At 32.6% G+C, this 144179-nt stretch overlaps 1 protein-coding gene across 1 annotated transcript; it reads left to right on the top strand.

Moving 5' to 3' along the window:
- Positions 1-37265: 37265 nt before the first annotated feature.
- On the top strand, positions 37266-123418 carry LOC118199463 (uncharacterized). Its single transcript, XM_085823104.1, has 11 exons — positions 37266-38173; positions 44922-44993; positions 55221-55292; positions 68789-68860; positions 69007-69078; positions 72795-72866; positions 78983-79202; positions 86836-87029; positions 91972-92396; positions 97499-97749; positions 122591-123418. The coding sequence occupies exons 1-11, from the start codon at positions 37266-37268 to the stop codon at positions 122702-122704; spliced, it is 2472 nt and encodes an 823-aa protein (XP_085679230.1). The 3' UTR covers positions 122705-123418.
- The last annotated feature ends 20761 nt before the right edge of the window (positions 123419-144179 follow it).

Genomic DNA, 144179 nt, shown 5'->3' with positions numbered 1-144179 from the left:
AATGTGCTTCTAAGGGCTAGAAGGTACTGTTGATAATATTTTATTCGTGAATTTAGTATTTTAATTTAGTATTTTGATTATAATGGTAAATTTGTTTCTTTTTACGTGTGCTAGCATAATGCATGCTATTAGCAAGCGGTATCGTGAACCGAAAGCAAGACGTTCTAAAAAAACTCGTTCATGCTCGAAGAATATTCGTTGTAGATGGTCATCTGTAGATGTTGTTACGGCAGAAAAAATTGCTGACACTGAAATAGAGGATATGAGAAGTGGTGAAATTCTAAAGCCAAACTCAATTGTAAATACAACTGCGAGTGTAAGTGCAACTAAGCTGAAAACAACTATTCAATCTTCAGCAAATTCTAGTAAAAATGGTAGTGAAAAGAGTTCGTATATTTTAATGAAGAGCGAAATGTGGTCATCCTTGTTGCATAATGTTAAATGTGATGAATGCAATAATAATTCTTTAGATGTAATTTCAAAGGGAATGTTTGGCTATTCAACTAAGATTGAACTCATTTGCAAATTGGGTAACAATGTGTTTAGTTCAATATTTTCTAGCCCACGTGCAAAGGTATCTAAATGCTTTGATGCAAATAAAAAACTTGTAAATGCATTTCTAAAACTTGGGAATGGTCACGCAGCATTGGAAGTATTTTTTATGGCTATTGGTATCCATTCAATGGACAAGAAAACGTTTTCAAAATGCTTGCACAGTTTATATGAAGAGAAGAAAAACTTTAAAGACGACATTCTTCAAATTTCTCGAAATATAGTGCGTAAGAAGCATGAAGAATTAAATGTCGATCTTTTCATAAATCAATTATTGACATAACTGTTTCATACGATGGGACATGGCATAAGCGTGGTCATACGTCACTGTACGGTATTGGAGTTGTTGTAGATGTTTTGACGGGACTTGTAATCGATTTCGAAATACTATCAAAGTATTGTGCCGATTGTGTCAATACTAAAAGGGATCTTTTCACAGATACTGCTAAATTTAGTATTTGGTTTGAAAGTCATATTCCTGAATGTTGTGAAAACTTCAAAGGATCGTCTAATTCAATGGAAATGGCTGCAGCGGAAATTATTGTGGAAGCGATCCGAAAGTTGCGGCTTTAGATATGTCAATATGCTTTCTGATGGTGATGCAAAAACTTTTCAGCATTTATCAGAACTAAATATTTATGGCTAGGATACAAAACTGTCAAAGGAAGAATGAGTAGGCAACAATTATTATTGGTAATAATAACTACAACTACTTCTACTAGATAATGACTACTACTTTCACTTCACCTTTAGTTTTAGTTTCAGAAGGTTGTCATGCCATAAAATCAGTAAGGAGTTAGTGAGGGCTACAAAGAATAATAATGATGTTATATATGGAAAATATTGATTCTTGCTTTTTGATTTTTGCTATTTAAATTATTATAAAAAGAACTTAGCAAGCAACCACATACTTTTCTTTTTATAATAATTTAAATAGCAAAAATCAAAAAGCAAGAATCAATATTTTCCATATATAACATCTTTATTATTCTTTGTAGCCCTCACTAACTCCTTATTGATTTTATGGCATGACAACCTTCTGAAACTAAAACTAAAGGTGAAGTGAAAGTAGTAGTCATTATCTAGTAGAAGTAGTTGTAGTTATTATGACCAATAAAAATTGTTGCCTTCAAATGTATTAATCACGTATCAAAACGATTAGGGACTGGTTTTCTAAATAACGTCAAAAAGTGGCGTGCTTAAAGGTGTGACTATCGGTGGTCGTAAACAAGGTAGTCTCAAAGAAGAAACAATTCTTAAATTAACGAATTTTTATAGGAAAGCAATAAAGGATAACATACCTAATGTTTAAGATATGAAGACTGCAATTTATGCGACTCTCTTTCACTGTTCTTCCACAGACGACTTGCCCAGACATAATAAATGCCCAATAGGTGTCGAATCATGGTGTTTTTTTTCAACGTAGTATTGCCAAAAATGAGAAACCTAAATTTCATTCAATGATGAAAACTAAACTAACAGCAGATGTGTTATCCAAAATTCTTCCAGTGTATCAAAGACTAGCTAGCAATGAACTTTTAGCAAGATGTATATCTGGGAAAACACAAAACACTAACGAGAGTTTACACAGTGTTATTTGAAAAACTGCCCGAAAGAAACATTTGTATCAAAGAAAAGAATTGAAATGGCTGTTATTACAGAAGTTAGTGACTTTAATTTTGGATGTTTAAATACATTAAGTATAGAACAGGAATATATAAATTCATGTTCAATATCTATTGCATAGAGGCGAGATAAACGTCGTATAGACGAAAGTGAAAAGAGGTGTTTGAATGGATATAAGAAAAGGCGAATTACCAAAAAAATATGTAAAACAATTAAGTATAATGAAAATGTAAATAAGGAAATGAAAACGTATGGTGCAGGAAGTTTATAAAGTGATTAATAGTTTAAAAATGTGTTTAGTTGATTTTACCGAACGTGTTCGAGAAAATTTCTAAAGGAATTAATTAAAATTATTTCTTAGCATTCTACAAGTTTATTAGTTGAAAAAATATTTATGCATACATAAAACAATATTAAAATATTGTATGTTAAATAAAATCATGTATTAGGATACACTGAGAAGTAAGTATTAAAGGTAAGGGCAAAAATATTCTTAAATTGTATTTTTCTCATAATGAAATTTTCGTCATTATTACATCTTCAAAATGCTCCATGCGCTTTAGTTTATGTTCAAAATGATTGTAATTTGTAATTTAGATTCGTATTTATACATGTAACAAAAGTTGGTATGTATTTTTTAATCCAAATTTATAAAAGAGGATAAAAGTCCAATTAAAGTGTATTAAAGTGCGAAATTTTGTCTAAAATTTAGGTATATGTAAATAAAATATTAATTAAAAATCAACATTTTATTCAATTAACTAATTAATACCAAAATGAGTTTTTAATGCATTTTTCAATGAAAATAAAGCAAAAGTAAAAAGAAATAGAAAAATTAAGACGCATGGAGCATTTCGAAAAACATTTAAAAATTAACAAGAAATTTTTAAAAATTTTAATTTAATAAGCCAGAAATTTTTTTTCAAGGGTATTTGATATAATAATGTTAAAATAGGCATGCATTCAAAATTTCATATCTCTATGACAATAATTAAAAAAAAAAATTTTTAATGTCCACTGTCCCCTTAAGCCAAAACATTGAAACGGAGCAGTCTGTGTTTGCGGGTTAGTTGATAAGGTTGATCTTTGGATTATGGTAACTTGGCGATTTTTTGGCGAAAATTTGGCGACCAACTCTGCTACAGCAACCCTCTATTTTTTTTTTTTTTTTCGCGCCGCCATTTTGTCTTCACGAAGTACAGACATGTTTCTTTTCTTTTTATTTACTGAACACTTTTTCCAACAATCTACTAGCCGAATTACACTTATGCTTGAAATTTTATGTAACAAAACTGCTTAATCATGACAAATATTAACTGCAAAATTGGGAAAAAATGCACAATCGCAAACTCCTTGCGCGTTTTTCAGAATAGCACATACACATAAACCAGTTACACGTCGACTTATTTTTACTTAAAAAAAATCCCAGAATTGCACAAAAATGGCATTGGACACACTCTTAACTTTATCCATCTACACTGCTATTTTCTCATAAATTACAAAAATTTGCACGAAAATGCAGGAAAATTTTCTTAATCTTTAAACTAGGTAAAAAGCACATATATGAAATTACCTGATCGCGAAAAAGTATATACCCTTTCCAACAATGAACATTTTCACGTATAGAATAAATAAAATATCCAAAAGGTTTTACCTCTAAATTATCTATTATATTATAAACGTCACCAACGAATTTATACGCAAACATTAAAAATAGTTACAAATACTTAGTATCAAATATTTAAATTATTTCCATACACGTTTACTTCAACTGAAACGTATACCAAATTCCTACAAACATAAAATTCACAAAATAACTATCATTTAATTAAAATATAACTAAACCATGTACACGTCGACTTATTTTTACTTAAAAAAACATCTCAAAATTGCACAAAAATGGCATTGCGCACACTCTTCACTATATCCATGTACACTGCTTTTTTCTCATAAATTAGAAAAATTTCACAAAAATGCATGAAAATTTTGTGAATCTTTAAATTCGGTAAAAAAGACATATATGAAATTACCTGATCGCGAAAACGTATATAGCCTTTCCAAGGATGGAAATTTGCACGTATAAAATAAATAAAATATCCAAAAACTTTTACCTCTAAATTATCTATTATAAACGTCACCAACGAATTTATAACAAAACATTAAAAATTATTACAAATACTTAGTGTCAAATACTTAAATTCTTTCCATGCACATTTACTTCTACTCAAACGTATTCCAAAATACTACAAACATATAACTCTCAAAATCACGATCATTAAATTAAAATATAATTAAATTAAAAAACACTACTTAAAATATAAATAAGCACATACATTAAATTAATAAAAATTAGCTTACAATCCTAATTACTTTAAACTAAATCATTGCTAATAACAATTTTCCAATAATACCATATTAATTTATTTACTCCTTACATTTAGAACAATGCATAAAAATAATATCCTCAAATAATTAAAAATACTAACTTACCTAATCTTCCACAGAATCTTGAGTGCATGGCGGATCACAAAATGTCCATTTTCACCAGGTTTCTTGCATCGCCATTCAAACTATCTGTAATATCCTTCCTTTCGCCCAATCTCATTTTCATTCCCACATATTGGACATTCATACTTATCCGCGATTAAGCAATTCTTTTCTACTACACATAAACGTAATAAAAATTTCGGATTTACTTTATATACGGCCATGGGATCCAAATATTAAACAACACTATTTCACAGAACATAGAATAAAACTACTCCTATAAAGTACAGCAGATATTTTTACAAATATACCCCCTTTTCCGATTAAAGAACAGTGATTCGTCCATTAATGTCACATGACATATCTCATGATCTCTCATTTCCCTCACACAAAATAATGCGTAATCGGAACTGAAAACTTCTCACATTATTCCCAAAGTCCTAGGTAGTAACCTTTATCGCCTCCAAAATGTCGCCAAATTACCTATTACCATATTCCAAAGATCAGCCGTTGATACCAATAAATTTGCAGGCGCACCTTCAAGACAGATTTTTGCCTCCAATTGTTTACATAAAGATTCATCAGGAGTGGGATTAATGGTTGTTTGGGCGACGCTATGCGTCGAGGGTGAACTTTGCAGCAACGCTTCTTCTTCAAGGTCTCTGTGGTCAGCGGAATGGGATTTTAATAATGAGACGTGAGCAAGATTTGTAAGAACGGTGTCAGCACACTTTTCAATGTCGGTGTAAAATTCTAAATACAGTAAGTTACATATGGCAATTAAATCTGTGAGAGAAAATTCTTGTATAATTTATTGTTTCGTATCTTCAAAGTTAAATGGTTTGGGAAAACCAGAAAAATTGCATAACCTAGCACGATTCTGCCGATCACCATCTGAGCCAAAACCTAAACGATGTATATATAAGCTTGATATGCTTTAATGACTTGCAGTCTTGGGATAATCGTTAAGTGCAGCCATTATTTATCAGTTTCGTTTTTAGAAATTATCATAACAAAGTATATTTTTAATAATTAAGACACAATAACACGCCGAATAAATACTAATTCAGAAGCCAAACAACAAAAACCAACAGATGGGTTTCACCAACAGATGGCGCCACTTGCTTATTCTTGTTCAGGCTTTCTTATCTCATCTAATCATTATTTCCTATCTTGTCCATTTGCGGTTTTGCAGCTGAGGATGGTGGTTCGGTAAAACCATTGAAACTAGTCCTGTGAAGATTTTGTAAATATAACGCTGATTTTTGTTGTTTGGCTTCTGAATTAGTATATTTTTAATGTTTCGTAATCTTCACAATAATATTAATTCTTAATATAATACACAATAACTAACAGTCAAAAATCATAAATGAAATTTTGAATTTACGATTCAAACAAATTGTAAAATATATCTACAATATGATTAAACTTCATGAATACTTCTAATCATCAATACTTGTAATCTTCATCGATATCAAATGCCGTCAGGTTATGCAATTAAACTACATCAAATATGCATAATAATATCATAGCGTTTGGTTAAAGAACATTACTTTGTTTATTTACTGCTTCATTATTAGTATTATTTCATCAAACTTTAATTAATAGTCAACTTGAAGTAATTGAAACATAGTACTTACGGTTTCGATGCATCACAACAACTGGGATCTTGAGGTATTTCATTAATTCCACAGCGTTCCATCACTTATAGTTATATAGTGGTGTCTAGGGGGTTTAGTTCAAAAGGTGGAAGAGTTCCAGAGGCCGAGCCTCCATGTGGGGTGTATTTCTACTTTACTTTAAGAATGACACCAATGGTAAGATTTAGTATTTTAATGAAAAAAAAAAAAAAAAGAAAAGAAAAGAAACATAGAAAGGTGAAAAGAAGTAAGATAAAAATTTAGCTCCATAGCATAGGGTGGCATCACAATAGTGGTACCTCACACCAAATGGGAAAGTTTTAAAGCCTCTAGCTAGTACGTAATAGTTTTTAGGATCCGTTCACCACGTTGCCGTGGCAGCATCTCTCACGCTCAGAAGTGAAGGAGTCAACTCATCACACAGCTTCGAGAATCATCTAGATGCTGATGCGGTTGCCAGGTGCAGGAAGCAGAAAGGTCGATGAGTTGTAAGATCGAATGACCACATAAAGGTAACCCACAAAACGTTAATAAACGTCCTTTTGGGTGTAATTGTAAATTCTGAAGGCTTTCAGAATTTTTTAAGTATCTTCTTTTTTGCTCTCCTGCTTCAGCTGCGTGTTTGTTTGTAACCTGTATGTTAGGTCACTTTTAACAGTAAGATAGCAATGCGACAGGGTAACTAATATTTTTTTGACTTAAATTCACTAATCATATTTTAGAAAATTCTATTTTGATATGATATATACATGTCGCAACTGCTTTAATATATGACAATTTTAGTACTTAATATTACTTAGAGCTATTTTATACTTAAATATTGTATACTCTCGATTACCCAGATAATTTAAGCACGTTAAATTTCGCGAATTCGGTAACAATTCGCAACCGATGCTTTGCGTCGAACATTTTTACCAGCAATAAGCAAATTACGATCCTTGCTATAAAGAAAGAAGGAATATTTTATGTTAGAATTTCAGTATTCACGGTCGTCATGTTGAGATGCACGATGTGTGGACTGGAATTCATAATTTCACCTTTTGATTGAACGTTTTTTCCTGATGACTTCCGTAACATTTGTCAAAAAGTTCCCTAATATTCAATGCATGGCACACAAAACTGACATGTCGGTGTCTCCAATTAGATTTCGTTACATTCCTGAAAATTTAAAATGGAGTTCCCGACACTGAAAATTAAGAAATTTTTAACATATCACTAAATTAATCATTTAAGTTTCTGCCGACCTGCGTAGATTGCAGAGGAAAATTAAAAATTACAAATATCTAATATTTTTAACTCCCTTCTTAAACCTCACAACATGCAAGGCGTAAAACATGTGAAGGCAGTTTTATGTTAAGTGAATTCTGTGCTTCTACAGCAGCTTTAAATTGCAAAATTTACATCAGAAACCTTTTTTGAAAATATTCTTGGAAGTAAATAAATGTAAAATCCTTAAAATGACCGTGGTTACGCAGAGTATCATTTTCTTCTTATCTTTTTCCTCCTTTGTTCTAAAGTTGTTAATAAGAAAGAAAAGATTAGATCCTTTTCCGTCTTTGAATTTTTGATCATGGTATTTTCACTCACTTTTCAATTTTCTCATCTTATTCAGTTAAATGGAATCATAGAGGTAAGAGCATCTTTTTTTTTCTCTGTTTTTTGTATTTCATTACTATCCCAACGGGAGACCAAGATCACTCGCTTTTCTGTGTGATGTTGCCTTCGGCATTCATCGACCACTGAATCAAAGATATCTGGTTGCATTCGCAACAAAAAACGAAATTTAAACGTAGGGACAGGAAATACTTTGTTTCACTTTGAAGAATAAAATACTCCTTTTTACCTATTGGAATGCATGAATTTATTCGATGGTTTGCATTTTAATTTATATCAATCCAAGGTTGAACTTAGGCTACTGCTGCAGTTAAATTGACATGCACCTCTTACGTATTTCGAATTTATTGGAAAGTATGTATATTTCAGCAAAATGTTTTCTATTAAAAGTAAAACACTATATGATTTCCTTCAGGACAGGACGTTTTTATTATTCTGCTTTCTTAAAACCTAAAACTATTTGACCAATCTAACTAAAGTTTACTTTTAAAAATACGCTTGTATCTTTTATTCTCGTGTATTTCCTTCAATTAATGGAATATGGCATTTCACTGCAAGCACTTTTCAATAAGGAAATATCTTAGAAACGGCCTTCTATATAATCTTTCGAAATGTAGAAATTTCCAAGTCACATGTCTTAAATCAAAGAATATTCTTAAATTACTTTATATCAAAATCTTTCAATGTACACTTTTGGCATTTTAAAATAGATGTGAATTAAATTCAGCCAATTAGAAAACTACTGAATAAGCGGTACTTTTTATTATGCACATAGTAAAGATATTACACTGACTTTAATTCGTGTAAGTTTGAATTGGACACTTTTAACATCGTTCAAATCCTTTTAAGAGGAGATAGATTCCGAACAAATGGAATTAATAACTTGAACATATAATATATTCATCATTTTCATAGTCCTTAGTTCTTGTATGTCTTTATTCTATCGAATGTGATATCTTTACTTAAAAAAATGAAGTCATCTGAAAATGTATTTTAATTACGCATAATTAGACTGAAAAGTTTTGATTTTAAAGGAAATATCTTACTGTGTGTCGGTGCTGGAAAATTGTAATTTAAAATATTTTCGAAGAAATATATATAAACATATTTACTCCTATGCTTCATTAAACTAAACAGTAAACATCTACTTGTCACAAGTTTTCAAATATGAGACAGTTATTAATTTAAATTGGAATACCTGAAGCTAAACGTTCAAACTAACAAAATATAAAATTTTCTTCTAACTGTTGGAGTAGCAAACATCCTGTATTAAAAAAGTCCAAGAGAAAAAATGGGCGCACTCAACTCTTCAATGTTTACGTTTACAGAGTGTTAAGTGTTAAATGTGCATTTTATTTTGTATTTCCTATGCTATTTACTTTTGAAATGTAAATTTATGGAGATATACGGATGATGAAGATATCCGGGTTTGGTCCAGATATTTTCCCATGCAAAAATTGTTAGAGCTGAACAACAAACAAGGTTCAAATGTTTTAATTTTTGTTTCCTTTTTTGGTATCCGCAAAATGTATACGAACTGTTAGAGCGAAAAGATCACAATTCAATATTTGAAAACACAGTAAGTAATACAGTGTTTGAAAATATCAAAAGGTTTAATTTAATTATTCTTTGTTTTGATGCTGAAGATGGCAACGATTAGTAAATAAATTTAAAATGGAATCCTAAGACCTTTTGTTTTGCAAAGCAGATAAGATGTTATTTTCTAATTGTAAGGTATCATGAGATGAATGAGCTTTAAGGCATGAGTTGCCTATTGTAGTTACTGTTTGTTTTAGTTATCTTATTGTTATTTTAGTTATTTTCTCAGCATTAAGAATGGCATCAGCATCTTGGTTAATATAGTTCAGAAAACCGAAAAAATGAGGGAGAAAAAAGAAAGGTGAGGAGGAAAAAAAATGTGAATGGCGTGGACGCTCTCAGCTGACAAGTGCATATGACTACCAGTAATGCTTTTGAAAATGAGAATGATCGAAAACAATCTGATAGAGATCATTGACCAGTCAAAAAACTCCAGTTCTCTCAGTGCACTCGACAAGTTAACATCAATATTAAGACATCAAAAATATTATTCGAGATAGATCATTTAGGGTGAAAACAAGGGCTGAACACAGGAAAAAAGTAACAACATTCAATTTTGTAAAGGGCCCACCAGCGGCCGAGCGGTAAAGACGCTGAACCCTGGTAGCTCGGTCCGAATTCTGCGAACGGGCTGGCTGCATGGGCGTTTTCGTGGTTTTCTCCATGTGTAAGGTGTATACGAGCCAGTGGCCTTAGAAAAGCGTCCACGAAGGCATCCCTTCCCGTAGGCAGATGCCCTTGTGTGCTTTTCCATAACTGAATAATCCAATCCAATCCAATCGATTTGGTAAAGAATCGGGAGCTTACTATGTCAACAAAAATCTTTAACTCTCAATAAATTAAGAGAACCACAATATGATCGATTCGTTAAACGAAATCTATACAAGATAATTCATACAGCTGCAACAACTTCAGTACGCAATCTTCATCACAATCCCTTGCTTAAGTGAACTCCGTACCCCAAAATCAATGAAATTACCGATTTTTCAATTGTTTGCTGGAGAAGTAACTTAATACACTTCCTACACTGAAGAGAAATTTTGAAATGATCTGACGATCATAAATGCTATAAAAGAGTTTTTAAAAATTTTGACACCCCTTTAAATGCCACACCCCCTCAGTGTTTATTTTTTTTTTTTTACTTCTAAATTTTTTCAGAAACTTACCTAATGTCAGCGTAAATGAAAAGGAGTATAACTAAATATCACTCCAACTATTAAAAAACTCTCTTTATGTGTATAAACTGATTTATTTAAATATAAATTGAAGTTGGAAAAAAATCAGCTTTGAACTGGCAAGTTTATATATTTAGACTGATCTCAGCAATTATTTTTATGTGTATTATTAGTCAGCTTTGCTATCCTTATTCAAAAATTGAAATTATCTGTGATTGGATACGAACAGAAAGAGGTGGTGTAATGAAAGTAATCAAGTTTCTGACTGTAACATTATTGAAATAGTGCAGAAACAAACATTAAACTCTTTAAATAATTAAAATGCACATAAATTAATTTAAAATGCAATTTATATATGAGAACAAATGGCTAAAATAAGAGAAGAAATCACATAAGCTGCTGATTGTTTTTAAATAAAATGTTTTATGTCAGTTAAAAATTACAATTTTACTTTTCAAAAAAATGAATAAAACGGCAAATTAATAATATTAACTATAAGCATTTTAGAAAATATATTATAATTAATTCATGCATCAAAATTGTTTTGAGCGTGTTTTAAAAAACAAAAAACAGAAAAGAAAAATTCTACTTGCATTTTATGATTTTTTTTGCAATATTTCTAGTCAGATAAAGTTTTAAACAAAAGCTTGCAATTTATGTTCATATTAATCAATTGAGCAGTACTAAGTTTTATTTTTTATATATATATGTATTGAAATTCAGTAATAAAATGTTTAAGAAATTTGAAATGATTTAATGACTATTCAGACAGTTTACATTCTTTAAATTGCATTTTCTCAGTTTGCAATTTTTCAATATATCTTTTTACTTAATGTCCTAACATTTATACAGATATAGACCAAATTATTTAATAATTTTACTTTTTATTTAAAATTATATACTTAATAGAATCAAGAATGGGTTTTGAAAAATTGTGAAAAGAAAAATTAGTGAAAACGTTATTGAAATCATATCTTTTTAAAGTTTTTATATAAAAATGTGCTTTTTATTTTCTTCTCAGAAACTAATTCATTAATTACAAAATTGACCCGTTAAGTTATTAAGAACACTATTATAAATACAGTAAAAAATTTGAAGCTTTAATTGTTGAATTTTTTAAAAAAACGATTTAAATCAAACAAATATTACTAGCAATAATTTTTTTTCAGATTAAAATCATTTTGTCTCATAAAACCACTTAATATTTTTCATAAAAAGTTAGATGAAAGTTCTTAAATAAAAAAAATCATTCAAAAGGTACCGAGTCCCCTTAAAGGAAAGGTTTGATTGAGGCAAAGCTCCGAGGGCTGTCTGCCTAAGTAGAGGGATGCTTTCAGGGAGGACTTTCTAAGGGAAACTGGCTCGTATACACGTTAGACATAGGTAAACCACAAAAATAACGATGCACACAGACCGTTCCGTACGATTCGAACCCCGAACCAAATTACCAGTGTTCAGCAACTTTAATGCTCGGCCACTGGTTGGCCCCTTATTTAAAGAAATCGTTTTTTTTTAGAATGCCAGTAAATTGGCGAGATGCTTTCGTTTCCCAATTAGAACATTTTGCAAGTTTTCGCTTTATGTCATTTCTCTCGCTACTAATAATAAATAACCAGAACCTAGATTTAAATAAATTAACTCCTGTTAAAATGTAAGTTACACTTCTTCCCCAGAGCAAATAAGTAATGAAATGTGATAAAGATAATGTTTCGTATTTACTCATTCTAGTAGATAAAAGCACATTGGTAAGAAGGTTAGAAAATTATTCTTTGAATCTTTGCTTTAAATGAAGATTTTAATTCACAAACATGATTTTAATTTCTAATACTATTATTAAAGACGTTTTAAGAGAAATTAATGTAAGTCTAAATTTTGTATCATGCATATTTATAAACCGCAGATCAGTTAAAATTTTTAGATCCGTCTCGTTTATTGTGTTTTAAACTAGGATTAATCCGTTGGTTTCATTTCCCTTTACTGAGAAACACATGCATTATTATGTTGAGCAAGTAGCTGTAATGCCACATGAGTACTTCAAATAGACTGCTTTTAGTAATATTAACTTATTTCATAATTCTTGCCAAGACATAATTTTGCAAAGACAGGACACAGGTACGCTGGTTGGTCATTTAAATTTAAATCATTATTCGATTCGTTAGATAACCAGGGATTTACATATGCTAATAGAAAATTCTAGCAGAGAATAGAAGACTTATAAACTAAGAGACTAATTTAAATTATCATTAGAATTTTTATACGCTACTTTGAACAAAAAATGATGAAGCTACAGCGCAAACTCATAATAATATTAAAATAAAAAGACTGTTTTATTCGGTGCTTAGTATGAGACATTCGGATCACAAAGATTTTAATTTTCATTAACCAAGCTCTAATTTATCGTTCCGTTGCATTTTAACCTGATGTTAATATAAGAATCAAAGGACGGTTGTTGCTGAATTATATTTTGTTTCTTTTACTCTAACTAATAATTTTTAATATGATTAATAAACCTGAAGGCATTTATCAACAACAAGATTTGCTGAGAATATCGTAAATTTGTTTAGAGTTTCTAACCATAGACGGATATTCGTTCATTCAAATTAATCACGTACGCGGATTTTATTCTGTAGAATACAAATTAAATCCTAATTTTGCTTCCAATCCTAAACAATCTGCACTAATTTACCCTAAACCTATTCCAGCTTTGGTAGATCATTTAGTTGGAATGGAAAAGTTACAGGTTTAAAAAATCCCCGTACCACCTTAAATATACCTTAAATAATAATAAGCTATTTTTTCTGAGACTTATATGAACGTGTGGAAAGTTTAATTAAATTCCAGAGGAATTTTAAATGCTAGACATCTATTTAAATAAACAGTATTTATTTAATGCTAGTTGAGACTCGAATTCCGCAGCCTGGAAAGCTATAGTCCTATACATAAAAATAAAATTCAAATAATGCGTCCATGAGAATAACTTGAATGAAAATTATTCAAGCCACTTTATTTAATATATCTAGTCTATCTTATATTAAGATTCTTAAGATCCGTTTTAATGACGTTTAACAGAAATAGTAAAAGCTGAAAATGTGATGTAATAGTTTCCATATGATCAAAATCGTAAAAAACAACCTTATATTTAGCGTAGGTATAATGAAACACTCAATCGATTTCGAGGGCAGCTAAAGGTCCCTCCTCATCAGGAGAAAGAAATACATAGAAAGAAGAAAATAGGAATCACAGAAACACGTGGTGCTTATCAGCACTGCACGTGGTTATAACTAGATTTTTAATCAGAGTTGCACAGGCCGCCTACTTTTACTGAGCCAGGCTGTCTGATCAAGCATAAAGAAATATTAGCGAAGTTAAAATAGGGAGCGAGGGGCAAATGCACATTACGCTCAAAATCTGAACTTCAAATAATGGAAAGCAACCACTGAACGGATTTTTATACCCTCTGGTAGTACCAAATGCGAGGAGGTAACGCCATCTATCGGCAAAAATAATTGAATTAAGACAGTAGAATTTTAAAGGCATTAGGAAAGACTGGATTGGACTTCAAATCATTAACTAAACTTTCTAAATCTTTGTGAATGTGAAAAGCCTCAAGAAAATCCAATTCGCCTATGGAAGAAGCCTTTTGGATGATTTTTGCAGACCCAAAATCAAAATTATGGTTAAAAGTCCAGCTATGATACGCTATTGAAGACTTGTTAATTTCCCCTTTTTTGACATAAGATTCATGTTCCTTGATACGAAACTTCAACGCTCTTTTTGTTTGGCCAATATATCTTAAACCACACTGACATGATATACTATAAATTCCCCAAGAATTCAAGACAGAAACGCAATCTTTAAGAATCGAAGGGTGAATTTTATTAATAGGGGAGAAACCGACTTGAAAATTGAATTTCTGGAGAATCCGTGCAATTTTATAGCTAACAGAAGGATAAAATGGAAGCACGACAAGGTCATTGATATTATTTCTAACAGTGGAATGTCTTCTTTGATGGGAATCTGAAAATTTTTTGACGGCTTTATCAATAATCACGGGAGAAAATCCACGGTCAATCGTAACTGCTCTCAAATAATTAAGTTCATTGGTAAGCAAAGATTCAGAGGAACAAACTTTTAGCGCGCGGAAAACATAATAGTAAAAAGAAGCCATTTTTTGCTTAACAGGGTGGCATGACTTGGCATGGGGTGGTAAACAAACTGCAAAGGGTTTACGGTACACAGTGGTGCTAAAATCGGTTTCATTGCGGATTATAAGAAGATCGAGGAAGGGGAGGGAATTGTTGGATTCAATTTCAAGAGTGAATTGGATGGCTGGATCAATTGAATTCATAATAGATAGAATCTCGGATAAATCCTCTTTATAACCGTCAAAAAGTGCGAAAGTGTCGTCAACATACCGAATCCAAAGACGAAAAGATAATTTATCAAATAATTTCATCTCAAAATAGTGCATATAAATGTCAGCAAGTACCGGACTGAGAGGATTACCCATAGCCAATCCTTCAACTTGACGAAAATATGCATTTTGGAAAACAAAGTGGGTTTGACTTAGAGAAACTTTAGTAAGAGAAACCAACTCATTAATTTCAGTATGTGTGAAGTGAAATTCCCGAAGCCTAGTTTCAAGACAATTTAGTGCTCCTTCGACCGGAACATTAGTAAACAATGATTTGACATCAAATGAAACCATAATGGAACGAAGTGCGGAAATATTTTTAAGTTTATCAATGACTTCAACAGAATTTTTTACAGTGTGAATATTGTTATCAAGTAGAGGAGAAAATCTGGAAACTAAATAATTGGCCAAAGGATATGAAGCAGTACCTATGTTGGAAACAATTGGTCGAAAAGGAATACCGGTTTTGTGGACTTTTGGAAGAGCATAAAGTCTAGCGCAATTAGTAATAGGCGGAATAAGTGATTTCTTCAACTGAGTTGGCAGAATGTGGGAAGATTTAATAGCACTTTTTACTTTCATGAGGTCCGAAGTTGAAGGATCTTTAGGGATCGAGCAGTATGGGCCTTCATTTATCAATTTAGAGACTCCAGTAATATATGTGTGTTTGTCCATAACAACGATCTGTCCGCCCTTATCAGCTTTAGAGATAATGATATTAGTATCAGAATGAATTTCACGTAAGATCTCATTTTCCTTTTTGCTAAGATTAAAACCCAAAGATTTATTGTTAAAATTAACGTTATGAGTAATTAGGTGGCGGATTGTATCCTTCTGCGTTTCCGAAATTTTGGAGAATTTAAAGGCTTTCTCTATAGGGGCGATGATTTGAGGAATTGAAGGTTTAGATGTCTTTGAAAAGTTGAAACTATATTTTAATACTTTTAACTGATCCTCCGAAAGATTCCTATTGGAGATATTAACGATGGAGTTAACGTTTACAGTGGGAAGATCAGCTAGATAATTGGGACTGTCCGACTGGTGTGTGAGTTTTTGGAATTTAAAAATGAGCACATTTTTATGCCGTTGACAAACAGTATCGGTTCTAGACCAGGATGTATGTTCAAATGAGGAAAAATTTTCAGTGGAATTAGCAATTTTTAAATGGAGTTAATATAATTCAAATTCAATTTTAGATAAACGTTTGCGTGTGTCCCTTATAATGTGACGAAGAAGTGCCAATTTGAATTTATGCAAAATTTTTGAAACGTGAACGGAAGCTTTAAGGCTACATTTCACATGTATAAATTTGGGAATGAAATTTTGATGTTTGCATTTAAGTAGAAACTGTAGATGATTCAAGAATTTCGTACGCTTAAGGCGTAACTTACAAAATCGGTTCCTGTCAGTGGACATATTGTGAAAAGGGCACAAGCAAGAAACAAGTGAACAAAAGAAATGTAATTCCGAAAGTCCAAACAAGTAATTACTTATAACATGAAAAAAACACCAATAAATAATGAAGACAATTTTCATCAACAAATGACAAAAATATTCCAAAAGGAGAGAAACATCCAATACTGAAAACCAATAGCCACGTGGAAAGAAGCAACGAAAGTCAAAATCGTGCACGTGGTAAACCGAAAAAATATAGAATTACCTCGAAAATGCCGGTTGATAGCATAAACCAAATCCGAAAAAATGATGGCCACGTGGAAAGAAGTAAATAAAATGGTGCACGTGGTAAAACAATAAACAGTAAAATATTCTCGAAAATGCCGGTTGATAGCACAAACTAGACTAGAAGGGAAACACGCTAATGTGACAATCAAAATCGTAAAAAACAACCTTATATTTAGCGTAGGTATAATGAAACATTCAATCGATTTCGAGGGCAGCTAAAGGTCCCTCCTCATCAGGAGAAAGAAATACATAGAAAGAAGAAAATAGGAATCACAGAAACACGTGGTGCTTATCAACACTGCACGTGGTTATAACTAGATTTTTAATCAGAGTTGCACTGGACGCCTACTTTTACTGAGCCAGGCTGTCTGATCAAGCATAAAGAAATATTAGCGAAGTTAAAATAGGGAGCGAGGGGCAAATGCACATTACGCTCAAAATCTGAACTTCAAATAATGGAAAGCAACCACTAAACGGATTTTTATACCCTCTGGTAGTACCAAGTGCGAGGAGGTAACGCCATCTATCGGCAAAAATAATTGAATTAAGACAGTAGAATTTTAAAGGCATTAGGAAGGACTGGATTGGACTTCAAATCATTAACTAAACTTTCTAAATCTTTGTGAATGTGAAAAGCCTCAAGAAAATCCAATTCGCCTATGGAAGAAGCCTTTTGGATGATTTTTGCAGACCCAAAATCAAAATTATGGTTAAAAGTCCAGCTATGATACGCTATTGAAGACTTGTTAATTTCCCCTTTTTTGACATAAGATTCATGTTCCTTGATACGAAACTTCAACGCTCTTTTTGTTTGGCCAATATATCTTAAACCACACTGACATGATATACTATAAATTCCCCAAGAATTCAAGACAGAAACGCAATCTTTAAGAATCGAAGGGTGAATTTTATTAATAGGGGAGAAACCGACTTGAAAATTGAATTTCTGGAGAATCCGTGCAATTTTATAGCTAACAGAAGGATAAAATGGAAGCACGACAAGGTCATTGATATTATTTCTAACAGTGGAATGTCTTCTTTGATGGGAATCTGAAAATTTTTTGACGGCTTTATCAATAATCACGGGAGAAAATCCACGGTCAATCGTAACTGCTCTCAAATAATTAAGTTCATTGGTAAGCAAAGATTCAGAGGAACAAACTTTTAGCGCGCGGAAAACATAATAGTAAAAAGAAGCCATTTTTTGCTTAACAGGGTGGCATGACTTGGCATGGGGTGGTAAACAAACTGCAAAGGGTTTACGGTACACAGTGGTGCTAAAATCGGTTTCATTGCGGATTATAAGAAGATCGAGGAAGGGGAGGGAATTGTTGGATTCAATTTCAAGAGTGAATTGGATGGCTGGATCAATTGAATTCATAATAGATAGAATCTCGGATAAATCCTCTTTATAACCGTCAAAAAGTGCGAAAGTGTCGTCAACATACCGAATCCAAAGACGAAAAGATAATTTATCAAATAATTTCATCTCAAAATAGTGCATATAAATGTCAGCAAGTACCGGACTGAGAGGATTACCCATAGCCAATCCTTCAACTTGACGAAAATATGCATTTTGGAAAACAAAGTGGGTTTGACTTAGAGAAACTTTAGTAAGAGAAACCAACTCATTAATTTCAGTATGTGTGAAGTGAAATTCCCGAAGCCTAGTTTCAAGACAATTTAGTGCTCCTTCGACCGGAACATTAGTAAACAATGATTTGACATCAAATGAAACCATAATGGAACGAAGTGCGGAAATATTTTTAAGTTTATCAATGACTTCAACAGAATTTTTTACAGTGTGAATATTGTTATCAAGTAGAGGAGAAAATCTGGAAACTAAATAATTGGCCAAAGGATATGAAGCAGTACCTATGTTGGAAACAATTGGTCGAAAAGGAATACCGGTTTTGTGGACTTTTGGAAGAGCATAAAGTCTAGCGCAATTAGTAATAGGCGGAATAAGTGATTTCTTCAACTGAGTTGGCAGAATGTGGGAAGATTTAATAGCACTTTTTACTTTCATGAGGTCCGAAGTTGAAGGATCTTTAGGGATCGAGCAGTATGGGCCTTCATTTATCAATTTAGAGACTCCAGTAATATATGTGTGTTTGTCCATAACAACGATCTGTCCGCCCTTATCAGCATTAGAGATAATGATATTAGTATCAGAATGAATTTCACGTAAGATCTCATTTTCCTTTTTGCTAAGATTAGAACCCAAAGATTTATTGTTAAAATTAACGTTATGAGTAATTAGGTGGCGGATTGTATCCTTCTGCGTTTCCGAAATTTTGGAGAATTTAAAGGCTTTCTCTATAGGGGCGATGATTTGAGGAATTGAAGGTTTAGATGTCTTTGAAAAGTTGAAACTATATTTTAATACTTTTAACTGATCCTCCGAAAGATTCCTATTGGAGATATTAACGATGGAGTTAACGTTTACAGTGGGAAGATCAGCTAGATAATTGGGACTGTCCGACTGGTGTGTGAGTTTTTGGAATTTAAAAATGAGCACATTTTTATGCCGTTGACAAACAGTATCGGTTCTAGACCAGGATGTATGTTCAAATGAGGAAAAATTTTCAGTGGAATTAGCAATTTTTAAATGGAGTTAATATAATTCAAATTCAATTTTAGATAAACGTTTGCGTGTGTCCCTTATAATGTGACGAAGAAGTGCCAATTTGAATTTATGCAAAATTTTTGAAACGTGAACGGAAGCTTTAAGGCTACATTTCACATGTATAAATTTGGGAATGAAATTTTGATGTTTGCATTTAAGTAGAAACTGTAGATGATTCAAGAATTTCGTACGCTTAAGGCGTAACTTACAAAATCGGTTCCTGTCAGTGGACATATTGTGAAAAGGGCACAAGCAAGAAACAAGTGAACAAAAGAAATGTAATTCCGAAAGTCCAAACAAGTAATTACTTATAACATGAAAAAAACACCAATAAATAATGAAGACAATTTTCATCAACAAATGACAAAAATATTCCAAAAGGAGAGAAACATCCAATACTGAAAACCAATAGCCACGTGGAAAGAAGCAACGAAAGTCAAAATCGTGCACGTGGTAAACCGAAAAAATATAGAATTACCTCGAAAATGCCGGTTGATAGCATAAACCAAATCCGAAAAAATGATGGCCACGTGGAAAGAAGTAAATAAAATGGTGCACGTGGTAAAACAATAAACAGTAAAATATTCTCGAAAATGCCGGTTGATAGCACAAACTAGACTAGAAGGGAAACACGCTAATGTGACAATCAAAATCGTAAAAAACAACCTTATATTTAGCGTAGGTATAATGAAACATTCAATCGATTTCGAGGGCAGCTAAAGGTCCCTCCTCATCAGGAGAAAGAAATACATAGAAAGAAGAAAATAGGAATCACAGAAACACGTGGTGCTTATCAACACTGCACGTGGTTATAACTAGATTTTTAATCAGAGTTGCACTGGACGCCTACTTTTACTGAGCCAGGCTGTCTGATCAAGCATAAAGAAATATTAGCGAAGTTAAAATAGGGAGCGAGGGGCAAATGCACATTACGCTCAAAATCTGAACTTCAAATAATGGAAAGCAACCACTAAACGGATTTTTATACCCTCTGGTAGTACCAAGTGCGAGGAGGTAACGCCATCTATCGGCAAAAATAATTGAATTAAGACAGTAGAATTTTAAAGGCATTAGGAAGGACTGGATTGGACTTCAAATCATTAACTAAACTTTCTAAATCTTTGTGAATGTGAAAAGCCTCAAGAAAATCCAATTCGCCTATGGAAGAAGCCTTTTGGATGATTTTTGCAGACCCAAAATCAAAATTATGGTTAAAAGTCCAGCTATGATACGCTATTGAAGACTTGTTAATTTCCCCTTTTTTGACATAAGATTCATGTTCCTCGATACGAAACTTCAACGCTCTTTTTGTTTGGCCAATATATCTTAAACCACACTGACATGATATACTATAAATTCCCCAAGAATTCAAGACAGAAACGCAATCTTTTAGAATCGAAGGGTGAATTTTATTAATAGGGGAGAAATCGACTTGAAAATTGAATTTCTGGAGATTCCGTGCAATTTTATAGCTAACAGAAGGATAAAATGGAAGCACGACAAGGTCATTGATATTATTTCTAACAGTGGAATGTCTTCTTTGATGGGAATCTGAAAATTTTTTGACGGCTTTATCAATAATCACGGGAGAAAATCCACGGTCAATCGCAATTGCTCTCAAATAATTAAGTTCATTGGTAAGCAAAGATTCAGAGGAACAAACTTTTAGCGCGCGGAAAATATAATAGTAAAAAGAAGCCATTTTTTGCTTAACAGGGTGGCATGACTTGGCATGGGGTGGTAAACAAACTGCAAAGGGTTTACGGTACACAGTGGTGCTAAAATCGGTTTCATTGCGGATTATAAGAACATCGAGGAAGGGGTGGGAATTGTTGGATTCAATTTCAAGAGTGAATTGGATGGCTGGATCAATTGAATTCATAATAGATAGAATCTCGGATAAATCCTCTTTATAACCGTCAAAAAGTGCGAAAGTGTCGTCAACATACCGAATCCAAAGACGAAAAGATAATTTATCAAATAATTTCATCTCAAAATAGTGCATATAAATGTCAGCAAGTACCGGACTGAGAGGATTACCCATAGCCAATCCTTCAACTTGACGAAAATATGCATTTTGGAAAACAAAGTGGGTTTGACTTAGAGAAACTTTAGTAAGCGAAACCAACTCATTAATTTCAGTATGTGTGAAGTGAAATTCCCGAAGCCTAGTTTCAAGACAATTTAGTGCTCCTTCGACCGGAACATTAGTAAACAATGATTTGACATCAAATGAAATCATAATGGAACGAAGTGGGGAAATATTTTTAAGTTTATCAATGACTTCAACAGAATTTTTTACAGTGTGAATATTGTTATCAAGTAGAGGAGAAAATCTGGAAACTAAATAATTGGCCAAAGGATATGAAGCAGTACCTATGTTGGAAACAATTGGTCGAAAAGGAACACCGGTTTTGTGGACTTTTGGAAGAGCATAAAGTCTAGCGCAATTAGTAATAGGCGGAATAAGTGATTTCTTCAACTGAGTTGGCAGAATGTGGGAAGATTTAATAGCACTTTTTACTTTCATGAGGTCCGAAGTTGAAGGATCTTTAGGGATCGAGCAGTATGGGCCTTCATTTATCAATTTAGAGACTCCAGTAATATATGTGTGTTTGTCCATAACAACGATCTGTCCGCCCTTATCAGCTTTAGAGATAATGATATTAGTATCAGAATGAATTTCACGTAAGATCTCATTTTCCTTTTTGCTAAGATTAGAACCCAAAGATTTATTGTTAAAATTAACGTTATGAGTAATTAGGTGGCGGATTGTATCCTTCTGCGTTTCCGAAATTTTGGAGAATTTAAAGGCTTTCTCTATAGGGGCGATGATTTGAGGAATTGAAGGTTTAGATGTCTTTGAAAAGTTGAAACTATATTTTAATACTTTTAACTGATCCTCCGAAAGATTCCTATTGGAGATATTAACGATGGAGTTAACGTTTACAGTGGGAAGATCAGCTAGATAATTGGGACTGTCCGACTGGTGTGTGAGTTTTTGGAATTTAAAAATGAGCACATTTTTATGCCGTTGACAAACAGTATCGGTTCTAGACCAGGATGTAAGTTCAAATGAGGAAAAGTTTCAGTGGAATTAGCAATTTTTAAATGGAGTTAATATAATTCAAATTCAATTTTAGATAAACGTTTGCGTGTGTCCCTTATAATGTGACGAAGAAGTGCCAATTTGAATTTATGCAAAATTTTTGAAACGTGAACGGAAGCTTTAAGGCTACATTTCACATGTATAAATTTGGGAATGAAATTTTGATGTTTGCATTTAAGTAGAAACTGTAGATGATTCAAGAATTTCGTACGCTTAAGGCGTAACTTACAAAATCGGTTCCTGTCAGTGGACATATTGTGAAAAGGGCACAAGCAAGAAACAAGTGAACAAAAGAAATGTAATTCCGAAAGTCCAAACAAGTAATTACTTATAACATGAAAAAAACACCAATAAATAATGAAGACAATTTTCATCAACAAATGACAAAAATATTCCAAAAGGAGAGAAACATCCAATACTGAAAACCAATAGCCACGTGGAAAGAAGCAACGAAAGTCAAAATCGTGCACGTGGTAAACCGAAAAAATATAGAATTACCTCGAAAATGCCGGTTGATAGCATAAACCAAATCCGAAAAAATGATGGCCACGTGGAAAGAAGTAAATAAAATGGTGCACGTGGTAAAACAATAAACAGTAAAATATTCTCGAAAATGCCGGTTGATAGCACAAACTAGACTAGAAGGGAAACACGCTAATGTGACAATCAAAATCGTAAAAAACAACCTTATATTTAGCGTAGGTATAATGAAACATTCAATCGATTTCGAGGGCAGCTAAAGGTCCCTCCTCATCAGGAGAAAGAAATACATAGAAAGAAGAAAATAGGAATCACAGAAACACGTGGTGCTTATCAACACTGCACGTGGTTATAACTAGATTTTTAATCAGAGTTGCACTGGACGCCTACTTTTACTGAGCCAGGCTGTCTGATCAAGCATAAAGAAATATTAGCGAAGTTAAAATAGGGAGCGAGGGGCAAATGCACATTACGCTCAAAATCTGAACTTCAAATAATGGAAAGCAACCACTAAACGGATTTTTATACCCTCTGGTAGTACCAAGTGCGAGGAGGTAACGCCATCTATCGGCAAAAATAATTGAATTAAGACAGTAGAATTTTAAAGGCATTAGGAAGGACTGGATTGGACTTCAAATCATTAACTAAACTTTCTAAATCTTTGTGAATGTGAAAAGCCTCAAGAAAATCCAATTCGCCTATGGAAGAAGCCTTTTGGATGATTTTTGCAGACCCAAAATCAAAATTATGGTTAAAAGTCCAGCTATGATACGCTATTGAAGACTTGTTAATTTCCCCTTTTTTGACATAAGATTCATGTTCCTCGATACGAAACTTCAACGCTCTTTTTGTTTGGCCAATATATCTTAAACCACACTGACATGATATACTATAAATTCCCCAAGAATTCAAGACAGAAACGCAATCTTTTAGAATCGAAGGGTGAATTTTATTAATAGGGGAGAAATCGACTTGAAAATTGAATTTCTGGAGATTCCGTGCAATTTTATAGCTAACAGAAGGATAAAATGGAAGCACGACAAGGTCATTGATATTATTTCTAACAGTGGAATGTCTTCTTTGATGGGAATCTGAAACTTTTTTGACGGCTTTATCAATAATCACGGGAGAAAATCCACGGTCAATCGCAATTGCTCTCAAATAATTAAGTTCATTGGTAAGCAAAGATTCAGAGGAACAAACTTTTAGCGCGCGGAAAATATAATAGTAAAAAGAAGCCATTTTTTGCTTAACAGGGTGGCATGACTTGGCATGGGGTGGTAAACAAACTGCAAAGGGTTTACGGTACACAGTGGTGCTAAAATCGGTTTCATTGCGGATTATAAGAACATCGAGGAAGGGGAGGGAATTGTTGGATTCAATTTCAAGAGTGAATTGGATGGCTGGATCAATTGAATTCATAATAGATAGAATCTCGGATAAATCCTCTTTATAACCGTCAAAAAGTGCGAAAGTGTCGTCAACATACCGAATCCAAAGACGAAAAGATAATTTATCAAATAATTTCATCTCAAAATAGTGCATATAAATGTCAGCAAGTACCGGACTGAGAGGATTACCCATAGCCAATCCTTCAACTTGACGAAAATATGCATTTTGGAAAACAAAGTGGGTTTGACTTAGAGAAACTTTAGTAAGCGAAACCAACTCATTAATTTCAGTATGTGTGAAGTGAAATTCCCGAAGCCTAGTTTCAAGACAATTTAGTGCTCCTTCGACCGGAACATTAGTAAACAATGATTTGACATCAAATGAAATCATAATGGAACGAAGTGGGGAAATATTTTTAAGTTTATCAATGACTTCAACAGAATTTTTTACAGTGTGAATATTGTTATCAAGTAGAGGAGAAAATCTGGAAACTAAATAATTGGCCAAAGGATATGAAGCAGTACCTATGTTGGAAACAATTGGTCGAAAAGGAACACCGGTTTTGTGGACTTTTGGAAGAGCATAAAGTCTAGCGCAATTAGTAATAGGCGGAATAAGTGATTTCTTCAACTGAGTTGGCAGAATGTGGGAAGATTTAATAGCACTTTTTACTTTCATGAGGTCCGAAGTTGAAGGATCTTTAGGGATCGAGCAGTATGGGCCTTCATTTATCAATTTAGAGACTCCAGTAATATATGTGTGTTTGTCCATAACAACGATCTGTCCGCCCTTATCAGCTTTAGAGATAATGATATTAGTATCAGAATGAATTTCACGTAAGATCTCATTTTCCTTTTTGCTAAGATTAGAACCCAAAGATTTATTGTTAAAATTAACGTTATGAGTAATTAGGTGGCGGATTGTATCCTTCTGCGTTTCCGAAATTTTGGAGAATTTAAAGGCTTTCTCTATAGGGGCGATGATTTGAGGAATTGAAGGTTTAGATGTCTTTGAAAAGTTGAAACTATATTTTAATACTTTTAACTGATCCTCCGAAAGATTCCTATTGGAGATATTAACGATGGAGTTAACGTTTACAGTGGGAAGATCAGCTAGATAATTGGGACTGTCCGACTGGTGTGTGAGTTTTTGGAATTTAAAAATGAGCACATTTTTATGCCGTTGACAAACAGTATCGGTTCTAGACCAGGATGTATGTTCAAATGAGGAAAAATTTTCAGTGGAATTAGCAATTTTTAAATGGAGTTAATATAATTCAAATTCAATTTTAGATAAACGTTTGCGTGTGTCCCTTATAATGTGACGAAGAAGTGCCAATTTGAATTTATGCAAAATTTTTGAAACGTGAACGGAAGCTTTAAGGCTACATTTCACATGTATAAATTTGGGAATGAAATTTTGATGTTTGCATTTAAGTAGAAACTGTAGATGATTCAAGAATTTCGTACGCTTAAGGCGTAACTTACAAAATCGGTTCCTGTCAGTGGACATATTGTGAAAAGGGCACAAGCAAGAAACAAGTGAACAAAAGAAATGTAATTCCGAAAGTCCAAACAAGTAATTACTTATAACATGAAAAAAACACCAATAAATAATGAAGACAATTTTCATCAACAAATGACAAAAATATTCCAAAAGGAGAGAAACATCCAATACTGAAAACCAATAGCCACGTGGAAAGAAGCAACGAAAGTCAAAATCGTGCACGTGGTAAACCGAAAAAATATAGAATTACCTCGAAAATGCCGGTTGATAGCATAAACCAAATCCGAAAAAATGATGGCCACGTGGAAAGAAGTAAATAAAATGGTGCACGTGGTAAAACAATAAACAGTAAAATATTCTCGAAAATGCCGGTTGATAGCACAAACTAGACTAGAAGGGAAACACGCTAATGTGACAATCAAAATCGTAAAAAACAACCTTATATTTAGCGTAGGTATAATGAAACATTCAATCGATTTCGAGGGCAGCTAAAGGTCCCTCCTCATCAGGAGAAAGAAATACATAGAAAGAAGAAAATAGGAATCACAGAAACACGTGGTGCTTATCAACACTGCACGTGGTTATAACTAGATTTTTAATCAGAGTTGCACTGGACGCCTACTTTTACTGAGCCAGGCTGTCTGATCAAGCATAAAGAAATATTAGCGAAGTTAAAATAGGGAGCGAGGGGCAAATGCACATTACGCTCAAAATCTGAACTTCAAATAATGGAAAGCAACCACTAAACGGATTTTTATACCCTCTGGTAGTACCAAGTGCGAGGAGGTAACGCCATCTATCGGCAAAAATAATTGAATTAAGACAGTAGAATTTTAAAGGCATTAGGAAGGACTGGATTGGACTTCAAATCATTAACTAAACTTTCTAAATCTTTGTGAATGTGAAAAGCCTCAAGAAAATCCAATTCGCCTATGGAAGAAGCCTTTTGGATGATTTTTGCAGACCCAAAATCAAAATTATGGTTAAAAGTCCAGCTATGATACGCTATTGAAGACTTGTTAATTTCCCCTTTTTTGACATAAGATTCATGTTCCTCGATACGAAACTTCAACGCTCTTTTTGTTTGGCCAATATATCTTAAACCACACTGACATGATATACTATAAATTCCCCAAGAATTCAAGACAGAAACGCAATCTTTTAGAATCGAAGGGTGAATTTTATTAATAGGGGAGAAATCGACTTGAAAATTGAATTTCTGGAGATTCCGTGCAATTTTATAGCTAACAGAAGGATAAAATGGAAGCACGACAAGGTCATTGATATTATTTCTAACAGTGGAATGTCTTCTTTGATGGGAATCTGAAACTTTTTTGACGGCTTTATCAATAATCACGGGAGAAAATCCACGGTCAATCGCAATTGCTCTCAAATAATTAAGTTCATTGGTAAGCAAAGATTCAGAGGAACAAACTTTTAGCGCGCGGAAAATATAATAGTAAAAAGAAGCCATTTTTTGCTTAACAGGGTGGCATGACTTGGCATGGGGTGGTAAACAAACTGCAAAGGGTTTACGGTACACAGTGGTGCTAAAATCGGTTTCATTGCGGATTATAAGAACATCGAGGAAGGGGAGGGAATTGTTGGATTCAATTTCAAGAGTGAATTGGATGGCTGGATCAATTGAATTCATAATAGATAGAATCTCGGATAAATCCTCTTTATAACCGTCAAAAAGTGCGAAAGTGTCGTCAACATACCGAATCCAAAGACGAAAAGATAATTTATCAAATAATTTCATCTCAAAATAGTGCATATAAATGTCAGCAAGTACCGGACTGAGAGGATTACCCATAGCCAATCCTTCAACTTGACGAAAATATGCATTTTGGAAAACAAAGTGGGTTTGACTTAGAGAAACTTTAGTAAGCGAAACCAACTCATTAATTTCAGTATGTGTGAAGTGAAATTCCCGAAGCCTAGTTTCAAGACAATTTAGTGCTCCTTCGACCGGAACATTAGTAAACAATGATTTGACATCAAATGAAATCATAATGGAACGAAGTGGGGGAAATATTTTTAAGTTTATCAATGACTTCAACAGAATTTTTTACAGTGTGAATATTGTTATCAAGTAGAGGAGAAAATCTGGAAACTAAATAATTGGCCAAAGGATATGAAGCAGTACCTATGTTGGAAACAATTGGTCGAAAAGGAACACCGGTTTTGTGGACTTTTGGAAGAGCATAAAGTCTAGCGCAATTAGTAATAGGCGGAATAAGTGATTTCTTCAACTGAGTTGGCAGAATGTGGGAAGATTTAATAGCACTTTTTACTTTCATGAGGTCCGAAGTTGAAGGATCTTTAGGGATCGAGCAGTATGGGCCTTCATTTATCAATTTAGAGACTCCAGTAATATATGTGTGTTTGTCCATAACAACGATCTGTCCGCCCTTATCAGCTTTAGAGATAATGATATTAGTATCAGAATGAATTTCACGTAAGATCTCATTTTCCTTTTTGCTAAGATTAGAACCCAAAGATTTATTGTTAAAATTAACGTTATGAGTAATTAGGTGGCGGATTGTATCCTTCTGCGTTTCCGAAATTTTGGAGAATTTAAAGGCTTTCTCTATAGGGGCGATGATTTGAGGAATTGAAGGTTTAGATGTCTTTGAAAAGTTGAAACTATATTTTAATACTTTTAACTGATCCTCCGAAAGATTCCTATTGGAGATATTAACGATGGAGTTAACGTTTACAGTGGGAAGATCAGCTAGATAATTGGGACTGTCCGACTGGTGTGTGAGTTTTTGGAATTTAAAAATGAGCACATTTTTATGCCGTTGACAAACAGTATCGGTTCTAGACCAGGATGTATGTTCAAATGAGGAAAAATTTTCAGTGGAATTAGCAATTTTTAAATGGAGTTAATATAATTCAAATTCAATTTTAGATAAACGTTTGCGTGTGTCCCTTATAATGTGACGAAGAAGTGCCAATTTGAATTTATGCAAAATTTTTGAAACGTGAACGGAAGCTTTAAGGCTACATTTCACATGTATAAATTTGGGAATGAAATTTTGATGTTTGCATTTAAGTAGAAACTGTAGATGATTCAAGAATTTCGTACGCTTAAGGGCGTAACTTACAAAATCGGTTCCTGTCAGTGGACATATTGTGAAAAGGGCACAAGCAAGAAACAAGTGAACAAAAGAAATGTAATTCCGAAAGTCCAAACAAGTAATTACTTATAACATGAAAAAAACACCAATAAATAATGAAGACAATTTTCATCAACAAATGACAAAAATATTCCAAAAGGAGAGAAACATCCAATACTGAAAACCAATAGCCACGTGGAAAGAAGCAACGAAAGTCAAAATCGTGCACGTGGTAAACCGAAAAAATATAGAATTACCTCGAAAATGCCGGTTGATAGCATAAACCAAATCCGAAAAAATGATGGCCACGTGGAAAGAAGTAAATAAAATGGTGCACGTGGTAAAACAATAAACAGTAAAATATTCTCGAAAATGCCGGTTGATAGCACAAACTAGACTAGAAGGGAAACACGCTAATGTGACAATCAAAATCGTAAAAAACAACCTTATATTTAGCGTAGGTATAATGAAACATTCAATCGATTTCGAGGGCAGCTAAAGGTCCCTCCTCATCAGGAGAAAGAAATACATAGAAAGAAGAAAATAGGAATCACAGAAACACGTGGTGCTTATCAACACTGCACGTGGTTATAACTAGATTTTTAATCAGAGTTGCACTGGACGCCTACTTTTACTGAGCCAGGCTGTCTGATCAAGCATAAAGAAATATTAGCGAAGTTAAAATAGGGAGCGAGGGGCAAATGCACATTACGCTCAAAATCTGAACTTCAAATAATGGAAAGCAACCACTAAACGGATTTTTATACCCTCTGGTAGTACCAAGTGCGAGGAGGTAACGCCATCTATCGGCAAAAATAATTGAATTAAGACAGTAGAATTTTAAAGGCATTAGGAAGGACTGGATTGGACTTCAAATCATTAACTAAACTTTCTAAATCTTTGTGAATGTGAAAAGCCTCAAGAAAATCCAATTCGCCTATGGAAGAAGCCTTTTGGATGATTTTTGCAGACCCAAAATCAAAATTATGGTTAAAAGTCCAGCTATGATACGCTATTGAAGACTTGTTAATTTCCCCTTTTTTGACATAAGATTCATGTTCCTCGATACGAAACTTCAACGCTCTTTTTGTTTGGCCAATATATCTTAAACCACACTGACATGATATACTATAAATTCCCCAAGAATTCAAGACAGAAACGCAATCTTTTAGAATCGAAGGGTGAATTTTATTAATAGGGGAGAAATCGACTTGAAAATTGAATTTCCGGAGATTCCGTGCAATTTTATAGCTAACAGAAGGATAAAATGGAAGCACGACAAGGTCATTGATATTATTTCTAACAGTGGAATGTCTTCTTTGATGGGAATCTGAAACTTTTTTGACGGCTTTATCAATAATCACGGGAGAAAATCCACGGTCAATCGCAATTGCTCTCAAATAATTAAGTTCATTGGTAAGCAAAGATTCAGAGGAACAAACTTTTAGCGCGCGGAAAATATAATAGTAAAAAGAAGCCATTTTTTGCTTAACAGGGTGGCATGACTTGGCATGGGGTGGTAAACAAACTGCAAAGGGTTTACGGTACACAGTGGTGCTAAAATCGGTTTCATTGCGGATTATAAGAACATCGAGGAAGGGGAGGGAATTGTTGGATTCAATTTCAAGAGTGAATTGGATGGCTGGATCAATTGAATTCATAATAGATAGAATCTCGGATAAATCCTCTTTATAACCGTCAAAAAGTGCGAAAGTGTCGTCAACATACCGAATCCAAAGACGAAAAGATAATTTATCAAATAATTTCATCTCAAAATAGTGCATATAAATGTCAGCAAGTACCGGACTGAGAGGATTACCCATAGCCAATCCTTCAACTTGACGAAAATATGCATTTTGGAAAACAAAGTGGGTTTGACTTAGAGAAACTTTAGTAAGCGAAACCAACTCATTAATTTCAGTATGTGTGAAGTGAAATTCCCGAAGCCTAGTTTCAAGACAATTTAGTGCTCCTTCGACCGGAACATTAGTAAACAATGATTTGACATCAAATGAAATCATAATGGAACGAAGTGGGGAAATATTTTTAAGTTTATCAATGACTTCAACAGAATTTTTTACAGTGTGAATATTGTTATCAAGTAGAGGAGAAAATCTGGAAACTAAATAATTGGCCAAAGGATATGAAGCAGTACCTATGTTGGAAACAATTGGTCGAAAAGGAACACCGGTTTTGTGGACTTTTGGAAGAGCATAAAGTCTAGCGCAATTAGTAATAGGCGGAATAAGTGATTTCTTCAACTGAGTTGGCAGAATGTGGGAAGATTTAATAGCACTTTTTACTTTCATGAGGTCCGAAGTTGAAGGATCTTTAGGGATCGAGCAGTATGGGCCTTCATTTATCAATTTAGAGACTCCAGTAATATATGTGTGTTTGTCCATAACAACGATCTGTCCGCCCTTATCAGCTTTAGAGATAATGATATTAGTATCAGAATGAATTTCACGTAAGATCTCATTTTCCTTTTTGCTAAGATTAGAACCCAAAGATTTATTGTTAAAATTAACGTTATGAGTAATTAGGTGGCGGATTGTATCCTTCTGCGTTTCCGAAATTTTGGAGAATTTAAAGGCTTTCTCTATAGGGGCGATGATTTGAGGAATTGAAGGTTTAGATGTCTTTGAAAAGTTGAAACTATATTTTAATACTTTTAACTGATCCTCCGAAAGATTCCTATTGGAGATATTAACGATGGAGTTAACGTTTACAGTGGGAAGATCAGCTAGATAATTGGGACTGTCCGACTGGTGTGTGAGTTTTTGGAATTTAAAAATGAGCACATTTTTATGCCGTTGACAAACAGTATCGGTTCTAGACCAGGATGTAAGTTCAAATGAGGAAAAGTTTCAGTGGAATTAGCAATTTTTAAATGGAGTTAATATAATTCAAATTCAATTTTAGATAAACGTTTGCGTGTGTCCCTTATAATGTGACGAAGAAGTGCCAATTTGAATTTATGCAAAATTTTTGAAACGTGAACGGAAGCTTTAAGGCTACATTTCACATGTATAAATTTGGGAATGAAATTTTGATGTTTGCATTTAAGTAGAAACTGTAGATGATTCAAGAATTTCGTACGCTTAAGGCGTAACTTACAAAATCGGTTCCTGTCAGTGGACATATTGTGAAAAGGGCACAAGCAAGAAACAAGTGAACAAAAGAAATGTAATTCCGAAAGTCCAAACAAGTAATTACTTATAACATGAAAAAAACACCAATAAATAATGAAGACAATTTTCATCAACAAATGACAAAAATATTCCAAAAGGAGAGAAACATCCAATACTGAAAACCAATAGCCACGTGGAAAGAAGCAACGAAAGTCAAAATCGTGCACGTGGTAAACCGAAAAAATATAGAATTACCTCGAAAATGCCGGTTGATAGCATAAACCAAATCCGAAAAAATGATGGCCACGTGGAAAGAAGTAAATAAAATGGTGCACGTGGTAAAACAATAAACAGTAAAATATTCTCGAAAATGCCGGTTGATAGCACAAACTAGACTAGAAGGGAAACACGCTAATGTGACAATCAAAATCGTAAAAAACAACCTTATATTTAGCGTAGGTATAATGAAACATTCAATCGATTTCGAGGGCAGCTAAAGGTCCCTCCTCATCAGGAGAAAGAAATACATAGAAAGAAGAAAATAGGAATCACAGAAACACGTGGTGCTTATCAACACTGCACGTGGTTATAACTAGATTTTTAATCAGAGTTGCACTGGACGCCTACTTTTACTGAGCCAGGCTGTCTGATCAAGCATAAAGAAATATTAGCGAAGTTAAAATAGGGAGCGAGGGGCAAATGCACATTACGCTCAAAATCTGAACTTCAAATAATGGAAAGCAACCACTAAACGGATTTTTATACCCTCTGGTAGTACCAAGTGCGAGGAGGTAACGCCATCTATCGGCAAAAATAATTGAATTAAGACAGTAGAATTTTAAAGGCATTAGGAAGGACTGGATTGGACTTCAAATCATTAACTAAACTTTCTAAATCTTTGTGAATGTGAAAAGCCTCAAGAAAATCCAATTCGCCTATGGAAGAAGCCTTTTGGATGATTTTTGCAGACCCAAAATCAAAATTATGGTTAAAAGTCCAGCTATGATACGCTATTGAAGACTTGTTAATTTCCCCTTTTTTGACATAAGATTCATGTTCCTCGATACGAAACTTCAACGCTCTTTTTGTTTGGCCAATATATCTTAAACCACACTGACATGATATACTATAAATTCCCCAAGAATTCAAGACAGAAACGCAATCTTTTAGAATCGAAGGGTGAATTTTATTAATAGGGGAGAAATCGACTTGAAAATTGAATTTCTGGAGATTCCGTGCAATTTTATAGCTAACAGAAGGATAAAATGGAAGCACGACAAGGTCATTGATATTATTTCTAACAGTGGAATGTCTTCTTTGATGGGAATCTGAAACTTTTTTGACGGCTTTATCAATAATCACGGGAGAAAATCCACGGTCAATCGCAATTGCTCTCAAATAATTAAGTTCATTGGTAAGCAAAGATTCAGAGGAACAAACTTTTAGCGCGCGGAAAATATAATAGTAAAAAGAAGCCATTTTTTGCTTAACAGGGTGGCATGACTTGGCAATGGGGTGGTAAACAAACTGCAAAGGGTTTACGGTACACAGTGGTGCTAAAATCGGTTTCATTGCGGATTATAAGAACATCGAGGAAGGGGAGGGAATTGTTGGATTCAATTTCAAGAGTGAATTGGATGGCTGGATCAATTGAATTCATAATAGATAGAATCTCGGATAAATCCTCTTTATAACCGTCAAAAAGTGCGAAAGTGTCGTCAACATACCGAATCCAAAGACGAAAAGATAATTTATCAAATAATTTCATCTCAAAATAGTGCATATAAATGTCAGCAAGTACCGGACTGAGAGGATTACCCATAGCCAATCCTTCAACTTGACGAAAATATGCATTTTGGAAAACAAAGTGGGTTTGACTTAGAGAAACTTTAGTAAGCGAAACCAACTCATTAATTTCAGTATGTGTGAAGTGAAATTCCCGAAGCCTAGTTTCAAGACAATTTAGTGCTCCTTCGACCGGAACATTAGTAAACAATGATTTGACATCAAATGAAATCATAATGGAACGAAGTGGGGAAATATTTTTAAGTTTATCAATGACTTCAACAGAATTTTTTACAGTGTGAATATTGTTATCAAGTAGAGGAGAAAATCTGGAAACTAAATATCAACCGGCATTTTCGAGAATATTTTACTGTTTATTGTTTTACCACGTGCACCATTTTATTTACTTCTTTCCACGTGGCCATCATTTTTTCGGATTTGGTTTATGCTATCAACCGGCATTTTCGAGGTAATTCTATATTTTTTTGGTTTACCACGTGCACGATTTTGACTTTCGTTGGTTCTTTCCACGTGGCTATTGGTTTTCAGTATTGGATGTTTCTCTCCTTTTGGAATGTTTTTGTCATTTGTTGATGAAAATTGTCTTCATTATTTATTGGTGTTTTTTTCATGTTATAAGTAATTACTTGTTTGGACTTTCGGAATTATATTTCTTTTGTTCACTTGTTTCTTGCTTGTGCCCTTTTCACAATATGTCCACTGACAGGAACCGATTTTGTAAGTTACGCCTTAAGCGTACGAAATTCTTGAATCATCTACAGTTTCTACTTAAATGCAAACATCAAAATTTCATTCCCAAATTTATACATGTGAAATGTAGCCTTAAAGCTTCCGTTCACGTTTCAAAAATTTTGCATAAATTCAAATTGGCACTTCTTCGTCACATTATAAGGGACACACGCAAACGTTTATCTAAAACTGAATTTGAATTATATTACCTCCATTTAAAAATTGCTAATTCCACTGAAAATTTTTCGTCATTTGAACATACATCCTGGTCTAGAACCGATACCGTTTGTCAACGGCATAAAAATGTGCTCATTTCTAAATTCCAAAAACTCACACACCAGTCGGATAGTCCCAATTATCTAGCTGATCTTCCCACTGTAAACGTTAACTCCATCGTTAATATCTCCAATAGGAATCTTTTGGAGGATCAGTTAAAAGTATTAAAATATAATTTCAACTTTTCAAAGACATCTAAACCTTCAATTCCTCAAATCATCGCCCCTATAGAGAAAGCCTTTAATTTCTCCAAAATTTCGGAAACGCAGAAGGATACAATCCGCCACCTAATTACTCATAACGTTAATTTTAACAATAAATCTTTGGGTTCTAATCTTAGCAAAAAGGAAAATGAGATCTTACGTGAAATTCATTCTGATACTAATATCATTATCTCTAAAGCTGATAAGGGCGGACAGATCGTTGTTATGGACAAACACACATATATTACTGGAGTCTCTAAATTGATAAATGAAGGCCCATACTGCTCGATCCCTAAAGATCCTTCAACTTCGGACCTCATGAAAGTAAAAAGTGCTATTAAATCTTCCCACATTCTGCCAACTCAGTTGAAGAAATCACTTATTCCGCCTATTACTAATTGCGCTAGACTTTATGCTCTTCCAAAAGTCCACAAAACCGGTATTCCTTTTCGACCAATTGTTTCCAACATAGGTACTGCTTCATATCCTTTGGCCAATTATTTAGTTTCCAGATTTTCTCCTCTACTTGATAACAATATTCACACTGTAAAAAATTCTGTTGAAGTCATTGATAAACTTAAAAATATTTCCGCACTTCGTTCCATTATGGTTTCATTTGATGTCAAATCATTGTTTACTAATGTTCCGGTCGAAGGAGCACTAAATTTTCTTGAAACTAGGCTTCGGGAATTTCACTTCACACATACTGAAATTAATGAGTTGGTTTCTCTTACTAAAGTTTCTCTAAGTCAAACCCACTTTGTTTTCCAAAATGCATATTTTCGTCAAGTTGAAGGATTGGCTATGGGTAATCCTCTCAGTCCGGTACTTGCTGACATTTATATGCACTATTTTGAGATGAAATTATTTGATAAATTATCTTTTCGTCTTTGGATTCGGTATGTTGACGACACTTTCGCACTTTTTGACGGTTATAAAGAGGATTTATCCGAGATTCTATCTATTATGAATTCAATTGATCCAGCCATCCAATTCACTCTTGAAATTGAATCCAACAATTCCCTCCCCTTCCTCGATATTCTTATAATCCGCAATGAAACCGATTTTAGCACCCCATGCCAAGTCATGCCAGCCTGTTAAGCAAAAAATGGCTTCTTTTTACTATTATGTTTTCCGCGCGCTAAAAGTTTGTTCATCTGAATCTTTGCTTACCAATGAACTTAATTATTTGAGAGCAGTTGCGATTGACCGTGGATTTTCTCCCGTGATTATTGATAAAGCCGTCAAAAAATTTTCATATTCCCATCAAAGAAGACATTCCACTGTTAGAAATAATATCAATGACCTTGTCGTGCTTCCATTTTATCCTTCTGTTAGCTATAAAATTGCACGGATTCTCCAGAAATTCAATTTTCAAGTCGGTTTCTCCCCTATTAATAAAATTCACCCTTCGATTCTAAAAGATTGCGTTTCTGTCTTGAATTCTTGGGGAATTTATAGTATATCATGTCAGTGTGGTTTAAGATATATTGGCCAAACAAAAAGAGCGTTGAAGTTTCGTATCGAGGAACATGAATCTTATGTCAAAAAAGGGGAAATTAACAAGTCTTCAATAGCGTATCATAGCTGGACTTTTAACCATAATTTTGATTTTGGGTCTGCAAAAATCATCCAAAAGGCTTCTTCCATAGGCGAATTGGATTTTCTTGAGGCTTTTCACATTCACAAAGATTTAGAAAGTTTAGTTAATGATTTGAAGTCCAATCCAGTCCTTCCTAATGCCTTTAAAATTCTACTGTCTTAATTCAATTATTTTTGCCGATAGATGGCGTTACCTCCTCGCACTTGGTACTACCAGAGGGTATAAAAATCTGTTCAGTGGTTGCTTTCTATTAGGAGTCAGAGTGTTTCGAAGGACCAGGGTGTCGCACGTGAATGTTGTCTTAGCACGGCTCTCGGTTTTACGAAGTCGATTTGATTTTTCCTCTGCGATCAGTTGTTAGCACATAAAAGGTTGCTCACCGGTCTTAAGTGACCAAAGAGTTGTAAAAAGGCCTTAGTGCGATTTTACTGATTCTTTGCATCTATTTTTCCCTGATGACTGAACTGGTTTAAGGACTTGATCAACATGTCACTGGTCAGACTAATTTTCGCTCGATATGCGGAATTAACTTCCAAAGAGAAGGATTTACCTTTGACTGAGGATGAAAGAATTGATCTCGATTTTCTATTAAAGCTTCTCCCTAACCTATCGGATAAAGTACGTGCAAGTCTGAACTCTGCACGTGGCTCTGAACTAGGCTTAACGCAAGTCGGTTCTAACCGGTTAGCGTCTAATGAAATTGATTCCCATCATGCTGATGTCTCACAACACGATATGCATTGGACTGCTGTTACCAAAAGTACGAAACGTACTCTGAGTGATACTGAATCGGACCCTCCTGAGGTGCAAAACAAATTTGATGTTCTTGCGAACATAGCTGATGATGACTCCGCACTTACTGTCGAACAGTACACGCACAGTACCAGACATGAAGGTGATGTTAGCTTGAAACGAAATCCCAAACCGAAGGCTCCCAAAAGTTTAAAAATCTCGCCTAGTCAGGATATAGGTAGTAAAATTACACAAACACTGAGTTCTGAGTTTGCGGTCAGCAGCCACAGTAATGTGGCGCCATCTCGTGAAGGAACTGAGAAACAGGCTGCAGCGAGTAGGTCTGGAACCGAAAACGCAGCGCGACCACTCAGTTATCCAGATGAGGTCACGTGCCCGACTGGGCGAACTGACGCTCATATTCCCCAGGCTGGCGCAACTCAAATGAACACTATGGAGGAGAGACTTAGTGAAAATGCCACTAATGGTGAGGATAACAATAGTATGGACACGGACGCTAGTACGTCTAAACAAAATACAAGCTCAGATGAAAACATAGAAACGGAATTTGTGAAAAAGTCACGGATACCACCCATAACTATTAAAGTAGATTACCCTACTTGGAAAAACATAGCTAGGGCACTTAAACAGAGAAACATTGAGTTTAATAAGAATAATAAAGGGATTAAAATTTTCATCAGAAACCCTGAACATTACAGGCAGACTGTTACTTATTTAAAAGACACGAAAGTGGAACATCACTCTTTCACGCTTCCTGAGGATAAAGACATAAAAGTTGTGATAAGAGGTCTTTTAAGAGATACAGATACGGTAGAAATACAAGAGGAGTTAGAGGATTTAGGATACAAAGTTGAATCAGTTAAACAACTTACGCGCAGAAGAAATGGGGAGGTTATTAAACTTCCGCTATTTTTAGTTACTCTGCCTAAGAAACCCAAATCCAAAGATATACACAACGAAACTCACTTATGTGACCTAGGAATTAAAGTCGAAAATTATAAAGGTAGATCGGGCACGCTACAATGCTATAGGTGCCAAGGATTTCATCATACGCAAACTGGCTGTAACTATGCACCCAAGTGCGTGAGATGCGGAGACGGACATTTGTCCTTTGAATGCCCTAATAAAAACTCTGACTTGCCACCATGTTGTTCGAACTGTAAACAATCTCACACCTCGAACTTTAGGGGTTGTGAGATGTTCCCTAAAAAGAAACAAGATAAGCCAAAAGTCTATACTAGTAGGGTTATAGAAAATAAATCATTTGCACAAGCCCTGTCTACTGGTTTGTATGCAGACACGATCAAGGAAGCAAAAACTGTTTTTGCACACCTGGCCGAGCTTGTATCGGTCATTAAGAGCTCCGGCTTTCTTTTAACACAGCAAATAGGACAAAATGCACCTACTCCTAAGGACAAAACTACCATAAATCAAGATCTTAATGGATAGGTACACCACACAAGGAGATCCCATAAAATTAGCATTCTGGAATGCTCATGCCATTCAGAACAAATTGACGGAATTTTTAAACTTCCTTAACAATCACAATATTGATATTGCCCTTGTAACAGAGACTTTTGCCACGCCATGCGTGCGTATAAATTTGCCTAATTACCGCACATATAGGTGCGATCGTTTGAGTCACCATGGTGGGGGGGCCGCAATTTATGTGCGAAACTCGCTACAGTCCTGTTTGATTAGCCAAGATAGAAACGACGGACATGAGATGGTCGCAGTCTCAGTGTACTTACCGCAATATGGTAATTTGAATTTCATTTCATTTTATAATCCGCCCAGGAAACTACTGACGGAAAGTGTTCTTTCCAAACTTCTCTCTGACACTAATAAGTATATACTAACGGGTGATCTCAACGCAAAGCACTCCGAGTGGGGGTGCCGTAAAACTAACCAAAATGGTAAGGTCCTCTATGAATTTATAAATAATCACCCAGTTGCCTTGCATGTTACTGAGGAGTATACGTATAGACCACAGAACCCAAGAAATGCAGACCTTCTTGATATTCTTCTGACAAATACCTCAATCCCTATTTATACTGAAGTAAAGCACGAATTGAGCTCTGACCATATACCGGTCATTGCTTACCTAGGCACTACTAAAGAGGCAGAAAATGAAATGATCCGCACGACTGATTGGAATAAGTTCCAGAAGTTTCTCAGTCAGAATCCGCCCATCATTGATACTCTGAACTCGCGGAAAGATATAGATGATGCAGTTGATACCCTCACTGATTCAATCAATAATGCTATTGAAAATGCCTCTAGACACGTGAGAAGAAATAATAACGCTGGCATTCTGCCACAGGAAATTAGAGAGATGATTAAGGACCGGAATAGGATGAGGAAAGTGTGGCACCTTACATGGAGCCCGCACGTTAAAAGAGATATGAACAAATTAAATAAATTAATTAAAAAGAAAATAGATGAGCATAAGAGAGATGTATGGGAAGAAAAAATTCAGAATCTTAGTCCGAATGATGGCAGTCTCTGGACGTTCATGCGTAACTTGAAAAGGCAGCGTACGTGCAATAAGCCGATTTATACTGAAAACTCTATTGCTCTCAACAATAAAGACAAATCGACGGTCCTTGCGGACCATTTAGAAGAGCAGTTCAGACCTAACATGACGCCCATGGACATTAATTTTGTCAATGAGGCATGCTACTTTGTTAGGGATTGGCTTAATGCCCACACTGCTAAGAGGTACATGGCCACTGCTACCCCCAGTGAGATCAAAGAAATCACAAAGAAGCTTAAAGTCAAAACGGCCCCTGGCATAGACGGTATTAATAATCACGCACTTAGAAATCTGCCCTGCAATGTTGTGACAAAATTCACGAGTATTATCAATGCGTGTCTTAGTCAATGCTATTTTCCCACAAAATGGAAAATCGCAAAAGTTATTTTATTGCCTAAGCCCGGCAAGGATAACACTAAGCCAGATGGGTACAGGCCCATTAGCTTGCTTCCGGGACTAGGAAAGGTCTTTGAGAGATTAATCTACAGCAGATTGAAAAACTATATTGAATTACTGCCTCCGGAACAATTTCGTTTCCGGAGAAAGCTTTCAACAACGAAGCAGCTGGTTCGGCTCGTCGAGTTTTGTGGGGATGCGCTTTACAAGAAACAAAATGTCGCCTTACTCATGCTAGACGTGGCGAAGGCATTCGACCGCGTCTGGCACGAGGGGCTTATTTATAAACTTATAAATCTCCCTATGGATAGAGAGCTGATTCAGCTAATTATGTCTTTCATCACTAATAGGAAATTCACTGTGGCTATTGGAAAGGACATCTCCAGTTTACGCACCATGAATGCAGGCGTCCCACAGGGGTCCGTTTTAGGGCCCGTCCTGTATTTATTTTATGTTCATGACTTCCCTAGGGCTCACATTGGCAGAAATTACTTTCTTGGGTGCTATGCGGACGATACGGCATTAGCCGTAAAGTCCGCAAACGCACACCATGCAATCAAGAAATTACAGGAGCTTCTACCAGTGGTAGAAAAGTGGTGTAAGACTTGGAGAATTGCTATTAATGCCAGCAAGTCGCAATTATTATTGATAAGGAGGAAAAATACACAGTTGACTATTAACAGTAAGCTCTTCTTATTCTCTGAAGATATTCCTAGAGTTAGTAAGGCGAAATATTTAGGAGTAATGCTAAATGAAAAATTAAAATGGGGAGATCATATAACAGAGGTCAGAAAAAAAATTTTCACTGTTGTAAATAGTCTCATCCCTATATTGGGTAATTATTCTAGCTTAGACCTCAGGAAAAAGAGGCTAGTTTATATCACGGCAATTAGGCCATTGATGACTTATGCGTCGCCGGCCTGGTGCACGGCTACCAAGGAGGATATAAAAAGACTTCAAATCATGCAAAACAAAGTCTTAAGGCTTATCACCCATGCTCACTTTTTTGTGAGCAATGCTACACTGCACTGTGACTTAAAACTGGACACTCTAGAAGAGCACCTGAATAAGATCAACAGGAAATTCTTCACGAAAGCTCTGAACTGTGACCATATGAGAAATTTTGATATCTTTACCTACGAAATATTGAATGAGGACGCCAAACTGCGCCCACTTGCGGCCCACCTTATCAGGGACCCGAACTTTCCCACCTAGTGCCCACCTGTAAATGATGTACCCAATGTGTTTATTAGCATTCTTAATTTTGTATTTTGCTCATTTATTGTACTGTGTATTTCTTAAATTCTCTAGTTTTATTCACATTCTACACTCATTTTATGACTCCCACTTAGTCATGCCTTTACCGGGCCGGTTACTTGCTTGTGAGCTCTTGCGTTGCTGGTCTTCCTATTCTTTATCCGTCTTTCTCCTCCTTACTGCGGACATTATGTGAAGATAGTTCTATGTTATTGTGCCCATCCGGCATAAATTTGATTGAGCCAGATAAACTACTGATCTCAGTGGTATTCTGGCTATAAGTTATCAGTCAGTCAGTCAGCTTTCCATTATTTGAAGTTCAGATTTTGAGCGTAATGTGTATTTGCCCCTCGCTCCCTATTTTAACTTCGCTAATATTTCTTTATGCTTGATCAGACAGCCTGGCTCAGTAAAAGTAGGCGGCCTGTGCAACTCTGATTAAAAATCTAGTTATAACCACGTGCAGTGTTGATAAGCCCCACGTGTTTCTGTGATTCCTATTTTCTTCTTTCTATGTATTTCTTTCTCCTGATGAGGAGGGACCTTTAGCTGCCCTCGAAATCGATTGAGTGTTTCATTATACCTCCGCTAAATATAAGGTTGTTTTTTACGATTTTGATTGTCACATTAGCGTGTTTATCTTCTAGTCTAGTTTCCATATGGTTTGTAATATTTTCCGTGAATTTAAATTTATACATTTTTTTCTAATATAAGTATTTGAAAGAAGCTCGACAAATTAGTCTTAAACTATAAGAATTCAGAAGGCAGTATTCCTTTTCCAATAATTGTTATTGTTCAGGCGGATAGAAAAGTATTTCCTATTTTTTTTTTCTTTCTTGAAAATGCATAGGTAATATTTTTGGAAATTTAAAGAAAAAAAAAAAAAAAAAAAAAAAAAAAACAATTAAAAAAAAGTAACTTCTGATATTGCTTTTTCTCTCATCATTTAAATGGTCACAATATATTAAGTGGTTATCCAGAGTTGCCTCTTGATTTAAAAGGTTTTCAAGTCGGTACTGAGAGTAATAAACTGTTTCGTATCTAGTATATACACTGCTGAAAAAAAAAATGGGACAGTTCTACATATCTGCCGTTCAACTGGGCCGATTGACGAAATTCAGACGGCGTTTTTCATGTCTCGAAAGCGCAACTTGAGATATGTGTTAGATTTATATATAGTATTCTTCTAATATAGGTATTTTGACACAAAATTGGATTTTTTCTGAATTAACATGCCAGTTTTAGTCCATATTTTGATTCTACAACTCAAATTATGCCAAACTGCCAAGTTTTGTAAAAATTACTTGTAGGTTTTAAAATATTAGCTCTCAAAATTTTAGCTCCTCAATGTTAATTGAACTTGATACATATTTATTATTATTTCTTTTTTTATTATACTTGCTAGATTCCTTCTTCCAGAATACTAAATTTAGGCTTAATCCAAATATAATTCGCACATTTTTTATGATTTAGCTTTAAAATTTGTATTTTTAAATATTCTTTATAATTTTTTCGGAAAAACATTTCATTATAACCTATAAAATTTTTAACCTCTTCTTAAAGTAGATGTATTTCGAGGCATATCTGCAAAAAATTAGAGTTTTTTATTAAAAATTTTCTAAAATGTACGTGAATTTACATATTGGAGCGTTTTGAAATTTGACATCTTTTTTTTTTTTTTTGACTGATAATAAAGCCAAACGATAATACGCACTTTGTTAAAATTTTTTGAAAGTATGAACGATGACTTTTTTCCGTTCGCCTACAATGAAAAAATAAAATAAAAATAGATTGCAATAAATTAAGAAGTTCGCCAAGTAAATTATTCTTGGCGAAAAATGAAAAAAAATAAGTCAAGATAAATTTTTGAATTTCTCTGTAAATTTTGTACCATATTTTAGAAAATTTAATACATAGGCATAATTTGAGTCGTAGAACCAAAATATCCAAAACCATTGGCATGCCATTTCAGAAAAGTCCGGTTTTGTCAAAATACCTATGCTAGAATGATGCTATATATAAATCTAATATATATCCTAAGCCGCGCTTTCGAGGCATGAAAAACGCAATTTGAATTTCGTCAATTGGCCCGCCAGAACTGGAGGTATAGAACTGTCCCATATTTCCGCAGTTTACGTAATATGCGGCAAAAACAATTTATGATTTTAATTTGGAAGAGGAAAAGATATTTTCTTGTAACGAATGATATAAATCTCCAGCCGACAAGTCCTTTGACCTTTGAAACAGATCGTCATGAGCTGGCTTCCTCTCCATTTCCGCATTTAATGTTCAAATCTTAATTATTAAATAAAAAGATATTTTTACAACGAAATTCTATTTATTCGATAGCCAATAAAAATACCTTTCTAGCAGTGCCACATTTCCTTTGCGTAAATAAAGTGATAAGGGCATTTCTATTATAAAAATGACACTTAGAACTATATGAAACTATGCAAACACTGAAATGTTTCACTCTGCATTAAGTATGAACAGACAGAATCTACACTATTTTCACTGTTTCTAAAAATCATGGACAAATCTCATTACAGAAAAACTTACATATTTCAAAAATTAGACAATTCATAGAACGCATGGTAATATGTAAAATGACAAAGAAAAAGATTTAAAAAGGGGTATTTTCCGTATTAATATATGAATGACAACAACCAATTTGAGAAATTACTTAGGAATAGGAAATATATCTAATAACCTCCAAATAGCAATACATACCTGGCCATTCCGTGTACGTTACTGTTTCCTGTTGAAGATATTCTTCCACTATACAAGCTCTGGGTGGTTTAATTAATTACAGTCCAAAAACTTCGCGGACGAAACTTTGCGGAGAAAACAACGCAAGGCGTAAACGTCGTGGTACAAAACATTTTGGGAGAAAAGAAAGCAAAGAGAAAACATCGTGGTACAAAATATCGTGGTCGAAAACAAAGCGGTTCAAAAACTTCGCAGTTTAAAAACCTGTTCTCTGTAAAATATAATCTTTTTACAGAAGTCTTTTTACAGTGAATTTATTAAATAGATTCGAATACGTCACTCATGCTATAAATTGTTCTTAATTTATGAAAAACTAAATTATTTTAGGTAATATCCAATCTCATGCTTTATGTTAATGCATTACAAATATATTTCAAAGATGAGAAGAAAATGTTATACGCTTTTTATTTTTCCTCTCTCTTCTTCTGTAGGTGGCTAGATGAAAATGAACTTCTAACCATACCTGAAGGAGTCTTCCGAGAGCTCAGCAATCTGGAGACGTTGTAAGTGTTTCAGAATGTGTATCATTTTAAAACACCACAGTTGTAAACAAAGATTTTGCATAATGTACTGCATTTTGAAATACACTAACAATAGCTTCATGGTCTAGTATTTGTTCATGATGAATGTGAAAAGTATCTATGCTTAAATACTGACTCAAAGTTCTTTCAAAAATTAGCACTTATTAACTTTGAGACATTTTTTGTTCCCCAAAATTCCAGTACTGCTGTAAAATGTGTTTCATCTGAAATATTATTCAGTGCCTTATTTCGTATTAGATCCGCCTTCAGCTCAGAGATTAGATTCCATAAACACTGTTTTTTCCCATGGGGTTCAATTTTACTGTCGTTTTGAGACTATTCCTCATTTCGCATGTGATTATGCAGTGAATATGTATAATATATATGTTGTTAAACCAGAGCAGCTGCAGGACCTTAAGACTTACCTTAACGGTCATAAGCATAGCATAGAGATTAATTTAGATCTGATAATTAACGAAAGATAAAATTATTTTGTTCATCCTGTTTGAAAACGGTCAGATTCATTTTAGTGGAGTTGACTGCTTAATCTCAAGATTCGTTTTAAAATCAAATGCACCTCATATAAATTACGTTTCAGAGAACGACATCAATCGAAATTAATTTAAAATTGCATCAGTCTCATATTACAAACAACTGATTAATTCGTTAATGAAACTCCGCGAACAAAATGATGTAAACAATGGAGAATATGAGGCATTGATTGCAGTTTTATTAGAAGGAGGACATATTACAGGAAATATCAACTAGATTTCAAAGCATTTATAGCTACATCATACGTAGTTAAATAAAAATTTCTTAAAAACTTACAAATGAAGTGTAAATATGGAGGATAATATATACAGTATAATGTACACATTTTATGAATTTGTAAAATTTAATGTTTCATATGAACTTATTCATTGTTTATTCATATTTTAAACTATAACATTATCAAGATTTTCATATGAACTGCATTTACACTTACGAATATTTTGTGGTAATGTTTGTCATAAATAATGATGAGAAACGAAAATATGAGAGGTTCACTATTTCTGAAGGAAAAGGATTTCTTGATTGCGGGTGTAATGGCACATAACTTCACAGGGTTATAATGCAGCAAATTTGGTAATTAAGAGTCCAACCTAATAAAATAAAATTTAAAGAAAAAGATACAATACAATATTCTGATAAAAATTCAGCGATATGGTGATGAAAGGATGAACAGAGTGAAAACAGTCACATTATATACTAAATGCTTATAAAGATAATTGCTGTTTGTAAAGTTAAATTTATAAAGAATCAAAGAATGGAAAATTTGGTAAAAATACGGATGATCAACACAGAGTTTGAAATGAAAGGGGTTAGTAGTTGTTGTTGTCATCAGATAAAAGACTTTTCCTTTTTTAATACTTAAAGCCTCAGAAACTTCGAAATTATTTGACGTGCTAAAATTTAGAGTCATATTTCTCAATTTATCTTACAATGAACGTTTATTATAACGTAGATCATTTTCGAATCTTAGCAAGGCCATTCGGGAAAATGCGACATGAAAGGAAATATGCATTTCACTTTTACAAATGACAAACAGTATTCGTTTTTTAATTAAAAGAAAAAAAATAATAAAAAGTTTTTCACCGAAATATATCCTTATAGAACATTGTATCTTCACACAGAAACAGATAGAAAATAATTTTCATTTTATTTAATTTCAAAATGTTCATTATTTATTTATTTTTACATATTTTTTATTTTGCAAAATATATTTTTCTATCAACACGATTCAATAAATGTTTTTTTTTTTTTTTTTGAACATTCAGGAGAAAATATTTTTCGCTCTTTAACTGGCCTTGCAAAGAATACCTGAAGCCTCTAGTTCAAATTACAGAAGTTCATGAATTAAATTATGATTCTAAAAATCCTTCATAAATTAAATGTAGTCTTTTGTATGTCTTCCATTTAACGCTAAAAAATTGGTAAAATATGCGTAAAAAGATTTAATTGAATATCTTCCCTTTTTTTCCTATCTGTATATCATGTTTGTGAATTACATTGAAAACAAGGTTGTAGGATTTTCCACTGTGTAATTCTAAGTTAACGTTGAAAGTGAAGAATCTTAAGAACTGATAAGCCAATAATCGTTTGAGTTCATGTAACAGGAAACAACAAGACGGAAGGGTAAAATAACCCTTTATTATTCAAATAAGATTTAACAGAACTCCGTCTTGGAGTTGTACAATAAAGCCGACACTTGGACTTGAACCTAAGAAACTAAGAATTAAACTAAACTAATCTTAACCAAAGAGATGTAGCCAGAGCTGTCAAAATTCTAACAGAGTTGGCCCCTTAACGCTAATTGACTGCGAAGCTATCAAGGGCCTAAAGTACAACCGAGCGTAATAATAACTTACGAGAGAGTAGACTTAAAAGGCGGACGCATGCAGCCAGAATATCAGGTATCTCTCTCTCTCTCAGACAGTAGATCTTCGCAGTTACATACTTATCTTCTTCATTAGCATTCAGACGTGATTCTAAAACAACGTTCTGGCCGGAAGTGGTAAGCTGAAGTTAAGAAGCGATAGGAAAGGAAGTTTAACTCAAAATGTAACTATTAATAAAATTAACGTAATTCTTACAAGGTTATGAGAAACAAAAGTCTTTTTCTTCCAAGTAGGGTTTATGGGTGTAATCTTATTTGAAATCTGATTTAAAGGTTCCTTGTTCCTTTTATTTTTAGAAAGGCTGCTTTAATTGGTAAATGTGGTTCAGTTGCGTTTAAATATGATGACATGTTCATTTGTGTTGTTGAATTATGTTTAGACATGATTGAATTTCAGTTCATTGTTAACTGCAGATAGTTCGCAAGCATATTTTTTATACAGGTGCATTGCAAAAACTATTATAACCAAAACTACTATAAACAAAAGACTCACTTGGTCTTTAAAAATAGTTTTAATTGACAAAACACAATTAAGATAAAACATTACAATTAAAAGCGTTATAATTACACATTTAAGTTACAAAAAAAAATCTCGGAGAAACAGCATGCTTAATTCATGACTCAAGTGCACCGACTGAAGGCTATTATCTTTTTAGGCCGATGTTTCTTCCGGAAGCCGCTAGGTGTCGTTCATTGAGCTGTGGGGTTACATCGTAACATTTTTAAAAATATAATTGACTGCTTGGTTATTTTTGCGGAAATTTCTTCAGGATCTGAAGGTCTAAAATAATTATTGTGTAAGATGCATCTAAGCACATTATAATATGTGATTAACATATCTGATGGATATTTATGAACACTACACTGTTTTCCCCTCTCTGTTGAAGAAAGAGTAAATAATTAGGCAACAAATTAAAATTTTCCCTTGATTTTGATTAGTATACTGTAATACTGTTTTGTAACCGTTTTTCTATAAACGCAAAGGCCGGCAAGTTCTAAAAGTGTATGATTTTAAAAGAGTTCAGGAATAGTTACAAAGAAAATATAAACCAAAACAGAACATACACCAAAGCTGAACACCTAACATTTAGATTTAATGTTCGAGTCACGGAAACATATACAGGCGGGAGAGGACAGATAAGATCGAGGTGTACATGATCAAAACTCTGCGACTGGTCTGAAAATTTTCCTTTTGGATATTTTGTATGAAGAGTAATTTTTGCGTTCTGGTATGGTGTGCAGTTTCTAGACCAGATGGTGCAATCTTTACGGATGGAGGACTGAATAAATTAACATTGAATTAACTTTCATGTTCTACGATTCAAAGATGGTATATATTATATAACAATGCAAAGATTTTTCTTGTGAAATTCTCAGGGATATAGACTGGAGGAGTACCCGTTGATAGATCACAATAAATAGGTATTTCACTTTCTGGTATATGATTTTCTTAAATTACAAAAACCTTGGAATTATTTATTAAATATTTTTATCTCTTAATCGGTTGGTTGAGCTTGAGAAACTTCATTGTAACCTATGGGGACTGGTATGGCTATATTACTTAGACTTTAAAGTGCATTCTGTTGTTATATATTCTGATCCATTTATGTAATGAGTGCAGGTGGTAAATTCGAAACAAACTCTAATTACTTAGCCTGTCTTAGGGAACATTTATCCGAACATTTCCGGAAAGCATATGTAAGTGGCTTGTTTAAACATTTTGGCTTAAGGGTAATTTAAAATAGGTTACTAACTTACTTCTAACGGCATACTTCTAACGGCAAGGATTTGGTTCCATCCCTAGTAAATAAGTGCCCTAAGAAAGGAATATCTGATGCAGCAAAAAACCACAGAGAGACATTTTTGGTTAAGCCATATGTATTTAGCTTTTACAGCACGATTCGTAAATGAGCTTTACCTTCTTCTTCGATATTACTAAATATTAAAATGCCATATAAGTAGAAAATACAACAGAATTAGAGATCACCGGGGATTTTATTCGTAAGCCTTTGGAACGTCTGCACAACTCCACATAACTAAAAAATTTAGGTACGGGAATTAGTACAACCTAGATAGAACGCAATCCGTTTTTTTTTTTTTTAACTGGTAAATAAAAATTTGCTCGAACAATGTCTAATTTTGAAAAAAAAAAAAAAAATTAATGGTGTTATTGAGGAGAGTACTGGAAATATCTTGGATGTGGGTATAGGGTAACGTGTCCGGTACTGTATAGACATTTAATCTTTTATAGTCCACAACAGGACGAATTCTCCCTGAACGTTTTGAGACCCGCGAGGACTGTGGGGATTTAGACGGTCTGTATATGCCTTGGTAGGACATAAACTGGAATCCTTTTTTAAGTGTTTTGTAGAATTCTTGATTCAGTTACCTAGGATTACTATGAATTGAAGCACCAATTGTCTCAACTTGGTTTACAGTGTAATGTTTGACTGTTTTACCCAGGTGTTAAATCTCAGAATGCTGTTAAATCTTATAAGAATTTTTTTACTCCAGAAATTTTTTTTAATTCTAGAAATTTTTTAATATTCTGTAAAGTAGTAAAGCGCCGGATATATGTTTCATAGGAAAATAGTTTAGAGATTTGGAAATGGGCCTATGGGTAAACTTAATGATTTTATCGATACGTCTGCGTCGTTTAAGATATATTAAGAGATTAAAATGCTGTAAAAACAGTTGATATTATAGGAACAAGAAAAGTAGCAATAAAAAATTTCCAAGTAAAATTTCAGCTATATCCACATTCATTAATTTTGATCCATAAGTTGAAATTTTGAATTTTTGAGATTGAAGAGAATCGTGTTTTTGACTTTTTCGGGGTGGTGTAATGCAAGGAAGGAAATAAATACCAGATTCAGAATAAAATAAATATTTCCAATTACCTTTCTTGTCATAAACATGCAAACGACATGATTGTTCGATTGTCGATATATTTTGTGCGGCAGACACTATTGCGAGTTTCCCTGATCAGTGCTTTTAAAATAGGAACAGTGTTTATGGTATTTTCGTGATTTTTTTTCCAAACCACGTGTGATAATAACAATGATATCCCCTGCGATTCCGCGAGAAAATGCGCCGCGCATGGAAGTTTCGTTGAAAATTACCTCGGCTCCTGGAATAGGAATTTCATTCCACTTTATTTAGTTGGAGCAGCAAGCTTAGATCTAAATGCGTCGATTTCGCCTAGTAGAATGAGGTATCCGTTATTTTCAGCAGTAATAGCCGAAGGCACAAACGTTATTGCTTATCGTAGCAATGCAGACTTCTGAAATCTTGTCTATCGTTTTCGTTAAGTTATCTACCATTTCCAAGCTCTTAGACAAAATAGCACGCATTTCCTCTGAAAGTTTTGGAGCCACGAAGTTTTGAGAAAATCGACGGTAATGCACTTTTTTCCCAGTTCTTTGTTTTTTTCTCAATAAAAAGGTCGTTTTATCTTCATATGAATATAACTGAATTAATCGAATCAGAAAATTCTTCTATGATTCTAGGTTTTAATGTGGGGCATCTTCTTATCGGGCGGCGTGAGTAAAATATCAGATACCTCAAAAATGTCTCAGATTCATTTGAAGCAATAAGAGTGGAATATAGCGATATCAGGATTAACTTTAGAACAGCGGGAAATTTCTTTCAACTTCTGTAAACTACAATTCGATTTTATTGCTCGAAAATGGTGGAATTTTCAACGCGAGGTGAGATACTTACGAATCGGTAATCGGGGAAGAATTTTCACTGCTAGTTCAATAAAAGCATTTCATATACAATATAAAGCGCTGGGAAGTAAGTAATGCAGGAATACCAAAGAATAAATAATCTCTACATATAATAAAAGAAAGAGTCTGCTGTCTGTGTGTGTCTTTCGTTCGCGCCGAGCGTAAGCTAATAGACCCACGGCTACGAAATTTGGTACATAGGTGCATCTAGACAAGAGCCAGTGCACCTCGAAGCGATTTTTTCGAAATTCAAATTAGAATTTTTTTAATTTTATGTTTTGTTACGAAATCGTGTAATTTTGAGACATAATGGGCTATAGGAAATCAAGATTTTACTCTACACACTCCATTTTCATATCGTCATGAAACGTAGGCACTTAGCTATTTTACGAACTTAAAATAAAATTCCTGTTTCAATAAATCGATTTAATACGAATTTATTTAACAAAGGGAGCATAACACCTTTTCAACGGGATTTTTTCTAAAAAGGTTTATTTTTTAAAATGTGCAGTTTACTTTTCTTTGATTTTTGGACACGTTAAACTTTTATCCTTTATTTTTCCTTGATTTTTGGACACGTTAAACTTTCATCCTTGCGACTGCTTTTACAAAAAGAATTTTCGAAAAATTATAAAATTTTGTATTTTTAAAAATTTTCTTAAATGAAGCTTCCGAGTACACTTTTCACATTTCACATCTTTAAAAATGTGATTTTGGCAACAGTTTTCCTGTCTTATTGTTGTTGATAGATTTTTGATGAAATCGTATCATTTTGAATAGTTTCATTCTTTTAGAAATATAGGTTTGGCAACAATTTTTCATCGTATTTCTTATGTCACTGTTTTTAAGAGATTGGCATATTTCATTGTCATTTTTATATATATAAATATGACTATATATTTATTGATGTTTTTTTCTTTTTTTTTCTTTTTTTTTTTTTGATAACGTTGTTCTGCAGAGTAAATTCTGCTCGGAATTTTATGTTTTTTTAGTTGCTTTCATGTTATTGTTTTCTTATTTCACTCTTTGTAAGATATTGAAAAGTTTTGCACGATTTTGTTCCTCCAACGGAAGATTGGTTAATTTTTTTATTAGGATAATTAATATTTGTCTTAAGGGATATAGCTTATTTCATTGTAATTTTTTTCTCTTGAAAATAAGATAAAATATCATTAATTATACTTTGCTTTTCAGAATTTTTTGTATTCTTTTATGTTATTTATTGCTCATTTCACTGTTTGTAAGATTTTGAAAAGTTTTGAGTGATAATGATTTTTTAGGAAGCAAAGTTCTTAACCTCCTTTATACCATTTGAGTTGTTAAGATTTTGCAAAGGGAAGTTGGTTAATTTATTTATTAAGATAATTAATATTTGTGTTAAAGGATATTGCTTATTTCATTGTAATTTTGTCATACGTAATAACTTTTTTTATGAAGTTGTTCTGCAGAGTAAAATTCTACGCAGTTTTTAAATTTAACGTTTGGTGTCCGCTTCAGCCATTTTTCTGGTACATTTAAAAGCCAGACGAAGGCTGGCAGCGAAGCTGCTAGTTAAGATTATAAAAATATGTTAACATACAGATACACTAAGAAAAGAGACATGTAAATATTTTAGCAATTTATATCTCTTTACAGAGAGAAAAAGAAAAGAAAAATCCTTGTCATAGATCCTTGTCGTTGAGAGTCCTTCTATAAGTAATCCAGAATGCTTCTACCACATGTTCAGACATATTCATTCCTATTATTAGTTTTTTAAATAATCAAACGTTTAAGTATATTTTAGTAGACAGGAGAATTTTTCGGTGCATTTCGGCTAGACTTTGCGTATCTCGAAAAGATTAAGACAGATTTCACTAGTCGCCAGAGTAGCCAGTGCAAAAATAAGTAAGGTTAAATACGTAACTTTATCAAGTAAAAATTATCAAGAAGTAAATTTACCAAATCCGTTAACTGATGCCAGCCATAAAGTTAACAATTAATTCTTGACAGTTTGAATTGTTGAAGTCGTCCCGAGAATAGATCTACAAGGTTGTTGTGATAATGGTTTTTCGCGAAATGGGGAAAGTTGTTCAACTGGGAAAAATTATTTATTCCCGAGTTGTCTATGTGCTGCCGCCGCACACAGCAGAAAACAAACTTGGTAATCAAAATGCCCAAGTTTGTAACTGGCTGCGTTTGCATTCAATTTAGATATAGAGCAGTCTCTCGTGTCACTGGCATGGAACAGGGAACGGCGTCTATGATTATTCTAAAACCACGATTAATCATTAGCATTTAAAAAAGGAAAGAAGAATAATGCATATTATAATTAACCGAAAATACTATTATCAATTTGCTTGTATTTCCAAGCAGTTTGATCTGGAAATTAAGTCCATTTGATAATGTAAATCAAGTCAGCATTCAAAACAAGAGCACACTTCAAAATAGAAATAACAATACTAATTCAGAAGTCAAACAACAAATCAGCGTTATATTTACAAAATTTTCACAGGACTAGATGGTTTTACCGAACCACCATCTTCAGCTGCAAAACTGCAAATGAACCAGATAGGAAATAATGATTAGATAAGATAAGAAAGCCTGGACAAGAATAAGCAAGTGGCGCCATCTGTTGGTGAAAACAGAACTAAAACATAATTTCTTTAAAGGCCGAAGGCAAATTCGGATGGGAATTAGGATCGTTAACTAGAACAGAAAGATTTTTATGAATGTGAAATGCCTCTAGAAAATCCAGTTCTCCAATGGAAGATGTTTTTTGAATAATTTTGGCAGCAGAAAAACTGAAAATGTGGTTTTCGGACCAACAATGTTGAGCAACAGAAGACTTCTCTGTTTCCTTTTTTCTAACATATGCTTCATGTTCCTTGACGCCACTTGCTTATTCTTGTCCAGGCTTTCTTATCTTATATAATCATTATTTCCTATCTGGTTCATTTGCGGTTTTGCAGCTGAAGATGATGGTTCGGTAAAACCATCGAAACTAGTCCTGTGAAAATTTTGTAAATATAACGCTGATTTTTGTTGTTTGACTTCTGAATTAGTATTTATTCGGCGTGTTATTGTGTCTTAATTAGAAATAACAATGTTTTTGTTTACATTAGTCTGGTATATCAGTTCGAATCAATGGGGGAAAAAGATTTATTGCTATATCTTTACAATGTAATTTGCCTCACCTGCGTCCGAATGATTAAGACTGCTGAATGCTAGTAGTTGGACACACGTTCGATTTCAAGCAAAAGGTGTGGGGCTCCATGGTTGATTTCCAACACAATCCGCATGTGCTGTATGAATACAGCCAGTTTTCCTTAGAAAGTCATCAACGAAGGCAAGATTTCTTTTCCAAAAGAATTATTTTTACACTTAATTTAGTTTTAATGCAAAATTTGCCTTGAGTAATCATAAAATCTTTAATAATTCTGCAGCAAATAAGTCAAACAAATTTCTTCTGCATTAGGACCAATAAGAAAATCCATTTCCTTTAAAAATAGATTTCTTTACTTATTCATTTGGTTTAAAGGTAAGTAAAATATGTTAAATAATTACTGTAATTTTACAATCATACCCAAAATTAAAAGAAAATGCTTACCTAGCACCAACGTTACACTCACAAATAAAAAAAAATAAAAGTTATATTTATATTTACATGAACTCGGATAATATCAATAAGAATTGTAAAGAATGTAAATATTATGAAAAAATTAAATGCAATTTAAGATTGGATATAGAAACGAAAAATAATTAAATTACCTTAGTGCACTTTCCTTACATGGAAGAGAAACACATCAAATAAAAATGCAAAGTAGACTCTTCTACAGAAGTTTTCCTACGTTAGAAAGTTTCCTCTCGAAATCCACCACAACAATCTAATGTTGCATTTCAGTGGTAATTTTGCAATTTCTTCACTTAGGCAATTTTTAAAGCGAATTTAAGAGAAAGACGAATACTGAAATGTTATTCTATCAGTATCTTACTTTATTTATTGAGTAATAGACAATTTTTAGAATGAAAACTATTATTAAAATCGTTAATATTTTATTTTAGGTCAATGAATAGAAATCATTTGATCGCTGTAGATGCGAAAACCTTAGAAGGTCTTTCAAAGCTTACCACTTTGTAAGTATAAATATTTTGTGTCTAGAAAGAAACAAAATACATCTTCTTATTTCTCTACAGATTTTCCTTCAAGAAAAATTACTTGCATGATTTTAAGAGCTGCTAGAGCATAGAAATACATAAAGCATATGGTTTGGATCTTTAATTTTCTACTTGAGTTTAGGCAAATATTTCTATTTAAAAATAAACTAAAAGTTTTTAGTAAACAGGGAACATGTTTTCATGTATTAAATCTAGTACATTTTCCCTAAAGTCCGAGTTTCTTGTAATGTGAATCATTTTTAGTTACGGAACAAAATATGTATTCTATTTATTACAAATATGTGTTCTGTTTGCATTTTTTTAGATCACGGGACAAATACTAAGGCTTAATAGAGTGCTCTTTGCGTCTTATATTTTTTATTGAATTATATATCTAAAAAATTTTTATGTATGAAATCTCTCCTTATTTTGGTTTGTTTAAAAAGCGAGTTCCATTCAAACGTACATCATTTATTTGTTTTTATCTTTCCAGTGATGATTACCAAAAAAAAAAAAAAAAAATAAGGGAAACACGCCGGAAAAATTTACCAATTTTTTAAAACAAAATAATAAATGCATTTCAAAAAACATTTTTGTCATTAAATTTAAGAAGTGTATTTAAAAATTTGTTTTGTTAGTATTTTAAAGACATTTTTACTTAATGGCAACAACCAATCCTGTCATCCCTTAGATTTTTTCACCAAACTGTGCTTTAAGCCAATTTCTGCTCACCGCAGGACAATATCCAGCTTTCTTCTATATTTATTATTTAATTTTCTTCTACAATATATTGTAAACCTTCCCACACGTGTTTTAAAAATATAAATTTTACCGTGCATCATTTAATAGACGTAAAAGCATGGAATTCAGCCATCATTCTGGTCTCTAATAAAAGAACTTTTAAGTCAAAATTTTCTAGAATTTATAGTCCAAGTTTATATCTATTCTTCTCTTAAGTACTAGTTCTTCTTCAGCCTGATTTTGTATTCATATCATTCACTACAATAACTAACTGAACCAAAAAACAAGCAATCTACATTTTAGGAAACATTTAGTTACTAGTACCGAAGTTTATTGTCTCACAATGTGATCTTCCCATATAGAAGTCATGTCGTTGAATTAACGCCTACTTGGGCAGCAAATGAAACTCTGAAAAATTCTTCGCGTTGTAAAAAATTAAATAAATTAATTAAACCTAGTACCTGTTCCCTGAAGCCCTAGTTTCTTGTAATGTAAATCATTTTTATTTATGCATTATTGAGTTGTTATTACTAATTTAGTAAAACTGTATATAACAGAAATTCACTCAAGTATCTGAAATCGAAAAGTAATATTTATGTATTTCAAATAGTTTTTTTCTCGTTTCAAAAAGCTGGAAACGTTGTATTTCGTAAACTTGCTATACCTCATTTTTAATTCTAGCTACTGTAGCTGCTAACAGGTAACTAATATTTTAATCAAAAGTACTTTGTGGATTGCGTTCATTTGAAATGCCAGTTTTAGTAGTTGTAGTCATCGATAAGTAGGTTAGGCTGAGCTTGTTACTACTTCAAATCACTGAAGAAAATTTGAAACGACAAAATAAGTAAATAACTGATTAAATACTTATATTACTTTAACGAAATAACTTGTAAATCTGAAAAAACAGATGATGAATGGAATGTTTGAAGACAGGAAGAAAGTATTTAGCGATGGAAGCAGTATTTTATTAGTTGTGTTCATGCATCAGGAAGCAGATAAAATCATGAAAATAAATCCAAACCTAGGAAAAAAAAAATTAAGACTTCCACGGGGCATCCCTCCCTTTCGGTGCCTAAGGGCGGAGCATGTAATAAGTAAAAAAAAAAAACTAAAAATTACTCCGTATAGAAAGAAAACATTTCTGAATAGCAGATTATTCGACATTGTGTTAACACGAATAGATGACGAATGATCTTATTAACTATCTCTCATGAATCTTTATGCTTCAAAATATTACACCGTAAATTTATAATTAACGGTTAGTAATTAGTTTTACTATTTACATTGGTCACATATCCGTGTTGTGCACGTGCTTTACCCATTAATTTAAAATTTCATTTCATATTCATTCTAGTAATAGTTAAATTTGTCAACAGAATTCTTAAAAGTGCTATTCTTTGCGAGCTCAATAATTGATTTCAGAGTTTCACTTTATTATCCTCCTTGGATGTCTGAAGCACTAAAATTTCAATAATTCACCAGATAGATTTCAAACGAGATGTCTTCTGTAGTGAATGTTTAGCTTAATTGTTAACCTTACCGATAATTAGTTACTGAGGGAAAAGAGTTTCTGAGAACTCCACAAATAATACCCCTGAAGTTTATTTCTTTTATAAAATTATTGAAATATCAATCGAATTATTTATTTGAATAAGTGTAAAGTGTGTCCAAACTCTTCTTCAGTTTTGCATCTGCAATATAGCATTTCCACTAGATACGGATCTTTCATATTTCTGCTTTCTCTAATACAAGCAATATTATCATTAATCGATTTACCTTTCCCAACATCTCTCTGTAAATTTTATTTAAATACATTTTTTAGGTCAGTCTCCTTTAAAACTATAAAAGTTCGTCCATGAAATAGTTCAGACTTCTGCAGTAATATATCAATTACTTACCTACTTTTATTTAATAGCATCTTCTTCCTCATCTTTTACTGGTAAATAGCTCGTTTCGGTTTTAGCGTCAATCACAAAGAAATGTAATGCATTTTTAATAACGGAAAATGTTTCTTTTTAAATTTTGGAATATTAGCAGCATGTGCTTTTAATGATTCACAAACGTAAGTTTCAATTGTCTCAAATTTTGGTAAACGAAGAGACTCTATTATGCTTTTTCTTCTCGAGTTAAAATTTTGGCCGTAAGCTGAAAATTTCTTAGGTGTTTTTAAATACATATAAAGGAGAAATATTTTTAAATTATATTTATATTTTATTGTATAGCAAAATCGTTGTAACTAGGCAAACAGTTTTTTATTACATAGCAAGTGAATGTATAATTTTATTTCAATTTGCTTTCCTTGCTGAATTATGAAATTTATCATATTGGAAAATAACATTTATTGAAGAAAATCTGAGTTTTGCTCTTAGCAGTTACGAAGACTTATTGGACATTTTAACATTGCGCTGTTGCAATCAAGTTTATCTCCCATTTACGATTTGATGCTTATAATGAAAATTGTCTAGAGCAGCCAACTTCAATCGGTGGTATGCGTACCACTTATGCAAAGAAACAGAGTATTTTTAACTATTAAATTCAAAAATTGAATTGAGTTTTTTCTAACACTCGTAAATTTATGTGATCTGAACTTACTTCAAGGTCAATAGCCGCTCATAGATTTTAGCAAAATGATCCGTTGTTATTTTCACAAATATTCTCTTAGCCATATACATATCAAAATTTGTCATAAATGATTATTTTGAAAGGAGCATTAGAAATGGATGTCGTATTTAACAGGAAATAAAGATAAGCTCCTTTAAAAAGATCATAGTATCTCATTAATTCATTCATTGATCGATTTATTAACATGCCTATACATTATCTCGCCACCATTTCTAGACTCATAGTGCTCTATTTTCAGTTACTCGTAGAATAATTTTTTTACATAGATTTGCTGTCTCTAACAGCAGGTATTTTGTCTTCTTGCTGCTTTGTATTCCTTACTTTTCTACGGGATTTGAGAATATCGTCTTTTGTTTTTGAAGAACTCGTAATATATTGAGCATTTAAATATTTGTGAAAATAATGAAAAGAAACAAGGTTTTCAAAATGGAAAAATGTCTAAGATTGACTAAGCAGAAAAGCGATGATTCACAGATAATGGATTCAGGACAATCTACTAGCGCTAAGCATATTGAAAAGAAGAGAAAAATTGTTCGTAGAAAATATAATGAAAGTTATTCATCATTTGGGTTTACTTGGAATGGGGATGGATTGTACCCTAAAACTCAACGTGTTGTTTACGGTGGGCTATTTATTATTCAATATATGAAACCATCGTTTCTTAAAAGACATCTTGTTGTTGTTGTTGCTTATGCTCACTTGTCTGACGTAATCAGCCCAAGCCCACAAAATACCTCGTGGCAAGGAGCGCTCGATTACGCCTGCCGTTGGCGACAGCCTTGAGCACCATTCAGGTTACAGTGCAATTTGGCTCAGTTCCGTCCCCCCCCCCCCAATTTTGATGGAAAGCATCACTGGGAGGACGGGACAGAGGGTCTCCCCCCTTTTCCCTTCCAACAAACCACATGAGATGGCATATTTAAAGTGCCGCCATGTTGCACCGACACTATACATTTACAAACATCCATGCCTTCTCCGGGATTCGAACCCGGGCGCTTCGGCACAGCAATCAGCGACGCTAAGCACTATACCGGCAGGGTGGCTAAAAGAAATCGTAAATCTAAGTATGCTAATCTAAAAGACAAATCTGAAGAGTGTTTTAAAAGGAAATTATCGGAGCTCAAAAATAGTAAACAAGTAATGAAAGGTTTTCATTATTTCAAGTGAAAAAGCTTTGGAAGCTAGTTACCTAGTAAGCCTGAGAATTCTCAAGACTGGTCAGGCTCATACTATTGCAAAAAACCTTATATTACCAGCAGCTAAAGTTATCGTTTTAACATACTCATCCAAAAAGCGGCTAATGAATTTAATAATATTTTGTTATCAAATAATAAAGTATAAGTCGACGAATTCATGAAATGGCAGAATCCATAGATGAGACATTTATTCAAAAAATAAAAAACAGTGAATATTTCGCATTGCAATTGGATGAAAGTACTGATAGAACGAACTTTAATCAATTTATTAGTTTATATACGTTTCGAAGAAGATAAACGAACTGCCGAAGAGAATTTATTTTGTGAATTTCTTCGTGATAGAGCAACTGCAAGCGAAATGTTCAAAGTAATTGACAATTTTATGTCTGAGAATGATATTCCTTGGAATAATTGAGAATAATATTCCTTGGAGCAACTGCAAGCAAAATGTTCAAAGTAATTGACAATTTTATGTCTGAGAATGATATTCCTTGGAATAATTGCATTGTCATATGCAGTTACAGAGGTTGGGTTTTAATATGAAAATATTCCGGTGTTATTTCTCAAAGAAAGAAAGTCGCACTTGAAACTAAATTTATTCACTGTTCCATTCATCGTGAAGCTACAGTTACCAAAACGATCTCCAAAAACCTAAAATTCGTTTTCAATTAAGCTGTGAAAATTGTTAATTTTAAAAAAGGGCCAAGATTTAAATTCAAGAATATTTATAATTTTATGCCAAGAGATGGGTAGTGACCCAAAAAGGCTTTTTTTATATCCCAATGTAAAGTGGTTATCCAAAGGCAAAGTCTTTTTGAGCTTCGATCAGAAATTAAAATTTTCCTCTGTCATTGAACATTTGAATTTCAAAATTCTTTATTTAGTTAATTATGGTTGGCGCGTTTAGGATAGCTGATATTTTTGGAAAATTAAATTAATTAAATTAAGGATTACAAGGACAAAGTGTTAATTTGTATACCATTAGAGATAAAATAAATGCAATGATAAAAAAAAAACTTGAGCTAATTATCAAAGATTTGGATAATAAAATATTTTTTTTCTTTTTACCACTTTAGAAAGTTCTCTAACTGAAACTAATTTGAAAATAAAAGAAGAATTAGAATCCGACATTAACAATCCTTGTTTTTCATTGATAAATAATTTCATCATATATTTTCCCTAGGATTACAGCAAAGAAAATTGGATAAAATCCATTTTGTTGAAATGTACCTGAAATTTTATCTCGTGAAAATTTCCTGTGTTCGAGGCTGAACCGAAAAAAAGAATTTAAAGGCATTTAAAATAAAGCTATAAATAAAGCTTGCCGTTCTACATAATGTTTTGTGTGAAGAAAGCTTTTCTTTTATGTTATATCTGAAAATAAATACAGAACAAAATTAAAAATGGATCCTAATTTTCGGCCTAATTAAATAAGGTCAGGCATAACGAAAATGATCTCTTTTAAACAGGCCCAAATTTCACACTAAATTTTAGCATTGAAGTATTATAACTTAAATTTTGCTAATTAAAATGGTAACCCATTTTTAATATATCTTTATGTGTGCATATTTAATACAAATAGACAATAGGTTCTGCATTTGAATTTATATCTATATTTTTTAATATTTCTATCGAGAAACTTAAAAATACCCATTGTAAGATGTTCTGATGGTATTGAAGTTTTTCAAATTTTGCGTAGATGGTAAAAGGTTGAGAATCGGTGGTCTAGAGTCATTAAATGAAGTATTTTTCATTAAAGTATTAGATAATATTACTTTAATCTTTACATTACATTTTTTTAGCTTGTTTAAGACTTTCATAGAGACAATGATTTTTTAATTGTTATAAACGATATCATATTTATGAAAATCTTTTCCGTTAATAATAATGACAACTTAACTGAAGTCTGTTCGTACTAAATACACTTTGATACTCATTTAAATTAGCAAATCCTTTCAGAGACGTAAAATTAGCCAAAACAATTCGCCATTTCCAATTTCTTACATCGGAAGACTATAGGAAAAAAGCGCTTTCTGTATGTTCATATCGCTGTATCCTTCTATACATGCAATTAAATACGTGTCATGAATAATTCATGATCTATTGGGGCATTTAAAAATTCAATTAAGAGTTTTTAATCAAACTGTTTAAAAGTACAGTTCAGAACTTATAATATATCTTGATACAGAAATAATTAACAAATCAATATCAGAGAAATTGTCAAATGCATTTAATTAAATGGACCAAATTTGATTGATCACTGTGATAAGTCAAGAAAATTAAATAGTGGATTTTGAACTTTTGCTTGAAATAGGTTTGCTCTGAAAAACTGCTTTTTAGTAGTTATTGCATCTGTAATTTTTTACAATTTTTTATGTTGCCTTTATTTTGGTAATTAAATTTCCAAATTATATTTCGTTTTTTCGTTTAGAAAAGTATGCACATATGAAGGCTTTTAGTAATTATTTCTGTAGCATTTTTTAATGTTTTTATTTAGTATTCTGGTTTTAGACATTTTCAATCATAAGTAAAATTTCAGAATATCATATTAGAGTGAATTAGTATTTGAGGAATTGGAAACTTTGAAAGTAATAATTTTTCCGAGCTACTTTGCTGTCTTAATAAAGCGCGCATCAGGAAACTATATTGATAGCTCGATTGTATTATATTTTGAAATGAAATAATATTTTATATCTTGCACACTTCTACACTGACGTTCGGAATTTTCTAAATGGAAATTAGCGGGTGTTAGATAGTGGATTTTCAAAATTATATTTATAGTAACTCCCTACTAATGTAAAAAACATCAATTCCATCAGGAAATATGCTTATGTTTGTGCGAAAAATACAAAATTGCATAAACACATTCAACGAAATTCCTTGCATAACAGTATGAATGAACTTTATCAAGTGATATCTCTTGGGCACCACATTTATTACTTTAGTAACGCTGAAAGGTAAAGAGTAACGGGCACGATTCTGAAATTTAGAGGCTTTCCTAATTAAGAAATTCCGAAGTTTCTCCAATTTATCCTTACATCCTTGTCGTATCCAACTTTGCTTAGATTTAACTCGCTATTTTCCTCCAGCCATTATCTATGGAGTCACACATTTTGCAGATAGTTTAGTTTCAGTTTAGTGTTTGAATTAGTTGCAAACAACCATTTACAATGGTTGAAATATTTTCCTTTTATTTTACACTTGTGCGTGCAGATAAACATGAGATTTTAAAATGGTTTAGAATTCAACTGCCCATAATAGTATACTGAACTCGTCAAAATAAAAGGATAATTTGAAAAAAAAAAAAAAAAAAGGTATGCATCTGTAATAATAATAAAAAAAAATAAATAATAATAAAAAAAAAACTTTCAACAAATGGTCCAGCGACGTGATTAATTATTTCTACATATTATTTGCAGCAAAACTAGTTTCTGCACGTAGGTTCACGCACGGAAAATTTAAATTATACTGCCAACCAGTGGCGGCACGTGGCTAAAATTAACGGGGGTGCTGTTCCAAAAAAATTTAACCTTTGTTTTAAAATTGTATAAAAGGAAACAAAAATTTATAAAAAGAAAATTTATTTTGAAACTTCATGAAATCTTACAAGAAAAAAAAATAACATTTCTTAATTATTTAACCAAAATTGTTACTGTTCAATGTTTGTCTATTCATTTAAAAATGAAATGCATTCTTCTTGTTTTAATTTCCGCGAAAAAGATCAATAATTTTCTCCTTGATCTCTGGATGACAACTGAGGGAATTTTTCTTATTGAAAGCCATGCAAGCGCTTTTAGTCTTTTCGAATTTCTATTACTTCTTAGAAAAGTTTTCATTCTTTTCAATGTTGAAAAACAATGTTCTGCCTCTGATGTAGTCATGGGAACTCTCAAGAGAATTTTTATCAGTTTCGTAATTTCCCTAAGAACATCTAGATTATTTTCGATGATAAATTTCAGTACCTGAATTAATTTGCAATATTCATGGGTATCAGACCTACAAGAGAATACTTTTCAAGTATTCTCAGTTTCAAGCTTTTTTTGTCAATCATTGGATATGCTTCAGTGGTCAGTATATAGAATGTTCATTCTTAAAACTAACGAAGCATTTCTTGTTTAACAATTTAGCAGCTGCTAAATGTTTAGTGGAAGAATATCTGTGCATTATATCAATACATAGTATAATATCACATATTTCCTTAGCTTCTGCCATCAGTTTCTGTCAAAACTTCTCACAGTACTTTGAGTTTCATAATTCTAAAATAGCAGTTTTGAAATTTGTTATATATTCGTTAACTTTAAACACACTAATTTCTCTGGATTGCATTTAGTTGTATATTATTTCAACACGAGCCATCTGATAAAAATGCTCTAACTAAAACTTGAAATTATCACCATTTAGATATTTTAAAATTCCTGTTGCTTTTGCAATAGGAACAATTGTTTCATTTGTTGTCGTTGTTTTGCATTTGATGTTGATTGAATTTCAGTAAGGCAATTTTTTAAAGGTGCCAAATTTTCATGAACTCCGTTTATGGTCAGTATGATGAAGTTCCACCTTGTGGAGGAATACCACACGCGTGGAGTAAAAAGAAATCGCGTTTCCGACAACATGCCAGAATTTCGGCACTGCAAGAGCGACAGTGCTATTCTCTCTGCCCGGCTCGCTTGCTGCTTTCTGTGTGCGCATGCTCAGAACAGCCAAACACCACGTTGCTGGAACTGTGAAGTGCGCAGTTCCAAAGACTTTTGTACCTTTCTCACAAAGTGGGGGATGGTTACTGAGATTAAGCTTGAATATTATGTATTGTAAAAGTATAAAGAAAGAATTAGACTAAAGGGCACACTATATTAAACATTAAAAATAATTATAACTGGAAATAGGGGGTGCTGCAGTTCCACAGTGCTTATTACGAGCCACCACTTGCTCAGTGATACATACTGGAATTCAGCTGCATAGGTTTTTTTAAAGCTAATACACTTCTCTAGGAATGATCAGTACTCTTTCGGTCTAACTCAAAACTATCATTTAAGTGAGGGGCAAAAGTAGCGGTTAACTACAAGACTAGAGGAATTAAAAAAAGCGTATATATGTCACTCAAGGTCTGAATATCCTTCAAAGTGTCACATCAAGAATCATTTTTTAAGCAGTGAAATCATTTAGTGGACAGCCTAGTCAAAGGCGACCAAGAACAGCAACTGAGTTCAGAGATCGTTTTCTGTCATTGTAGGTTCGAAGAAGCCATAAACAATAAGCGGATTGGTTTTAGATATTCAATCTACCACCAAAACTCGAACCACCCGTTGTAATATTTTGCATAGGCTTTTCGATGTTGAACTTTATGGAGAAAAAGGCCAATGATTTGTATCCCACTAACTTCCATTTCCAGAGGGAAGTCGTTTAATGTAGTATTGTCGTCATGTTCAACGGACCCAAAAAGAATGAGATTGTGTACTGTTTACGTCATACCTTTGATGGAGTACCAGATATGACAATGCTCGTCTGCATCGAACATCTCTGTTGTCAGAATACATGGAAGAAGGAAAGCTTACTTAAGCCCAGCTTACTCAACAGACTTGAAATCGATTCAGCATGTCTAGGATGCCTTATTCCGCAGAGTTGCAACCCACCAGATGCCTGCCCTGGCCCTACAGGCTAAAAAATTCGCACTTTCGGGAAAGCGGCGTGCAGCTGTAGAAGACATGATCAACAGTTTCATGAATTCCATTAAAAAAAAAAAAAAAAAAAAAAAAAGTTTACATTTTGGTTGGAGCTGACCAATACCACATTAAAGAAAGATTTGTTGCATAATACGTAAGATTATTTTACCATCATGTTTAAATTTTCTTCAGTTTGACTTTACATTCAATATTTGAGATTAATAATTTAATAATGATATAGAGTCTCGTTCTCTTAGGCAGTATAAAATAAAAGCTCGCAAAACATTGTTCTGAGAAATTATCCTCAGGTCTTAACACAACTGAAAAGTCAGAAGAACTGTGAAAAAAAAACTCTTTATTCAATCAAATATAGTTAAGCAAATGGCTCCCACTTGGGCTTATATAAAGTCAACACTTCTGGGTTAACTCAAACAGGTAATGTTGAACTTAAAATGTATTTAAATTAGCTAATGGCTCACATGAAAATTTAATCGCGCCGGAAGGCTCTGGCTCGTAGAAGCCGGCGGAACAAGTTTAGTGGCTAGAAGCACTGAATGCCATAGAATCAAACTGCTATTAAGGTAACAATGTGGTCCTTAAGCAGGCATAACACGCTCTGAAATCAACTTCCGAAATCTTTGCTTAAATAGCACCTCCCTCTTCCTTAATTTGAATAAACACGTGCTAACTGTTTAACATTCTGACAGAAAAGCGTGGGTAAAAAGGAGAGTGAAGAAAAGTAGCTTTAGCTAAAAATTTTAAAAAACAATTACAAAAAGACACAAAAATTAGTGTTGTAAAACTTGCAGTAGATCTAGAAGAATATTTTGCAATAAAAAATCAACACTAAAACTGTCAGAAGAGTCACTAGGGCATAAGGATACATCAGCGATCAGCAAAAAGGATATTCCTCCGCAACACGAAAATAAGTATTCCTGGCGTCGCAAAATCCAGGATAAGAATAAGATTTATTATATTGGAATAACCTTATAACTGCGAACGAATAAAAATTTAATATATTTGGGTCCGATGCACTTAGTGCTGTGTGATGAATGTCGTATGAAGAATTGAATCAGAAAATCCTGTTGCCCACAAATAAGTACAGGAGTAGAGGCATCATGGTATGGGGATATTTTACTGTTCCTAGGATGGGATATTTACTTTTTATAGAAAGTAATATGGGTCAGTATATATGTTTAAGTATTCTTAGTAAAAACTTGAAAGCACCTACAAGAAAGTTTTGAAAGAAAAATAAATTGAAGTTTTTTCTATATGATGATGCTAAACATAAAACCTTAAAAGTTTGCTTCTATAGCAGTGAAGCTATAAAAACTCTTGCATATCCTTCTGACATAATTCATGTCAAATATATATGGAAGGAGTTGGAGCATTCTTATTGAATATATATGGAGCAGTTAGAGTTGGAATTAATGCGCAGGAAGGCTCTAACTCGCAGAAGTTGGCAGAAACAAGCCTAAAGGCTAGAAGCACTCAATGTCACAATTAAATCGCTAGTAATTCAAAGTAACAACCTGGTCTTCAAGCAGGCATAACACATTCTAAAATAACCTTCCGAAACCTTCGTTTAAATATTAGAACTTCTTTCTCCCTCAGTTTGAATACACGTGCGCTATCTCTTTAGCCCACCAGTGGCCGAGCGGTAAAGTCGCTGAAGACTGGTAGTTCGGTCCGAGGTTCGAATCCCGCGAACGGGCTGGCTGCATGGGCGTTTTCGTAGTTTTCCTCATGTTTAACGTCTATACGAGGCAGTTCCCTTAGAAAGTCCTCCACGAAGGCATCTCTCACCTTAGGCAGATAGCCCTCGTGTGCTTTGCCATAATTAAATACACACATACACGTGCGCTATCTCATTTGAATTCTGGCAGGAAAGCGTGGGTGAAAACGAGACTGAAGTTGCTTTACCTAAAAATTTAGTGTTAGCCAAACTAAATAAATCTCTACAATAGTTTTTCATAAATTAGTTTGAATTATTTTTATCAGTTAAGCTTTATTTTTTTCGTAACTTTTAATTTTGAAGAGCAGTGTGTATCATTACGAATTAAATCTGTAGCAAAGAGGTACTTTAAGAAGTTAAAAACATTGCTAAATATTTCATTCGTTATCTCTTAGGTACTTTAAGAAGTTAAAATACTGCTAAATATCACATTTGTTTTCTGTTATTATTTTACATTTTTTTCAAGCAAGCCATTTTTAGTTTACCATACCCTGTTTATTAAATTATAGAATTAAATTTTCATTGTTATTCATTACTAGACGTTATTGTTAAGATAACTTTCTTCAATATAGTTCCTCTTAAACTATACTTTTTGAAAGGGTGTGATTAAGCAAGTTGAAAAATCTAAAACTTACAAAAAGGAAACGCTATGTTACGAAGAATTTTTAGTCATTTTAGCCATTTGTTTCTTAAATATCGCAGTACAATAAGACAGAAAATAAGCATTAATTTACATGCTATGGGGTTCAAAATTTGTTGACCTGATTCATGAATCGTTTTGCCAGCCATAAATGCATTAGATGAGAAAGTAATTATTTTGATACTTATACAGGGAATTTATTCAAATACTAATTAACTATGTTATACCGTATACAGTAATGCAGTAATAAAGTATCATAAGTACTTATAATATAGCAAAACTACTAAGATTCAATAGTTAATTTTGTAATGAAATAAATGTTTAATTTTACATTATTATTTAATATAAACTTTAAAGATATTTATAAAGATATTTAATTTTTTAGAAATATAGTAAAGCTTGTAGAAACTAAAATGGAATGTCATAATCTAAGCAGCCCTATATACTAAATTAAGATTTAGATTTTATTTTTTTAAAGTATTCATTATCTTTCTTGACTTTTTTAAACGACCATATTTTAATGTATCTTGTAAGAAATATTTACTGAGAATAATCATAAAATTAATATCTTCTTTCCCAGGATAATCACTGCGAATAATAATAATAATAATAAAAGACGCAAGAAAGGTTGCACTATTGTTTTATACTCAGATTGTAATTACATATATTTTCAACATCTTAACTATTCAAGAGCATTATATTTAGCGCAACTTTCAGTAAAAGGGTAAAGCCTTTTTCATTTTCCTCATTTCTTTTCATAGCAGAAATTACATTAAAATAAATATAGGTTCCAAAGTTATACTTTCATATACAGATACAAGATCTTCATATCATGAAAGTACGCGATTAATTTCAATATTTGTTTACTTTTATATTTTTAGATATTTGACTTCAAACTCTTTAACACATTTGAGAAATCATCACTTTGGAAACATGACTTCACTTCTCACACTGTAAGTAAGATCTTCCGTTATAGTAAGCAATATATATATACCCTATATATTCCATTTAGGTATAATATATTTTAAGTGATTACAATATATTTTAAGTGAAGTTTGTACAACTATTTTAAACTCATTAATTATTGTTTTATTTACAGAGACTTGCAAGATAATGATATCTACACGATTGAAATAAGAGCATTTGAACTTCTGAAGCGACTGAATTCACTGTAAGTCTATCAAAAGCATGTTTGTGAAAAAAAATTTAAACATATATAGTCTTTCCTCCCGTATAATGAATTTTACTCATTATTTATTAACATGTTTAACACGTTAAGAGTTTGTCTTTCTCAGCAAGTAAATGAATATTTACAATACGAAATTGGTAACAAAGAATTCTGATATGTAAAAATCCCTTATTAAAAGATACTGGAGTGTAATCAAAATCTTAATTCTTATTGCTCATGCTCAGCAAATACAGTTTAAAATTCTTAATGTAACGATTTACACATCGTCTTATATTAGCTCAGAGGTTTAGGTAAACAATAATGAGACAAAAATTAAATGATGAACGTAATTGTTTTTCTTTCTTAGATGTATATTTAGCTCCATTTATAGTAATTTTGATCTAAGTTTAGATCTTTCCTTAGGAATATTCTTTATTTTAAGAAAACACGCTAAAAATTAGTAAGTTTCAAATACAATTTTTCCGAAATACCAGAACGCCAGCGTGAATTCGTTATGATCAACAAACTCCATGTTCTCTTCTAGAGTTTACGATCGCTTTTTCGGATCTTCCTGAATTTTCATCAAATGATTGCTTATTTTGCTTATTTACTTTATTTGATGTCTGCTTTTCATTTTATATATGCAGAGAAAATATTAAATAAAAATATATTTAAAGTTAATATTTAATGAAATTTTATTAAAAAGTTACAACACAGAATAAATATTAATTATTAGAAACCTCTCCTATAAAGTATGATCTTTAAGGTTAATACGTATGTTTCAACAAATAGCGTGGAAACACGCCTTCTACTTTTTAACAGAAATAGGAGGAATACATTTGTAAAGGAAATTATAGAAAGTTCTACATTTAGGTGCAACACTAGTACACACTTGAAAATATAATGTAATGTATGTACTGCGTTTCTATAGCAATGCAATTGGTACAGAAAGGGTACAGAAAGAGGCGCAGCCCCCCATCCACCTAATCGATTTGATTTTATGACTTTTCCAGGGGGGCGCCAAGTTAAAATCCACATAATAAAATACGCCCATTAGGATACAACCTAATGGACCTTAACGGCACAATAATAATTAAAATAAATAGAATGGTTAGAAACTAACTAAACAAAAGGACAAAACACAAGACACAGACCATGCTCTATCATAAAAACACTAAACACATGTTAAATCAAAATTCCGACATTAACACGATTATTATTAATAAAATTCATTAATTCCCTAGCAAATTCAAATTCAGTGTTTTTTCCAGTAAATGTATTAATATGTCCAAACTTTTGTCTTATATCATAAGTTAAATCACATTCATTTACAAAATGTTTAACTGAACCCGTAACTCCACAATTATAACATAACTCATTTTCTTGTAGACCGAATCTCTTTAGGTACTCAGGGAAGCGTCCATGTCGTGTGATGAGCAATGCAATTGGTATCTTGTCAGAGTTATCAATGACTGAAAGCTCTCTTAACTTCAAGTGGCCAAGTGGCACTACTGAGAGAAAAGACTTGCGTATTCGGCGAATGACTGTGGCGCACCATTGCATTTGCAGCAGAAATTCCAGCTGCAGTTGGTACCACAAGGGCATAACGAACTGTTACAAATCGGTTACTTGAAAGACAGCTCTAGGCCAAGCATCCTGTAGCATATATTCCGCTGACTCCAATCCACTGCCGTTTGCGACGTCAGCGGTGTCAAGCTAGAGCTTACTGGAGGACGGGGTAGAGATCTGTTGCGTTTTCTGATGAAAGTCGATTCTGCCTCGGTGCCAGTAATAGCCGTATGTTGGTTAGAAGGAAGCCAAGTGAACCAGCCTGTCTGGGCCTAGAAACACTGGAACTACAGCTGGGGTTATCATCTGGGTACCAGTTTCTCATGACAATAGAAACACTCTCGTTGTTATCCCAAGCACCCTGGCTGATAATTTTTATGTTAATCTCGTGATTCAACTTGTTCTGCTGACATTTGTGAACAGCATTCAAGAGGGTGTTTTTACACAGGATAAATCCGCCCTTTTACCGCTGTTGTAAACCCAACATGCTCTACAGAGTGTAAACATGTAGCCTTGGCCTGCTAGATCACCAGATCTTACTCCAATCGAGCAGGTATAGGAACACTGGACGACAACTCCAGCGTCATCCACAACCAGCATTAACAGTCCCTGCATTGACCAAGTCAACAGGCATTTGTGGAACACCATCCCATAAAGTGGCAGCCGGCACCTCTACGATATAATGCATGTACTTCTGCATTCTTACATTCAAAATTCTGGCGGTTACATCGGCTACTAATGTACCAATATTTCACATTTTAAATTCCTCTTCTCGTGTTTCCATTACCTGTAATCTTGAAAGTTTTTCTTCGTCAGTATATGTAAAATTTGAGAAAGATGCAGATAAATATTAAAAAACAAAATAGTAGAAGCTTGCAGTCATGATAGCTATTGAATATTTAGTTTCATTAAAAAAAATATTTTGCAGCTATAAAACACTTGTCACACTATTCGAGCCTGTTTCCAAAACGTAACATGTTTTATATTTTTGCGACAGGAAAAAACAATGCAATATGTCTTAGAAGCAATACAAACAGAAGCAAAGTTCGGGGTGAAATTTTAATTCAGAAAGCTTCAGTTTCGGTTGTAGAGACATTAGGATTTTTTTTTGGGGGGGAAGCAAGAGAGATTGAAAAATGAGCAATCGCCTTCGCCGGGAATCGAACCACAGACCTCTGGAATACCGGCCCAGCGTGCAGAACCACTACACCACAAAGGCACGCTAGGAAGGTGGGAGATATAGCTTATACGGTTTTAATACATTTAAATAGATAATTAATAAAACTTTAAAATTGGTATTCACTTTTTCAATTTTAATTCCGTTTATGTCACCAGTGTTATATTAAAGTCATATCATATGTATTAAGCTAGAAATGACGCAGTTTAGAAAAGGTATTATAAACAACTGCTATTTTCAGAATAAATAGGGGAAATGCTCCAACTGAAAGAACGAATTAAGGAGCTATTGCTAATTTAAGTTATAATTTTGGTTTACATATTTTTTATCTTACATATATATTACTTTCTATTAGTTGTGAGAAAAAGCAACGAAGACTTTTAAGTCTGCCAGCAAAATGTTTAGCAAACGTTAGTATTGCTTCAATACGCAAATATGCTTCACAATGTTGGATTAATTAATTTCATACTTTTTGCAGTATATTAAATGCAACATGAAGATGGTTCTACATCATGAATGTGAATCAAACAAGGCTTTAGCTATCTGTAAGGAATATATTCTATCTGCCAAAGATCAGTTAAGGGTGGGTCTACAGTTTAGATGATATTTTTCTTATCTAAATTGCAAAGATTTTTATTTGAACAAACGTTGCTGTTATCGAGTACACAGTAGATGAAATTGTTGTTTCGAACTTATACTGATAAGTATAATTATGGAAGGTTATACATATTACATAGTTATATATCATTATATAATTATAAATATTATATAGTTATATATGTGTATTATATAGTTAATATATTTATTGAAGTATCTAATAACTCTTGGTTAGTTTTTTAAAACACAGAACATAAAATATTTCTAAAATACCAATGAAGAATTTTTATCTTTTGATGATTTCTTTTTAATGTAAAATGAAAATAATTCATACATTATAGCTACTTTAAAGAATTTACTTTTTTTATTATTGCAGAAATTTGAAAGATAACCCATTACGTCATATTCACGCCAATTGTTTTACACCCTTGACATCACTTCAATATATGTGAGTATTTCTGCAGTTTTTTCCCTTATAAATATAATTATACATCGATAATTACTCCTGTATAATTAAAATGTTTTGAAAATTATAGCGAATGTAATTTAAACAGAGGAATCAGTTTTCTTTGAAACACGCTTACATGAATGAAAAATATGAAAGATATAAATACGAAAATTTGTAAACTGGTTGAATGAATTATGTAAAAGGAATAAAATTCTTTGCGTAGATTAATGTAACAGAAATAATAAATTTATAGAAGTATGCATAAATGTCTACTACTTTTCACTCTGTAAATTTAAGCTTGCTTATTATTTATATTATTAATTCGAATCTAATTAAAAAGAAATTCACCATTTACTTTCAGAATGCAAAGATTGAACAAATTATACATATAGTTACATAATTAATATCCAAGAATATTTATATATTATTATTCCAAAGAATAATTTAGTTAATTAGTATACTTTTCTTAATAGCATGAAAAAAGTCTGCTTTGAAACCACGTTATTTTTATTTTCCCAGATATTAGGCAATTCTCCCATTTGTACAAAATTTTAGAACTTCCACTTAAGCTCACGGCATAGTGCAACTTATAATAGTTTTTAATGTTCAAATGGAGCTTACTAGGGCTGGCTTCAAGCATAGACGACGTAAAGGCAATCGCCTACGACACCGAATTCCAGAAGGGCACCAGGTAATATTTTCTTGCCAGTGGCTAATAACTAAAGGTATAATTCAATATGAACACTTATACAAAGCATCAACATTCTGCTTGCCTAGGATGCCAAAAATGCTGCAGTCAAGCCTGTATCTTTCACTCAGTTTCCAAAATATGGCCCGGATTTCATTTGTTTTTAATCTATACGATATTCATTAATTTTAAATTGCGTGTATTCATTAAATTCATAATAACTGAAAAAAGCAAATAAGCTTGTGAGAATCGCGCAGTAATAGTAGCGAGCTGCATGTTTTTTATGGCTGTTCAGTAACCGGTCTCAGATATGTGGACAAGGTTCACAAACCACATTTGAGAGTGTTTAGGAGTATTTTGCTTCCTATGTTTTGCTAACGTATGACTATAGCCATCCACATCGAACATCTGTGGTGTCAGAACACTTGAAAACAGAAGATATCTCAGGAATGGATTTGCATCTTACTCATCATACTTAAACTCGACTGAGCATGTATGGAATGCCTTTTTTTCTTTCGAATTACAGAGCGCCGAATGCTTCCCAGACCCTCCAAAACTTGAAATGTATAATTTAAGAAGTGTGGAATGAAATTCTTTAAGACTTGATCAATAATGTAATAAATTATATGAAGTAAAGACATGAAACTTGTATTTCTATCAGATGTGACCATACAGCATGTTAAAGAAAGATTTGGTGCAAAATGGGGGAGTTAATTTATTCCATAAGTTTTAATTTAAGGTCAGTCTTTTAAGGTAATCAACTGGATAACATGGTAATTTATAATTAAAATTCAGCCTGAATACTGATTCTTGGCGTACTTTTACCTTGAGAGAGCCTAGAACATGATATCACTCCTCGCTTCTCAAGAAAAAAGTTAATTTCTGATGTAAAGATGTAATGGTTTGTGTAGGCATTACATTTGACGGTCGCACACTCCTGTATATGTTTAACAAAGGCTCCCTGATAGCTCTCAGGTATAGAGAGGAGGTCTTCGTTCAGTTTTTCAGGAGCGCAATTGGTCTAGGGCTCCTATTAATGGACGACAACGCTCGTGCACACACAACTCAGTTGGTCGACGATTAACTGCAAAGTTAGGATATTTGCCGCATGGGTTGGAAGTTAGATTTCCTGACCTTAACCCCATACCGCATGTCTGAGGGACTCTTGGAAGAGCAATTTCACAAGGAAGCCTTACTAGCCTCCTGTCCAGTATACCGTCGCGTTACGCGACCTATTCGGCTATGAGAGGGAACCATACCCTGTATTAGAGTTATTTTCAGTTCGATATCATAGCGTGGTTTTTGGACATACCTTCACTATGAGCTTTACTGATAATCATGCTTTAGTGATAATAAAATGATTTTTTAATGTTACATCTCTTTCTCTGTTGTAAATGTATATTCATACCAAACTGCATTTAAATCTGTTCATTAGCTTTTCAGAAATTCGCAATAAGGCGAAAATTCCTTTTATTCTGCAAACGAGCGTATTTGAATTGTATATTAATATCGAATTTGGCATCAGCTTAATGAAATGTGCAAATGAATTATTAACTTAGTTTCTTACACAAATAAGAATAATTAAAAACTCTCTTCAGAAAGAGTATTTGCTTCAAACTAGCAGATTATCAAACCTGACTAACTGTAAACTTCACATGATGAATAAGTTATTTCTTAAGTGTTATAAGAGAAGGATCTTTTACCACTTCAGAGATTTAATAAAATAGCTAACATTGATTGCGTTATTTTCTAATCACTTAAGAATCTGGGAAAGACAAGCAAGCTGAAATGTCTTTTGTAATAGTTAAAGAAAAGGTCCTCGTTAGTGTGTTACGTTGAATAACTTATGGTAATAGTTAATGTTCACACAGAGATAGCAAATATCGTCTTATGTTACAGCATATACTATATTCAAGCAGTTTAATAAATTTAAAGGCATTGCTAACCATAACTTAATGCCAGCTCTGCTAGATATATATAAAGATCATTTTCATCTTTTATAACATTCTTAAAACTTATGAAAATATTTTGCATTAAAAATTCAGCTTTATGAATCTTTTATTTGTAATTTTATTTGTAGCTAAAAAAGAAGAACTAGCAAGTATTTCTTACAGCCTGCCACTTAAAAAAGGAAGTGAAAGATTTTATTAGTCTGTCTTACTAAACATACTGAATACGTCTAAAGGTTTATACACTGACAATTAAAGATAAAATTCAAAATCGCAAAAATACAGGGAATTGAAATTCAGAATCATTTTTATTAGATGATTTTACTAAATTAACAACAGTCAACTTTGTTAAATTAAACGAAATCGCGTCACAAAAACATCTGATAATAAAAAGGTTTAATGGCCTCAAATTAGAGATATATGAAAATACCAGATTTTGCATTTTGTGGAATACATCGTTTTCTTTATTCAAAAATTCAAGAAAATGTAACAAGCGATTGAAAGAATATTGCAATATTTGTCTTCTATGAAAGTATTGCTTCTATGGACATGCGGCGGACCACACAGAGATAAGTAAATTGTGTGTACGGTCCCCGCAAGTCACCGCTTCTAAGCTTTAACGATGTATCACACGACATATTTCTATTATCACAGACACAATAATGCGTTTCAGTTGGCAGTGCAAGAGACATAACTTCACGACTAGTGTCAGGAGCTTATAGCGTTCTGCACCGTGTCTCTCGTCAAAGCCTCTCGATTTCAGGAAGGGTGACGAACCAATGACCTGATTTTTCTTCTGAGATCGTTCCAGATATAAGAATGATGATAAATGTAAAATACAGAAAAATTAAGGAGGTGTGGCTAATTCAGTTTGAAGATTTTTTCCGTCGGAGTAACACAGAGAAGGCTCCGGAACTCTCGACTAGGGACCTAGATGGCTCCTGAGCTCTAGAGAGACCAGAGACACCCTCATTCGCAGACTCCTCAGACTACGAGGACTATAATTCATTTCAATAACTGTCTACGCTTGAATTCAATAATGCAGTAAGTATTACTCAACCTCACAAAGGTACCAATCATAACAAGGAGTGAGATGCAGTACCTGCCGCCACACAACACAGTGGTAACCTGAAAGTCACTACCACAGTAGTGATCGCCCCCCAGACATATCAAAGATATACATGATGTTAGTCATCAAAAGGTTAAATAGTGACAGTTCTTTGGATATACATATGCTCCAAATATCTTTCAATATTTTATACTTATTTCAATGTAAATTCTAATTTCTCATTGCTAATTCAATATCTTATATTCATTGTCTAGTTATATAGTGGGCAAAAGACACATTAGCTCTGAATGCGACATTTTACCTCACCCAGTTTCAGGTATTATTATACATTTATTGCACAGAACAATATTTACAAATGTAAAAGGTCAGGCAAGTCAATGTTTTGGATTTCCAAAATAGGCCTCAGTTTTCCAATACAATATTTTGCAAATATTCTCTGATAGTCAAGGCATTGCTGCTATCTTCCAGATCCCCTTGCTACGACATGAAGTAGAGGGTTTTGCCTAACTTTGCAATTTTCCGACAAACTGCATTTTTAAGGCTATTTAATATCAGGAAAGACGTAAGTGAAAATACGATTTTAAGAAAGTGTTTCCTTCTAGTGCATTCTCCGAGAGACTTTCTCGAATTTTTTTAAAATTTTCCTCACACCATACTTGACATTTAAAACTTTCAAGATGTAATTCGTCTAAAAGCAGATAATGTTACGTAACATACAGCTCTACTTCGCGTCACTGCAAGAGTACCTGGGAGAAGGGAGGCATATAAGCATTCTGTATGGCGCCACGCATATAGGAAAAAATCCGTGCTTGTGTTTGGACCTACTTTTCGATGGCATCATTTTCTCTTGGCATACTGAAGTTTAGAAGGGATTCTTACGGTTTAGTTTTCATTGAATGGCAGCCATAAGTGACATGGAAATGTTAAAATTATCGTTTGTCTTCTTTTAACAATAATGCCAGAAGAAAAGATTTACTTGCAGCGTTCTGCAGATGTCTTCCTGTTTCATGGAATAATAAAATTATAAAAATCCTTTAAATATGATGTTACTACCAGACGCAAACTTAAGCGCTTAGATTATATAAACAGCAAATTATTGAATTTCGTACAAAAACCAACACACATTGGATTACCCGACGATTTCGACCTAACTGTAAAGGCACTGTGTGCTCGTAAGTATGCAATTTTATTGAGTTCGTTTCCTTTCACATTACAGAAAATATTTCCTTTCCAACTGCATATGTTATTTCCATGTTAGCGTCCATGTTTTTCCCATTTCTAATATTCGGTTGCCTTAAGAAAGAAAGAAGTGCATTTAGGATTGTTGCTGAATTTAATACACGTGTATAAGGAAAAAAGCTTCCCTTTCTGATTAAACACTAATTTTACACAAAGGTACGAAAGATATTACACATTAAAAATGGGCAATATTCATAAAGTAATATTATTTCAATTTAAACATACGTATCTTTATTTCTCTAATCCAAATCTATAGTAGTCTAACTTCAAAAATAAATTTTACTCTTCCTAACTAACTGCAAATATAGAGAATTTACTGTGTATTATGCTGGCTCACAATATTTTTATTTGCGAAAACTGACTTGTCTCATATTTTCGAAGATTACATATGCAGAGAATGAGTATATAATGAACATGAAATAATAAATTAATAATTACCACATTTTTACTACGGTTTTAAATTAAGAATACATTTATTAAAAATCTCTGCACCTAATATTAATACACATTTACGGATTTAGCACACTAGAAGCAATAACGCTTTTTCTCTCTAGTGAAAATAATTCACTACAATTTTTAAATTTAATTTACCACACTACAGTGCCGTAAGAAGTGTCATCTCCACCAAAAATACAACGTACGTCATTAACAATAATAATCTTTTCGACATTGTTATCAAATTGTAAACAAACGCTATGGAGGTGTACTCTCGAGGTCTAAGAAAGGACTTCCTAAGGGTAGAGAAAATGATCTCATCGGAAGCCCTACCCAATCCCGAAGATGTATTTTTCCTTATGCGTGTGGTGCGGTACAGAAGGCTTATATGCAAGGGAGAAGTGCTTTTATTGCCGTGGTGGGTTTCTCCAAAAATGTTCCGTTAAAGAAATGAAACTGTTTTGTGAGTACAGGACCATGGCTTTCTTTATCTTGCTGAGTTGTATTTATTGCTATGTGCAGTAAAAGTGTTATCCAACTTTAAAAATAAATGACGTTAAATGTCGCACAGAGTTTTATTTAAATAAGAATATTATTGTAGTATATATATCAAAGTAGGCTGGAAAACATCATCATCTTCTAATTTGTATGAATTTATAAGTGTATATTTATTCCCAAAGCATTTTCAGAGGATGTTCTCCCAAGTTTCCTTAATCTGACTCTGTATTTAATACAGCTATTTTTCGAATTTCTACTCTTGTTCCTACGCTCGTCTTGTAAGGGTGTGTGAACCAAACAGCGATGGCATCAGCTCTTTCAGTCATCTTCTAGACAGCATCGTACTGAGGATTTGCGTGTGGCTTGTTGCTGGAATGGCATGTATTGGAAATGCAAGTGTTATGGTTGGACGGGCTCTGGTAAAAGAAACGAACGGAATTCATTCGTTTTACATCAAGGTAAAATAGAATTTTACTATATAAATTATTATAAAATACATTCGCATAGTTTTATATTTCTTTATCTAATTTTGTCGACAATATTGTTCGATGTTATGCAAATTGCATTTCTTTCTTTGTACCGAGGAGCGGCGCAGGCGCAAATTTGTTAGGTTTTTAAAGCTCGCGTTTAGAGCTTTCAGGTTGCTGTGAATTACTGGAGTTTCAACTAAGCAGAGGTTCTTCTGAGTTTGTGTTGGTAAGCCGCTACTGAGTTCGGAGTTGGCAGTGTGGTCTTCGCCGTTCCTCAACTAACTTACTCTTTGAAAGTCAATAAAGAAGTTTCGGTCAACGTTATGAGTCTGAGGTTTTTTGGGTTCTATACTGAAGTAATATCAAGTCAATTTACAGTCCACTATTTTTAACAACGGAACGTACATGTTTTATGGTCCGTCGAGCCGGAGTCGCAGTAAATTTGGTGAGTCAGTGTGTTTTTTTATCCTTTTTATTAGATAATGGAATTTACAACGCTTAAGACTAAAAAGCGTGTTGCTAAAGCTAAGTTAAGTAAACTGAAAGAGAAAATTACAGTGACTTACGATTCTGCTGATGTTGATCAGTTAGAACTTTTTAAATCTGGATTAAATAATTTAATGACCGAACTTTCGGATATTTTTAGTAAGATATTTGTAGTGTGTGAAGAAAAAGATATTGATGTATTTATAAAAGAACAACAGGTCATACAAGATACTGTTGATGAATTAATTTTAATGCTAACCAGAGTTAAGAATGTTAAAGACATTAGTGTGGAAACTAAATCTTGTGAAATAGCGAGTATACGCTTACCTAAGCTAACTCTTCCTGTATTTAGTGGCAGTACTGAAGAATGGTTATCATTTTTTGATTTATTTAAAATGGCGATAGTGGATAATGACCGTTTATCAGGTGCATAAAAGCTACAATATTTAAAGGGTTCTTTAAAAGGAGATGCTTTGCGGATTGTTCAAGCTTTAACTATTTGTGACAGGAATTTCGAAATAGCGTGGCATTTATTGTGTCAAAGATTTTCACATAAGAGAGAATTACTTTCATCGTTATTAAAGAAAATCTTGTATTTATCAAATTTACAATCTGAAATTCCTAGTCAGATATTAGCGTTGGTAGACACTGTAAGAGAGTGTGTATGTTCGTTTGAAAATCTAGGATTCAAAGTGGAGCAATTCGCGGATACTATTTTAATGTTAATAGTACAGTTTAAATTGGATTCTTCGACGAGAGGATGGTGGGAAAGAACATTAAAGAGTGAGGAAATACCAACACTTAATAATCTGCTAGAGTTCTTGAAATCTCATGCCAGAACCTTGCAAGCAGGTAAAGCGCAAGGTGTTAAAAAACAAGTTACAAAAGACAAATTAACTTCATTGGCTTCAGAGATTCGCGCGCAGTGTACGTATTGTAAAGCCGGTCATTCAGTTTTTAAATGCAATAAGTTTTTAAATCTGAATGTTCAGGAACGCGTTAATTTTGTCAAGAGAAATAATGTTTGTTTTAATTGTTTGGTTTCAAATCATAAAGCTTTCGAGTGTAGAAGTACACATAAATGTAAAAAGTGCTTTAAAAATCATCACACACTACTGCATTTCGAAAGAGTTCAAAATGAGCCAAAGGCACGTAAAGGAGTTACGAACAGTTCGAATGAATTATCAGTCACGGCTAAGCCATTTTTCCCTGGGCCAGAACCTCGCGCTCAATCGGCTGGGTCAGGGGAGAATATCGCAAGTTCTAGTCCAGTAATTAAATCTTGTGTTTGAGACTTTAATTTTCAGAGTGAAGTTTTATTATGTACGGCTGTTATTAAAGTGTTAGATTCATCGGGTGAATACCAATTGTGTAGAGCCCTCCTTGACCCCGGCAGTCAAGCAAGCCTGATTTCAGAAGATTGTGTACAAAGGCTAGGGTTAGCAAGAAGAAATGCCAAAGTTTTTATTTCATGTTTAGGGTCTTTGGATACGAAAACTAATGGAATTACGGAAATAAACTTCGTTCCGCATTTTCCGGCGAAAGTGTCATTTAAAACACTAATATTTATCATCAATAGAATTATTGGAACTTTGCCGCATTTTACATTGGATAAGAAGTGCGTTGAGGAATATAATGATTTAATGTTAGCAGATCCAACATTTTACAAAAGTGGGCCTGTTGATATACTTTTAGGCGTAGATATTGCCTTACCTCTTTTAAAGGGAGAAATAATTAAATGCGAAGAAGGTAAACCGGTAGCTTCTCGTTCTGAACTAGGATGGATTATTTCAGGTAGTGTGAATAATTCAACAGAAATTAATCCTACTATCTATGTTAATAATATACAAGTGGAAACTGATCAGATGCTGTCTGACTTTTGGAAATTGGATGCTGTATCTACGTTTGACATGCTTACTAAATCGGAGAGAGCATGTGAAGATTATTTCAAATCTACATATACGAGAGAGGAAAGTGGGGTATATACTGTGAAATTACCGTTTCACTCTCCGCCTTCTCAGCTTGGAGATTCCAGACAATTAGCTATGCGTAGATTCCAATCTTTAGAAAATTCACTTCTAAAAAGGCCTCAGATATATGAACAGTATAAGGATTTCATGAGGGAATACCTTGAGCTGAGACATATGGAGGGAGTGCCTGAGGAAGAGATTCTTATTGACTCTACGTATTACATGCCTCATCATGCCGTATTAAAGGAATCGAGTACTACGATTAAACTGAGAGTTGTTTTCGATGCTTCAGCTAAAACGACATCGGGTCTTTCATTGAATGATATTTTGATGGTTGGGCCAAGAGTTCAGCAAGAGCTGTTTCCAATTCTTCTACGGTTTAGAACTCACAAAATTGCAGTATGTGCCGATGTAGAGAAGATGTTCAGACAAATTCGTGTTCACCTAGAAGATACAAATTGGCAACGAATGCTTTGGAGGGATAGTCCTAGTGAGCCCTTGAGTACATTTAGATTAGTGACAGTTACATATGGGACTGCCTGTGCGCCATATTTGTCTACTAGAGTAATGAAACAACTTGCATTAGATGAACAAGTGAGATTTCCTTTAGCAACAAAAATTGCTCTTCGTGATTTTTATGTTGATGATTTGCTTTCAGGGGCACAAAGTGAAGAGGAAGTTAATGTTCTAGTTCAGCAGTTGAATGAAATGATGAAAAGGGGTGGATTTCGCTTAAGGAAGTGGATTTCAAACAATTCAGCTATTTTAGAGAATATTCCCGAGTGCTTACGAGAATCCAGTATTTCTCTTGAAATAAACAGTGACAAGAAAGTAAAAGTATTGGGAATTAATTGGAACAACTCTAGTGATACATTTCATTTTTCGGTATGCATAAGTGATAAAGAGTTTACTAAGAGGACTATTTTATCAGAAGTAGCCAAAATCTTTGATCCAATGGGATGGTTAGCGCCAACAATAATATACGCGAAAATATTATTACAAGAGTTATGGAACTTACAGCTGGGTTGGGATGAACTCGTTGATAAGAGAATAAGTAGGAAATGCAAGCGTTTCTATCTAGAATTGCCCTTACTTTCAAGCTTACAATTTCCGAGGTATGTCTTGAGTCCGAAGGCAGTAGTGATAGATATCCATGCTTTCTGCGACGCTTCAGAAAAGGCTTATTGTGCAGTCATCTATCTCCGTACAATCGACCTTGATTCGTCAGTCAAAGTCAGCCTTCTGACATCGAAAACCAGAGTAGCGCCCTTAAAAACCCAGTCTCTTCCGAGACTAGAGTTGTGTGCTGCGTTACTTTTAACCAACCTCTTACATGCAGTATTATCATGCATAGAACTGCCTATTAACAATATTTACGCATGGACCGACTCGCGGGTTACAATGGCATGGGTCTTGTCCGAACCTCGCCGTTGGCTACCTTTTGTGGCAAATCGAGTTGCAAAAATCCAGGAAGCTGTTCCAGGTATCCAATGGAATTATGTTGCTGGGAAAGAAAATCCTGCAGACTGTGGGACCAGAGGTTTTATTCCATCAGAATTCCTACAATGTGAGTTATGGATGAAGGGACCGTAGTGGTTAAACGAATCCCTAATTCGTGTACAGCAAAATTCAAGTGTAGAATTAGAGGGTGAGGTTATGTTGAAAGAATTGAAAAAGAGTTTCAGTTCAAATGTTTCCAAATTTGAAGAGCCTAGTGTGTTTTCAAGATTTTCATCATGGTTAAAGTTATGTCGAGTGTTAGCGTGGTGTTTAAGATTCAGAAATAATTGTAGTAAGTTACCTACAGAGCGTATAAAGGGTTATTTATCTACTGAAGAATTCTGTGAAGTTACTTCTATGATTGTTAGGATTGTGCAAAGAGCCGAATTTCCAGAAGAATTATTCTGTTTAGAATCTGGTAAACCCTTGAAGACATCAAGTAAATTACTGTCTTTAAGTCCTTTCTTGGATTCCGCGGGAGTAATGCGTGTAGGCGGAAGGCTGAGAAACTCTACAGTTTCAAGTAATCAGAAACATCCTATGATTTTACCTAAGAATCACAATATTACGCGTTTAATTATTAAGCATTATCATGACACGTATCTTCACGCAGGTACGCAGCTACTCACTTCTGTCATACGACATAAGATTTTGGATTGTGAATGCTAGAGATATTATAAGAAAGTGTATAAACCAATGTGTTATCTGCCGTAGAGTTAGAGCGCAAACTGCAACTCAGCTAATGGCAGATTTACACGCTTCAAGAGTTACTCAAAGTAGAGCTTTTTCTCGTGTAGGGATTGATTTAGCAGGACCATTTATCGTAAAATATCGTCCGGGTAGAGGAGTCAAAATCTTTAAGTGTTACGTATGTCTATTTATTTGTTTTACTACAAGAGCAATACACTTAGAATTAGTTGGAGATCTTTCAACAAAATCATTCCTCGCGACACTTAAGCGGTTTATAGCTCGTAGAGGCAAACCGTGTGAAATTCATAGTGGTTGTGCAACGAATTTTATAGGAGCTAATAAAGAATTAAGGAAAGCCTTTTCTATTGTTCAACGTGATGAACAGCTACAGGGTTATATTTCTTCAGAAAATATTAAATGATTATTTAATCCTCCCTCTGCCCCTCATTTTGGAGGGCTTTGGGAAGCGGTTATCAAGTCTATGAATCATCACTTAAAAAGATGTTTAGGAACACTTATTTTAACATACGAGGAATTTTTGACATTAATAACCCAAATTGAGTCCTGTCTTAATTCTAGGCCTTTGGTACCAGCTTCAAGTGATTGTAGCGACTTGGAGGCGATAACACCAGGACACGTTTTAACCGGAGCGGCTTTAAGCGCTATTCCAGAATCTAACCAAATTCAAGAAACCATGAGCTGCAGTGACCGTTGGAGGAACGTGCAAAGGTTATTTCAACATTTCTGGAATCGTTGGAACAGTGAGTATTTATCTAGATTGCAGCAGAGACCCAAGTGGTGCAAGGTACAACAAGACCTGAAGATTGGTGATATGGTTCTTATTAAGAACGAAAATCTACCTTCGCTACGTTGGAAATTAGGTAGAATTATTAAAGTGTATCCTGGTCTGGATGAGAAAGTTCGAGTGGTGAGTTTACGCACGTTTAATGGTGAAATAAAACGACCTATAGCAAAGCTATGCGCTTTACCATTTAATTCCTGATTTAGAGACTTTAATTTTTATTTTTCAGGTTTATGCAGTTCAACAGTTTAAATTTATTGTTTGAACCCCCTTGGAACTTCAAGGCTGGGGGTATGTTCGATGTTATGCAAATTGTATTTTATTCTTTGTACCGAGGAGCGGCGCAGACGCAAATTTGTTAGGTTTTTAAAGCTCGCGTTTAGAGCTTTGAAGTTGCTGTGAATTACTGGAGTTTCAACTAAGCAGAGGTTTTTCTGAGTATGTGTTGGTAAGCCGCTACTGAGTTCGGAGTTGGCAGTGTGGTCTTCGCCGTTCCTCAACTAACTTACTCTTTGAAAGTCAATAAAGAAGTTTCGGTCAACGTTATGAGTCTGAGGTTTTTTGGGTTCTATACTGAAGTAATATCAAGTCAATTTACAGTCCACTATTTTTAACAACGGAACGTACAATATCAATAATTATTAAGTTAGTACTAGTGTTTCTTTTTTTTTTTTTTTTTTTTTTTTCTTAAATCATATTTCTGGTTTAGAAGTTCCACATGTATATCATGATCAACAAAAAATATATCTTTAAAATATTTTGAGAATAAGATACGTAATTTTTCCGTCAAAATGTTTTTAAGAAATTAATTCTGAAGGAATAAAATCTTTCAAGTATTGAAACTTTGACACCTAAAATGCAGTCTATATAGTAACTGAATATTGTCAATTTATTTTTTGTTTCAATGCTTTTGTTAATCATGTCGGGAATTTGAGTTCTGGAAATGGATCATCATTTACTAGCATTGAAAAACATATTATTTTTCCAATAACTGTATTTTATTTCAGTATTTTAATATTTCAACTCCTCTATCAGGCTATACATATGTAGATTATAATAGCTACTTCATAGTATTTAATATTTATACCACTGTATAAAGTTGTTTTTCCTCTACGAGACAGAAATATTTTCGTTTTGTGTGTCCAGATTTAAAGCCCGTAATGCTCTCAAATCCTCTTAAAGTTCGAAAATATTCAATGGATGTTTACGATTTTAGGACAGAATTTCCTTTAACAGAATAGCTAATTTTTAAATTAAAGCATAGTTTTAATGGTGCTTTAAACTCGAACTAAATTTAGAAATAAAAAATATGATGATATCTTGATATCCGATATTTTACATAATGATTGTAAAATATATACATACAAAAGCTTTTCTTTTTCTATTAGACGATTCAAGCTGTTAAACTTTTACTACACTTATTGCTTTTGTTACGAGAAAAATAAAAATAACAGGCCTTTTAATGTCTTATTTGTTATCTTTTGCAAAAAGATATCAGCCCTTGTAATAAATTTTGGTAGTGAAAAATATGAACTTACGTCCACCAGCATTTCATCTGTATAAAGTTAAAGTATTTTATAAACCGACATAAATCGTCATTTTTAACACTGGAATCATCTTAGCATTTTTCATTAATTTCATGTTGCACGAAATTAAGTTTGTTTATTCATTAATTTCAAGTTGCATGAAATTAGGCATTTAGAAGTCAAATTCAAAATTGATGACACTCACAATAAAGAGCTTTAGATACACAGCTTTCCTGTTTTTAAAATTAAACAATTTCCGGGTAAATTTATTTTTCTTACTTTCTTATTAGAAACCATATTTCTTATTTAAAACTTGAGCACAATTATTATTATTATATATGTATTCCGCCTTAAGGCACTACACGGAAGGGAGGAATGCCTTAATGGAGGACTTTCTAAGCGAAACTGGCTCTTATTAACACATTACACATTGGGAAAACCACGAACGCGACCATGCATCCTGCCCGTTCGCGGGATTTGAACCAAACAACCAGTGGTCAAAGACTTTATCGCTCAGCCGCTGATGGTCCTTCTTATGAATATACTGATCACAGAAAGGTCTTAAATATACAGGATGTTTTTAGCTATTTCATCTGGCTTTAGTTGGTTAATTTAGAATCATCTAATGTGATGAAATTATCTTTCAGAATCTGTCTGTGGCAGACTTTTTAATGTGTCTCTACTTGTTCCTCATCGCTGGTCACGATGTAGCTTTCCGTGGAGAATATATTCGTCATGACGTCACTTGGAGGCATAGCTGGCAGTGTACTTTGGCAGGAATGCTGAGCACCATCAGCAGCGAAGCTTCTATTTTTATTATGAGTATTATTACAGCTGACAGGTAGCATTCCATTTCGTATATTAAAAGTAAATATGTAATATAGATTTGAATTTTAACAAACATGTAAATACGTAAAAAAGCAAATTTAAAGTTAAAATAATTTTTAAAAAATTTTTAAAAAATAAAAAATAAAAATAAAGAAATATTTTAAAAATTTAAAAATAAAAAATAATTAATAAATAATTTTAAAATTTTTAAGAAAAAAATGTGCAAATATTTAAATAATAAAATTTAAATTTCATTCCTTGCAGCCATGGCGCAAAGAATTAATTAAATTTGTATTTAAATTCAATTTATTTCTTTGAAATAATATAGATTTCAGATGTTCACATTTTAAGATTACCCTCAATACGAACTCGGATTAACTATGACTAAACTACTTTATTTTACTAATATGAAATAAAATAAATGAAAAAATGAATTAAGGTGAAAATGAATATGAAAGTTCGTAACCCTACAACATCAGTCCAAACAGGATTCATGTAATGATGAACATATCTCACGCATTATCAGTCTCTAACAGTTCAACAGGCACATAGTTCTACAGGCACATAGCCTTGAGAGAATACGTCTATTCTCATCCATCCATGGTTAACTACTATATCTAATGTCATCAGCTTGGCTACAAGGAACTTAGCATCGAAGGAAACCGTCTGTTTTCTACAAAATCCTAGAGGATAAGCAAGCCGTCTGTTCGCTTTCGTTCTTTTCCTCGTCTGGAAGATATCTGCGTGTTGTTTCGATTGATCCATGCTGTGATAAGCTCATGGACCTTATAAGAAATAGACTAACCCAAACGGGTTTTCTCCCTCGTCTGAGGCGTTGCTGGCTGTCACCTTGATCACATCCGGAGGAGTAGGGACGACTTGCAGAAATTTAACAGAGGTTGCCTATTGCAGCATGTATAATTGTCAAGAAAAAGCTGCTTAAAGCGCCTCATTTCACAAATTAGAATTTCTACATATTTTTATTTTTGAAATTGAAATTGATTTTTAAAAATTTAGCATATTTATCAAGCATAATTAAAGTTCCAAATAATTATAAAGCTATTGCATGCTTTCAGAACTGGATATTTTTTTTAGCTTTTCCTATGCTGTAAGGACATTTGTAACTACTTCTTTTGAAAAATAACATTTTAAATCTAAACTAATAGAAAATTTCAAACAAGCAATTTTCTCTTGCAATTGTTACGCTTTTTATTGGTGTAAATAAGTAAAAAATACTAAAATATTTAAAAACGAATTTTTGAAAGTTTTGTTATCAAATTTTGAATAACGTAATCCTCCACCCGAACATGGTCATCTGGACGGCTGAATTTCGAATTTCTTTTAATCTATTTCATAGTTTGTAAAACTTTAATGAATTTTTTTATTAACAAACTCAACGAGTTCAGAGACAGCAATGTACGGAAAATAACAGTTTTATCTCCAGTGCGGAAATTCTAAAGATATGCTTTGTCAAATGTATGTGGTTTACGGGCGAAGAACATGATATTCAGTAAATATAGGTAACACACAAAACGTTAAAAAAAGGTTCCTTTTGGGCGTAATATAAAATCTGTGTGCTGCTAGATTTTATTTTACCTTTTTTTTTCCCCTTCATTACACTCAGAATATTTTATGCTCCGAATTTTATAAATTACTAAAATAAATATCCCACTTTAACGTTAATAAGTTAATGATGATATAATCAAATAAATTATTGTTTTTATTGTTATTATAGTTTTGAAAATCACTGCCTGATAATGGTCATTAAATTAAAAAAAAATATCAAATCTTGCTTAATTTTACCTTATTTATTTAAAAGCATCACGTACTATCAATCTTATTTAATTTTATGTTATTTGTACGCAAAATTAAGTTCATAAATTTTGTGCCTAGAGTTTTTACCGTTTTACCAAATCAAAGATGTTTGTACAAGAATTACACGTGAAAACATTTAATAATTAAAAAGATTTATGTGATACAAACGCCATAGGTTTCACTGTTAAAGTAAACCAGATCGTCCCTACTCTTTCTTGCCGACATGTCGGTGACGCGCGACCCGTCCACTGGGTTAGTCTATCTCTCATAAGGTCCATGGATAAGCTGTGACCTCAGCCATAGACCTTATAAGAAGATAGACTAACCCAGTGGGCGGAGCGCGCGTCACCGACATGTCCGCAAGAAAGAGTAGGGACGATCTGGTTTACTTTAACACTGAAACCTATGGCGTTTGTATCACACAACTGTTTTGAATTATTAAATGTGATACGTTGTATAGTAATGAGATTATGAAAGTCACAGTTTTTTTCAAATAGGATTTAATACATCTCATTAAAGCACTTTTTACTGCATTTCGCGCATATTTTTCACGCGTAATTCTTGTACAAACACCTTTACTTTGATAAAACGCTAAAAAATCTAAACAGAAAATTTATAACCTTAATTTTGCGTAAAAATAAAGTAAAATTAAATAAGTTTGATAGTAATAAGTGATGCTTTGAAATAATTAAGGTAAAATTAAACAAGATCTGATAATTATTTTTCTTAATTTAATGAACATTTTCAGGCAGTGATTTTCAAAACTATAATAACATTACAAAACGATTATTTATTTGATTATATCATCATTAAATTATTAACATTAAAGTGGATTATTTATTTTAGTAATTTATAAAATTCGGAGCATAAAATTTTCTGAGTGTAATGAAGGAGAAAAAAAAGATAAAATCTAGATATCGGTAAAAACGGTAAAACCCCAAGCACTCAGGCATAGCAGCACTCAGATTTTATATTACGCCCAAAAGGAACCTTTTTTTTAACGTTTTGTTTGTTGCCTATATTTATTGAATATCATGTTCTTCGCCCGTAAACCACATTTGAAACATCGCCCGTAACATTTGAAAACAGCATATCTTTAGAATTTCCGCATTGGAGATAGAAATGTTATTTTCCGTACAGTGTTGCCATTGCTCGCTTTAAAATCGTTGAATTTCTTAATCAAAAATCCGTTCAAGTTTTACAAAATATGAAGTAGATAACAAAACAAATTCGAAATTCGGCCGTCCAGATGCCCATGTTCGGATGGAGGATTACATTATTCAAAATTTGATGGCTCTAGGTACCGTCGTTTTTGTCACAGTGCGTGAAACATACATGTATTCATGCAGATTCTTCATTACTTAATGTCTTTAAATATAATACAGGGCGATAATATTTGGTAACAAAAATTTGCAAGGACACACGGACATTTATAGCGAAACAGCGCAAAGTGCGCTTCGAGCTAATAAATTAAATTAACCGTAAATACAAAAAAAAAAAAAAAAAAAAAAAAAAATCTTATGCAGAACTAAAAATAAATTTAAAAAATAATCACTGTAAAATGCAAGCAAAATTAATTATTACGGTTAAATATAATTTTAATATTAGAATTAAATGTATAAAAATTAAGGAGTCAAGAAGTGTTTATCACTACGATGTATTATGAAATATAATTGAAATAAAATTCCTTTATAGAAATTGTGCTGTAATATCTAAGATTTTAAAAAAGCAGCACAATTTAGAATTTTAAACAAAACTTTCAAAAATTCGTTTTTAAATATTTTAGTATTTTTTACTTATTTACACCAATAAAAAGCATAAAAATTGCTTGTTTGAAATATTCTATTAGTTCAGATTTAAAATATTATTTTCTAAAAAAAGTAGTTACGAATTTCCTTACAGCAACAGGAAAAGCTAAAAAAATATCCAGCGCTGAAAGCATGCAATAGCTCTATAATTATTTGGAACGCTAATTATGCTTGATAAATATGCTAAATTTTTAAAAATCAGTCTCAATTTCAAAAATAAAAATATGGAGAAATTCTAATTTGTGAAATGAGGCCCTACAGCCAGCTTTTTTCTTGACAATTATACATGCTGCAATAGGCAACCACTGTTAAATTTCTGCAAGTCGTCCTTTCTCCTCCGGATGTGATCAAGGTGACAGCCAGCAACGCCTCAGACGAGGGAGAAAACCCTTTTGGGTTAGTCTATTTCTTATCAGGTCCATGACCTCAGCTTGCTGGATTTGATAATTTAGCAGGCGTCTACATATTGTGCAAAAAAAGGATTATACAGATTTTTAATGATTCTCATTTACTATATATTTTACAGCAAAATGCACATAATATTAACATTTAAAAACGCCTAATTTGACTGTTCAATTTTTTTTTCCTATTTGCAAGATTTTGAATTCAGCTTGTGCTGGCCGTAGTTCATGTAAAGCCGCATACACTGATACTGCAAAATTGCAGGCTAAATTTGCTGAGAAATTACCGTTTAAAAAAACTATCATTAATTTCTCTAAATATTTTCTCTAAATTTTACAGTGATTGTAAATGTTATTTCAGTATCATTAACGATTAATTTAAAAATTTTCACAAAAGTTCAGATTTGTAAGTTGCACATAAAATTTATACTGCGTAATATAAAATTCGTACTGTGCAATATACGTATTTATAAAGTACTCAGAATCATTTAGGAATATTATTTTCTTTTGTTCTCTCTAAAGTCGAACGAAAATAATCATTTTGAGAAACTTCTATCTGAAGATAACAGAACATAACTACAATTATCTTTCAAAAATGCCATGAGCTATACTCATAAAACTCTGTGGTTAGGTATATGCTTATTTCATAGTCAACAATCTCGGAGTTTTGATGTTTATGTTAAAGACAGAAAACGCAAATTTATTTTCGTCATGAAAAGATTATTCTAATGGAGGCAATTGAATTTGATTGATTTAAAGAGTTAATTATAATTCAACTTTTTACTTTTGACCTAGAAATGAATTTTGTTTGCATCCAGTTTGTTTAATATAGCTTTATGTTCGTATTGACTACTCCTAGAGTTTTAAATAGATTTCATGTTGGAGCGAATGTCTAACTAAAATATTTTAAACGTGCAGTGTTTCTTTTCAGGTACCTGTCAATTGTTTATCCTCTCATGCTAAGACGTCGAACTCTACTCTTCGCCGGATCCTGTGTCGCAGCAAGCTGGACAGCCGCTGTCACAATCGCCATTCTGCCCGCCCTGAATCTCGGCTACTTTGGAGATGAATTCTATGGCAATAATGGCGTCTGTCTGCCACTGCAAATACATGATCCTTTTTCTCGCGGATGGGAGTACTCATTGATAGTGTTCTGCGGTTTGAACTCTGTCGCATTTATATTCATATCCTATGCTTATGTTACGATGTTTATAACAATAAGTAGATCAAAGCTTGGGTTAAGATCTTCACAACAACAGCAAGACAGAACAATTGCCAAACGTTTCGCTTTCATTGTAGCAACGGATCTTTTATGCTGGGTCCCCATCATCGTTATCAAGATCTTGGCTATTGCAGGTAGATATGTTTGGCTTTATCTGACTTTTGCTTTGTGTACAGATGCCTCAAATTTTGCTCTAGGAGCCATTTTGGTCAAGAAGATGAAAAGGGATTTTTACACTCTATTTGTTTTGCTAGTAGAAAGCTAAAAGGTCCAAAAATTAATTATAGCACAGTTGAGAAGGAAGATTTAGCTATAGTTTGGGTGACTGTCCATTTTAGACAATATTTCTTAGGCAAACATTTTACTGTTTATTAGGATCAGGCTTCACTTTCACATGTACTAAAACTAAAAGATCCAACATCTAGGATTTCCAGGTGGATAATGGGGTTGTCTCAGTATGATTATAAAATTATTTATAAACCGGCAAAATTGAATTTGACTGCCGATTATTTATCCAGATCCGTAAATATAGCTGAACATATATAAACATCTACTACACCTGATCTTATACACACCAATTAAAGAACAGCAAGCTCTAGATTCTTACTGTAAAAACATAAAATAGGAATCACTAAAAAATAAAATTCCAAAACCTCTTTCATAAATTTTTTCTATTGAAAATGATATCTTGTATTGTAAATTTAAGAATCCTAAAGATTAATTATTAAAAGAAAAGCAAAAATGAAAATTAAAAAAACTCACAGATTTCGCAACCAAGGGTCCTTAAACGAATCTCACCCTTTTCCCCGTCCACATATAATGGTCCTCGAAACGATCGCTCGTCGAGACTTAATTAGGTAAACTGTAGGAGAAATACTTGTTCTTCCCTTTCTTCAACGGCATCTAAACGGGTGAAGCAACGCCTTCAAGAAACTCGAAGATCGTCCTTAGGAATATGATTACATGCAGGCAAATAGACAAGTGGAGATGACAATCTGAATCTTCAGCGCGAGCAATTCGGAATGATAATGTGATGAAATCAAGTCCAACATGCAGCTTTACAGGGAAAAGCGGGACCTACCCCCAAATCATGAGCCAACTTCGCCGACTCTTTCACGAAGGGAGCTCGCACGAGCTCGGACAGGTTCCCACCGAATCTCGGAGATAAATACTTTTAACCGCGGTCGCCCCCAAGGGGTCGCCGAGCTAAACTATCAAAAGTAGATCAAAACTGGGCCCAAATCTCACAAAAAAAATCTCCGCTATCGCACACCGTTCAGTCCGCAGCAAGCAAACCACGGGAACTGCTCATCACTGACGGCGGCCGCCGTCAAAGAAGCAAACCCGCTAAGACTGAAAAATCTGCTAAACAAAATCAGTCAAAAATCTGCTTCTGCCTCTCGTGCAACAAGTTAAGAAACCTCGGTTGACGCTCAAAATGTAACGTCTCCAATTTCACCATTGACTCAAACAATAATAAAATTAAAAATAACCAATCTTAAACCAAAACTTGAACTTCCTCTAGCCAACTAGAACAGAGGAAGCCTCCAGAATTCGAAAAAATTCAAAACTCTCTTCCAGATGACATACCCTTTCGCGCGCAAACCAAAAAGAATATTTTCAACTCATAACTCTGTCAAATAACGCCCCTTTTACAACTATTTCCCTCGTTCAACCCCCCCCAGGAGACGAAAAAGCAGCTGGCCGCAAATTTGACCGCTCCGTGCGAATGGAAGTACACCCGCGCCCTTTTAGCTATATCAACTTTTATGCTAACTTAAAAGAGCTTTGCCGTAAACGAACGAAAAGTTTAAACAAACTATATATTAAACATAAATTCTTAATACGAACATTATAATGTTACATTATAATCACAGTAAAATAATATAATCACTAAGACTTCCCTATTCACAGTAAAATAATACATAATAATTTTCACAACAAAAATAATACATAACAATTTCATAACAGTAGTGAACGTTGGAGGGTTAAGAAGTTTTTTTGTTAATGAGTAACAAAGTTTAGGATTTAAAAGCGTCGAGCTTGGAATAGTATTTTATCCCACTTTTAGCTTTCCAGAGTTTTAGACTTGTTTCTGTTGGATTGTCTTCGAATCTATTAAACCTTTCTCTGACGTTTTAAAAAGCAGTGGATCAAAAAAATGTCAGAAAATTTCTTTTGACAGTTTATTTTAAGAAAATACTGCAACATTTACACTTTTTTATACGAACAAAATGTTGGTTCACATTAAAAACAAAATAGTTTATTATGGAAAAATAATTATTGTTAAAATGCATATCCGACAAAGGTGACTGCTAGAGTTATTTTATTAAACATCATTGATATATACATATAATGACAAGATTTACTCTCTAACGGATAGAAATTTGCGAAAGTATTTTAATACTGTCAGAGGGAAGAGACTTATAATTGAATATGTAATGCCCAAACAGGCAAATTTATAGCTAATATACAATTCACTATGCTTTCATTGCTTAAAAATTTAACAGCACTTTGTTCTACTAGAAAAAACTCGTAGAAAGTTTCAAGAATGAAGAATACTGACTCTGTTCACATTTATCTATGCCTTTTGTCGACATGATTAAAGACTTCAGTTTATTTAATAAACTGAAAATAGTCATTATTTATAAGTCAATTAAAGTTTAAAGTAAATTAAGTTTAAAAGTCATTATTTATAAGATTAAATAATCATCTTGATAATTAACAATTCCCTTTGCTGAAACATAATTCATTATGAAATTTTTGGCTGTATTTAATAACTCACCAAAAATACTTGTTGATACTGGCGATACTTGTTGATACCAAAAATACTTGTTGATTTAATAACCTCACCAAAATACTTTTTGATGTAAAATGTTTCCAGAGCATATCTTAACATTCTTGCACTTAAAGGGTTTTGAATATATTTGTATTAACTAATCAGTTCGCTGAACTCTTCTTACTCCGGGATCCGATCCCTTCAAACGTATGTTTAATGCTTTTTTTTTTTTTGTGTGTGTGTGTGTGTGAGTGTGTATTTTCCTATGTGTGACTTGAATATGCATTAGTTTCTCTTAAAAACATCCTCCATAAAAGCTTCCGTAACAATTTAGGCAGACAGCTTTAGCATGTTTTATCGAACTATAAATAAGCCAAGTATTTTAACTAATGAAAATATAATGAACGTTTTATTAACTGAAAATTTTCCGTTTGGGAGCCATATAAAAAGTACAGTTTTTGCTCTGAAATCTTTCAGCTTCCATAACATTGTAATTGTTTTGTAGTATTCTACATCAGTATTTATAGAAATACAGTACTGCTTAATGCGGCCAAGTTAGTCCGTGGCTATTTGGATTGCAATAAACGATGAGAAAAAATATTCTTTCAAATAGCAGTGGAATTTAACTAAGTTGATATAAATATAACTAAAATCATGTGTTTTAATTACTGGTACTTTCACAACACTTAAATTAGAAAACTGCAAAAGTTTATAAACTGTTCATAATATCCTTGCTGCAAAAGATGATCTGTAAACTGTTTATAATGTTTCTAAAATTATTCAATTGATTACTCTTCATTTTACAACTTGATAGCATCCCTCATTGGAAAAGATCATGGTGATGCAGACTTTAAAACAGAGCAAAAAGCAAACTTAGATTAAGATAAATGTTTTCAGGGAAATCAGTTTCTCCTGGAGAAAGATCTGTATCTGATTAAATTCGATAGAACTGTTCAATATACCATTTAAAACTAGGTAAAAGGCTAGTTTTTTTGCCAAATTTTTAAATCGGAACCAAACTGATTGCAGACTTTATGCCTTACGTGGCGATATTTCTCTGTCATTTGGTAATTTTGTTAGTCTCTTTTGACCTTATTTGGCAGCTTTATTTTTAATTGGTGATTCTATTTGAGTTAAATGAAATTATTCTATAATATTTTGGCCATAGTAATCAAATTGCTCATCACAACAAGCGATGTATTGATCATGTTTTCGTATACAGGTGGACTGGAATTCGTTAATTCAGTAACAATATCCAAATAATAACATTACCGCATGAAGCGGTATCTATTGTAAAGCTACAGTCACTTTTTCCTAAACATTATAATACATTCTTGTTTCAAAATATAATACTATTTTTCTAGTTGTATTGAGACGGGAATTCGATTAAAAACATAAGGATAAAATTCATTTTGTTATCACGATAAATTGCAGCATTATTGCAGTAAATTGACAAACTACGAGTAGTTATATGATCAGATAGGGTCACCCATGTTTGTGACCCTCGTCCATGCATATTAGAAGGGATGACATCGTGGATGATGTTTTAAGTAAGTTATGCTCATATTTATTTTACACATGATGAACAAATGATGATAGCTAAAACAAATGACAGTGAATGAAGATGTTACAGATCTTTAAATGAACTTTTTCTGTTGTTAAAAATTGTGATAATCTCAAAGGAAAGATAATTATCTTTCAAAAAGACTTCAGTACTCATACTTAAAAAACAGCTTTTGAATTTCAGTCTTAGAATTTCCAGTACAGGTAATTTGTTTTATTCAAGGAGGAATGGGTGGTAAATGGCCATTTATTTGAAAGTGTAATTCCTCTATCTCAGATGGCAAGGAAAAGTCAAAATAGGTAAATCTAGCCTCAGTGAAACCAATGTAAAAGCATTTGAAACTAAAATAAAATATTTCTATCCTTCAATTTTACACAATTTTTGGAAGCTTTGCATTTTAGAAAAACCGCTTGGGAAAAGAAAAACTTTCATGGCAATGACATTCTGTTACATTTTGAAAGTGGGGTGAATTTGGTTTGAAATTTAAAAAAAATTACAAAATACTGAATTGATTGCAGCAACTCCAAAGAAACTTCAATATTTCCAATGTGCGGAACAACGCTTTCCTGTAACTATATAATATCTGTATTTATATAAATAAATAACTTCAAGGTATACAGTCATGACCTCTCCAGTTTCCTGAATTTATATTTAGAGAATTTTATTCTTCTCTGTGTTTCGAAATATATATATAATAACAAAATAACTTTTAATTATGCATCTGATAAGTAATATAATAAAATTTAAATATTCAAAAATTATAGTCATGGATAACCACTTGAACCTTCACTTTCACAAATAAGTTCAGATTTTTAACCTGGAAAAATATTTAAAAGCATAATAGCTAATTTAATATTTTTTATTGTTCTTACTAATATCATTTGCATTTTCAGGAGTAAAAATATATTCTGAGCTGTACGCATGGGTGGCAGTTTTCATGCTGCCTATTAATTCAGCTTTGAATCCTGTTCTTTATACACTAACTACAAAACTATTCAAGCAACAACTTGCAAGAATAGTATATACTTGGCGAGCCGGAGGAGTGCCTGTTGCGAGTCCAGCAGACTCATCTGGCATCTCATTATCTTCCGTTCCATACAATGCTAGATGCTCGAAGAATAGCGTCTCTATTACTACGTCCGATGTAAGTATTCTTATCTTCAGTGTCGTAGCATTATAAACGTATTATTATATACTTAGTATTTTTATAATACATGGTGTTTATAAAGTCCCGGACCCATTTTGATGTTTAATAACTCATAAAATAATAAAGATTGATTAAAATGAATAACATAAATGGTTAGATAGACTCTAAACGTTTCATGATCCTTGACAATGAACTTCCACGTGGGCCCCCTTCGTCGCACGGAGAATATCAAGTCGATATTCAATTTCACGCCAGGTACCGGCAAGCATGTCGGCATCCACAGAGGCTATTGCGGTTGTAAATCTGGCTTTTAGGTCATCAATGTTCGACACTCTCCTCCTGTAAACGTTTTCCTTTACAAATCTGAAAGGAAAATGTCCAGCTGCGTTCTTTATATTAGGTGATTTGGGTGGCCAAGGAATTGGACCTCCTCGCCCAATCCATCTTCCTGTAAAATGGTCATTCAAAGAACTACGAACGATGGTACCCCAATGAAGTGGTGCACGATCTTGTTGCAAAAAGACATGTGGTTGAAGCTCTTCTAGTTGTGGAAATACGAAGTTTCCCAACATGTCTAAGTATACGACTGATGAGACCGTCTTTTCTGTAAAAAAGAAAGGCCCAATGACTCGGTCATGCATTAGTCCACACCGCACATTAACCTTTGGGGAATCCCTTTGTGCCTCACGGTATTCATGGGGGGTTTCAGATTCCCCATATGCGCAGATTATGGCGATTAACAATGCCTGAAAGATGAAAGGATGCTTCGTCGGAGAACATTATGCGTTTCAGAAATTAATAAGCAGACGATATTTAGAAAAGTACAGATATTTAGACTGTAAAATGAAATTATCTGCAATTAACCACACGCGTAGACGATATTTATAAAAGTAAACATATTCAAACCTGAAAAGGAAAATATATAAGTTATTCCATCAATAAATGCCATAAGTTTGTTTATATCTTCATTATTTTATGAGTTATTACACATCAAAATGGGTCCAGAACTTTATAAACACCCTGTATTATTAGTATTTTTATAATAATTTAAGTATTTTTATAAAAATATTTATAAACTAGTAGTTATACCATTTTATTAAAGTTTTCAGTGTATTTAAACTTAAAAGACTCTAGAGGCTGTGACGGCTTGTTATACAAAAAATAAACAGATAATAATCTTACTGGAGATAAAAAAAAGGCTGCTTTCTTCCCTCTCCTCAGGGACTGAGAATCTGTGCTGGCTAATTAGTTCTGATTCTTCCAAGAATCCTCCGCTGCCTTGTTTACTATTTTATTGCATAGCTAATAAATATTTGGTTCAAAGAATGCGAGTGGAGTGACATTTTTCTTTTGGATCACAAGCAATTAAGTTATTAGCGAACATAATAAGCGGTGATTCAAAAGTACTTAGCCGGTAGATGAATGAATTTTACTTAATTTTATATCAATCGACTTGTTCTTGGAAAGAACAAAGACACAAATATCAGTTAGTTTTCAAATACATATGGCTTGATAAGGTATTCTCTATAACTTTCAAATGGTCTGAAATATTACAATATTGACACCACACTGGTAAAAACTTTCACGTTATATGTATTACAATTTCAGTGCTCAGTCAGCCTCTTAGTAAACTCAAATATGTTTAGAAAGGAAGTGATTTCGAAAATCGATATTGTATATATAATTTGAGAAGAAACTACTGAGTGATTATAGTTAAAGTTTTTGTATTAAAAAGTTTTGAAACAAAAATCATTTCTCAGAATTACTTAAACCTTCACATAAATTTCTCTTGAAATAAGTGAAGTTTGTACTCTAAAAGAGCAATTCAAAAATTTTGCAATGATATTTCCTACTTGCGGTATCAAAAGATAAAATTTTTATAAGCCATTTGCGCATCGCAAACATTCGCGATATTTGAAAAACAGCAAGACGTGCTTTCTCTTATATTAAAAAAGTGTAGTTTCTCTGTCGGAGAATTTCTATCATTAAAAGATCACGTTCTTCCGGTGCAATTCTGGTTTGAAAGCTTTTAGAAGATGTGTAATGTTGAAAATATTAAATTCTGGTTTAATATACCCAACCGGCTTAGTAAAATTATTATTAAATTAAAATGCCATTTGAAATTGTATTCGAAGAACAAACCTGAGACAGTATACAAACTAGACGATAACCCGATAGTAGCAACCGCACCGAAGAGAAACAGTAATGTTAATGATTCTACCAGTGCACATAGGCAAGATGCGACAATTATATAATGAAAATTTTCTCTTCAAACAAACTTTAAGCGATTATTCGAAAATCCGTCTTACAGCTTTTAACAAACGTCCCTCTGAATTATGATGAAAAAGCAAAATGCAGGGGCGAAAGTCGTCCAAAGTTAATCTGTTTAAAGCTGTCGTCGTATTCATTTTAATGCTTTCAATATCAAATCGACATATTTCCATTGCAGATTTTAACACTGCGAAAAGAAAAATGTCGCACAATTCAAGATGTGGATCGCGGGGCAAATGCAGAAGGGCAGCATTTTTTTCCTTTTTTATTTAGCCCAAAGGGATAATTTGCCCAGAAGGGCTATTAATTTCGTTTTAGCATTTTGCCTTGATTAACTATAAACGGCGAATCACTTTCTAAATTATTGCCACCAAATATTAGAGCCCTGTATTATATTTGAAGAAATTAAATAATGAAGAATCTGCATAAATTTATCTATGCTTCTCGTATTGTGATAAAACAACCTATCAAATTTTGAACAACGTAAGTCTGCACCCGAATATGGGTATCTGGAAGCTCAAATTTGGAATTATTTTATCATCTATTCCATATTTTGTAAAGAATTTATGAGTTTTTGATTAAGAAACTCAATGATTTCAAAGCGAGTAATGGCAACACTGCACGAAAAAAAAAACATTTTATCTCCAGCTCGCAAGGCTGTGTATCCGAAATTCTAAAGATATGCTCTTTCAAGTAATTTGTGATAATGCTGTCGAATTGAATTTTATGTGGCTTAAGTTCGAAGAACATGATATTTAATAAATAAAGGTAACACACAAAAAGTTAAAAAAAGCCCATCCGGGCGTAATTTTTGAATTTTAACGATCAAATTCTGAATAACATAGTCCTCCACCCGCATATGGACTCATGGACGAATTTTGAATTTCGAATTTGTTTTCTTGTGTATTTCACATTTTGTAAAACTTTAAAACGATTTTTAATTAAAAATTAAACGATTAAAATTTGAACGATTTTTTATGAACAAACTCAATGATTTCAGAGCGAACAATGGCAATATTGTACGAAAAAAAATACATTTTTATCTACAGCGCGCGAGACTGTCTACCGGAAATTCTAAAGATAGGCTGGTTTTAAATATTTTATTGTGTATTTCAGATTTTGTAAAACTTTAGCGAATCTTTGATTAACAAACTCAACGATTTCCAAGCGAGCAATATTTCAGGGAACATTTTTTTCCTCTCTAGCGCGCGATACTTTCGAAAATTCTAAAGCTAGGCTGTTTTTAAACATTTTTAGCCCAAAGAAACATTAGCCCAAATGCTCTTGAAAGTGTATTTGTATATAAACGAACTTCCCTTTGGGCGTAATATAAAATTTGAAAGCTTTCAGATTTTTTTTTCCTGCCAAATATTTAGTTTTCCAGAGTTCCAGAGGAATGAAATGGTGCGTTTTCAAATTAAAAAAACAACTTGCTTCAAAATATTCACAAGATTTGCAGAATCATGCTTCACAGGGAAGAGGCACGTATAATTTGATTCCAATGTAAGAATCGCACCTCTGTACTCGATACTTTCATTTAATTACCAGTATGTAACAGGACACGAATCCTTTGCCACATATTTCTAGGCAAGATGTATGCCAAACTCCGCATCTATATTTGTGGGAAACAGGGAACTTCTGATCATTACACATTCTTATGCCTCCTAAATAAGGAAAATCACATCAAATTCCCACAACCTGATCTCCTAGCATTCAAAGGTTTCTAATTAAACATAAACACTAGTATGCTAAGTTTATAAAAATATTCAGTGATTGTCTTCCTAGATGTTTGTCAAGTTTCTCATGCTGCATAAATTTCTTTAATTTAAATGAACCTACACATCATATGAATATGTTCAAAAATATTTCACTTACAAACTTTACTAAATGTAACCTGTTCTAACGTACCATTTTAAGTACTTTCTTTTTTTTTTTTTAAATTGTGTTGATTTCTTATCAAAATTATTTTCTGTATTCCAAATTTTTTCATTTCCAAACCCCGAGTTCTCAGATTCCTATTCGCGATAACTTTTGGATATTTTCAAACGATTTGATTTCGGGGTCACTTGTTTAATGTTATTAGTGCAGTTCATTATAACATTGTGTTCCTAGCACTTACTATATTTATCTCATTATGTTAATCTGTTATTTTTATTACATCGAAACAAATAATCTCAGTTTCATTTGTGAATTTCATATTGTATTGATACTGTATTGCAATCTCTTTATGTCCTAAATCATTATTTGTAATAAATACTGGATGCGGAGTATTTTGGTGGGATTACACAAAGTAAGCATAACAAGTAAACTGCAGATCCTTTGGAAAGCTTCTCATCTACTCAAATGCTCCTGTTCTCAAGTTTTTTTTTTTTTGTGTGTGAACTCTAGTAAAGCTTCTATTTTTTTATTTTTATTTATTTTTAGGATAGGATTAGTTAGTATGTATTACCAGTTGACCCTCGTTATATCGCTTGTTTCCTCCCTGTATTTACCTGTACCTCTACAGAATACTTCAGCAGTTTAATGTCTGAATACCTCTATTTTCACGTAAGATTTTTTCCGCATCTTACATTACCAGTAAAAGATGACAATCATTTTGGAAATGAAAGAATAAACCGTCTCCATTGTTCTGTAGCACGGCAAGCACGTTCACATGATCTGAACATGCATTATTTTTGTCGTTGGGGATAAATGTAAAGGAAATTGTGTTTAATGGACTCCTTGCAAATGTAACAAAATTGAAAGCTAAGAAAATGCGTCGTATGCATAGCATTCTTCGGCTTGTTGACTAAGTTCATTTATAACCAATCTACTGTTGACAAGAGTTCTATACTGGTTCTACAAAATACATTTCTGTTATTCTCTAGGAAGTACTATATTCTTTTACTATAGAAGACAACAATAATATTAGGATCGAATTCTTTTCATTCTTACTTCATCAGCTTTTAAATCTTAACAATCTTAAGACTCTAAATTCTTTCAGTCCATTTCTTTGAATGCGGGTGCCTACATCAAGAAGAAGCAGGAGACTTTTCATTGATGAATTTCCATGATCTGTATAGTCCTGCCATTCTCAACTTCTATATCATATTCATGAAAATGAAAAAGCTCAATATGTTAAGCTTCTAGTAAAAAGATGTACCAGAAGTTTCCAAAATGCACCAACATAATGAATTTCTGTTACACAATAGTGAAATCTAGGCTCCTTCTATCTTTTACTTCTTTTATCATGAAAAACGAATTCTAATTTAGGTGGTTAGTTCCTGTTTTTATCTCAAAATATTTATGCTTTCTTCATTCAGAGCTAATCACTTTGTTTCTACAGCTCAACATTTACAATATTTTGAAAGTAATTACACCCATTTTGGTCTTTATTAATAGAGTTGCTGTCAGGACAGGAATTATACTAGGCGTTACAAACCCTTTTGTAACTATTCAGGACTTTTATCGATTCAAATTAATCTAGTAGCATTAGTAGGATATGTGTTATTTTAATTTCAAAATTACATTTTTTGTGTTAAATTCGAAATGACTCACACGATCAAATCCTTATCTGAATTGCAGCGTACTTTCAGCATTTCTTATTGTTAACTGGATGAAAACATGAATATACTTTTTCATATCGTTTATTTTTAAAAATATGTATGTGTATCAAAAGTAAATTTTATTTTTCGTTGTAAATTTAAATGAAGTTTAATATTGAACTTTAAAATTTAACAACAAAACCAATATTGGAAAATTAAAGAATAAAGCACTGCTAAAAGTATTATGCAAATTTAAATTCTCTTTAAAATTTAGTTATAAGCTTTCTTACTCTTTTTTCTATTATACTTCTGGATTCATCTTCTTTAGAAGATTTGCCTAACAACACATTTCGATGAAATAATTCAAATAAGCCATATACTGATTTGATTAAGCTTAAATGAAGAATAACTGTAATATTTTAATGCAAATTTGCTCGAATCTTAAGTATATCTGTACGATTTTCTAATTTAATTACCTAAAATGTGAAAACGAAATTAGCTTATCTACTTTATTCCTCTTTTCTTATTCTTTATTACTTAGTTCTCATTCTCTATGTTTCTTTGATTTTTCTCCTAGCTTTCATCAAATTCTTTTCTTCGTTGTATATCTATTTACTTATCTGCAGGGAGGATTATCATTACGATGCTGGCACTGACCCACTTTTTACTATCTTTTCTTCAGATCACACAGTTCTTGATTATAGAACGTCTTCTTTTCTTATTTGTATTATGCATGTTCCCCCCTCTTTACCTATTAAAATCTTTTCATTCAGTATTTTCAGCTCGTATTTTATCGGCTATCTTCTCGGTCTCGTAATTAATTTATCTCCTATTTATAAGCTTTTTTTTTCTTTCTTTTGAAGAAACAAGATGAGGCCATGTTTGTAATTTGATTGTATTTGGTAAACTCTCATTCTATTTGAAAAACTAAATAATTATTTAAATTTAGCATCCGCTCGAGGAAGGCTCTATTTCAACATCATCAGCCCAAATAGAAAATTATTTTTCTGTTTTCAAAAGCTTTTCTTTTTATCTAAATACTTCCATTCTAGTTTAATTACAAATATCTCTATGCTTTATTTCTACATTCTAAACAAAGAAATTCATTCAGAATTATTACTTTAATTTCGCACTTTTTAATACTATAATTCCTGATTATTTTACTTTCGTACTTCTGACATAGTAAGAATAAATCTGCATAACATTGTAATGTTTAAAATATTATTTTTAGAAGGTTTATACTGATGTAATTTTTTTTAAGTTCTTAAGATATTTTTTATCTAATTAGTTATTCATACAATTCTTATAGTTCGTTTTTATAGCAGTTAGACTTTATATATTCCAAAATAGGATTAATTTTAATGAAATCATTCCAATGTAAATACTTTTTTCATATTTTTATTTGTAGATAGTTCTTAAAAAAGCCGTAAATTTTATGATTTTTAAATGTAAACTTATGATTTAAATTGCATAAAATTAGTCCAAATTCTTCCATAATACTGCTTTTGGATTTAAAAATAAAAAGCATTCACCGTTATGTCGCTCTGTCAAGTGAAAATTTTAAAAAACCATTATGTCGATTCATATGGTGTGTTTACGATGCAATACCGTGTTCCAGTCTCTCAATAAATAATTGATGTCCAGAGCCTCCGACAAAACTACATCTATTTTCATCAATTAAATTCTACCTTATTCTATTGTTTTGGCATTTAAACCGTTAAGTTCTCTGCATCATTATAAATACTACCTCCATGTGAATGTTTATATAGGACCCAGAATCCTGGGCGTTGCTCTAACAATGAGCCTTTACAAAGTCCTCTGGCTATCCTTAAACGTCATATTTACGTCCTTTTAATGTTATTTCACTCAGTGTGTAAGGTATTTCTGCCGCCTTCTTAGCGTGCCTTCGTTATGTAGTGGTCTGTACGCTGGGCGTGTATTCGAGAAGTCCGTGATTCGATTCCCGGCGAGGGCGTTGCTTATTTTTCACGTCTCCTACTTCTAAAAAATACTAATATCTCTACAAGTGATACAGTCAAGCGTTACGCCCCACCCTAATTATCAACTGTCGTTGATTCTTGTTCTGCAGATATATATCTCGAACTTTATTTGCGGTATTTGTTTGTGTTATTATTACAACTAATGCTTTGCGCAATAGCACAAAGCTACCTTAATATGAACGATATCGAAATCTTCAGTGGCAATTATCACAATCCGTATTTTCTAGAATGTCTCAGTTGATTACGCGTGTAGCCAGTCTTGATGAACGAAAATTAAACGCAAATCATACTGTTTAGTAATTTCTAGTTAATTAAACTATCGTTATACAGTAGAGCCAATTGGCATGTAATACTGCATATTACCCATAGATTCTAATGACTATTTCTAGGCTATATCCATAGTTCCCCAAATTTATTTTATTCTATAACGTAAGCGCGTGAAACAGTTTTACTTACTTTTTTTACTGGCTTGAATTTTACAACCTAGTGTAATAATATTAATTGAATTTAATTACATGATGGAAAATGTATAAATAAATATAACAATACACATCCGCATTATTTTCTTTCGCATTTTCAAGTCGACTCTTTACAATGAGTCTAAGAGAATTAAAATTAAAAAGTATTAATTAAGACCGAAATTTTTTTAGAACTCAGGCTAATCTATTTTAACTGCATAGATTTGCGAGGCTTCAACACATTTATTTAGTTGGTTAACACAGATCAAAAAATGTTACTGGTTTAGAAATTATAATATACTCCCAAAGGCTCAGTTTTAAACATTAGGAATCTAAACTCAGTTGACTCAGTTTTACTTTACTATAATATTCCTGAAACTGTATGAGAAACTGTATGAGTATCTTGAAACTGTAAAAAAGTAAAACTGTATCATCCTCTCACAACTTTATGTGACGATATGATATTACGTTTTATTTACATTTTAAAGAGCATTTATTTCTTAAATATCTCGTGCTAAATTATATATATATATTAATTATATTTAATCTATATAAAATATATAAAGTACTACATCAATAATACTACATATGTATTATCTCTCAAATTGAGAAAATAATGAAGATTGAGAAAATAACAGTAAATCCTCGAACATTTGTGCTCAGTGATTCTAAAGCAACGCAGTTTTTAGCTAAAAATATTTACTTTTAATAAGAAATGAAAGAGTTAAATTCAACTCCATCTTGAGAATCAAAGTCGAAACTGAAAGTATAAATGAAATTTTTACAGAAAACCGTATCAGATAACATACCATGTCAGATAGATTGTATTAATAATATGAAATGCAGTAAATATTACTAATCGTAACAGATTACCTTTACATGACGAATATTTATGACATTCGTCATTAATAATATGAGCAAAATATTCATTTCTCAGCTAAGTGTGGTCATTTCAAAGAAAACTCAAGAATTATGTTTGGAAGGAATCTTATCCTAAGAATGTAATCTTATTTCCTTTCTTCTTTGTCACCATAGCAACGCATGAACTAAGTAATTAATGGATGGTGTAACGGAACGAATAGCTCAATGAAACTGGATATTAAATGAGGCATGAAGGCGCTAATGGAAGCCATCTGATATGCATTTAAAATATGAAGGGAACATTACCTTCGCTAAGTACCAAATAAATGTTTGTTCGTATTAACTTGATAACGACTGAATGTAATAAGAGGTAATTTAAATAATTTAAATTTTAATAAGGCTAGAGTTAATAATTTATAAAGGTTGAATTTCATAATATAATAATAATCATAAATTTTGGTAAACGCATGGATATTTACATTCAGTATTAACAGTTGCCATATGATATTTACAATTTTTTAAGTTTTCATACTGTTAGCTAAAAGAATACTTATTTCGAAAAACAGCTGAGAAAAATGACTTACATACAACAACAAGTAAGTTTATCTACCATGGCAGATTATTCTGCTTAAAAAGTTTTAACTATGTAGTATAAGTTTATTATATGTAGTATAAGTTAGTAAAATATTATTCCGTAATTTCACAATTCAGAATTGAGTTTACAAATAAACAGTGGAAAATGAAATAAAAATAATAGTTAGACACTTATAATTCTTCCTCGATTAGACTCTAAAAAGGTTTGAGCACTGCGATTTTCATGTCATCTCTTGCTTTTTATAAGTATCTGTGGTTTTAAAGGGAAATTATTTTCCCACCAGATCAAAAGTTTGCAAAAGGCAGTAATTTTCAAATGCAATTTTGATAGTCAGTCAGTTTATAACACCTAAAGGTGTTTTCTAGCTAAAACACCTTCTTCAGCACCTTAGTTAATAACCTTTGGAAGTGGCATCTAAGAGTTGGAAAAATATAGCTTTCCTTATTACTTACTGTGTACGTTCCTCGTATTAGAATGACGCAGTTTCGACTTTAAATCCTTAATAAATTCAACTGCTCTTGGTCTATTTAAACCAGACTGAATACATTTAATAATAACACATTCATACGTAAACATTTAGTAATAATTCAACAGTACAGATAAGTTATAAAATAAGAATTACAACCGTTACAGGCCAGCTACGCTTTTAGCGACCGAATTCTACGAACGACAAATCTCAAAAGCGTGTTGCCAACGCAGGGCAACGAAAAGGTGGAAATTAATTCGATAGGCGTGGAAGTGAACATACTCCCCCCTATCAGGTTTAGTCCTGATACACAGGCAAAGGTAAAAATTTATTAATTGGTCTTTTGAAGACACCAGTTTTAGTTTTGACTGTAGCTACGCGAACTAAGCCGTCCTTGCCCGGATGGACATCAATGATCCGTCCTATAGGCCAAGCTGAAGGTGGAGATCCATCTTCGATGACAAGAACCACCGTGTCGACCTTTAAGTTGGGTTTAGTGTGCTTCCACTTAGATGTCTGCTGAAGAGAAGTCAAATATTCCCATTTCCATCGATTCCAAAATCTGCGACGTTGATTCTGTACAAGTTCCACAGACTGATGTGTTTCTGGAAAGGAAGTCAAAGTATCATCTGTAATACAATGAGAAGGGGCTAAAACATTAATAGAGTCAATATCAGAATCGTTCACGTAAGTAAGTGGACGTGAATTCAAAATAGCCTCGATCTGAGTAAGTAGCGTTGACAATTCTTCGTAGGTTAAAAGAGTCTCTTTCAATACTCTTCTCAGATGAAATTTCGCTGAGCGAATGCCGGCTTCCTATATTCCTCCGAAGTGGGGCAAAGCAGGCGGTATAAAATGCCATTCAATAGATGACTTAGTTAGCTGTCGGGAAACCGATTCTGTTGCATACAAGGAAGACCAAATCTGATTTAGTTCTTGTAGTTTACGGCATGCTCCCACAAAATTGGTACCGTTGTCACTGTAAATGTGCCTTGGTGCACCGCGACGTGAAATGAAACGTCTAAGTGCAGCGATAAACGAGTTTGCCGTCAGGTCACTGACTGCTTCTATATGCACAGCTTTAGTCAACAAGCAAACAAACGGAGCTATATAGCCTTTCATTGTTTTAGAACCACGACCCTTATTAAATTCCATGGTAATAGGACCAGCGTAATCCACACCAGATGCGAAAAAAGGTCGTTCCAAAGTCACACGTTGTTCAGGTAAGTCACCCATCAATTGCGGATTTGAAGCAGGTTTAAATCGATGACATATTAAGCAATGGTTGACACAACTGCGTATCAGTCTCTTCCCTCCAATTATCCAGTAAGATTGCCTGATGAGGTGTGATAATAAAGAAGAACCAGCATGAAGGTAAGAAATATGAAGTTCTTTCACTAGTAATTCGCTAAATTTATGTCGAGAAGGAAGTATAACGGGATGTTTGATGTTAAATGCTAAAGATGAATTTCGAAGATGTCCTTCCACCCGTAAGAGACCATTTTTATCTACGAATGGGTATAGAGAACGTAGTTGGCTCTTTTTGGGTAAAAGTTTATCTTCCTTAATACATTGCAAATCATTTTTGAAATAATGATTCTGAATCTAACGAATAATGAACTTTTCTGCTACTCTAATATCTAGAAATGTTAGCGGCATAAAGTAGCTGGAGTTAATACCACTACGAGAAATGTTCTGAGCAACAAGATGCTTCTTGCAGTTAGTAATAAATCTTTGGCAGTAAGCCAGAATACGAACAATTTTACAACGCGAAGAACAATGCTCGAACAAATCAGATAATAAATCATTCTATTCACGTATATGAGAAATAAAAATAGGATCAGATCTTTGTTCAGCCTTTACTTCAGTTTCATCTTCAGATTTTAATTCATATTTAGGCATTTTTTCTCTTTCTGACGCAACCATGGTGGACCATTCCACCACAAAGTACAATTTGGTAGGAGTTGAGGTTCAATACCACGGGTAGCAACGTCTGCAGGATTTTGTTTAGAAGGAACATGATTCCAATGTTTAATAGGTATCACTTCTATGATTTGAGACGTTCTATTTGCCACAAAAGTTTTCCACTTACGTTGATGAGCGGATAGCCAAGACAGAACTACCTTGGAATCCGTCCACGCATAGATTTCAAAATTAAACCTTTTTAAAATGTTCATTAGAGATCGCATTAATCTGGTTAACAAATACTCAGCACAGAGTTCTAATCGAGGAATGGATACTTGCTTTATAGGCGCGACTTTAGTCTTTGATACCAAAAGATTAACCTTAACGTACCATTGCATTTTTGACGACAGTAAATGGCTGCTGCATAGGCCTGCGAAGATGCATCAGAAAATCCATGTAGTTGGATAACACTGTCCGTTGTAAGTATGACACATCTTGGAATTTCACAATTATTGATTTGACTGAATGTCTCTTAAAATTTAAACCAATCATTTGAGATATGCTGGGGAACAACTACATCCCAGTCGCCTTTAACTAACCATAGCTTTTGATAGAATATTTTAATCAATATAGTGCAAGGAGATAAAAGACCTAAAGGATCGAAAATGCGAGCATATTCTGCCAATATGCGTCTCTTTGTTATAGGTGCGTTGATGTGCAGTGTAGCTTTAAAACTGAAGGTATCAGTAGTTGAATTCCAAAAAAGTCCTAAGACTTTCGAACTCGAATTAGGAGATATCTCGAAATCAGAATTCAGTGAACAATGTTCCTTAAATTCAGTTAAGAATTCTACAGAATTCCACTTCCTCAAATCAAAACCACGTGCATGTAAAATTGAAGATACTTTCTTGCAGACGGATACTGCATCATCAACGGTATTTGCACCCGACAATAAGTCGTCCATATACATATCCTCTTGCAATATACGAAATACATCTGATTCCTCTTTAGAATCTAAAGCTACTTGAGTTGCTAAAATGAAGCAGAGGAAAGACCATACGTAACTGTTTTCAACTTGTACGTGCGCATTTTATCACTGGAATTGTATCGCCAAAGTATCGATTGATAATTCTGATCTTCAGGGGCTACCATCACCTGACGATGATCATCATCGTCTCCACATCGGCTGTGAAAACAATTTTAGGAAACGAAAATTAATCAAAATCTCAAAAATATCTCTTTGTAATTTCGGACCTACCCCTAAAAGAGAATTCAATAATATATTGTTTTAAGATTTACAAGATGCATCAAAAAATACTCTTAAGGGGGCTCATACACCTTAAAACCCATAAGATCTTCGAGTATATGACTGTTGGAAGAATTGAGCTAACTTATTTATTTTAAAAGCAATTACTTCCAACTTTTTACAGCTGACTACATAATATAGCTGAGTTTTGAAACAGTAATCAGTGTTGCCACAAATATTTTTGTAATTTAATCCTCTTTGTGACAAAATCTTTCGTCATGTTTCCACCTTGCGCGCACGGTTTAAAACATTCTGTTGCATACTTTAATTCCATATTTAATATATAGCTTTTAAAACATCTGTAAAGAACTGTGAACCAAAAATTCTAAGAATTTTAAGTTAAATTTTTATTTTATTTGGAGTTGAGTTTATAAAATGTATTTTATTAAAAAAATCTGTAATGTTTTCGTCCATAAAATTTTTTATTGTTAAAATATTCAACAGATTTTTGGTTCAATTAGAAAAAGTGTCCATATAAATAATTTCATCTAATTTCAAGTATATACAATTAGCCATTTTTAAAATATCATGCGCGCGAAGTGGAAAATTTTGTCACAAAGTGGATTAAATTTCAAAAATATTTGTGGCAACAAAAACTTTCAGGTTACTATTTTCCAAAGCAGCTATATTATGTAGTCAGCTTTAAAAAGTTGGAAGTAATTGTTTTTAAAATAAATAAAATATTCCAATTTTTGTAACAGCCACATATTCGAAGATCATAAGAGGTTTAAGGTGTATGAGTCCCCTTAATTTTGTCTTTGTGATAAAAGGTTTAATGACCGCATGATCAGGAAGATAAAACTTTTCTATATCCGATCTGTTAGATAATCATCATTAATCACAGTCATATGTCCTAACTGTTCATATTCATGTATAAAATCTTTATACTGTTTTTCAAATTCCGGATTATCTTTGAATTTTCGTTCCAAGAAACGCAACCTAGAAATTGCTGCCGGTTTTGAATCACCCAACTTCAAATGCGATTTATAGAATGGAAGTTTTACCACAAATCGCCCATCTGAATTAACAGAATGAGTATTTTGAAAATGTGATTCACAAAATTGTTCTTCAGGTGTCAGAAATTCCTTCTTCTCAACATCAACAATATCATCCATTTCCCAGAAACGCTTAAGTTCGTAATCAATATTTATATTATCTTCTAGCTTTATGAAGTGTGAATTTGCTGTTTTGGGACATTTCATATTATTTACGACCTTCCCAGCAATCACGCAACCGAAAATTGTATTTTGAGCTGCAGGCTCATTTTTCGAACCATATATTTGGCCACATCTTAAAACGGAGAAAAAATAATCAGCTCCTAAAATCAAATCAATTTCTTTGGGTTGAGCAAAATTCGGATCCGCTAACGGAATACATTTAATGTATTCTATATGCTTTACATTAATGACTTGTTCCGACAATGGCAAAGTTAACCTATCCAAAATGTATGCGTTAACATCAATTATTACATTACTTAACCTTGATCGAATTTTAAAATCAACAGAACCACGAGTCTTGGAAGCTGGCACTCCGCAAATTCCACGCAAAAAGAACCTTTGATTCGTTCTTTTTAATCCTAATTTTAGAACAGCTCGTTCAGAAATAAACGAACTTTCACTTCCGGAATACAATAATAATTTAATTTCGATAGTTTCGCCACTGGACGAAAATGCGAGTGCGAGAGCCGTAGGCAAAATCGCCGAGTTCCAATTTTGAATCGTATTACTGGCAACTACCTGACCTTGACCCTCGCATGATTCATTCGAAATTCTCTCTGGAGTGCTTTCGTTTTCATTTGGCGCTGTTACAAGCTGTACGTTGTTAACTTTAATATCTTCATGCAACAAACTATCATGCGTTTTTGAATTACACAAATTACACCTTAACTGTGAAATACAGTTTTTGATTAGTAATATTAGAATTCCTTGGAACATTTGGAACATTAGCCACATTCAATACATCTAATCAATTTTGATACTGAAGTTTCAAACTAAAATATTTCCATTCAAAATCTTCAATTTCTGACTGTTCTTCTGGTAATTGGGCAAGAAATTTATCAAAGTCTGAATAAATCCTTTCCAAGCGCTCCAGATGAAAAATTACTTCATTTTTAGATAAATCGGAAGAAATAGTATTCTGAAGCCTTGTGAAGGCCGCTTTTGCCCTGCCACGCAATCTAATGACAGTAGCTTGATCCATAATAAGTAATCGAAATATTCAAGTTCAAAATGAAAATCAATACAAAATATATAAAACTTCAAGTATCAAATTCAGATGTAAATCGAAATAAAAAGCACTTATCTGTACTTGAACTGCTGACGAATCCCCAATCTCGCCGGTGCCTCCAGAAATTTGGTAAAGTCGCTAAGCACTGGTAGTTCGGTCCGAGGTTCGAATCCTGCGAACGGGCTTTCTGCACGGGTGTTTTCGTGGTTTTCCCCATGTGTAAAGTGTATACGAGCCAGTTTCCCTTAGAAAGTGCTCCACGAAGGCATCCCTCCCCTTAGGCAGATAGCCCTCGAGGCTTTGTCGTAATTGAATAACCTAACCTAACCTAACCTCCAGAAATTTGTTTACGTTCCTCGTATTACAATGGCGCCGAAATGGATGACGCAGTTTCGACTTTAAATCCTTAATAAATTCCACGACTCTTGGTCTATTTAAACCAAATTGAATACATTTAATAATAAAACATTCATACGTAAACATTTAGTAATAATTCAACAGTACAGATAAGTTATAAAATAAGAATTACAACCGTTACAGGCCAGCTACGCTTTTACCGACCGAATTCTACGAGCAACAAATCTCAAAAGCATGTTGCAACGCACGGCAACTAAAAGGTGGAAATTAATTCAATAGGCGTGGAAGTGAACACTTACTGTGGACAGAAAATAAAACTCGTGTAAATCTAGCATAAAAATTTATTATCTACTACTTGCAGTTAAATAATAAAAAATGCTACAAAACAAATCTTTCGACATCTCATCTGCTAGTGCAGCACTACTACTGCTGTAGCGACAAGCTGGTAGTTAAACTGGATGAAAATTTCAAGCAACTGTGTTAGATGATATAAAGCTGTTGCTTCGGATGGCAAAAAATAGCTAATTTCTATATTTACTGAACTTGATTAACGCCAGCACTCAGTCTTCCTACTCGAATGGGCTATTTGTTACGTAATTAGCAGCACAGCGGCGAGAATTCTACTCTTTCATACATGTTAAGAATGCATGTTAAGATTTTGTCCTAGTTTAAACTTACGCCGCTTATAGTTCAAGTTTTCATAAACCTCTGATTTGAGTAAGTATGTGATAAAACAAGGCATAAAGGAAAAAATTAACATAAAGCTAGCTGTTAGTAAATCTTAATCATAAATGTTACAAGTTAAATCCCAGATGAGGTACTTTAAATGTTCCAGTCATAAAGCAGAATAAAAATTTTAAAGGCCATTAAACTCATATTCTCTATCCAGACTAAAACCATAAAAGAACATTTTAGAGCGACAGAAAAAAATAATTCCCATTACATGTTCTAAGAAATATTAAATATTTGAGGGCATTCACATATATATATGTATATATATATATAATTTATTTACTAAAGAATTATTGATTATATTATCTCCTAAGATTAATTTTAGTAGAATTATCATATATATATAGGTGAAAAATAATATTCTTAATGCTTCCGTTAAAATGTTGCTTTGATACTGTGGTTCCGGTGATAAAAAGTTTTTTAATATAAGTAAAATAAAGTGCAATTAAAAGTGTAAATACTAAATAAACAATATTATCACAATATTATCTTGACCACAAAGGTCTTTTTTAGTTTGTTCTCCTTTCTTTAATTATATATATATATATATAATGTTGTATGATCTTAAATTCACTTAGTGCGAAATCCCGTTATTCTACTACTTGTGCAATAGCTGCAAAGTAAGTTAATAATAATTTATTTACCAAAGAAATATTAATTATATTATCTTCTAAGATTAATTTTAGTAGAATTATATAAAAAGAGTGAATCCATAGTTAGTAAGTTTAATTCCGAAAATTGTTTTAAAGTAACTTGAATGTAAATTGTTGAAAATGTTTAACGGGGACTTAAATTAAATCATGAATAACAAAATTTCAATTGTAAAAAGAAATTAAATTAAAAGCAAGTAATCATTGCCATTGATCGGAAATTAGTTGACTTTTCAAGGGGAACAAACCAACTCCCGTTCAATGAACAATAATTAAGAAATAAATAGGAAGGTGTTTCGTCCTTTACTCAAGTAATAAGGCGATGCCAAACTGACAATTTAAGTTAGGCCAAATATTTCCGTGAATTGAAGCGATCAAGAACCAAAGCAAAGCCCCAAAGAACTCATTCTGATTAAGCATTTTCGCTAATTTAATTTTGAGTGAAAAGCAATTTATGTAGTGAAATTGATAAATTACTTGAGTAATTATCTCTCGACACCCTCGTGTTTATGCATTTTAATTCAAAACTATTTGTAAAAAATTAAACATTGGAAAATGGTATTATGAAATAGAACTCAAAGTAATTGAAATAAACATTAGAAAATTAAGAAATATAAGAAATATAATGCAATTTTTGCAAAAACATATCAAAAGATAAAAAATGAAATTTAAAATATATATAATAAGAAAAGGGAATGTACATGAAGGTATAAAAGGCCAGAAAAAGCATTAATTAACTTACGTTCTTTCTAGTGGGAAATGGGCAAAGTGTTTTCTTCGCGTCTTACTCAGAAGGGTTGTGCGTCTGAAATTCTTTATCGGCAGCGGGGCTTTGAATTATTTCAGGCGGTGAAACTTGTGTGAAGTAATTTATGGGAGAGGGAGTGACTAGGAATGCTTGAGGGACATATGTTGTGGAGTTTTTATGTGAGTGAAACCGTCTGTTAAAATTTTGAATATGCAAGTGAAGGGAAATTAACTAATTTCTAATTGTCGTGTCATAACAAGGAAGAAATTAAGAAAAGGAAAAGAATTTTCACTGTCAAAGAGCTATTGGACAGACTAAAGATTATGAAATAGGCCCATTTTTTTAGTAACAGCATAAGTCTGAAAACAATTAGCTTTTTACATTATATACAGCTTTGTGATTACACTTTGTACAAATCCTTCAACTGATGAATCTTAATAGATGGAAAACCTACCTAAAATGCACACTTTTTCATAACTACATTAAATTTCAAAATTAACTTTTTAAACAAGTCAGAGGTCTTCCAGTGGGGTCCCATTCCAGTACCTCGTTCTGTAATATCTTTTTATTTATCAAGGAATTTAACTTCCAAAAATATCTACAACAACAAGAAATAAATTACTACAAGCACACTTGCAGATATATAGATGATCTTATTACAATAAATAATTGTAATAAAATTGAACACTCCGAGATTTATCCAAATTGTCTTACACTTAATAAAACTAATAATTCACAAAATAGCATAGACTATCTAGATCTTCAAATCATTAACTACAAAAAAAATTTACTTTTTGACAAAACAAGAAACTTCAATTTCAATACTAACAAATTAATAAATTGGAATTCCAACATATCCAAAAACGTAATTAACAATACAATAATAAATCAAATACAACGTATTAAAAATATCTGCACAGCTACGATAGATCTACAAAGCGAAATTTTGCTCCTTATTAAAATTCTCAAAAATAATCTAATACCTAATCCATTTATTAACCATTGCCTTAAAAGAGCAGGCGTTAAATACTCACTCTAAATCCTTTAACTGATAGGGATATGATAATTTGTTCCTAAACCTGAGAAAGTGGTATAAGTTGGATGACTATCAGTTGAAGGATTTGTACATAGTGTAATTACAAAGCTGTATATAATGTAAAAAGCTAATTGTTTCAGACTTATGCTGTTACTAAAAAATGGGCCTATTTCATAATCTTTAGTCTGTCCAATAGCTCTTTGACAGTGAAAATTCCTTTTTTCCTTTTCTTAATTTCTTCCTCGTTACGACACCACAATTAGCAAGAAATTAATTAATTTCCATTCACTAGTATATTCAAAATTTTAACAGACCGTTCCACTCACATAAGAACTCCACGACATACGTCCCTCAAGCATTCCTAGTCACTCACTCTCCCATAAATTACTTCACATAAGTTTCGCCGCCTGAAATAATTTAAAGCCCCCGCTCCCATATAAGGAATTTCAGACACACAACCCTTCTGAGTAAGCTGCGAAGAAAACACTTTGCCCACTTCTCACTAGAAAGAACGTAAGTTAATTAATGCTTTTTCTGGCCTTTTATATCTTCATGTACATTCCCTTTTCTTATTATATATATTTTAAATTTAAATTTTTATTTTTTAATTTGTTTTTGCAAAGATTGCATTATATTTCTTCTATTTCGTAATTAATTTTTTACAAATAGTTTTGAATTAAAATGCATAAACACGAGGGTGTCGGGGGACAATTACTCAAGTAGTTTATCAATTTTACTGCCTAAATTGCTTTTCACTCAAAATTAAATTAGCGAAAGTGCTTAATCAGAATGAGTTCTTTGGTGCTCTGCATTGGTTCCTGATCTCTTCAATTCACGGAAATATTTGGCCTAACTTAAATTGCCAGTTTGGCATCGCCTTATTACTTGAGTAAAGGACGAAACACCTTTGTACTTGTTTCTTAATTATTGTTCATTGAACGGGAGTTGGTTTGTTCCCCTTGAAAAGTCAACTAATTTCCGATCAATGGCAATGATTACTTGCTTTTAATTTAATTACTTGCTTAATTTCTTTTCACAATTGAAATTTTGTTATTCATGATTTAATTTAAGTCCCCGTTAAACATTTTTAACAATTTGCATTCAAGTTACTTAAGTTAACAATTTACATTCAAAACAATTTTCGGAATTAAACTTACTAACTATGGATTCACTCTTTTTAGGTAATTCAGCTAAAATTAATCTTAGGAGATAATATAACCAATATTTCTTTATTAAATACATTATATATATATATAATCGACAAATGTAATCAAACAATTTAGAGGATTAAAATAAAGTAAAAAAATAAAGCTTTTTAAGGCGTTTTAAAGGTGCTAAACAAGAAGCAACATGAATTTATTAATATTACACTCTCCGATGTGGGTACTACATGAATTCCTTGTACGGCCAAACCGTCACAAATCCAACTTCCCTCAAATCTGCTTTCAAGTTTTGATGACATTCAGGATGCCACTCTCTCAACCTTAGATGAAATCCTTGACTCTGTCTTTCTAAAGGATGATCTAGCTCAACATTCTCCTATTCAAACCCTGATCTGTGATTGCAATGACATTCCGCAAACAGACAACGACATTCCATTCTCGAAACAAGAAATCAATCTAAAAATTAAAATCTTAGCTTTAAAAAAGGCACCAGGCCCAGATGGCATTGTGTGATGCCCAGATGGCAATCACATTATAAAATTAATCAGTCAGACCCATCCTGATATAATCTGTAGTTTTTGCAGTCTATGTATAGAACCCTCGTTCTTTCTTGATTGCCTGGAAATTGGTAATATAATACTCTTCAAAAATATGAATGAAAGCTCCAATGAACCTAAATCTTATCGTCCGATATATCTTCTCCCAGCCCTGGGAAAAAATTTCGTGAGATGTTTCATTGGCCACCTAAATTTTCATGTTCACAGCAAAAACTTAATGAGTAATAATCAGTTTGGATTTCAAAGCTTACTTTCAGCAAGTCATGCAATCAATTCAGCTCTTTAGCAAGTCAAAAAGAATAAAATCAACCAAACTTCATTCTGCAATAATATGCCTTGACTTAAAATCAGCTTTTGATTCTTCAAGGGGGCCAACAGTTTTACAGGCTCTAAATTCCTATAAGTGTCCTCAAAATTTATTTCTAACTATTCAAGATTATTTCAGAAACAGGAAAAGTATGATTCTTTGTAACAACAAATGAAATTGTGCGTAATCACGTCAGAGCCTTTCCCAGGGCTTTTGCATCATTGTAGAACTCTAGAACAGGGGTTCTCAATCGGTGGTACGCTTATACCACTCGAGGTACGCAAGAGAAAAATAGGTGGTACTCAAAGAAGTAAAGTATTTTTAACTAAATTCAAAAATTAAGACTTCAACATCCTGACATAGATTTTTCTCAATACTCGTAAATTTATGCAATCTGAGCTTTGTTCAAGAGTGGTGGTGGTAATAGTGCTTTGTAGTGGTGGTACAAAAGGTTTTCAATTTTATTTAGATGGTACACGTTAGTCAAAAGGTTGAAACCTGCTGCTCTAGAATATCAGTTTCAACATTATGTTTGCCTATTCATGGCCAAAACACTCAAAAGGTGTCGCTTTTCCAGACTATATTGCCTGTTTGTAGGCGAGTACTTCCGCAAAAACGAAAATCATCTGAAAGCGTTTCCGCGTGTACAATGTATGAAGCCTGGTATAGTATTAAATAATATAATAAAGTTAAATATATTGAAAAAACAGTATACATATGTATAATATATTCCCTAGATATTTATATTTGTTAGCGCATGCGGTTTTTATTTAAAAGTATTCCTCAATATATAAACAAAAGGAGGGAAATGAACATTCGTTATCTTAATAGTTATAACATTCACTCTTACCCGTCTGACAACTTACAGATTCCATTACAGTCATGAGATTTCTCTAAAAGTAATTTTAAAGAACGATTCTCATATTTCTTACTCTGTTTTATAATAGTTAGATGCTGTTTGCGTGTACCAACTTCTAACTTTTACAACATTTTTCATTTTACGCTGAATTGGGTTAAGCTACTTCCTGGATGATGAAAACGACTTTGTGTAGCTTTTCTGTTTAAAATAAAGCAATTTCCTTTCTCTCGTTTCTCGAAATAACGAGTTTCATCAGACTTAAGGTATTATTTGGGAATATAAAATTTAACGAAAGATCGTATTTTTTTTTTTTTTTTTTTTTTTTTTTTTTTTTTTTTTGATTGAAAATAACAGTAGAGAGATCAGAAGAAAGTAAACTCTAGAAGAAATGCACTAAGTAGTCACTTAACTAGGTTAAAATTGACAGTTTTGGGTCAAATCCTTTTAACTAGGAGAGAAAACTATTACAAATCTCTTGAAAAGAAAAGGTAACCATTTTAAAACAAGTGAATGGAAACATATCAGAGCTGATTTAAAAAAAAAAAAAAAATGGTTGCACTGGATTCTTCTTAAAAAATCGTGATCGTTTATAAAGGCATATACATTTTAGTGCAATAATAGCAAAATTATAAATATAAAAGTTTTAATAAGAACATTTATAATTAGAGACAGATTCTCTAAAATGTCAGAATTTGCGGAGTAGCAAACATTTCAGCCAAAAACTCCGTTAATTGGAAAAGCAAATATGTTCTCTCAAATATGGGTAACATGCAGCATCTTTTTTGTACGTCCGTAGCAATAATAATTAATATAAGGTGAGAAAACTGAGACAGAACTCATTGAGGCAAATTTAACTCGGGCGATATCGAAATACCATTAAAAGTTTTCCTGAAATAGAATAAACATTTTAATTTCATTTCCAAAAGAGCAGGATTAATAGGAACACGAACAGACATATGTATATGTTGGAGATGTAGATCTATAAAGCAAAGTAAATTTGAATATTTGTCATACAAGCTCAAAGTACTGGCGTTAACCCTTTGCGGCAGAGTGTGTCCAGTCTGGACACACCTAAAAGTTTCCTTTTGTATGCACAGAAAATTGAATGAAAAAGGATTTATAGGTTACTATAGGTTACTCTGAACCTTCTTTATTTATAGTAGATGGCAGCTCAACACAAACCAGTCCATATATTTTAACCATGTTTAGTTTTTTAAGACCCTCATTTTTCAAAGAAATCTTCCAGATTTTTTTAGGGTATAAAAGGAATTGTTTGAAAAGTAATTTCTATGTTATTTTTAGCTGTATGCTAATCTCCTTATTCTATATTAGTTTAAAATTTTTACCGTGAAATCTTGCCTAAAATCAAACGGCGAACCTTAGGTGTGCCCAGACCGGGCTCACCGATAATCTAGGACAAATGAGAGTCTGTATTCTTTGTTTCTCCGCATCTCATCGGTTAGTTCATTGACAACAATACTCTTTTCGAAGCTCTATTCAATTAGTGTGTCCACTTTGGGCACACCCACAGAATTAAACCATAAATTACAGAATTAAACCGTCACAAAATTTTACTTGTGTACTCCTCTAGGCCTAATTAGACTGCCTACCTTTTTTTTTTTTATCAAAACTCCAACTTTAAAGGGTTAAGTGCATGCTGTGTAATGAAATGATTGAGCCTCTGCACAAGTCTTCCTCGGACAAATTTTGGAATTATCTCATTTTGTTTATGTTGCTGTTCACTTTTGAAATTCCATAAATCATCACATTTAATAACATTTTACGAAACATTTACAGCTTGTTGCCAAAGTATGTAGTTAACCTCGGTATATTTCAGAGGCAGCATCTTAGTTCGTCTGAAGCTAATTAAAAAATTCTAAATGTAATCGACGCAACGTATTTCAAACTGCATCACAATTTAATTATATACATAAATGCTCAATAGCTATATAAAACTATTACAGCGCACAAAAGGAAAAGCCACAAAGGTCATAATTTGCACTGACGTAAAATAAAAACTTATACAAGAGCTACAAATTGCAGACAAATGCATACAGGATAAAAATAAAAAAACATTGTTTGTAGTAATATCTTTCTGTTTAAGATATGACTAAATACTAGCAAAGATTTGCTGAAAAATAATCAGCTGCCACTTGCAGTTATAATCCTGATATAGAATCACCATAAAACATTTAGTTTGACGATTCTTTGGGAAATAATCTTTCATACTCGTACATGGAATTGTATTCTATGTATCTTAAATTTCTTTCATCCCTACCAGTGGCCGAGTGGTTAAGACTGCCGAATACTAGCAATTCGACCACCTTTTGATTCGAACCCTGTCGAATGGGCTGGCTCCATTGTTACTTTTCGTGCCTTTTACTACATTTAACGTGAAAATAGAGTCCACTTTCCTCAGAAACTCCTCTTCGAACGCATCCTTCTTCTTCAGCAGATAACTCTAGTGGCTATATTCGGACGCATATTCAAATTAATCTAACTTTAAATTTCTTTCAGTCAATTGTATGTACTTTTCATCATATATTTCATGCGATCATCCGAAGGGGCATTAAAATTCCTTTTTTTTAATCTTGTTTTCAGATTTTACAAAAATGATCAATATATACTCATTTAACTCAATAATTTCCCAAGCATATAATAAATTTGTTTTAAAAACAGTTATCAGGTTATGTATTAATTCATTAGCGGTTAGTTTTGCAGCTATTGAAAATCGCTGCCTATAAATAAAATGCAAAGGTATTGCATTTAAATGCATGGCATGAAAATAAATGACATATCTTTTTTTCCCTTTTACAGCTGGATCGTAGCATGAGTCGATCGTCTCTGATTTCAGCCAACAGTCGGACATCCGGACGCTGCAACTGGCCATCACCCCTTGCTTACATTGTTTACCAGAATAATTGTTTTTAACTTTCTTTATGTGAATTTTTTTTAATTTTGGTTGAACAGAAGTTTAGCAGTATTCAAAATCAAGATGTTTCAGAATTTCTTGCAGATGTACTCTGAATAAGAATGTGCCATTAATAATGGCGGAAAAAAATACTTTTCTGATATGTACGACGAAGGAAATTATGGCAACTTAATAAGAACGCCAACAATTTTATTCTGCAGAATAATTTCACTCTCAGTTACGTGCACGCGGTATTAAGATAAAAAATAGGTTAAAAAGTCTTCTTTAACTAAATTTAATAATTTTCTTTTCCCCTACTAATTATCTGACAGACATCTTTACTTTATCTCACCAAAATCTTTTAACCATAATTGCCGCAGCTGCTTCATTACGTAGAATGCTATCATTCGAATTTTAGTTACTAACGTTTGATAAAACACTTATTAAAACATTAAAAATGAATGAATGTTTGAAAATGCTCCTTTAGTACAATAATTTAAATATAAATTAAATATACCACCTATTCATGAATTTCTTGCCTTCTTATAAGTCTTTGACTGAAATAATAATCATGACCCTGATAATGATTTTGATTTTTTAAAACGATAGGAATTTTAATATAGCATTGATGTTTTATTTTCTATAATGCCATTGCTAATTAAATAATTTTAATACTGCAGTAGCTAACATACAGTAGCTATAACTAAGAGCATAATATTTATATGCTTTAAGCATGTTATAATAGGCATGGCAATACATAATATACGTATTTCGATTTACAATGACAGAAACTTTATTGAGTATGTTTATTACTTTACAAGTTTTAATGAACTCTGGTATTTTTTGTTCCAAGAGAATTTATACTAATATATTTGTTAATATTAATAACTTTAAATGCATATACCAAATTAAACAAATGCATTTTAAGGTCATTTTTCCAAAAATATTTATTGCTACAAATATAATATTAAAATGTTAATATTATTAATATTTTTTCCTACAAGTAAAATAAATTAGGTAATTATGATTATTTGTCCCAATAAAGAACAGTTTTAGTATGTTTATGATTATATCATTCGAGATTTTGGAGAATTGTACTTTAAATTTGCGTCACAAAATATCGTTTTGGGTATTTCTGAACTTCTGTTACTCATATACAGCAGCATTCTTTTAAACTTTTTTTTCATTATTTTTTACATTGTTTGTGAACTTTTCAGCTATTCTTTAAATAATTGTACGACACGAATAGGAATCTCAAATTACATATTTTGCCAAAATAACTGAAAGTTATGTTTATATCTCTAGTAAAATCTTCTCAGCTTTACTATATAATCTGGTATAAGTATGGCATTGAAAGAAGCAATAAAGAAAATTATAATTACTTTCAAGGATTTAAACCCGAGAATCCCAAACGTTTTCTTCCACCGACCCTATTTAAAGGAATGATTTTCTTCATTGTCCGTTTTATAGTTTTCTGTATATTATACAATATGCAAAATAATCATAATACAAATAATGGAACATAAATAACTAGATTTATATTCAATTATATTTTTGTTAGCCCAAATGGCGTTAGCCCAGAAGGGCTATTAATTTCCTTTTGGCATTTTGCGTTGAAAACTTTAAATGCCGGTTCACTTTTCAGAATGTTTCCACCAAATATTAGAGCCCTGTGTTACATTTAAAGAAATTAAATAATGAAGAATCTGCATAAATGTATGTATATTTCTCGCTTAATGATAAAAAAAAAATTGTACCTAGAGCCATCCAATTTTGAATAACGTAATCTTCCACCGAATATGGGCAACTGAAACCCCTAATTTGTAATTTTATATTTGTTTATTATCGATTTCATATTTTGTAATATTTCAACGAATTTTTCATTAACGAACTCAACGATTTCAAAGCGGACAAGGAGCAGTGTATGGAAAAAAGCATTTTTATCTCCAGCGAGCGAGACTGTGTGTCGGAAATTCTAAAGATGTGCTTATTTTAAAATTATTTTTCGATATTGCTGTTGAATTGAATTTTATGTTTTAAGTTGAAAGAACATGCTATTTAAAAAATAAAGTAACTCACAAAGGTTAAAAAAAGTCCCTTTGGGCGTAATATAAAATCTGAAAGCTTTGAAATTTACTTTTATTATTATTATTTTTAATTTTACAAATTTAAAGAGGCTTTTAGAAAAAACGCACACTGCATTTGCACAAAGTTTCGAGTTTAATTAATGGGATGGCTGGGTTTGATATATTATTGTAGTCTTTTTAATATTTAACATTAAATTCCTTAATTTAAATTTTAAATCACCTTGTTCAAAAATATTCATCCTGTTTCTTAGTTTACATCACATTTTTGCGCTCTTTGTATTTATTTATTGTTTTTGTTGTGTTGTTGCTCACTTTTTATATCGCAGTTATTGTATAAAAATACATTTTTCATTTTTTTAAATACGTTAAATAATTTTAGTGTATTTTTTTCCTTAATTTTTATTTTATCTGATTTCTTCCGCACTATATGACTGATCGAAATACCTGTACCGTCATTAGGGCTTAACAGATGTTAGTGGAACTATTTAATTAAAGAAACGTTGAAATCTAAAACAAGGCCTAAATCAGGCCCATAAGCAGCAGAACAATCACCATACTACTAAACATAACTTTAAATATAATTAACAACTAAAATATGAACTTTAGAAGCTGGTGAGATTTACCAGCTACACCATCAAATAATACGTTATTACATTATCAAATAATACGCATTTTTAATACAAATTATAACGCATGTTACTTACATGCATAAATATATGTTACTTACATATACGAAGAAATAAAATAACAGAATAATATAAACACTTTAGTTTTTCTTAAAACAGACAGAGAAATTTTAAACACAGTCAATATATAAATTCATTTTATTTAGAGATAGATATTTTACAAAATTTGACAATTTCAATTTAGTCACTGTATTTTTGCATAGATCACTTAAAGTAGTAAATTTACAAATATCTGGAATAAATCTTAAAACAATATGTTTCATAGAAGATCGTCTAAATAACAAGTGCTCAAGATTGACATTACTCATGCCACAAGAACAGGCACAAATTTTATTTGAAAACCTAGTGTAATAAAGTGGAAAATGTCTATGATTAGTTAAAACTTGGTTAAGATACTTGTCACAGAGGCATCTTTTTTCACTTATAGTTGAAATAAAATTAAATGTGAATCTTTCTTTAGAATCTGGATCGTTCCACTTTTCTTGCCAAAGAGTCAAAACTTTTTCTTTTCAACAAGAATTTCAAACTGTCAAAGGTAGTGTTTACTTGAAAATCAATAATTTGATTTTCAGTAGCAGCTTTTCCGAATCTATCTGCTAACCCATTACCAATAGTTCCAATATGACTCTTCGTCCGAAAGTGTTTAATATCTCTGAAAGCGTTAAGAAAAATGAGCATATCTTTTATTTGATTAATTAAATCGTTACTTGGACAAACGTCCGTCATTGAAATAATTGCACTCTCGCAGTCCCTATAGATTTATACAGGATCTTGCGTAGAATTAGAAATAAGTAAATATAAGGCCTCATGCAAAGCCGCTAACTCTGCCTGATAAACAGAGGCATTGTCAGAAAGTCTATATTTCCTTGCTATGCTTAGTTTTCCGTGTGACAAAGCGCAAAAAGCTGCCCCCGCGTGATCATTTAATTTATATCCTTCTGTAAAAACAATGTAGCCTGTCATATTAAGAAGGTCTTTATGCCAGTTCAGCATTTTTAATGAAGCTGGATGATAGTCTAATCCTTTCTCAAAGTCAAAATCTCTAGCTGAGAAGACCTCACTGAAGCAATCGACAGTTTTATTACCAGCTTTTAATTTTAATTTAAAGACAATATATTATTTTTCGCTAAAATATCAATCGGAAAACATCCAGCCAAAATCTGAAGAGCTACTGTCAAAAGAGTCCTAACACATAGTAATATCCAATAGAGCGATTCTTTGAATTTACAAAATTTTGTTTCGCATTTGGACCGATCCAGTCCACCATGTGCCACAGCATACAAAATCTTTCTCTCTGTAGCTCTTTTATATAGACTCTTAAGAACTTTACTTTGGAGATTCATTTTACTAAGTCTATTAAGAATATGAGTGCATTCAATCTTTATCTGATCTAGATGTGGTATAAAAGAGAGCTTTTCATCGATCGTAATGCCCAAATATATGATTATCTTAGAAACTCTTATTGGTTGTTCATACAGTTTGCACCCAGCATGTATTGGTATGGTATTAGTTTTGACAATACCCAAAATAAAGCGCTTCTTTCGATCAAATTTATGTTTGACATGGAAAGACCACTTCTCAAATTCTTGAGTGGCGAAACTTAAAGCTTTATCAATAGTGTGGGGACCACTTCCCTTGGCCAATAAAATGAAATCATCAGCACAAGCTTGTATACTAACATTTTGTGATACTAAGTTATGTTTAAAGCTATATTATCTCAAATATTCCACAAACGCGGGCCGGATATTGAGGCTTGGGACAACCCTCTTGGTAATTTCTGTTATGATACTTATTACCATCATATAAAGAAACTTTTCTTTCTTTCAAAAAATCACGTATCAATAAGATGTTTCATGGATATTTCATGTCTTTTAATTCTTTTAATAAAACTGGCCACCAAACGTTGTTGAAAGCGCTCTTTATATCTAAGGATAAAATTGCAGTATATTTGCCGTTCCTTCTATTTCGAAGGATGTCAGAAATTAAATTATCTATAGCCTTGGTAGTACTTTTACCCGGCATAAAACCAAATTGATTTTTATTTAGAAGATTATTTGATAATAAATAATATTGTAACCATTTGGTAATAAATAATATTGTAACTTAAAATATTAATAAATAATATTTTAAGTATCATTTACATCAGAAAATTCTTAGTACTTTCATAATTTTGAAAACATTCGGAAATCGCAGGGAGCTACAGCAGATTAATAGGAAGGTTGGTCTATCTGGTAAACTATTTTTGGGACCGAAAGTCTTTCTCAGTGAACCTATTATGACTGTGAGAGATACCCGCCGTGTTTGACCCTAATATGCTGCTAAATTTCGATTTCTCCTTTCTTACCACAGTCCACATGAAGATATCTATTACCTTCCCAATAACTAATTATCACCAGTCTCTATAAACTTAAAATTAGCCCTTTTATTATAGATCAGACATGTTCAAATGCGAATATATATGTGATATCGATAAAATTACCACCAGTCTCCATCACCTTGAAATTTACTCCCTTATAATAGGTCAGGTATGTTAAAATGCAAATAATTATGTGATTTTGATAAAATTACCTCACAAAAGATTCTACGTGTCGATTTTGGGAATTAAAATATCACACCTTTTACTCTTCACCATAACGCAGCTGGAGTATGCATTAGAGCTGTACGAGACAAGCTCAGTGATTTGAATTCCCATCGTCCAAGTTGTTGTCCCGCGGGCAGAATTCATCATTGCAGTCTCCAAAAGAAGGCTTTAATTGACGTATTTTAAATGATGTGAAAATATTGATAGAAGTGACGTTTAATTTCGTAAAATCTTAATTTTGGAAACCATAATTAAATCCTTGAATATTATAAACATGCAATTCTAAACATACTTCAAATTTATACGTAATAAGTAGCGCATTCGATTCTGCATGAAATGAGACAAGAAGTTAAACATTTCTGTAATGACAATACGTTTGAAATACGTGGCACCTTTTGTACAGGAATTCAACAAACTAGCTACTTTTTAATGAATAAAGAAGAAGGTGGTACTGATCTAACTGATGATGAAATTGCAATTTGACAAAAAACATCTTTGACAGAGTTCTGGGACAGATAGATTGAACGTGTTTATAGTAGTATCATTTCTCATGCTATTAAATTCAATGTCTTTGTTAACAAAGGTTTCTCTAACAGTAATATTGAATCCAAAACGGGCATAAAAATAAGATCCGTAATAGTTTAGATTTGTAACCGAACTTCCATTTGAATGTTTGAGCAAAATAACCGAAAGCAATGTACTCTCCCTCTAACGATCGTTATTTATAGCCAGAGCCCCATTATTAGGACCCAAACCATGATGAGAATATGTCTGTCGACTACTTCTTATAAAGTCCTAGAGGAGTCGTTATGACAATAATCAAATGTATTAGAATGTTAGGTCAAGCCATGCAGAAGCACTGTTTTCACTGAGAAAAGCTTTGAAGAATCCTAAACTTTCAACTCCAAAATTAGGAGTGATATTATTAAATAAGAAAATAATCTGTTTTCGAATATATTCTTTTAATTCTAGTAAATATTTGAAGTAAAATGTAAAAAAATTCTTTATATATTGTATAGTACACTTATGTTTTTTAAATCATTTATACTGTCCCATAATTAATTTCAGCGATATATTGGCAATAAAAATGGAATTTTATAAATATCATCGCTGCATTTAACATACAATTGATCCCCGAATATCCGACACAAACAAGACTTAATTCTTGCTGATAATCGAAAATGTGAAATAACATATAATTATGGAAAATTAATTATTAGAACAAGCCATTTTATTAAAACCTTGGCACTGCAAAAGTTGGATACTGGTATCTTCATATAATTTTGGTTTTTATATATACATCGATACCTTTTTTTTATTGTAAAATAAAAGTAGCCTTGTTACAACTCATAGTGCTTTGGAATACTTCAAAAGGAAACAGTATAATGTAAGCAATAATATGTGTTCCAAACAGTAAGGTGAAAAGAAGCATACTGAAATAGAGCTAAAAGGAAATCATAATATGTGCTCCATACCCAGCTTAGACAGCAGTGGCATTCTGCTTCTTTCAGTTAAACAAACAAATTTATTAGCTCGATGTTTTACGATGGAAAAAATGTTTGTTATACTAATGTTGATATTTTGCAGGTATATCAGCCCTAAATTATTGCTTACAAACTTAGTAATCTGCATGACACTTATAAACGTTTTCTAAAAATCTAACGTTCAAAAGAAATTTTATATTGGGAGTATATTATGTTTGTTACAGTTAAGAAATACTGGTTAGAAATGTTTAAGAATAGTTGAATAGCATAATAAATTTATTCAGTTCCTTTTGAGAATATTCAACAAAATTATGTATTTTAAAAGGAGAATTATTCATCATGCATAACGTTATATAAGTCCTTTCGGCAATTTTATTTCTAAAAAAGTGTATACACTTTTGTATTTCAAATTATAAATATTCTTTGTATTAAATATCTTCGTTCTGATTTTGCATTTATTTGCTGCAGTTTAATTTAAGATAAATGAATAATGTGTTTTCCTGCTGAGCTGAATTACATAAATTATCAGTGGAGTACATCAAGAATTTTCTGATTTTTATTTAATAGTAAAGCTGAGACTATTTTAATGCAATAATAAAAACTTGCATTCATTAATAATTATTACAATTTATTTCTATCAATTATTAATTTTTACCTATTTCTAAATCAGCTTCCATATTCTTCTCTTTATTATGTTTGTATCAGCCATACTCTCAAACAATTTGTGCCAAAATAATGACAGCATTTATCTATTCATGTATTCGTGTGAACTTTCTGTGTAATGTTAAGTGCAACATCTTTCGACAATTTTTTCAGAAACAGGAGCTTATTCTTTTGAATAATTAAAATGCCAGACTTTCGCCACGTCGCCCGTAGAATTGCATGCATGTAGCAATACAGTACAATAGTACAGGTAAATAAAATATGATTATATGTGTTGTATGTGTTGTATATGGATTGTTTTCTTGGTAAATTATGTGATGTAATCTAGTCCATAGTAGACTTCATTAATTTAAATATATCCTGCCGATGTTAAGCATATATCAAATAAACTGAATGGTAATATAAATGTTAAATGTAGACACAACAGTGGATCATAATCGTCTACGATTTTGTGAACTTAAATGGTTTCTTTCCCTATAACTCAAAGTACTAATATGAACTTTTTCACAAAATAATCCAATTTAGCGTCACGAAATTGGCCATGTAAATGCCTTGTGCGATCCAATTTACACTGATTAAGGACCGTCCTTACAGAAATTTATATACACGTGACTAATAATTACTCATATTACAGTATATTTTTCTGGACAAAGATATTAAGTAAGTTCGGATAAGGAAGTTCGGATCCTTTAATAAATATGAAATTTTTCTATTTTTTATCTGTTGAATTCACAAACATATCAGACAAATAAACTGTCCTGGATCATTTCTCATGCATTATGTGTAGACTGTATTAAAATATTTCTTAAAAAAGTCCCTAAATTCCTCTGTTATATAAAAAGCAAATTTTTTCAATGTTATGCTTATGAAAGGCTATGACTAAAAATCTTTGCACGTGATACACAAGGGATAGGGCGATTCCCAGGAGCCTGGAGAATGTGACTTCGTCACCTAATCTAGCTATTTTAAAACAAGAAATAGCTCGTTCTGGAAATTACTAATTTGTTGCTGGATGAAATAGCACTAGTTATTAATTTGAACTTCCGAAAAAATATAAAATTCTTATATCTCATTGATCTTTCCACATGAAGAAGAGGAATTTATTTATTCATTTCCTTTATGAGATGTATAAAATGTATTTTACTGATTAAACTCTGTTTTTTGTACGACAATTACAGAAAGCTTAAAATGCTATCATTATGGAATACTTTTTTTCTCCTAGTGCTGAAAGTGACATCATACAAATTTTTACCTGATATTGTGAACCTGTATGACTCGAAATATCTTTTCACAGTAAACTATTAAAGAAATTAAGCGTATAGACACTTCTTTTGAGCACACAGTGTATTCAAACTAGTGTCTTGAAATACAAACAAAACATCTCAGGAGGTCTTTGAAAAGAAAGCTAAAGAGCTTACCTTTTTATTTGTATAATTCATATATATATCTATCATGAGATATTACGAGCTATCTCAGATTAAACTTAATAAACTATGCTTGCTTTTGATCCTTCAAATTTATTTATATGCATAGATTATGCGGGAAACATATAGATTTTACGTTTAGTGCTTAGAATATTGTTGCCAGTTTCATTAACTTATATAACGTATAACTTTATTGTAAAATTTTATTTTTCGTATGTTATACTCACTGTATTTTCTTCGCTGTTTCATAATCGTATGTGAATTAAAAACTCGTACATACTTAAACTTCAAATAACGTACTTTCAAAATACTAAACATTTATTCTTGTGCGATTACGAGTTTGCATGTTTGTAATATTAAGTAAATGAGGAATATAATCGCATTTAACTTCACATTATATTGTCTGTACGTCTTCAAATTTCAAGGGTATGCCTCAGTTAGGGGTACACAGTTGGCGACTTTTTGTTGAATTTTTTTTTTTTTTTTTTTCTGTTATAATTAGAGATAGTAACTTCTTGTTAATGTCAATGTTATTTCGCATACAGTGGTCCAACATTTGATGCATTTTCTCTCTACAATACATTTAATTGAGCCGCCAGAAATCGCCAACTTCCTTTTAGCCGCTAATGAAAGTTAACCGCTTTTACATTACAAAATGTGTATTTTGTCGTATGTGAGTGTTATTTGTATTAAATGTTTTGAATTTAAAATAAATAGTTTTTCTTGTATATGCTGGTTTTCCTGACTCTTTTCACTTAAGTTTCGATAAAAACACTTTTATTATTTTATAAGTAAAGAGATCAATACAAATATGAACGAAAATAATTCAGTGAGATTCAGAATAACACCAGATTTATAGTATTAACATAAACACCAGATTTATAGTATTAACATAAACACCAGATTTATAGTATTAACAAAAAATAATTATCTTTTTTCGTAAAAAGATAATCATTTCCACAATAACTTGTGCTACTAAGAGTACTAATATGTTCAATAAGTACTTTTCTCCTTTTGTTCAACAGGCAATAGTTTTCCGCGTGGAATGATATTATCTTAAAAACAGGTCTGGGCAAAAGCGATATAAAACTTTTCTCACAAATACTCTTTACTCACTCTACCTTAAATTCAAACATCGAGTTACCAGCAACTGAAATAATAACGCAAGATAATATAAAAATTGTTGCGCCCGTACGAGTTCCATTGAATGCATGCAAAACTGATGATTGCTTGATAAAATTTATTTTCTCGAAAGGAACATATTTTACAATATTTTTCCATAAAAATACTCGAACTGCTCTTCATGGTCTTACAGAGTACAATTATTCGTTACACTTCAAACTACTAAGAACGGTAAATGCAACGCAGTGCAAAGCGCAGCTGAAGAGAAAACCTCATACGGACATACCTCAACACTATATAATCGATTCTGAATTGAGAAAACTGAGAGCAGATGCTCTTTTTGGTCTTTAAAGGTTTACCCCGGCCACCGCAAAATCTCTATTGCTTTCTATTTCTCGAAATTACTGTAAGGCATATACGGTTAAAGTTATATATGAGGGCCGGATACGCTTACACATAGGGATCAATTACAGTTATACAGGGACTGGTCAAAAATTTCGCTAATCTTGGAGACTTTGGGCGATTTCTCGCCAAATTTGCTGGGAAAAATTAGTCGCCGAACCATTGCCAACTTGGCGATATCTCGCCAATTTAGCGAGATAGTCATTTACTCAATGTTAAATAACCTTGTTCCTGTTATTTTATTTTTCCGGAAGAGCTCAAAAATGACCACCTCCACTGAAGACCAAAACCATTTTGAAGAATGAGTGATCTTCTCTGAGAGGTTTCACAGTATTCTGTTCTAATAGCTTATGTTAACGACCAAAAATGCAGAATCATGCAACTGCATACCATATTGGATAACTCTGAAAAAATACTTTTAAAAGATTTTCTTTTGAATTTCATAAATAATATTTAGAATAAAACTATGATATATGACATTTGTATTTCTATGTTATAAGTACAGAATAGTTCTAATAATAATTGTGATAATGAACTTTCTGTTGCTTGTAAATTCACCCATGAAAAATGCTAAATACTGTCATGAATAAATCTAAACCGAAAACGATAAATACAACCGTGAATAAATCTAAAATTAAAAATGCGTTAAAAATGCGGAGAATACAAATGTAAATATTATTTTCATTATTAAAATTTTAAAAATATCAGATGTATGTAACCGCACTTACGAAAATAAGGATTAAAATTTCTAAACTTTTCATTCTATTTACTCACATAATAAGCATTGCCCACTTTGCTGAGAAGCTAACAATAACAAAACTATTTCTGTTTGAACATTTAATTAAAATTCCATAAGTTATATTCACTCAATTTAATGATTCCATCATTTATGTTTTATATCTGTGATATAAATTTAAACATTATTATTCTGTTACTTTTTCACGTAAAAACGTTGCTGCAATACATAATAAAATAAACGAATTGTGTCTTTACATAGAATTTATTTATGAGAACTGTTAATTATCACATATAAAAGTGAGATTATATATCGCCTCTGAAGTTATAAACACAGTCAATTTTAAATAATAAAAATGAATATAGTTTACTACGTGGAAATTATATTAGTGTAAAGATAGCATATAATTGAAAATAATATTCAATTAAATTTTGTAAGCTGCAAGCAATTATGAAATCAAAATATTTTTTGCTGCATCACATCAAAAATAAATTATAATATTAAAATGTAAACAACTGAAAAAATTAAATAATATGAGAAACATAGAGTGGAGCCTCAGTAGTTCGAATATTCAATTTGGGAGCATTTGGATTACCTAACAATTATATAAAAACCATTGAGAATCGAGAAAAAAATTATTTTTATTACGCTGGAATACATGAAAACAGATACAGTAAAAGACAAAGAAAATCAACGGCTGTTGTTACTGTGAGAACCAAAGAAAATTATGTGTAATATAAATACAGATCCTGCCAACTTATGGTAAAGAAATCTCTTCTGAAATTCTCGATTGATCTCTATCCCCCCCTTCCTCCCCAAAAAAGTTATCGCTTGGAGGAAAAAATCTATTATTTTTTTATTTAACTGATGTGTAAGCCTGGCTACTCCAAACGGCAAGTAGGGTCAGCTTATCTGAGTATACTTTGTTTTCATCAGGCTACATCAAGCAAATAGTGATTGCTTACGCTGCTAAAGAATGAGTGATTTGCAACTAATATTTGTTCATTTTTGTCTTCCTTTCATAGTTGGCTCTTCTAGTATTATTTGTATATATTGTGTCTAATGAATTTTCTTGACGAAAATAATTTTCCCTTTCATTAAGCCATTTAGCTAGCTCATGAAGTGCTTTTAAATAACTGTACAGCTTATCATTAAAGTTGCTACACCATGAAGGAAGAGCATAATAAATCTGAAATATGTATGAAAGATAGAACATGGAGAGATATGCAGTTGATTCGTATTTTATTGCATGTTTACATTAAGGACAAAAATAACCTCAAAGCCTCAAAGCGGTACAAAATGGCAGATAGAAATATTAGTCTTTTCCCCTCCGGAAATCAATTTTTTTTCTTTTGTGTGTGTTATTGTTATGCCTTACGTAAGGAGAAAGAACTCATATCAACACGTCTCAGCGTTCCAAAATGGCAGAATCATAGCCTACCGGGTACTGCAAAATATCGTACTGTGCAACTGCCGCTCGCTTTAGTTAAGATTCAGCGAGGTGCCGTCGTAAAAGGCTAAGGTTCAAGTCTACACAGAGCAAAGAGCGGGATCTCGACGTCACTCACTTACCAATTACAATACCTGAAATGACAGACATCCTGCTTTCATTGTTAATAGGGGTCGCACAATCAACACATCACGTATGGATCAGAAATTTGGTGCACTGCTGATAAACAAATATCCGCGCATATGGTGGGACGATATCTGCACTGTCATATATCAAGGTTAGGTGCCCTCAACCATCAAGGCAAGGTGAGGTCATCAAGGCGAGGTGCTTTTTTCAAAAAAAGCAAAGTAAATAATACAGACATATAGAATCTTGTCACAAGGATCATATGGCCATACCACGCACAAGGGACCAGAAAATTGGATTTGTTACTTGGCACTAAGTATCCTCGCATATTGTGCGACGACATCTGCAGCACCACGAATTAAAACAAGGCGACTGTTTATTTCAGCTTCCTTTGACGTTCAGTGCAAAACTTTGGCCACGTGAAGAGTTTAGGGACACATCAGTGGCATGACATCGTCATTTCTGACGAATCCTGATTTGCTATATCATTTATCTATTCCGGATTGCACTATTATAATAATTGTGTCAGAATACACAGTGTCTCACAAAAGTGATGGGACACTTGTGATTTACAAAAGGAAACTGTACTAAAATAAATTAAAAAAACATGTAAAAATTTTTTGTGGGTGTATTTCATACTTAAATTTAGTAAAAATTATTACACAACATACATTTTTTTCAAAATATTAAAATATTAATTTAATAAAAATACAATTGTTTAGAACGGAGCAAAAAATGGCTTGCATAAGTGATGAGACACCATTAGATACGATTTTTCTTCATTTTATATTAATCGTAATGGCCAACAGAGTAACTATTCAGTGTTCTGTAAGTTGCACAATATCAGAGACCCTTATTTGCGTCAAATAAATTCTTAGCTCAAACATTTTATTAGCTAGTCGTGTATGAAGTGCCATAAATTTTACCCGGAAGAATATAGAACTTCTGTGCAAAATTTCAATTCAACATTCAGTAAAAGAACTAAGGAATCTTTGGCAGTGAAATAGCTGAAGACAGCGTCCAAGAACATAATTAATGACATCAGGCTGCGCAAACAAATTTGATTTACAGCTCATCTTTATCGAACAGATAGTATTTTGATCCAAGAGATAAAAGAAAAAGTTGATATTTAGCAGCAAATCATGATGTATCCTCAACAATTTTAATTTACTTGGTAGCTGGATTCAAGGATTTTTTTCATTTTTGAGCAAATATTTCTGAGGAAGTTTCAACTAGCTCATTTGACATATGTTATCAAGACTAACTTTGATTGAAAATGATTTACAAAAATGTCTCTGTTCAATTAACTTGTGGAACTACCAGCATTCAGCGATTTTAACGCTAGACTGCTGGTGGGCCATATTTTACTCGGACACATAATTTTTTAAAACACTTTTACTACATACGTAGGATCATACGTACCGAAATCATGCAAAAGTTCGTTTTTATTCCATTTTACATTTAATCCATATATTGTGAAATAAAGAGTCCTTTATTCTATCAATACGTACAAACGTCGCTCAAAAATAGTCAAATTGAATTCGGTAACGGCAAAATGGATATTTTCTTTGGAAATAAGAAAAATTAAATTTTTTTCGCGATTGCAACACTTCTTTCGCTTCGTACAAGGAAGTAAAAATGAATCAGATAAGGTAGAATTTTAAACTATAACACCTTTCGTCGCATGCTACCTTTCAGTTAAAATCTACGAAATATAAATATTTATCTAAGCCCCTCATAAGAAACAAATGCCAAAGATTTATTTTCAATTCAGTATTAGATAAATAAAAAACAGACAGAGCAAGTTGTATCAGGAAAAATATACAAGTCAAGTAGTATACTAATCTTATGAGATAAAAATTACCTGAGATATTATTAATTAACTTACATCCTCTCGTAAGTGATTTTTATAAACAAATGGTAAAAAGATACAAAACATTTAGATATATAACTACTGTCGGAACCGACCACAAATGATGTTCAAAACAACAGCATTTGTTTCTGCAACTGCTACAAGTTTTAAAGCTTTAAAAGACACTTGTACTTATTCACATTGCCAGGTAATGTAATATTTGAAGTTTTGTATTTAGTGCTATTTTATAAGAACACTAAGCCCAATGCCTTTTCATCGAGTTGAAAGTTTATATACTATTATAAACTGGCTTTCCCTCTTCCTCGAGGAAAAGACCTTTAATAAATTAAGAAACAATTTATTAAATGGAATTTTAAAAGGTTACATAGTTTCGATAAAAGCAAAACATTCTTATCAGTCAGTTTACGTCAAATGAATCATTTCTTAAATTACCCATGAGAAACCGTTTGAGAGATGTTTTGCAGTGAAACCTTTTTGAAACTCATTTTATATTCCCATGAGCAACATATAACTACAATGGATTGAAAATGTTCACAATTATTTAAATTTAGAATTGCTATGAATATCGAGATTCTAAGTAACCAGGCAATTTTGTCATTTTAAAAGTTTCCAAATTTCTGTAGGAAATTATTTTAAGATACAGCAAACTCCAAGAAATTCGAGAATCTAAAAAGAAATAAAGATTGTTCAAGAATTTTAAATCTAAAAATTATATTCATTATTAATTCTAACATGAGAAAAGTTTTAAATAACTTAATATATATATAAGATCTGCTTGAAGCATGGATAGTATGAATGAAAATACACGTGTGTTCAAAGTATTTAATTTAATAAAATGTATATAAATGTTAAAAATTCTACATTTGTTTCCTCAAGAAAATATATAAATAATCACTCCTAGAAAATTTATGTACTTTAAAATTTCTTTATTTTATTCGAATTAATGGAGTGAAAAAATTTTTGCAAATCTCCATTAATTTAAATCTAAAAATTCCATTAAAACAATCTTCCATACTTTCCCATAATAAAGAGTGTTTGAGCGCAAGAACATGAGAGTAGACTATTTGTTTTTTTATAAAACTATTGCGAAATATCCATTTTCTAAATTTGCGACTAAAATATTGTTTATAAAAGATTTATCTTGGTATTTTCACATCTAAATTAGAAGACATGTTATAAGTAACATTTACATTTATAGGAATTCCAAACTGAAAACTTTTAATGCACTATTTACAATTTTATATTGTATTTCTTTAAATTATGTTGAATAGCTTTAGTCCTTTTATTTAAATATTTTGATATTATGATCATATGAATGTTCGAGTTCAATCGCCAGTTCGTTAATATCTTAAGCAACTCAGCAGCAGATTTACATTTCGCATAGAAAACTTTCATTACTTTTATTATCATTAAGTGCGTTAGTTAACATAGAACAGTGTTTCACAATCATTTTAGGTTTATCTCTCACTTATACATAACATTGAACACTCAAAGTGCTCTTGAGAAACGCAAGCCTAAACAAAGAAAAAACAACATAAAGAGACAAAGACTGTCATCAAAGGTGTTCGAAATTACGACCCGGACCATGATGCAGGAACCGTGCGTCATGGCATCTTCCATGCGGCGTAGAAGTGACGCCTGCAACAAAGTCCGGGGTGGTAACTTTGAACCCCTTCTTTAATGACGATCGCTGTTTGTTTTTATTTTTATTTGTTGGTTTCTGCTGCCCTAAACATAATAAAACAAGTCTTGTTTTACTGTTTGGGTTCTTCCTTTTTAATGTTTTGTGTCATTATTACCACGAAAGGAAAGCGTTTCCGACCATGCATTGCTGTGTGATTTCCCATCGTCTAGGTGTACTCTGTCTCTCCTGAAAGCTTGTCACCGCTGTACTGATACACCCTGCATAAGACGAAGGGAATTATACAAGATGAATTTCACAGAACAAGACGAATTCCTTGTAAGACGTCTATGTATTGTTATGAATTTTGTACATAGCTAGGCAATTTTAATGAAATTATGTGTAAATTTGTTGTATTTTTCTGTATAATGCAACATGAAAAGTTGAGAGAAATGATGCTTTGCCAGAAAAATAAGAATACAGGGGCAAGTCTATTTAACATCGAGTAAATAGCTATCTCGCTATTTTGGCGAGATATCGCCAAGCTGGCTACGGTTTTGGCGACTACTTTTTGTCGCCAAATTTGACGAGAAATTGCCAGAAGTATCCAAAAGTGGCGACCATTTAGCAACATTTTGGTCCGGTTCCTGTATAACTGTAATAGACACTGTAACTGAAAAACTATAACTGATGCTCTGTGTAACTGTAACCTTATCTGCTCTCATATCCCTTCCAGAAATTTCGAGAAGCAGAAAGTAATAAAAATATCGTGGCAGAAAGATAAAAACTATATAAACATGGAGAGAGCATCTGTTCTTAGTTGTCGTTAGTTGTTAGTTCAACGTGAGTTCGGAGTACTAAGATATCTCCGAATTAGCTCCCTCCTTAGATGCGCTTTGCATTGCGTTGTGTTTAACGTTCTTAGTAGTTTGAAGTGTAACTCCTGATTGAACTCTGTTATTCTGTGAATACCTGTACTAATATATCTGTGGAAAATTTTAGAACTCTGAAATGTTTCTTTTCATAAAATACATTTTATCAATCTATCATCCGGACCTGTGTGCGTTCAATCTATTATGAACCCGTACGCACGCAACAGTATATTCCTATGCACTATATAATGCAATTTTCTATATATTCGATTATATAAAAAGAATATTATGCCATATAAGACGAGTGTTCCATAAAACAGGTAAATATTTCATAAAGTATATAATTTTTTATCATATTTGAAGACCTAATGTTGAAAGAATATCTCTTAATAAATAAATAAAGAATTCATGCTTTTAATTTGCGTTCAGCAAAAGATGAAATCAAAAATATTTTTCATTCGTTAACTCTGTATTCTCACGAAGAAGTGAATTTAATCACATAAACAACAATTAAACTAAATAGAAATAATGAATTAGAAGGGCCAAAGAATACTATAAATCTTTATTAAGTAATTAATTAGAATAAACGTTTTTATATAAGAAAATTAACAAATTTAATACTAAGTTGAAGATGTAATGCAGTGAATTAATCGAATTCAAAATCCACAACATATTAAATAATGAGTTATATTTATGCAATACAGTATTGCAAGAAAATTTTATGAAACTATGAGCAAACTATGTACGTTTATGAAACTATGTACGTTTATGAGCAAACTATGTACGTTTATGAAAACTATGAGCAAATTGTGTACGTTTGCGAAACAATTTCTAATGTTTCATATTTTTAATTTTTCGTCCATTCGTAACATGTAAATATTAAATAATTTAAATCGTTTCAAAATTATTCTGCTTCATTTCGAGATAACAGAAATTTTTCATATTTTTAAATACATATTTTCAGTTTACCATTATAAATATAACATCATACATATGAAAAAACAGATGCTCATTTTCACACCCTTCCTCCATCATTTCAGCCAGATCAAAAACAAACTGATTTGCGTTTATGCATTCCCCCAAATTCTTTCCATACTTTCAGTTAGTTTTTTTAGAAAGTTAACGTTTTAAATAAAGATGAAGATATGATTATTTAATAGGCAAGTGCATGCCTCTCCTTACGCAGAGAGTTTCGTGTGCTTTGCCCATATGGTTTCCTACTCGTGATTTTTCATAAACATCAGTTTATCCAATTTAAAATTTTTAAACTACTTCTCATGAAATATTCAGATTGCACAATTATCTACCTGAACGTTTCACGAACACTTGATTTCTTCAGCAGTCTTTCTTTGCACAAAACGCTGATGCACTTCATCGGATTCCACTTTTAAGCATAATAAAAATTACTTAAGATTTTTGAGAAAAATTTTAAAGTGAATAAATATCTACTTTAATTTTAAAGCTGCTATAAATGAAGACAAACACAGCTGCCTTCTTGCATTCACTTCCATTTTTTTTGCAATCTGAAAAACGCCAGTAAACATTAATGAAATATAATGCATTTGCTAGGCAGAATCATTGAGTAATGTGTTAAACAGCAGCATAACTCAAATATCTTTTCATTCTTTCTGCAGTGGGTTCAGCAAAGGCAGAATGGCAAAGTCACTGAATACTGTTCGTTCGACATGTTTTTAAATCCCTCTGAATGAACTGCATGGGAGTGTTCGTAGTTTTCTTCATGCGTAAATTGGATACGAGCTACTTTCTCCCGTAAATTGCGTAAATTGGATACTCTACTTTATATTAATAACTGAAAATTTCTCTTTCCAGTTAATAACTATTTTTCACTTGAAAAGTTATGTAAATGCCATGCGTTTTAAAGCATTGCATTTTAAGTTGTAGAATTAAAATATTTATCTTCGTAAAGAGCGAAAACTGATGATTCTACCCACAGCTTGTTTCCAAAGAACAGAACTTGAAAGAAGAAACAGTTTTGAAGCAATAGATGGTATTTTCTAATTTCAAATTATGAGCTGTCGCCAACAGTTTTTGTTCCGCGATATTTTCATTTTTTAATCTTTTATCAAAATTATTCTATGAAAGTTTTAATAGCTTCTATATTTGTCTAATGCATTCTGCGTTACAGCTTTAACATAGATTTAATTAAAATTTCCAAAGTGACGAATTTTAAAGAATTATTTGAAAGAACATATATATAATATTAATAACCTTAATTAACACTGTAATTTAATATTTTGGATTTTATAAGCTTTCTATATTTTTGCACATAGAAAGTTCGGTTTTAACAGCTTCAGTGTCAGTAATTTTGAAATGGTTACCACATAGTCTTTCAAAATTCAAAATTATTCTTAATAATTATTAATGCTTCTTTCCGCTTTAATTAAAAGCGCTTTGTAATTTTTTAAACATTCCAAGAACTACATTTTTTCCATGACAGTTATTTATACTACAATTATTTATTCCACGAAAATTAACAGAATAAATTTATTAAATCCTTGCAATAAAAAATATAGTATTTTGTTCTTATTGGTTTATTAGAATTTATTATTTTATTAACATTTTGTTTTAAATTTATTCAATGTAATTTATTTGTTTTTTTCTTTTGGTCTCTTATCCGTTTTGTTAGAAACTTTCGTTTTATAAATTATCCTGATTGAGCAAAATATGATAAATTATAATTACCGTATTTACTTGCATCTTTTACCCTCATTTTTTTCTAATTTCTTCTCTTGAAAACAGGGCAGAGGAAAATACGCATTACAGTTTATTTCTGAATAACTGCCATAAATATTAAATATAGAGCACTAGAAAGCATACATTAGAAAGCACACTAATATTATTTTAATTTTTATTTCGAAGATCTTAACAAACGAACGAGGTGGCATACCTTGTTTGCTGTTCACCAGCCTTGTTGAATTACTAGGTTTTAGCGATCTAAATCACTCGACTATAAAAAATGTTCAACAGATGATTCAATTCTCTCTCTATTCATAATAATTTCAGAGCTTCTTTCATAGCCATGCTACCACAAATTAACTTTAAAATTTTAACACAGATAGACTGTTTTCAAATTTTACCGTTTCCATTCAAAGTAGATCAAGGCCGAATTTTATCAGAACGGTTGAAAATTCTCTGCTTGAATAATAATGAACACAAAATATAACAGCTTTTAAGAAATACAAAAATTCTGGAAACACATAAGATATTTAGTTATTACATCACATAATATTCTTATCCTGGTGTCAGCTTTCATAAATCTTTCCATTTTTATAGTATTTTTATAATCAGATGATATAACGAAAACACGAGGGTTATCTGCCTAATGAAAGGGATGAGTTCGCAGAGGATTTTCTGAGAAAAACTGCCTCACATTCACTAAAAACAAAAATGCAGCCTTTGCCCATTAGCCTTTGAACAAAGCAGAGTCAAAATCCCAGTATTCAAAGGTCTTAATCAATGTACACCTGCCTTTAGTCAGGCTCGATTTTTAATCCAAAAGCGGGTATTAGTATCAAAATGGGATTTTACGCTGGTTTACTATAAACGGCGTATCACTTTTCAAACTATTGCCGCCAAATATTATTTCTCTGTATTATTTTTATACACATGAAATAATGAAGAATCGCCATGTGTGAAGGTATGTTTCTCGCACTGTGAAATAACAACGGTACCCACAGCCATAAAATTTTCAATAATGTAGTCCTCCACCAAGCACTTGGGAGTCAGAATTTTGAATTTATTTTATGTCAGATTTTGTAAAACTTTATAAAGCTGATCTTGAAAACTTTAACTTAAAATATTAACTCAACAAACTGATTTAAAACCCTGAAGTTCGAATGTTTAAATAGAAAACAGAAATTTGTGTAAGTTTTAAAGTTTAATTTGTGAAAGTTATTCGTCCCGCTCATATACACAGATGGATAGACACACATCATCATCACAGACGTCATCATTGAAAAAATAGTAAAAATGTGTTGTGGGACCTTAATTCGCGCTTATTCGGTGAAAATTTACTATCAAATGTTTGAACAGGAAACATTACCTCCCCTAAGCTATACGTTGGCGAGAAGTAATAACCATATTTTTCCATAAACATACTAATACAGATAGCTGACACATGTTCACCGTAATAAATAACTTAGCAAAATAAATTCTGCGCCAAAAAGCATTTCTATGTAATCTTTCATGATTTTTTTTTCCAGGAAGCACTCTATTTATGTTTCATTCTATTAACTTACCATCAAATCCCTTTCAGACCGCTTTTTCATTTATATATTTACTCTGCCTGAGAAACTTAATTTTTATAGGCAATTAATGATTTCAGCTTAGCAGGATAAAATGCGAAAA

Source organism: Stegodyphus dumicola, chromosome 9 (assembly GCF_044657685.1).
Source record: "Stegodyphus dumicola isolate Sdum_Otavi_A_Nest chromosome 9, ASM4465768v1".
In the NCBI taxonomy this organism is placed as follows: Eukaryota; Metazoa; Arthropoda; class Arachnida; order Araneae; family Eresidae; genus Stegodyphus; species Stegodyphus dumicola.
Note: the sequence above shows the minus strand (reverse complement) of the source record. Positions and strands in the feature narration are given on the sequence as shown.

Bases quoted from the DNA above. Each gene is read 5' to 3' on its own strand.
- LOC118199463 (XM_085823104.1), top strand. From the start codon at position 37,266: ATGTCACTGGTCAGACTAATTTTCGCTCGATATGCGGAATTAACTTCC. The intron at 79,203-86,835 runs GTAAAATAGAAT...ATTATCTTTCAG, and splicing joins TTCATTCGTTTTACATCAAG to AATCTGTCTGTGGCAGACTT. The intron at 87,030-91,971 runs GTAGCATTCCAT...GTTTCTTTTCAG, and splicing joins AGTATTATTACAGCTGACAG to GTACCTGTCAATTGTTTATC.